The following is a 144,179-nucleotide window of genomic DNA, read 5'->3' as shown; positions in this document are numbered from 1 at the left end:
ACCCAGATAGGATGAAGAGCCTAAAACTCCCCCACACTACACCAACGAGCAGTGAGCAATCACACAGGCTGTACAGTTTGGGTCTGCTGGTATGTCTCTATCACGCAGTGACCTTAGGGGCAGGCACCCCTGGAGGTTTTTCAACAGCAGAGGCAGGCCCTGGCACAACAAATCAGTCACCAGCTCAGATTTGGCACTGTGGTGACACAGCAGCTGGGACACTCCTGCACAGATGTACAAATCTGAAGCAATGAACACAGGAAAGACACTCAGACCCCACCCTTCCTAAGACAGACTGTGCATTGCCTGGGTGTCTAAGGGCACTGATCCACCCAGACCAACACTACCTGCACTGCCATACCCACAAACGAGCTGGGAATATGTCCCTGCTTTGCTGGATGTAGGCTGGGTAAAGCTGCAGGGAGCGCCTGAAGGCAGCCAGGAGCCAGTGTACCCTCGAGCAGCTCAGCCAAACAGATCAATAGGCCCTAAATGGGAGGGCCCCATGGAGAGCCAGGATGCACAGAAAACTGCTGAAAGGAATGGAATGGGCGAGGGAGAGCAGCTTTGCCCAAGATCTGATGTGAATCAGCCCGAAGCAGCCCCAGCCAGATGCACCATCTGCTCAGAGCATTCCACAAGGACATCGCGGTCAATGGTGTCAGAACCAGCAGACAGATCAAGGGGTGTTAATGCAGAACATATCCCTGAGCCAGCTGGCAGGGAGAGATCATGGCAGACCTTCCAAAGGGCTGCCTGAGGACCGTGCCTCCTGTTTGAGCCACACTGGAATTTATCAGTGGCATCATATATGCAGAGGTGTGACTGCCAGGAGAATGCAATGGCTCTCCAGAGGGGAAGGAATGACAGGATGGACAGACAGCAGCTGACAAGTCACCCAACAAAAGAGATGGCTGCTGTGAGACTGGAGATGGGCCAGCCCATCTCACTGCTCTAACAAAGCCATCAAGCTGTACAGAAGCCCTGGCAGAGGATATGGTTTCACAAGGATCATGGGTACACTTGCAAGCAGAAGGCCACCGAGTCAAATTATAAGGGTAGCAATGAATTCACATCACATTTCTGAAAGTTCACCTCCTTGGAGTGATCTCCAGGGAGTTCCCACAAGATGCAGGACATGGCCAATACAAACACATGGCTCATGAGGAGTTCAGGATCCAGGGGTGCTGTCCTGTCTCTGGAAGGTGCAGGTTACCTCTGCTTTTCTTTTCCAGGGTTTTCTCTTTGCACCTCAGCTCCTCTGCATGCTCCACACACCAGGGTGGTTGTCTGAGGTAAAGGGGGAAACAGAGGAAGCTGTATTACAAAGTTCCTGAAGGATTTAGAAAGCAGACAGGCATTAATGGGGAAGGTGAGAATTATATCTCTTTTCTTTATGGGATGGTCATATCAGCAACAAGATGGGTAATGCCTGAAACAGGCAGCTCATGACATGTTTGCTGTATCTTAGGAGTAAGATGAGTCAGTGCAAGAAAAACAAACAAGCAAACAAACAAGCAAGGGCTGGAGGCCAACCAAGGGCTAATTAGCAGTGAACAGCATTTGCCAGAAGAGCCCCTGCTGAGCTACAGCTCCTGCTGGCAAAGGGAGCCGTCAGTGTGTCCAGACAGATCACATCCCACGGCAGCTCCCAGATCACATCCCACGGCAGCTCCCAGATCACATCCCACAGCAGGTCCCAGCAGCACAGCACCAAGAGGGCTCTCCTGGACACCCTGCAGGGCCAGGCGCCCTCTCCTCTCCACTCCCCTAAGACCAGGCTGTGTTGTGAAAACACTTCGGCTGGAGAAATGCAGTTCACTCGAGGACAAACTTCTTGTGGCAGCCTGGATTTTAAGGAAGAATTGTGGAAAGGTTACAGGTTCCCGGAAAAGTTGGAGTGTCATGAACTGTCTGCAGCACAGCCAGGGGACAGCCAGGGGGCTCAGTGCCACCGAGTGCAGCCCTGCAGAAGGGCTCAGCTGCACAACATCTTCATGCTTGGCTTGTTCAGCTGATCTCACTCGTGTACAGGAACAAGGCAGGCCCTGGGAACGCAGTGTATTTACTGTGTTTGAGCTGCGTTTTAAAAACCTGATTCCAACAGCATTAAAATTAAATAACTTGGCAGAGAGCCTGTAAAAGAGACTGCATTTCAAGACTTACCAAGATGGTTCATACAATTATGCTGACAGTAAAATGCTGAACTTAATTATGACTTCAGTAACAATGACATATTTGTGATGATTAAGTTCAAGATCTGCAGATAACAGGACATGGATAAACTGCTGGGTTCCCTGGGCTCCCTTTCTTACTCTTTTCCCCTCCTCTGCCATGAGGAAAAAATTCTGCCACAAGCCTCAGCCAATCCTCTCCCAGTAATGTTCAACTTCCCCAGATAAATTTAACAAAGGAACAAGGAAGAAAAAAACTATGAGGAAATGAAGTTCATGTAAATGCTGTCAACATGGGCATCTGGGCTGAAGTGAGAGGTCCTGCAAGGGGGGTTTTCTTTTTGCTGCAATGTCAAGGATGGGCACGTCCTTTTGGGATAAGAGAGGATCCAACCAGACAACACAAAGCCACAGGGAATCAAGCATCACCACTCCCACAGAAGCTCCCTCGAAGGCAACTGCAGGAGGAGACCTTCTCCTGGAGACTCACAGCACATCACAAAATATATTAAAGATAGTTTCATGTCATCCCTCCTCTCTTTCACTGGCCACTTGTGTCACACAAATGCTAAGGACAGTATTGCTACTGCCCCAGGGTCTTCTGCACTCACTGCACCAGGCCTGCTCCTACCCAGAAAACCTTCCCTTGCTTCTCTTCCAAATTCCTGGGTGGGTTCAAACAAAATTCCAGCCACCTTGGCCTGCTAGAGTAGCTCCCTCCCCTCACACCCACCTCCTAGTCAGGGGGCAAAAGTGACTCCTTTCCACATCTATTCTTCCTGGCCCAACAATCTTCATATTGAGATCATACTGCCCTGGGAAACTGGAGCAGACAGCCTCGTCTAGATCTGGGTTACTATGTCAAATGAAAATCACCAGGTACTTCGATCCAGAAATTCTTGAAAATTCTGACTGGCAGTCTCACCAGTGACAGAGTGACTGAAAAGCCTTTTGGAAGGGACCTGTGCAGTCTCTAGTCCAAAGCTCCTTGAAGCACAGCCAAGGTGTCTGTAGCTTTATCTGACTGAGCCTCAGGAGCCTCCCAGGAGGGAGATTCCCTGACCTCTCTGGGCAGCCTGTCCCAGTGCTGCACCAGCCCTGGGGCAGAGAGGGCCTCCCAATGCCTGATGTGAACCTTGCAGGCTGCACCGTGTGACCCCTTGGTTTGTGAGCTGATGGGAAGGAAGAGCCTGCCTCCACAGACCCTGTAACTGCTCCTCAGTAGCTGTGGGATGCTGCCAGGGCCCCCTCAGCCTCCTCCTGACCAGCTCCCTTGCCCCAGGTGCTGACCATGTTGGTAGTTCCCTGCTGGACCCCTTCCTCCTCCCCTCACCACCCTTCTCACTCTGGGGTCCCAGAACTGGATGTTCCTGCAGTTGTCACTGCACAGATCCAGAGTCCTGCCACAGTCCAGCACTCAGCATTTCTGGAGCTGTGGAGCAGCCTGATGCTGGGCAGTCTAACATGGATAAATCTATCCAGCAGGGCCATGGAAGAGGTGTTGCAGTGAACTGAGCAGTCCAGGGTGAAAACAGAGCTTTCAATAATTCCTAACAGAGAGCAGTAGTGAGCTGCTCAGTGTAAAACACGTGGGTCCAGGGTGCCAGCCCTGCTCAGGCTGCTGCACAGGGATGGCCATCTGCTAAAATATTGAATGAAGTTTGTCCTCACAGGGACTCACCATGGGGCTCATCTTGCCTTGGGGGCCTCAGGTAGTGTCTCTGTCTGGAGAAGGAGCAGGAAGCTCTGATTTGGAAGCTTTCAAGATCACTTCCTCCTCCAGATGAATTCTGTGCAAATAACATTATTGACACAACAAAGAGGCAGATCACACTCGAGTAAATCATTCAGTTGCCCTCCCCACACGGGCCTGAACTCAAACATTGTAAAGCCTTTTCCTGGGACCCAACACAAACAGAATAAAAGCAGCCTTGTAGCCAGGACATGAAACCAGAGTTCCCCTCTCTTAACCCCTAACCCAGAGTCCACACTCCCCTTCCCTCCTTGCTTTCACAATCCCAGGAAGTGGGTTTGTCTGGCCTAAAAGGAAAAATTGAAAGCAAGGCCCCTGCTTGAGGCCAGACAGGGCTTGCCAAGAAACCCCAACAGCAAGGGCAGCCCCTGTCCTGGAGGAAGCAGCGCTGCCCACAAGCCCTGTGCATGCCCACCCTCACAAGATGGGTCCAGATCCTGGATGGATGAGCCTTGAATCAGCCCCAGGGGTTAGGAGAGTTTCATACACACCCACACAAGGTCTCCTGACAATTTCCCGATGACTTCTTGCTAAGAATATGGATTTCCTAGATCTTCCTTTCAAGAGACTTAGCTCTCAGACACTATGTTTAGGTGGTTGGTGTTTAGGCTCCTTCTCAGAGCTCAAATCTTTCTCCTTTTAACTCTTTCATAAAAAGCAATAAGAAATAAATGAATACATAAAAATCAAAAGAGTCATCATAATATAGGGACTTTACCTAGAAGAGAAATTCCTAGAGAACAGGAAGGACTCTAGGAGAGATGACTGGGTCAGCACAGCTGTGGGGAGATGCTGAAGGAAACCACATGCTGCAGCACTTGCAGGACCTGCTAAACACAACTCACATGAGAGCCAAGAGAAAAAACTCATGGCAGCTTCTTCTGCCTGCACTTTGGACTACATTTATCACTAGAGAGTTTCCCCAAAAAGCTTTCCTCACATGCTTTTGGCAGTATAGAGAACACTAAGGAATACGTGAGTATCAGATGACTGAGGAAAAGCAGCAAAAGAGCAGAACTAGAACTTCTCTGCATCTGTCTGACCTGGCTCCAGAGGGTGCAGAGCTGTTTGGGAGAGATGGGAGGAAGAAAGGTGAGAACCCAAAGGCATTCAGGGCGCTGTAGGATGGTACCAGGTAGAAATGCCCTCAGAAGTCATCCAGCACTCCCACATGTCATCCCCTGCCCTCCTGGGCTGATTGCTCCTCACCACAGGAGGGCAGGCAGTGGGGCAGGCACACATCCCACTCCAACAGAAGGGCTCTCCTCTGGGGCAGTGCCACCCCGGGAACAAAGTGCTGTCTCCTTGCTCCATGAGGAGCAGCACCAGTGTCTGTGGGGACGCTCCCAGAGGATGCTGTGACCTGTTGATGTGTCCTGGCAGGAGCACACGGGGCCCTGCACTGGCCCAGACCAGCCCTGCTGTTCTGCTGCCCGAGGGGCTGGGCTGGACCTGTGCCACCCTGCAGCTCCCAGCTCCCTGCCATGCCCAGGGACAAGCCAGTCCCCCACTGTGGGCGAGGTGAGAGCTGCAGGAGGCAGCTCAGGCTCAGCCCTGCCTCCCCAGTCTGGGCTGGCTGAATTTCAAGCACTGGCAGGTAGGGGCTTGCAGTGCTGCCCTTGCTTTCCATAATTAGAGTGCCCCGAGGATCTGTTTACATTGACATCCAGGGTCAAGCCTGAGGGTTGACTCCACCCAGCTTAAGCCTGCCTCAGAGCTTGTGCTTGCAGCCATCTGCTCTGTCCTTCCTGATCCTCCAGGTGAGCTCTTCAAGGAATCAGTGCTGTTTCTGCTGGGCTTGTCTCTAATTACAGGTGTCAGGGACAGGAAGTGAGCTCTGTTCCAGACCAGGCAGCTGTGGCTTTGGTGTTTGTGGGTTTGGTGTTGGCCAACTGCTGGAGCTGACGTCTTGTAGGGGATGGTTTGATCCCAGACACTCAGCACAGAGGTGTGGGAATGACAAGTTGATTTCTTCCCTCATCATGAAGTCTGTCCAGAAAACCTCGAAGAGCAAAGCTCAGGTGCCAGAGTGGATGGCCAGCAGGACAGGATCTGGAGGTGTCAGAATGGATGGCCAGCAGGACAGGCTGGAGGAGTTGGAGTGGATGGCCAGCAAGACAGGAGATGGAGGAGCCAGGGGAGATGGCCAGCAGGGCAGGGGCTGGAGGAGCCAGGGGAGATGGCCAGCAGGGCAGGGGCTGGAGGTGTCTCCAAGGGCAATCCTCAGTGATTTCCCTTTATTCCCTTTACACCTGACACAACATTCCTAACAGAGTTTGTACTGCATACCCCTGTAGGCAGGGACATTTTACAGACCACCCGGGGCAAGGACCAGCTTCTGATCCTCCTCCAGTCTTGTGACCCTTGGGAAGCCGCTGGTCACAAGCCCAGAGCTCTTGCTCCCCAACACCCAGCTGAGGGCACAGCTGTCCAGTGAGCTTGCTGAGGGATCCAGGCAGCTCAGCTGCTCTGGGGACAAGTCCCCCCAGCTCTCACACAGCCCTGGCAGACCACACAGCACTCCTCTGAAAGGGCTGCAGGGAAGGAAGCAAAGAACAGCCCAGGCAGAGTTGCCCACATTTTCAGTTTGTTTGTTGTTTTTCAGACCTGCCCTCTAATTACAGTTTCAGGCCACGTATCATTGGGATTTGGATTTGCCCCAGCAATGTGCACCAGGCTCAAGTGGATCTAGTCCTACCACTCTGCTCAGAACCCCCTGTTTGTGCACATGGGCAAACTTGGTGTTTGCTTTTCTATTAATTGCAAGGACACAGAAGCTATGGTTGTGCTAAGAAAATTTTACTGGAGTTTACAGAACATCAAGTAATCCCCAGAAGGCAATAAAATGGCTTCACCCCCAAAACTAGCCATTTCAGAGTCCAGTTAAACTGGATCCTGAATTCATGGAGTAAATGAACCCCTTCCCAACATGCCTCATTAAACCAGGTGTGCTGCAGGGATAGTGCTGCCCTTTCTCCAGACTTTAAAAACAAACAAACCAAAATAAAGCACTTTTAATTCTCCATTAAAAATAACATGGTTTAACATGAACCAGCATTTTTTCTCTTTTAAGTCACCCTGCATAGCATAAATACAAGCCTACATGGTGTTCCTGGCTTTCCATGATTCCACTGTTCTTTCCTGAGCTTTTTTGCTTCTGTGATTTGTGATTAGCCAGGTGAGCTGGCTGCAATGCCCTGTGCCTGTTGACACAGGCAGACTCATAGGAGCAGCCCTCATTTCTTACAGATTTTAGAGGCACAGCACCTTCAGGCCAGCCCTCAGAAGGTCCCTTCCATCACCACCCCACAACAGCTGAGAGGTGAGTGGAAGTACTGAGCACCCCTGTCAAAAGCCAGCACATGGAGAGCAGCAGGAGGACATTTGGCATTTTTCTGCAAACACCTGAGTCCCACTAAAAAGAGACATGAAGAAAAATCATGATCCAGGCAGCGGAATTGTGTTCTCCTCTGCCAGCTGCAATCCTGCATCATGTTTGTGAGACCTTGTAGAGTTCATGATTTTCTGTGCTCAAGCTCCAGAGCAGTTTCTTAGTCCAAGTATTCAAAAAAGTTATGTTCCTCTTAGACTGTGCTAAGCTCTTCCAGAAGGGACAAATTCCTCTGGAGAGGAGGCAATGGCAGCACTCACCTGCTCGTTCAGAGCTGCCTGCTAAGTTTCTTTCACACAACCACCCATCAATGCCTTCCAGCACCACTTCACCCACGGCTCCTCACCAAAACAGATGCAAGGAGCTCTTGCAGACGCTAAGAGGACTCAACCATGACCATAAATTAAGTGTGCACTACATCAAACAGATGAGCTGTGCTGGGCAGCAAGGCTAAAATCCACTCTAAACTTAGAGTGGTTAAAAAGCACCCTCTTCCATAGTACACAGCAGACCAAGCTCTCAGGTTATTTTTTCCACACCCTTAAAAGGACTCTGGGTTACAGAGTGTCACCTCCTTGAAGAAATACCAGCTTAGAGCTGGAGTATGGCACAGTTAGGACAATATTCACAAATATCTGCTGCTGTGGCCATGCTCCAGGTTGTTCATGGATACCTCCAGAAAACACAGCTGTCCAATCTGAGCCATCCCCTGCAGCTGGATCAAACCCCATATTTGTGCAAAACACAAAATGGGGTGTCAAGACTCTCAGTTGGTCTCTGCTTCTAAAATATTTGGACTTAGAAAAGACCAGTTTTTCTCCAAATTGACTATAAAATATTTTCTGTCATTGCTAAAAAGGATCTCACAGATTTCCCCTAGGGAACAGGACTTTCCCCCACCTACAGATATGCAATTTGTAACGAGAATGCAAACCTCTGAGGAACAGTGAAAGGGGGCATTTTCCAGAGCATTTCACAAAACACACAGGAGCGAAGTTCAGAGCCTGATTATGTACATGTTCATCTGATAAAAATAAAACCTGTGTCCTGTCAACAAACGTGGAGTGGCACAGCCAGAGGTACAGGCTGGGAGTTACCCTGGGCACGCACTGCATGTCAGAAGCAATAGTCTCTGAAGGGAACATACTTTAAAAGCTTTCAGCCCTAGTCAGGATTGTGTTTAAGGGCTTCAGCGCCTTCTCTGAAGCAAATGTACTTTAATGAGGATGCCTGTAAGGCATTTAGGAACTAATATCTGGCAGAGGAGGACTAGTGATACATGCAACCCTGTTACAAACACAGTATAAAGTCTATGATGAAGACAGCCCCCTGATAAAGATAACTTTTAATTAGCAAAAATATTTGAGAAATCAAACACAAGAGGCTTCCCTGGAAACATGATGCTTCCTGAAGCATCACAGACAGACTCTGGGTTTTTTATCCAACTGGAAAAAAACTCTCTGTACTTGCTTCAGACAATTATTCTCACCTCTCTGAAATACCTTCCACAAACTTAATGTGCCCAAGTGATGCTTTCTATAATGTCAGAGGCACAGTGGGATCCTGCCACAGTCACCCGCAACAGACCACAGCTAAAAGGCAGGAGCTGAAGCAGTTTGCAAAGCTTTGTGAGTCTGGGTTCTCTTTGTAGGAGCCCAACAGGCTGACAAGGTAAGACGTGGCACAGAGGGTTTTGCTGGGGCAAAACAGAGCCTCCCCCAGTGCACAGCACCCATCCATCCCTCACCATGGGGGAGGCTCTGTTCTCCTCTCTGCTTACTCAGCACTGCCTCTCACTATTTTTTCCATTTGAAAATCATCACCTCTTGAAATGGCAGAAAGTCAAAGTACCTTTGACTGAAGGCTGGGCCCATCTTCTCAGGCAAAGGGGACCCCCAGCTTCCAGAGACAGCAAACCCAGTCTTGGGGCTCTTGTGTGAATGGACATAAGACCCTTTTGAATGCTACTCATTAGTGTTTTGGCTGGCATGAACTGTTCCTCTGTGTCCCAGCTGATGAACACTAGCACTGCTGCCAAGTCTGCTGATAAATAAATAAGGATAGGAAAAGCCTTATGGTTTTTGAAAAGGGCAGTAGGAACTCAGTGCTCAAGGCAGCAAACACAATTTGCAGTAACAAACAGACTGGAATCCAAGAGCAGCTCAGTGGTGATACTCAATCCTATTTTCCTCTTAAACATCAGCCATTAACAGCAGAGAAATCGATGGCACTGAAGGCAGCTAGGATCAGGCTGATGGGGAATGCTGCAGACTTCTCCCAACAGCCTTCCCTGTTCGCTTCATTTATCACCCACAGCCTCAGCTCTTCCAGCTCCAGCCTCACTCCTCTCCTCCTCGGCTCTGCTAGCAGGACTAATTTTCATCAGTGACAAGGCAAGAGACTAATTACAGTACACATTTCATTTGTGAAGGGACCCCAGGGAGAGGAGGAGGGGGAAGAAAGCTTTTTGCTTGCTCTGCCACCTAAACAGTTTGTATTTGTTAGTGCAGAAATAAGTCTGATGGCAGCGAACTGATGCCTAAGGAGCAGCTCACCCATTAACCTCACATCCACAGCTCACACCCACCACCATTTATATGCACCATTAATATTTATAAGGATGACGTGTCTTTTTGACAGGAACTTGTGCCTCCAGCGACAACAGATGTTACACTGTTTGTGAAAGAAACTACTCAAGCATTTCCAATGGACCTTGTGCATGCTCATCATGTCTTTATCCCGTGCCCTGATTGTATTATCCACACAGAGCCTGGGTCACCTCCTAACTCCAGTCCAAGAGCATGGATAGCAGCACATTTGCCTGTAGAGGACTCAAAAATGTTTTGAGTTTCATTATGTCTCTGTGAATGTTCTTCTGGGAGCCAGAGACCTTCCAAATGCACCTGCCAACTTCAAACAAAAGCGTGTCAGGCCATGACAGGTCAGAAATGAGGATTTGCCACTCACCTAGGCCTCCAAAACACAGGGCACAGGGCTGAGGCTGCAGGGTGGCCTCCCACAGTTGCCTTTGTCACTGTCACCACAGCTCCATCACTGCTCGTGCATGGTCTGGAAAAAATTTAAGCCTGTTTTATAGGCTGTGTTATACTGCTCTACACACAGGCTTGCAGGAGAACACATGCAGCAAGGCCCAGATGCCATTATGCCACTATGCTGTTCCTAAACTGCCATGTATAGTTGTGTAGGAGCCTGTCTCTGGCAGGACAGAGCTCTCTAGCAAAGGTTAATCTCCCACCCCTGATGCAGGAGGAAGCAATGCCTGTACACCTCCCCATCAGCAGGGAGCAGGACGGGCTTCACCTGGATAAAATACAGGTAAGTCGATGGGTTTAGTGAAAGCTTCAGGAACCACCACGCATGGACAAGCACCGAGGTATTGGACAAGGTATCTAAGGAATGTTTTCTTTTACTAGATTGCAGTTGACATTTCCATTAAAATGCATGAGGTTACCATGATTCGCTTCACCCGATGTGATGGAACTTGTTTAAAGTAGCACAAAAATGTCACATTGTCCCTGTGGGCTAGAGGAGATAGCCTGCAGTGCCTTCCTCCTCCAGAACAGCAGCTCTAGTGATGCCCTGATATTTATGGCACATACATTTTTAATGCCCAGCACAAACAGCTCCAGCGTTTGTCAACTCATTTGACCTGCAGCTTTTCAAAGAAAATACAAAAAACATGCTGCAGAACAAGAGGCAGCACTGTGTACAATGCCTTGTCATCAGCACCTGCCCAGTCAGAACAGAAACAGGATGTTATAGATATGGCCAACTCTCTCTGGGCCTTCTTAGCCAAAATTTGCTGCTCAAGTCTCCTCGTGCATCTGCAAGTGCTCACCTTGTGCCTCTAAATCCTCACTGCTCAAAAACTCAGATCAAGACTTGTGAGAGATCACTGCTGTTCAGCAGCCACCAGAGTTTCATCACCCGAGTCCTGACACATCTGAGCCTCGACTGGGGTGAATTCAGGAGATCCTTCACTCCTCATTTCCCCGCATTAGCAATGCAGCACCTCTAACCCAGGTTAGCTCTGAAACACAACTGGTACAAACACCTGCAGTAAAGAGGCCTGGCAGGTCTGGGGACTGCACACGACTTAGACCAGTGTTAACCCCACTGTTTGAGCAGTGAATACGTGAATATTTGTGTGGTTGGGTTTTACCCCCAGCCAGCAACCAGCTCACCCACCTCCCCCACCCCCATCCTAGGAAAAACTGAGCTTTCTCTTTTAGAGAAAACAAGCTCACAAATGCTTGAAGTTCATCTTTTACCAACGACTACACACACTGTGTGTTACTGCACATTTCTCAAATGTATGTGTGCATTTTGCGTTCTTATATACCTCTGACGACCTTAGTTGCCTAGTTCTGGTTCAGAACAAAGATGGTTCCTTCAAAGTTGTGACACCCATTGCTTTGCTGCAGTTTGGTTTTCATTCATGGTTTTTCAGTCATGGTTTTCCCCTGCACTAAGGTAGGCTAAGTATGCATGAATCAGGCACAGAATGGTCACTTGTTGTCTCTACGACTGTACCTGGCCTGGTCCACACAGCATTTCTGCTTAGCCAGCATTAATTATATCACTGAAAAGAATGAGCTGCTTTCCACATCATGTTACACAGAGAATTCGGTGCCTCAGAAGCAGAAGGACAGATTTAGACATCCAGCCCCCAGTACATCCCACTCTGCTCCTGCCAGGTGCAGGGAAACTTGCCACCACCTGAACAGACTCTGACAAAACCCAAGCACTGATGCTTTAACATAAGAGGAAAAAATACACCAGAAACATCTTTCTGCAAGTAACACCTCCTGTCCATTGTGATACAAAACCAAGAGTGGCCCGAGCTTAGGTGTCCAGCCAGGATATCCCAGGTTTTACCCTTATGCACTCTGTGATGGCCTGGGAAGGCAGTGCTGAACTTCTCCATCCCAGCTTGCTGTCCTGTCGCACATGGATTAGCACAGTGCCGCACGGAGGTTTGCACGGCACTTTGAAGATGAAAAGCAGTGTTAAGCAACAGTGGGAATGCCGAAGGAAGAGCCAGCCCGGCCTTTCCCGGAGCACGTGCCGGTGCCCGCTGGGCCACACGGGACTCGCCAGGCACCGATCCAGGCGCGGATCCATAAAAATTGATGGAACAGGGCATCCCGCGGCTCTGAACGGCTCCGGCTCGCACCAGAGCTCTCCGCAAGGAAATCCTCAGCGCCACCAACACCAAAGGGCTTTCCGTGGGGGGACAAATCGGGGGGAAGCTGGAGCAGGAGAGGAGCTATGCCGGACACGTACAGGGAGGGGAGCGTGCGGCTCCCAGCGCCGGTTCCAGCGGGGGACGCGTCTCCCGTTTCCTCGGGCGGTAAAAATATGACATGCATTAGCGAGGAGAATAAAAGCAGGGAAACAAAGGAGCGGGAGCGAACACCTGTCGCTCTCCTCGGGGACGAGCCCTAATGCTTTTATTTGCCTCAGTCTGCTGGGGGAACTGCAGCTGCCAACTGTCATCAGCATCAAGTTACCCGCACAAAGCTGCCCGGCTCTTGCAGCCAGGCGGGCGGACGGCACCGAGCGCTCCGGGCACAGCTGCCCGTGGCCACCGGGGCCGGGGATGCGCTGCAGCCGCGCACAGCCCCGCGACACGGGCACACCGAGCGCGTCCTGCCGGGCTGGCACCCGGGCTCGAGGGCAGGACAAGACCGCCTCCGTGGCGAGCTGTGCCTGCTTAGCCTCACGGCTTCCCGGTCACGGCTCACAGCGACTCTTTCACGCCCAGGTCGGTGCTGACGCCCGGCTTTCCCCGCCGGCAGCCGGCTGGCCCGCCGTTCCACGAACACCCCAGCCGCACACAGGGGTGTTGCGGAGCTCGCAGCCCGGCACGGGCGCTGGGTTTTGGGGTTAGCTGGGGGTCCGCGACGCCTCGGGGAGCCGCTCGGTGCCGGCGGGCCCGGGGCACGTCCCGCCCGGTGCCGGTGCCGGGCCGGGCCCGCCCCGCCGCAGACAAAGCGCGCGGCCGCCATTGGCCCGTTCGGCCCACGCTCGGCGCGGCCCGCGGCCCGGCCAATGCGCTCATTGACATGCAAATCGCGCCCTATAAAACGGGCGGCGCGGGGCGGCAGCGGCGCGGAGCGCGGCGAGCCGGGCAGCGGCGGGGCCGGGCCATGGCGCCGGGCACGGACCGCCCGCCGCGGGGCGAGGGCTGTGCGGAGCCCCGCAGCGACCGGAGGGTGAGCGGCGGGGGCCGCGGAGGGCGGGGCCGGGCCGGGGCGGGAGGGGCTGACGGCGCTGTTGTCCCCGCAGACGAGGAAGCCGCTGGTGGAGAAGAAGCGCCGGGCGCGCATAAACGAGAGCCTGCGGGAGCTGCGGCTGCTGCTGGCCGACAGCGAGGTGAGGCGGCGGCGCCGCGGGGCGGGGGCCGGCGGGGGCCGGGGCCGCGCTGACGGCCGCGGCGCCCCGGGTCAGTTTCAGGCGAAGCTGGAGAACGCGGAGGTGCTGGAGCGGACGGTGCGGCGGGTGCGGGCCGTGCTGGAGCGGCGCGCCCGCGGTGAGTGCCGGCCCGGGGGGCGGCGGGGGCGCTCGGCCCGGCCCGGCCCGCGCCTCACCCGCGCCCCTCTCTGTCCCCGCGGCGCAGGGGGCGGGCGGCGGCTCCTCGAGGCCAGCGAGCGCTTCGCCGCCGGGTACATCCAGTGTATGCACGAGGTGCACACCTTCGTCTCCAGCTGTCCCGGCATCGACGCCACCACGGCCGCCGAGCTGCTCAACCACCTGCTGGAGTCCATGCCCCTGAGCGAGGGCGGCTGCCCGGACTCGATCACGGACGTTTTGGGGGAGCCCGCCCTCGGCCCCTGGCCCGCGGGCGAGGCGCTGGCGCTGCCGGCCGGAGCCCGGCCGGGCCCGGCTCTGCCCTCCCCCGGTGAAGAGACCTGCTCCGACTCGGACGAGGCGGAGGCCGAGCCGGGCCGGACCGGCACGGACGGACTGGACGCGTCCCAGACGCAGGGCCTGGCCTCGCCCGGCTCGCCCAAATCCATGTGGAGACCCTGGTAACAGCGAAGAGCAGGCAGCGCAGAGCCAGCCGTGGGGAGGGCAGGGTGCCCCGCACACGCGTGTGCGAGCGTGTCTGTCTGTGCGAGTGTCTGTCTGTCCGTCTGTGTGTGTGTGCGGCTGGCAGCGCTCGGGCTCTCTGACGCTGTCACACCCTGACAGCCTAATAGCGAACGCGTTCACATTTCATCCCTGTGTGTGTGTGCGTGTGGGTGGCGTTTTGTAACTTTAGGGGTTGTTTTTACGTGAGTATGGGGGGGGAGGAGCGAAATGGTTTGTAGTAGCAAAGCTGTCTAGGGGAGACGCAGCAGTTATTTTATAACCCTGTCTCTTCTTGGCCCTTAGAAGCGGCCCAAACATCACTACCTTTTAAGAAAAAGCCCTTGTGCATTTTAAATCACGATAGTTAATTCCAGGAGAAGCTGGAGCTAAGTCTGCATGCACGGTTTTAAGTGTTCTAGTGATAGCACAGAGCCCTGAAAGATGTCAGTGGGGGTAGCATCTGTACCTGGTAGCAGCCTAAAGCCTCAGCTTTAGGGAAGGGAGAGAAAACTAGAAACGTGGTGGAATTAGACAAACATTTTAAAGGACGTTGGTGGCAGGGTGCCTTTACTAGAAATGAGTGTCTTTATGCACATTTTGCTTTTAGCACATTTGAGTTTGTGATTTTATGTATATTAGGGCGTCAAACGTTTTTTATTTTTAATCTTTAATAAAAAACACCGTGGCATATATTGTGTAATGTGATGCGCTTCTAACCCGTTTAAAAACATTTAAAATATAGCTCCCTCTTGTTGGCTCTTAACACCAGTATGCGTGTATTATGGAAACAATGCTGGTAATTAAGCACTTAATTCTTGTACTGAGCCTTGTTAACTATTGGAATTCAAATATTTCTTTTGTTTAATTCTAGTTGACACTTAAGTTTATTGCATGAGCCAGGTTATATTGGCTGAGGTTGGTCTTAGGCCACAGAGTTAAGGGCTGGTTGGTCTGGCTGCCAGTCCAAACCTACTCTACTCGATCTGCCATCTGAAGCGTTGCTCACACATGCACAGCCCTAACTTCAGAAGTGCTAGGCAAATCCTGTCCTGGGGCATAACTCACAGGGGGGTGGTTTGCTTTTTGGGCTTTTTTTTGTTGGTGGAGAGCAAAAACAGACTCCATTGAATAGAGTGTGCGGTAGATTTGGAAAGTTCTTTAATGTTTCTGGGGGCTTGGAGGGGGACCCTCAGCATTCTTACCCATGAGGTTTGAGCCCTCCTGGTTCCTGCTTTGGGGAGATGCCAGGTTATTTATGCTGTGGTACAATACCTTTCAGAGAGCTGTCATTGTAAAGAGGAAAAAAGGGATTGTAAAGTGTCTTAATTCATGGAAGTTCCCGAACACAGAACAAGCAAGAAAGGAAGTGACCCAACGGACCAAGGGACTAGACATGTAGCTTTGTTAATCCCATAGAATAATAAAAATAGAAACTGAAGCGCTGGCAAGGCCTTTCCTTTGTAATTTTCTTTACCTGAGATGGGTGTTCTTGTTCAAAGGTGTCTATCCCAATGTTTGGTCCTTCTCATTCCCTGTTGTGTTAGATTTCCTTTGAACTGGAGGAGAGGGCCAAAAACCAGCTGAGCAAGAGTAGCTGAGAGCCTGTGTAGTGACCTTTCTGCTTCAGGGACAGAGGTTAGGGGTTTGAAGTGTAAATGAAGCCTGGGACACTTGCACTAAAACTAACACCCCACACACCTGATGACCTCTCAGACAGAGGCTGCACCTCTCTAGCCCCAGCCCAAGTCCAGGTTTATTTATATCAATTTTCCTCAGGTCTCACATCTTGTTTGATACATTGCTCTCCCCTCTTAGCTCAGAGCTCCGTGTAACTCCAAGGGCAGTTCACACACAGCCTCTCAGCCTGTGTTGTGACCTTGCTCAGCCAGAACCCCTGGGAAAGGCCCTTGGGAGGGAGCTGAAGCCACAGCCCCGTTCCTTAACAGCCTGGGGCTAGCAGCATTCAGACCCTGCCTGAGCTCAGTGGCTTCAACAGTGGCATCCAGGACTGATCCTGGCCCCAGGCACCTTCTCCACTGCTGCAGGAACAGCAGAGGCAGCTTGGCTTGGCTTCTCCATGATGTGTTAGGGCTCTCTCTAATGCTCCTGTGAAAGTAAGTGCAAATCCTGACACTTTAGTGACAGAAACACAGCCCAGAGTCAACATAAACGTGCCAGCTTTGGGGCAGCTCAAAACAAAGTTATCTCTGCTCAGCAGTACTGCAGCTGTGGTGTTCAACTTTCCCTCTACTGGCCTTGGAGAATGGGAGCCAAAGCTGGTTTTCCCAGGTTCCTGCTGCTTTTCCCATTCCTGCTTGTGCTGCTGCCCTTCCCACAGCCAAGGGAACCTGCCTGGGCTGGGCACCTGGGCACAGTCTATTCCCTCTGCTGTAGGAAAACCAGGCACCTGGACAGCTGCTCTCCCAAAGCTGGAGTGTTTGGGAAGAGCAGAGGGATTACAGCCCTTTCCCCTGAGCACTTGTCAGTGCTGTACTGGCTAAAAAAAGCCAGGTCAGAGCAGTACTATGAGGAGTTTTTCAATAAAAAGCATTTTAGAAATGTGTTAGCAATATGGCCTTTTTATTTAAATCCACAAATTAGGTTCACAGCAAGTTTATATCCTCTGATTAGGTGTTGCTGGATTTGTCCATTTGCATTTCTGTATCTTACTGCAAAGGTGTCAAATCTGACACTTGCCTGACAAAGGCAGGAAGAGGTGAGCATTTTGGAGGTGGGACTGGGGAAGGGGCAGTGTGGGGAAGGAAGGTTTCCAACAGCTCTGATGAAAAACCAGGGAAGCCTTTTCAAGTCCTTCTTTGTAGAAATTGCCTTTCTTCTTTTCCATTCCGAAGTAATAGACTATCTGATCTGACAGTGCACTGCCTTGTATAAGGACAGAGAGGCAGCATACTAACAGGACTCCTCTCATTTGATATGCAGATGGAGAATAATAGAAAGAAGTGCTCGTTTTCCCCTCTCTTTGCATTTGAGTCACTCACACCTGTTACAGGGGAAAAGTGCTCCTTGTTAGACCAGGTCAGCTGGGAGGACTTGGAGTTCCAACCTCTTGGCAACATGTGCCAGGTCTTTTATCAGAGCCTCTGGCCAGGAGGCAAGATCAAGCTTTTGAAACACCCCAATCAACTTACATCTCCTTTTATCTTCCACTAGCAAGTATCCTGCAGCTCTCTGTAGAGTCTGCCTCTCCAAATAAGTGTTTCAGTCTCTATTCCAATTAATAGGATAGAAGAATAAAGCCAGCCCAGGCCTCAGCAGAAGGTCTAGGGGGTGCACAGGCATCATACAGGAAATCTCTGCTAAGCAGGCAGTTGGTTTCTGTCTGTAACACAGCTTAAATTTCTTACCATCTTACCAAGATGCTGCTGTTAGCAGAATGGTATTGAAATGTGACAAAAAAAGGAGGATTTATTCCTATGAGAAGTGCTGGAGTGAGTGTTGGTTAATCCTGGCACCCAGAGTCTTGCCACGTTATGGTAAACTCTCCACAGATAACAACCCCACATCCCCAAGGGACCATCCACTCTTGACAGCTCCAGCTGCTGGAGCCCAGTTTCAGGATTTTCCAATTTCTAGGCCCATGTTCTGCACACACTATCAGAGCAGCAGCTCTCCAGTCCTGACTGCTCATGAACCCTGCAGACATGTTTTACAGATCCTGTGTTGAGCTGCTGGAACACACCCAAACTTTTGTCCAAGCCCCTCTTTTCTCTGGAGATGGAAACAACTGGGCCAAGCAGCACATCTCCTGTCAGGTGTGCCCCAGGCCATGGTCTGGGCCATCCTTGTTTGAACCTGATACACAAAATCCAGACATGAGCACTGGAACCTCGCACACACACACACACACACACACACACACACACACACACACAATAGACACATGAGCACTGGAACCTGACACACACACACACACACACACACACACTAGACACATGAGCACTGGAACCTCACACACACAATCCATACAGGAGCACTGGACCCTCACAAACACACAGTACATACATCCTTATGGATGGGACATCATCTTGCTCCACAGAAGAGCACAATGGTTCCAAGGTCATGCAGGAAGCATACGGAAAAAGCAGGGATTGACACACTAATCCAGCTGTCTTAACCAGAAGCCTACCCTTCCTCTGCCTCCTAAGAGATGCACAGTTATTTAAATGGATAGTGTCACTAAATTGTCCACTTTAGACTTCTCAGTCTTCTCTATGAGCTAAGCTAAAGGAAAAGCAAAGGGGAAAACCAGCCTCTCTCCTTCCATGAGATTTTACACCCTACACAACATTATAATTTCATTATAGTTTTCAGCAAGTGAAATTCATTGCACTGCATTTTAAGGATATTAAAAAATATACAGTGTGGTTCAGAAAACATTCAAACATGAAAATACACTTCAGAGCATGAGGCCTTAAGTTAATTTAGTTAAACAAGATAATGACTGAGGATGATTTGATTAGTTATACTGCCTATGTTGCATTACACATATGTTCTATAGCTCACTTACCAGCTGAGGAAGTCATAGCTTCAAGAAGTCTTTTAATCCAATAAAGTAGAGCCTTAAGTGCCAAGAGCTAGATAATAGGTCCAGATTGTCTGAAATGAGAAGGAAAAAGATTGAAATTAGACACTGAAAGAAGTAATGAATTTCCTTTCTTTTAATGTCAAGTGAGACAATATATTTCCAGAAGCAAATGCAAGTTGCTTTGGTTACAAACAAAAACTATTTAGTAAAACAACAACATATAAGTAATTACATTAACTGATCCCTTCTGGCCTTGGATTTCTTAAGTGTAAAATTAACTCAATTTGTGGTTTCTTAGTTTTTGCATTGGTCTCTGGCTAAAATACTAGTAGAAAGCAAGGAGAGTAGTTTTCTTTGTATCTGAGAAAGCTCAGACCCAAGGCATCTTCAAACATGCATTCACAGGCCATTTCAGGAATTGCACAGATTCAGTCACCCTCAGCTGAACTCTGCAAAGCTCCTGCACCACTGAAGTACAAAGCAGAGCAGCCTAATTTAAAATCATCCCCAGAGAGGCAGAGCTTAAAGCATCCTTAGAACGATGTGTGCAGTGAGAGGGAAGGGACATTCCTGGGCGTCCCCCAGAGCCTGTGTGCCCTCCCGGGAGTTCCTGAGTGGGTTTCGGCTCCTCGTGGCCCCTGTGGAAGCCTGGCTGTGTTTTGGGCTTTGCACCATCCATGACTGACCCACACACAAATAAAACTTCAGACTTCCAGTCTTCCTATCCTAAAATAAGTTCATCAGAACCAGTCTGTGCTGAGCAGAGTCACTATGGAACCCTTTCCACTGTCACCATGCAGCAGGTTTTGTAATCAATGCTCCACATACGGAGAAAGGGGGGAAGCAGAAGAGACACATCAGCCCCATCAAACTCTTCCACCAGTGGGGAGAGGCTGCTCCCAGCAGCCACACATCTCACCAAGAACTGAATCACACAAGCTGAGCAAATTTGCCTCCTTTGGGCCTGCAAATGTCACTTGATGTTTACAACCAGCCTTGGAGGCCCCATTACTCATGGCTGACCCCAATGTTGATCATCTCTACCTACACATTTCCCCTTTCCAAAACAACATGCTCAGATTCCTTTCCTGCCCAACAGATCCTCAGCAGATGCCTGCACAGTACCAGGAGCCTGAGATTACTTTACACACATAATCCTGGTCCACATTCTATCATTAACAGGAGCAGATTAACTGGTCAGAAGATGAGTGTAATTTAATTCCCCCATCCAGGCAGAGGGAGCACACAGCTTCTTACCAAAATCTGGGGTTCTGGAGCAAATGTCCACTGAGGAGTTGCTATTCCTCAAGCAGCTGCAAGCCTCCCACTCAATCCCTCAACTGAACCAGCATTTCTTACTCAGCCAACACATGCACTCACAGAAGCCCAAGATTCCTCAGGTACCTTAGGGCACTCTACAGAGTGCTCAGGATATCCTTTAAGTAAAGTGACAGAATTCTGAAAGCTCCCAAATGTGCTTGGTCTCAAAGAGAAGGTTTTTAGACCCAAAGGGCACAAGCAGTCCCACATCACACCTGGTGGTGATGCTTAGAGTGGCTACCTAAAACAGAGGCTAGAAGGTATAGAATAAAAGCAGGTATTCATTAATGCCTTCAATAGATACACCTGGGGCAGTCAGAAACTTCAGAGGCTACACCCAAAATGGACAATGGGCTGAGTTTTTCAGACAGATATAAGTTTGGTCCATTTACATATCAGGGGTTAATCCTCCAGTTACAGCTCCAGGTAATGAAGTCATTTACCCCCAGTTTACTCCCCCCAATTCATTGTTGTTCACATCTCCTGGGGCCTGAGGCAGTGAGGTGTCCTTGAGCTTCAGGTTTAGAGGAATTGTTTTGTCTGAATAAAATGGGAGAACAGTAGCTGACAGGTTATGGAGTTTAGAGTTATACCCTAAAGCAGTACAGGACTTGGAAAATATGAGAGCTAAGCCCTAAGGCATCCGTGTGCCTGGCACCCCCAGCTGCTCTGGTAGCACACAGTGACCGTGGTGGCTCAGTGGGACACCCTGCACTTCCAGCTGCTGCAGGAAGCAGGAAAATGATTCACATCCTCAGCCAGCACCGAGCTACAAAACTGCAGTGGCAAAGCCAAACACAATGCAAACCCCCCAGTCCCCAATGCTGCTCTGTGCTTACTCTGGACTCAGCTCCCTGCTCCTTCCCAGAAGCTCCACTCCTCTATTGCTGAAATTACAATCTACTCCCCAAAAAAGAAAAGCAAACAAAACCCACCAAATTCTTACCTGTCAGCTTTTTGCTAGAAGAATTGGCTGCATTTCCAGGGAAGACACGTAGCAATGTGTACCTGCTTGCTTTAACACCTTGGGTTTATTTGTGTTTTTTAAAAGATGCAACAAAAAACATTATGCTGATGTGCAAGTTGTTTTAATGACAGCCAAGAACAGTTTGCTTTCGTTTACTTCTATCATGAGCTATACAAAGAAGGGAGAAGTATTATCTCAGGGTTTCTTGTCGGGAAATAATAATAAATAATAAAATAAACCCAGAATTTACCAACAACTTCCATGCGTCTTTTGTGGGTTTATACAGTCACACACCAATTTATAGTTGTTACAATCAATCATTTCATAGCACAGAGAGGCAAGGGACAAAGGAAGAAGGGAAGGGGCTGAAGAACTCTTATTTAGGCCACAAGGGAGAGCGAATCTGTCAGGCCAGAGCATCTGCTGACCTCTCAGAACTGTCAAATCTTCCCTAAAATCAAGGCTCTTGCTGCCAGCCATTGCTGTTGAATCAAGTCAATATTTTCTTGCACTTGAATTTGTATTTATAGATGAAATTCAAGTACATTCAAAACAAGCAAAATCTTCTCAGTTTCCCAGGATGGAGTCTGCTGCAGACACTTCTCCCTCCATTCTGTATTCAGGCAGTGTGAATTAAACTCCAGAGCTACATTAATGGACAGCTGGTCACATGCCTCTCAAGGTAGGAGTTTTACTGCCTAACTGGCCAATTCAGCTGGAAAAGCCTCCTCAAACTTTACACTCTCAAGTCTCCTATGACTAAAATATTATGAGACTCAAGTACTGGATGAACCACTAAGGTCTTACATGAAGAGCAAGTGTTGATGGGTGAATGACTGATGCATAAACTCCATCTGTTCCCTTTGGTCACCCATTTGATTTGTTAAGTCCCACCCAACACTGAACACTTCAGGGAAGGGTTCTCCTCAGTCAGCCTAACAATGACCACTCTGACTCAGCCAAATATATACATTTAAAATTAATAGATGCAAATGACACGGGACAGATGGAAAATGTAACATGTAAACAAACATGATCTGTGTCATGAAAAATAAGTTGATCAGAAAAGAAAAAAAGTTACATGCATTCAAGCATTCTTGGTTTGGTTGTGGGTTTTTTTGTTCTTCTCATTCCCCTCTCAAACAGAATGCTTGCATCCCTACTGCCTGCCCTGGGAAAAAGGATTCCTGCAGTGCTGGCAACACCACGGGAATTCTGAGTTCTTACCTCCCTCCTTGAAGACATTAGAGTCCATGCCAGGTATTTTTAGACCTGTGTGCACAAACAGGTGGATTCTTTGGTTCTGTCACTTTTCCAGTGCAGCATCTGCAGGGGCTGCCCAAGCACAAAGGGGTTTGTTTAGCTGTGGATCCCAGTTTGTCCCACCCCTTCTGGGAGCACCTATCAGTTTGTGAGAAAGTCCCCAATGAGCGAGTGCTGTCTTCACCTTTCCTTAATTTCTTGTTGGTGAGAAACCAAACCAAAACTGCTGCTCACACTGCATCCCCCCTAGAAGTGCATCAGAATCCTGCAGTGTAATGGGGGAGATTTGGCTTCCTGGCCCAAACTAAAAGATTTTGACCTCTGGTCCTTTTGGATACTGAAATACAGGAGCCTTCAACCTTTCTGCATCTCCTGGTAGAATCTCAGTAACGGGCAGGGCAATGGGGACTGGAGAAGAGGGAGAGCCCACCTGGTGCTCGGGGTTTGTTTTCTGCAGTGCTGTAATGCTGTAACCATGGCATCTGAGCAGCACCAAATCAAACACACACCTTCCAAAGAGGAAGGGCTCCACTTCCCCTGTCCTTCCCCTGGAACAAAAGAGTATCATTTTATACATGTTTTGTACTTACTGGTTTTGTTTTCAGAGAACATTTGATATGAAGGAACTGTTTGGACAATGATATTTTAGACATTTTTTTGAATAAAGCAGCCCAGTTACTTATCTGGGGTTTGGTTTTCAAAGAACCCAAAATCTCAAGTGCCTGGACACACAATTTTGATTCGACTCATGCTACCTGAGAAGTTCAGATCTGTATTGATCTGACAATGCAGCTTAGCACACAACCCAGGTGAACACAGCCCTTCCTGGGGTTGAGTTCTGCAGCTGTAGCTTCTTTTGCCAAAAGCTCTAAACATCATTTTTCTCTGTCCTACTCAAATTTTTTTTCTATTTTTTTTTTGTCTAGACACAGGGCAATTCCAGCCTTCCCTGTTCTGACAGCTTTCTTGTTTGTTATGGTCACAGATTACAGACACACACAGATTCAGCCCCGTGTCTTTCTTTTCTGCTTGTATTTTAACAACTCTTCACTTCCATTCAATTAAATTGTTCCTAAAGGTCCAAACATGCTCGAGCTTCAAGAGCGATTCATCTTTGTTCCTTTCTCAAATTCTCTCTGACAAGGAACCCTTATATCTCACCCAAAGGAAGAAAAATTGTGTTTTGCTGTTGATAAGACAATTTTTTAAAAGGCAGTGTTAAGCAGTTTCAAAGAGGCCTCTGGAGCTGTGCTATTATCCTCTTCCTCCAATTCTTTCACCAAAGTCACAAACCAGAGCACAACCACCCACCCAAATGTTTCCAAGAACAGCAAGCTGTCACCTTCTATATATAGCCCAGGTGTCACAGCCCAACCCCAGCCTTATCTGACAGCCTTAGCAGTGCAGAAACAATGCTTGCAAGGCTGGGGATACATTTCATTACAGCAATTTACTCACGGTAAGTTTTGGCAACCAGCTCCAAGTCACCACTGTGTGTGTCGATAAAATCTGCAGAATTTGGGGAGAACTCTTGCACCCACACTCCTGGGAGCTCCCCTGCAGAACAAATAATGCAGATCTCTCTCCTCTCAACCGAAAGACAAATTTTACATCTCAAAGTCTGACAAGTTTTCTTTGGAAATGCTCAAATAAGCGAATGGGAGTGTATGAATTATCGAGGTGACAAATGCCATCTCCATTTCTGGACCCTTCTCAAACCAGCTCAGGACTCAGTGCTGCTTCCCCCCGATTTACTGGCAGCTCATTCAGCCATGCAGGATTTATGTGCCCAGGATACCCCAGGCTCCCCTGCAAGGCTGCAGTTTGTCCCCTCAGAAGGCACCATGGGCACTGTTCCACAGCTCCCTGAGCCTTTGGGCCCTTTGATCCTGGCAAATCCTCCCAAAAAGACTCGACCTGCAAAGCCACCCTGTCAGTGTAATGAGTGAAAGGTACCACCATAAACTTCACAGGCCTGTGAACACTAAAGGAGGTGGTGAAGGCAGTCATAGATCACTTCATCAAACTAATTGTGTCAGTAGTGAAACCTGTAAAACCATTTACAGTGTGCAGTCTGCTTCAATTTATATCATTCTGCCATGAAATCGATGTGGGAATATAAATGGTTTTCTCAGATTGAGATAGACACCTTTATCCCACTTGTTAGCTGAGAGATTATCAGACAAAAAAAAAATTTTAAAAAAGCCAAACAAGCAAACAGATTTTCTGTAAAAATCCAAGCCAGAAATCTCTGAAAATTCTATTAAAGTTTAAGACTTAAGCATCACCTCATAATGATAAAGCACATACAGGGTAGGGATTTTAGGGGGACTGGCAGGACTAATAAAACAACATTGTTCATATGTGTGTTCCTAATCAGGAACTCCTATATATATATATAGCTGAATTCATTTAGATTCACTGCTCATGTAATGCAAAGTCATTATTACTAAAATAATACAAAATTCACTGTGTGACTACATCTAAAGCTTTAGAAGCTTTATTGAAAAGAGTTTAGTGAACATCTTTTTGTACACTAAAAGACAGTGGAAGCTAAAGACAATGGAAGAATTTCCTACTTCTTTACATGACGTGGGAATCCTTCAGTATTGCCACGAGGCTTTGGCAGTTAAAAAATTTCAGTGCAATTCTAAAATAAATATATTTATAGAAATATTTGTCTCTAAAAGGGAGGGTGGTGAAAGATCTTCAAGGCAAGCACGAGTGAGGAGAAGTTTTGCAGCCTCGGGGATGTGGTGTTTAGGAAGAGGCAGATCAGAAATGAGATCTGAACAGAAGGCTCTCCTGCCCACCTCCCCTCCCCTCCCAGCCCTGCTCTGAGCAGCTGGGACAAAGTCTTCCCTATTCACAGGCTCCAGCAGCTCTTCAGAACACAAAAAAGGAGGAGGCTTATAAAGACAACTGCATATAGACACTGGAAATAACTCCCGATGGCCACATTCCTGCCATTGTCCCTGCTGCCCGCATTGTGGCACACCATATGCTTTTTAAATGCACAAATTGCAGTACACGAGATGCTGAGTTTGGGTCTCTGCACGGGGCCCTGAGCTGGGTTTGTTACTGAGCCCTCCAAGCCACTATAAAGATCCTCCTGCAGCCACAGCCATTCCAGGTCATTCCTGGGTTTTCCATGCCCTGAGGCACACATGTATTTTTTTTCAACTCCATTATTTCCTGGAGATTTTTTTCTTTAAGTAAATTGAAACCTCGTTTAGCCTAAACAGGAAGAGAAACTACACTAGAAGATAGCTATTACATTGGACAATGAAAAATACAAAATGGTTCACTTACATACCATTTGATACTGAGATACACTGGTTGGTATAGTAAATTACATGTGTTCTCTCACTGCAAGAGAAAAATAACATGATTTTATGTCCTAGAATCCTAAACTACTTATTTTAGGACTCTAGAAGAAACATTACCTCTGCATTGCAGGTACTGCTCAGCAGAAAGTTGTTACTCTGCAATCGAATTCACCATTCTCAGTAAAAACCCCTAGTTTTTACCAAATTTAAAATCACAAGTGAATCGTGAAAGAATAGTTTTTCAAAATATGTGAAGACAGATCTGCCAGTATTCAAAACTGAGACTGAAGGTTAAAGGAGGTGAGAGAGGTTTATTAACACAAGGAAACAGGCTCAGGATTTTTTGTTATGTGTCAGCCTCAGACTTTACATGCTCCAAACAAAACTGCAAACACTTAAACGCTGGAGAGAGGCCATCAGGAGGAACAAGTGACAGCAAACAGAATGGACAGATGGCTCAGATTAAATTGTTGGTGTAAATCCTGTGTGCCACCCACACCACTCACCTGGGAGCTCATCCTGCCAGGCCCCTCAGAACTGAGCTGTTCCAGCCCCAGTGCTCCTCCAAACTAGAGCAGGCACAGGCCACCCACCCAACCTTCCTCCTGTCTCCTACAGCTGAGAAAATTAAAGATTACAGACAATTACAGAAGTACATTTGCTGAATTTATCCATCACCCTGTGCAAAAAGGTCACAGATTTCCAAGGGAATCAGCTGGTGACAAAAGAAGGGAAAGCAGTAGACCTGACCTTTGACAAGCAATAGTCAGGTTTTTTAAAAAAAGAAAAGCATAGCCAGTAAGTTCTTGAACAGAAGTAGAATTTTTGAAGCAGGCAGTGCAACAGCAACACAAGCAGTTTCCTTTTAGACCACTGTAACAATTTAAAGAGAGCAATAAATTCACTATATCCTGTTCTACTAGAGACTGAGAAGTGAGAAGTACACCTTGACAAATCCTGGAATACCAGGAAATTGGAATCCTCCCTTGTATTTGTCTCCAAAACAAATGAAAACAAATGAAGTGCAAAGCAGTGCATCCTTCTAGGGCTGAGGGTGTAGTGGCTGCCCCAGCAAACCTTTCACCCCAGCTGCAGCAGGTGCTCATTTCCCTTGCTGCACGACACAGCCAGCATTGTCCCCACCCCTGGACACCCCTCAGCGATGCCACAGCACCTGCCCCAGGACACGGGGCCTCTTTCACAACGTGTCCTTCAGCTCAAAAGCATTTTCTAAGTGAGTGAAGTGTTTTCACACTCTGTATTATCCACTGAGGTTAAACACTATTCACTGCTGCCACAGCAGCTTCTCTGTCTGCACCACAGAGCCAGAGATGCTGGGGAATGAAACCTCACCACACACACACACACACACACACACACACACACACTGCTACTGCACCCAGCAGCCTGCTGGGGCTCACGTTTTATCTGCAGATACCAACAGAAATACCCACGATTACGAGTGCAGTTGCCTCAGTTTCTACCCAGTTTCTTATGTTAGTTTTCCACTTGGAAAGCCTGGAGAAGTTTGGGTTTAGTTTTTTGTTTGGTTGGTATTTTAAGTTGTTTCAGTGAAGCAGAACACAGCTGTTACACACCTTGTGTACCACCCCTGAAAATAAGGTCCCCTTCCATAGCCCCTGAGAAAAAGGAGTTTCTGAACTGTTCCTTACCTTGTTCAATATACTGAATAAATTTCTTGAGCTCCTAAGCACTTGTGACCAACGAAACAGTAAAATTTCTGGAAGTTATACTTACAAAAGTTATCTTCCTTCGAGTCATCTGTCTGTTACTTTGTCACAAACATGCAACTCATTTCACCATGGGTTTTTTTTTTGAGTCAGAGGCTTATCAATGCCTTGGGTTCTTTCCACCCTTCTTAAGAGACAAAATAACCATCAAGGATCTTAATTCTCAGGAAGGACAGCATCTTTTTTTACCTCTAAATTCCTGAGAGCTGTTAAATGGACTAAAACCTGATGCTTTCAGAAGTCTGTTTCCCTTTTCCAAGCAGAGCTTATGTTTGCATTCACTGTCGTTGGGCCAACAACCCTTCAGTACAAATTTTCTCATCATCTTATTTGAAATTCAAGCCACAGAGCTTTCACTTCATATCGAATAATGTCATGGCAAACTCAACAGCCCCAACATGCAAGAAGCCGAATAAAGACAAACAGGGGTGGAAATGCTGCCAGAGATAATCCCAGGACACCAGTGACATCTAGGGGCTGCTGAGGTGGGAAAAACTGGGCCAAAGGCTCCTCCCAAGAGCTCTGCAGTGCAAGCCCTTGGCTCTGGGTGCTGACAGAGACACCTCACCGAGGAGGAGTACATCAATACCTGAAGCCACTTTTAACCAGTACTCTTATTACATTTACAACTGAAAAAAGAAATTAACAAAAGCAGAAATAAGTGTGAAACATTACCTGGTAGTTTCTTCCAGCAGCAGCAACTCAGTGCTCCCTAGTTCTTGTTACCAGTTATCAGGACTTGTATCCAAATGCCAGCACCTCCCCGTTCAGGTGGGTGACACTCAGGTTTGGAGTTGTGCCAAAGCACCATCACCACATCTCTCCTCTGCGTGCTCACCTGAGCAACGGACAGGGGGGCTGTTAGGACAGAAGTGTTTTCAGACACAGAACTGCCCTGAAATTTAGGGTTAATTCAGACAACTGCAAAGGCCCTTGGATGATGTGTTCAACAAGCATGTTTTAAAATGCAGGTCTTGGCAATTAAGTACCAACACCAGCATTCTGCCCTTGGTGTGAAGGCAATTCACCTGTGTGCTGAAGTGTTCTGTGGTACCCAAACACCTTGATTGTTCAGCTTACAGAAGTATCTGGGTCCTTTCTGACCAAATCAGGCCTTGTATTAGCTTACTCTATCAAAAAAAATTCCACAAACTTCTCAAAACAGCCATGGGAAAAAAGAGTTTATGGAGGTCTCATAACCTGAGTCCCTTCTGAACAGGAGGAGCCCAAGCCCTGAGCTCCAGCACTGCTCCACCCACCAGAGAATTGAACACCAGCAGGGAAGAACTCCAGCTCGTAAAGTTTCAGCAATCTTCAAAGACCTCACACCTCAACAGAAGACTGAAAATCACTGTACAGAGCAAATCCAAGGGGCATAACTGGAATTCCCTGTCCCCAAGCCACCTCAGGGGCTGCAGCTGACACTGAACAAAGCCAAAAGCACAACAAAGGTGTCTTCTGGCAGATCTGAACAACACAGAGCCCAGCTGCCCGTGCTCTTCCAGGAAAATTGCACATGATTTCAGAACAGCTCCTCAATATAAAGATTCAATCTTCCATGTGACTCAAAACTTAAAGGTCAGAAAAGCTGGCAGCAATTTCACTCTGGGACAGGAAGCCAGAGCTAACATCCCAGCAAGCTCTAGAGTCTGAAATACCAGTTCACATTCCATCAGTAAAGCACATACATGTTCTGACTTCTTACTTGGAGTAGAAGCCTCAAGAAACAAAAAGGCAATTAAAAATATATCTGTTTTATTTACCAGTTTTCTAAAAAGCAAAGTCATAAAAATTAGTCACAAGTGGCAAAACCAAAATATATTGCACAGTGTACAGAAAACATTGTTGACATGTTGACAAAGTGTCATCACAAATAAATCATCTTACAACAGTTTGGAAAAATTACAGCTTCAGAATCTTATCTATAAATGGAGGCATGTAGATTTAAAGTTACAGGAAAATATTTTAATACCACCCTGTAAATGCAAACACTTTAAGGATGCAAGATTAAGTCCATAATTAAGCACATCCACAAAATGCTCTAAATATACTTTTCTCTTCCTTTCACTAAGTTATGGTTACAAGATGGTCATTGAAAAAAATAATAAAAGAAATGAGGAAAAATAAAAAAAAGATATGAGGAAAAAAAGCATGCTAAAGCAAAGAAGTTCAAAGTGGTTGAGAAGTCTTTGAAAATTATTTGTATAATTATGATGCACTCCTTTTATATAAAGCTCTTATTTTTCCCAAACCCTGGTCCATGTTTGTGTTTCCATGTAAAAATGAAATATATTTCATATGTTGGTATAGCTGCACTGTTCCATTTATGACTAAAACATTTAATACATTGGACGTGAACACCAACACTGGAAAATTTCTCATTCACTTTGTATTTACAAATATTTATGTTTGACCTTGCTGAACTGTTCAAGACAGCCATCAGATCTTGCTGGCTAGTGCTTCACACTACATTTAAGATACTTATTTATTTTTGAAAATTGTGATTCTGCTTGTTTAGCAAGTTGACACACTTTGCTACCTGCAGAACCTGTCTCCAGTGCAAGTTTTCCAATTAACAGCTAATTACTTGAAACAAATGATTTCTTCCACGAAGCGAATACCAGTCACTTTTGTGTGTTTTTGGTGTCAGATCTAACTTCACATCCTCTCTGTATGCAAAGAGAAATATTTGTATAGAATGAAAATAACCTTAAATTTCAGTGAATAGAAATGTTATCCTAATAAAAAAAGAAAATGCTTCCCATGAAAAATATTTTAAGACAAACATATCGAAGTTAATTGAATTAACTTTCGTCATTTTCCACCCCAAGACTTACAGCTGACATCTAGCAATACAGCACCTAAATGTCCTTTAACTAACCAACATTTTAAAAGCTGTTCTCTCATGTTCTCTTCCCACATCCAACAGACATAAACAGCACAAGAACAGAAAGTACACATATTCAAGTCAATACAATCTCAGAGGCATTAAAATGAAATCTTCGACAGCAAAGGATTCCAGCCACACTAAATTTGAGATTATGTAAATCAAATATTATTCTCAAAATCACTCCTTTTTTGTAAGGACTATCTTCACATGACGAGACAATCCTCCCTTGCCACGTACAAATCTGATGTTTGTTTAGCCACACTGGAAAAACTGATGGCCAACCTCCTGACAGAACAGGGCAGAAATAAAGGTTAAAGTTACCCCAAGCTCTGTCTAAAGCCACTGGAGCAAGGCCAGTCATCCTCTGTGGTCTTAAGTTTTTAAAATCTTTAAGCATAAGGATTTCTTGAGTATAAATTCTCAGAAATTATGCTTCAAGGTAATAAACAGTTCATAGTTTTGCAGCGTCCATTTAAACAAAAGGCGACAAAGTTGTCAGCACTCCTCTATACTTAGACATCAACACGAACTTTAACCCCAGACCATCTTACAAAATTAGCTCAACATTCTCTTAGACAAAAAAGTTCCTACATTCAAAACTAGAGGAGACAAAGAGGATGAGATCAACTGGTAGGAGAAGGGCAAGTGTGAATTGATTTCCTTGAAGGTTTTTTTCTTCTACTATGCTGGACCACTTCAAATATTAAGAACAATGCTAAAGAGCCACTAAGCAAAATTGCTCAACAATTTATAATGCTGAATCATCACCAAAAGGAGATTTGAAGAACTGTATGTACGTGAGGAGATTTTCAGCACTTCTTAACCCACTCTACAAAAAACAGTAGGCATCAATGAAAGTTTCTGTAGTTTATAAAGAAATATTTGAGGCATATAAGTGCAAAATGAGTCTTTTAAAGAAAAGCTATACCATCTTCAACAATGTCCTTACTGGGAAGAGATTGCCACCATTTAAAAAGAGATTCATTCACAAATTACTCTTCTAGAGCAAGAAAAAACACATTTGCTTTTATGAGCTGGATTCATCCTGCTGGATAAAAGATTAAAACCTCTATGGATCCTTCACTGTTGTTTTGAAGCAATTTTCAAAACAACAGGCTCAAAGGCTATGTTTGTTCTTCACTGACTTGATTCAGGGAAACCAAGTTATTTTCTCCACTATCTTCAATCATCTCATTAAGGTCCATTTCATGGATTTCTTCTTCATATGATGTATAAAAATTGCTCTGTATATTGTCCTCACAAAAAATACATTCCTAAAAAGAAAAAAAGAATAGAAGCACACATAAGTAAAGCTAGAAAAAAGCTTTTCCAAGCAAGAGAACCTTTCCACCTGTGCTGTAGCTACCAGATATAGTTTACTCCACAACTTTTCCACACAGCATGATTTTATAAAGTGCAGTAAATCAATGAAAGTACTTGAGAACTCTACTGGAAGCAGTTGTGCCACAGATCACAAGGTGGGTGCTGCAGTAACATTAACACCATGATTAGAATTCCACTGCAATCCCTTCACACTGACTTTTGAACACTCATGTGCAAACAGAGCCCCTGAGTTTGGCAGCTTTTGTGCAAAAAAGTCACAAATGATTGAAAGATAAGGGAAAAGAAAATGCAATCAGGTATTTCTGTGAATGAGTAAAATACATAGACAACAAATAAAATTGCATGGATCCTTTGTTTTGTTGGGTTTTTAATTTTTTTTCCTTTCAAGCCATTAAACTACTTAGAGGAATAATAATCCTAAGTGAGAGGTCTGATAGAAAAAAGGATCAGTATACTGCCATTCATTTTGTACTCTGAAAACAATGGGCATCCATTTCTGCACAAGAAGTAGACATTTTTATGTAGTGAAGTTTCTGCTGTGTCACTAAAGCATTTCAAACAGACACAGAAATTCAGAAAGAGAAAGGAAATTTCTTATACTGTATTCACCAGCACTTTAAATTTCCTCCATTGGAAAGAAGATTTATGCTAAATTGAATCAAGCTGGAAACCACTGCATGGAAGTTTGAATTTCTTTTTCTTTCCTATGCATAATTGACCAAGCTTTCATAGGAACAGGAAAGGAAGAGTCTAACATAGGCAGCTAATAATTTAAACTCTATTATACATGCAAAAGTAATTAACCCATTAAACTTACAGAATTAGCAACAGTTTTTGGCAGTCCACCTTGCTGGATCCATGGATGAACTTCAATAAGTTCTCTTTTTTGTTCTTCTGTAAATTTTGGCTGTAGTTTCTGCATTTGCTTTAATTTCTGCTTATCTTCTTTTAAAACTGTTTCCAAATCCCTAAAATAAAATGTGTTTAGAAATTGAGCTTCAGCAGTTTCTGGGCCTTATGCCTATGTGAGGTTACACAGTCAAATACTAACATTTTTAAAGACTATTTTTGTTCTAGAACATTAAGCTTAGGAATCTTATATTGGAAGAAAATGAAATGTGATTACTCCAGCTGCTCTCTGCATTTGCAGACATCTCTGCTGGCTCACTGTCTTCTCAAATCCCAACAGTTTTCTTAAGAGCCACTCAGACAGCAGCAGCAGTGAAAGCAGCAGAGCTCCAGTTTCCCTCTGCTCCCCTTTGGTGGGGGGACAACCCAGAGCAGCCTCGATGCACAGGAGATAGAGCAGGAGTAATAAGATGTGTTTAAGAAGGTCACCAAGAATGAACTAAACTTTAGAACACAGTTCTATTTCAGCAGCCAAAATTCTCTATCTCTCCAAATGCCCTACATCTCCATTCAGGAATTTACAAAATCCCATCCCACAGCAAGATTTACAAGCTGTATCCCTCTATAAAAGACAACAATAGAAAGCAAGTTCTGAGAAACACAAAATAATTTCTATTCCTTACAGGGTACCTAAGAACAGGTTGGATTTACACTTCACTTCTTGGGCATCACACTCTGACAATGAGCTTCACTCTTCTTACCAAAATATCCTGTTCTTTGGCAGGCTTTGCTGCTTCTATGGGCTGCTGGAATTCCCACCTATGGCTGTCAACACTTCAGACTACAAAAACTGAGAAGTGTCAAAGTATTTTTAAATCTAGGAAAAGAAAAAATCCCCTAAAGTTCTTAAAATTTATTCTTTTCTTTCCCCATCATGCCTGTGCTTCTGTATTTTGAAAGCTTGTTTACCTTCCTTTTCAAAGGCTTGTCTTTACTGAAACCTCCTATTCTTCTCAAACACCATTCACTGCTCCCAAGAAATATAAACATGTAGGTTGAAAAAAATAATCCACAGACTTGTCACCCTTTCTTCCCCTATACCTGCTCTTTGCTACTGAGATAGTAAGTTTTTAATTTTTAAAAAAAGTTATGATTTTTATCTTCTACTTCCCTGTCCTAACTTGCGAAGAAGAATGGACATACAGAAGTTAACAACTCAGAAAATAAATCCACAAGTCCAAGAGCAGCATTCCACTGGATGTGGCATCTCAAGGACAACAGCCAAGGACTGGAGATCTTCCAGGCCACACCATGCCCAGATCTAAGCACATTCACCAGGGATTTCTGGGCAAGTAGTTACAAATCACTAACTATGGAACAGCTTCCAAAAAATACACAAAGTTCATTTCAACTCAGGAAAATGACCTAAAAATAGAGCTAAGCCTAATTAAACTATTTTTCCTTCTTGAGAAGCCCTTGTGTAGTACACAAAACATATAAAGGAAGCAAGAATTTTTCTTGACACTGAGCTAAACATTAAAACCAGTTAATTTCTGCTGAGATTGAGACTCCAACACATCTTTCCTCCTGTACATTCTGCTTGCCCTAAAAAGAGAATGTGTGAAGGGCTGTGCCACTGGAATTACCGTGAGGGGATCTGGTAAGTCATCATCACTGTGTCATCTGTGTTAGCCATCAGCAGCCAGATGGGATCCTGAAGCACATATTTGATGAAGTGCTCACTTTCTTCCATTTCTGTCTTCATTTTGGTTTTATGGTGATTCTCTGAGGAATCAATGCTCCCAAAGTATTTGCTGGTGTGACTAGTTTCACTGCTACCTGCAAACAGAGATTTAACACTTCATTATGAATGGTTCAAAACATGGATTATCTGAAAGTTTTTGAGTGTGGAGAAGATTAAAGAGAACTGAATGTATAAATACAACCACTATTCTACTTCTTTCTTTTAAACAGAGGGAACTTTCACCCTTCCACACATTCATCTTTTAAAAACTCAAATTCCATTAAATTTCAACAGAATAATTAGTTCACTTTAATTTAAAAGTTTTAAATGAACATGAAGGAGTATGGTCTTTTTCTTATTCCTTTATGCCTGCACAGTATCTTAATGCCTGTTTTACATACACTTAGAAAAGCTTCTATTCTGTAAATCAAGCCCAACAGAAAAACGTTTGTGTAATGCAGTAAGAAAGAAATCAAGAATAAACTATGCAATGAGGAGTAAAGACCAAGCCTTTCACTTGCTGTTCATGGTGTCTGCAATGCCAGGAGGCTTCTGGCTGCCTGAGTTACCTGTTCTGCTCCCTGACATGCCACAGCCATTGGACCCAGAGCCCAGGGACTCAGCAGCTGCAGACACACCACTCCCTGAAGAGGCTGAGCCAGTGCCTGAACATGCATCCTCTTGCAGCAAAATGTCAAGCAGGACACTGGACATGGAGAGTTCATCACTGTTTTGAGCATCCATTGGAGATTCAGCCTAGTGATAAGGAGAAAAAATAAAATTAAAAACCAAAAACCAAAAATCAAAGCTCTTTACTACTAAATGTAATAGCTTTGTTACTTTAAATAAATAAATCCTCATAAATTATGCTTCCAGGTAATAAATAGTTCATAGTTTTGCAGTGTCCATTTAAATAAAAGGCTACAAAGTTGTCAGCACTCCTCTATACTTACACATCAACATGATCTTTAACCCCAGACCATCTTACAAAATTAGCTCAACATTCCTCTTGGACAAAAAAAGTTCCTACTTCAAAACTAGAGGAGTCAGAGGATGGGATCAACCAGTATGAGAAGGGCATATGAGATGGGCTTTATTTATTAATACATTTATTACTAAATGTAATAGCTGTATTACTAATCATATAAATCATTAGTAATAAACCCATTTCACTTCATATTCGAATGTTTATAATTATTCAAAAACCAATAACACATGCCAAGGAATAATGAAGTGGACTGACAGGCACACAGGAGGCCTTTCAGTAAGACCAACTGAATTTCTCTTCAAACAATTAACAATATAGTTTCATGAGAAAGTAAGAAGTGTATTTCCTGTTTGACAGCACCTACTGTCCTGGACAACTCAGATTTTACCCAAGCCACTCACAACATAGTAGCAATTGCTCCACTATAATCTACCTCAAAGGATTTACATCAACATCCCTCCCTGTTCCACCTCCTCGAGAGGAGAAGGAAGAGGAGCACTGAGAGTAGGAAGAAAATGTTCCCAGGGGCTTCCCAGCAACATCACTTATTTGTATATTTTTAAGGGAAGGAGCATTACCTACACTAATTTTTAACCTAATCAAAACTTGACTGCAAATCAGTCTGAGGATAAAATATTAGAAATTAAGGCTGACAGAACGTAGCAAAACGTGTAATAATGGAAGGAACTGACTTTACTCTGAACACATTATTCCTGAATAACGGAAAGAGGCAGTCAAAAAAGATACAGGATACAGCTCCATCCCATCAGCTTTTATGATACTCTATGGTGCCTTTAGAAAGCACAAACAATACCTCACATATTTCTACCATGGAAACCTTTACACACATATTACTCCATCTCAAGTTATTTGTTAGACTTATTTATCAAATTGAAATGAGCTAGGAAATAAAAAAAACCCTGAAGTTACCAATTAGTTCAGCATAGTTTTAGTGCAACAAACAAAACAAAAATAAAGTTATGTCTGCAAGAAATGATGAATTCTTCATTTACTTTGGTCGTTTGTTTATAAACACAGATGTGCTTTTAATTTATATCAGCTTCTTTCAGACCACTTACAGATTGTTTTTCCCATGCACACAAACTCACTAGCTCAAAAGTTCTTGCTAAAAATAAAGTGCCCACATTATTTTACAGTTTATTTCAGTGGTTTTCAATGGGCTTATCCAAATTCTTATTTTCTTCAATGAAATGGAAGAAAACTCTTTCAGGATATATTTCCAAGCTTCCTAGTATAACTTTATGAGAGGAATGTCGAATTTGTCTTTACAAACAATCTGTGGATTTGCTGGTAGGTAAGACTGGCACTGAGAGATGAAAGAAACAATGGGAAGGATTCCACTGATGAGTGAATGTAAAAAGTTATTAGCTTTTACAAACAAACTGTAGGGCTGCTGATAAATGAAATTGGATATTGAAAGATGAAAGAAGCAACGGAGAAAAAACTATGAATTCTATAAAAATTAAAAATTAAAAGGGAAGGTTATACATTAGAGGGGAATCTCAGCTATCAGGAGTTCCTGGAAGTCTGTGCCTCTCAAGTACCTCAGCCAATGGGGAAAGAGAGAGGGAAATGTGGCAGGGAAATTGGGATAAAAAGGAGGCTGTGTCCTCCAGAAATTTGAGAGATCCCAGGGCAATGTCCCATGGCCTCTCCCTTTATTCGAATAAAGCAAAAAGGACTCCTCTGTCTCCTTTCTGGACATAAACCTCTTGAGTTTGTGGATTAATTTTCCTGATATTTAGAAGAATGATGAAGTAGATTTAATTTTTAAAAGTTGAGACTATTCTGTTTGGACTTCACGTTTTATTCAGTTTGCTAAAGTTTGAATTTACCAACTACAATTGTGAGTCCAGCTCCTGGTACGGTATCACTTCTGTCTATCACTAACAAAGAGGTCCTGGAAAGAAAAGGAGTGAAGATGATGCAGCAGAGGCAGGAGAAGGAGGGTGTGACCCAGACTTACAGGTAAGGATTCCTTCCCACTGCCGTTATCTGCTGTCCTCATCTGGCCCATGGCTCCTTCCTCACCCAGGGCTCCGTGTAAACCCGCAGGAGCTCCACTCTCTGCAGTTTTTGTGGTTTCTTCCAGCTGTAGCAGATTCAGAGGAGAGCTGCACCTGGACTGGAACAGAGGAGGTGAAGCCTGGTCCTGTGGCCCTGGTGACTGTGGAGTGCAGGAACGGGAGGGGTCGTTGCGTGGCTCTGCCACAGGAGCCTTCTCAGTCTCTGCTGGAGGGTTGTACTGGAATGGCTGTGCTGGGAAAAACGGCTGCTGTGGGAAGGGGCTGCCTGTGCCAAAGGGGGGCTGTGCTGGGAACACTGTCTGTGACGAGAAGGCAGCATGGGCAGGGAAGTTGGGCTGGCTGGGGTAAAGCGTTGGAGGTAAGTTATTGTTCATCTCTGGGTACATGTAGTTGGGGAGCACAAGAGCCACCATGGGCGTCATGAAGGGTGCAGAGAACTGGGATGGCTGCATAGGGCAAGCGTTTCCAGAGTCTGGCAAGTGATTGAAACCAGAGAGTGAAGTTTCAGGAGCCGGTGGCACCGTCCCTGCTGCTGGAAAAACAGGAAGGGAATATGCAGGCATGACAGTGGGGAAGGACACTGCTGAGTAGCTAGCTTGGGAAGTCTCTGACGGTGACCAAGCTGTGGCATTTAAACCTTGGAGGGGGAACCGATGGGGGAATTTAGCTCCAGAAGTTGTGCTGTCTGAAGATTCCTGTGGTTTAATGCGCTTCGATTTCCTGTTCTTCCCGCTTTTCTTCCAAGGCTGATCCACTCCAGAAGTGGCGTTTCTCTGTCCACGGCCACCTGCAAAAGGAGAAGTTGTAAGAAAGGTTATAAAAATACAGCTATACAGGACATGTATAACCATTTAAATTAAAAATAGAAAGATAAAAATCTGGGAAAAAATGCTTAGCAGTGTCTGACTTCTGTTCCAAGTCAAGTCAAATGCCACCCAGAGCTCCGAGGCCTAATACACAAGACAATGTCACTATTACTGCTAGCCTCTGCCATTTCCATCCTGCTGATCACATTATTACCTTAAAGGCAACCAGACAATTATCAGATTGTCTCACCAATTACACAACAGTGGAATGGGGAAAACTGGAAAACAAAGGAGCTGAAAACAAAACAAAACCACAAATCTGAACAAAAGACAGATGGTAAGACAGAAGGAAAAGAAAAGCAAAGGAATACAAGCACAAATAGAGTAAAGCAAACATCCTAAAGCAGGTTTTTTTGCCCTTTTAAAGTAGATGCATGACAGTAAAAGTATAGAGAACAGAACAAGCAAAATATTAGTTCCTAAAACATCCATTATGACACTAAAAGCAATATTTCACTTTAAATCTTCCAGCAAGATTTGTCAGAATTTTTTTATGTGGGTTTTGAAAATAGCATGCAACTGTCACTGTCCACACTGGTCCCACAAAACAATTAAAAATGGAAATTTTTAATCCCTCCCAACAGGATGTACTTTCTATATAAATACAAGTTTTACTGTGAAAACTATTGCCATACCACGTTCAGCAGGCCGTCCTTTTGGTTTATCTTGTAAGTAGTAATTGCAGTGTGATTGGAAAATATTAAATCTCTTGATTTCTTTGAATTTATTCAAGAAGCTCTGCTCCTCTTTTTGTGTATGCACTGCAAGGACCTCCTTTGTAAGTCCCAGTTTTTTAAATGGCTCCTTTTCTTGATTTATGTGTGCAGAGCTGGATGGAGGGGCAACAAGTTGGCCATCTATGATTTCTGCTCCACTTGGACCATCTTCTATCATTTCTACAGGAACAGAAGGCAAAATACTCAAGATGAAGCAAAGAAAGCTATGTACATGCATTTTTAAGGTATTACAATTCTGTAATGATTTAGCTGCAAGTTTAAGACTGCACATTCCATCCTTTTCATCCCATTTCCTAAGACCATCTTGGCTGTAAGAAAATTTAAGTAACAAGCAGACATCAGCCCTTCACATGTCTGAAATTTGAACTTGCTAGCAGTTGCCATCTTGAAATAAAAATATTGGCAAAAGTCCTACCTAATTCAGGTTGTGTTTTTTTGTCTCCAACGTGAACAATGGTGCTACTGTAGCTGCACTGACTGGTGAGAGACACAACACTTTCAGGCTTGCCAGGTAAAGCCAAAGATGTTAAATGAGCACCAACCACTGGGGGACCACTTGATTTACCAGATGCCTTCAACACAGCAGGATCTGTGAAAAGAAATAAAGTTGCAGCTTACTGAACATAATCAAGAGCAAATTCAAGTTACATGCTGCTAGAGCTACAAAACAGTAAAGGCCAAACTGCACTTGACAAGACAAAAAAGTGAACTTTTTACTTTATACATTCCAGGAATGGAATGACTGTGGAGCAACAGATGTAATCCTCTAAGCCCATATACAGCCAAACCAAACCTTGTCAGTGAAGGACATTTTCTCTTTCTGGTCTTCACTCTTCTTTTATGGCACAATTTGGGTGGTCATTTTCTAGCCTCTTCCAGCCCAAGAATAAGTTGCCCCCAGCTCACAAAGTGTTGTACACTGATTTATTTCATTAGCTGGTTACTGTAAGAGCTTTGTTTTGAACATTCAGCTATTTAAAATTCTCTCCCCTGAAAGCCACACAGTAATCCAGCAGAGGTCAGAGCAGTACCTCACCAAACAGCATTAAGACATTCCTCCTCTCACAGGAATACTTCCATAGTGCATATTTAAGACCTAAAGTTTGCCTTTTTCCTGACTGGTGACTTCATCTCAGACATCTGTGCAACAAAGAGCTGGTGACCCACATCATCTCCTGCCAACCAGAACCACAGAGACTCCAAATTACAGCATTTCAATCCCTTCTGGAGGACTCTCTGTTCCTGGTCTACTGATACCTTCTAATTTGATTCTAAAGGCTCTGCTGGAGCTTTTTTTTGAAGCTCATCAAATAGCCAAGATCATTCCCACAACCAATTTTTGAGAAACTCCACTGGACACTCTCCCTTCAGCCTCATATAATGACAAGGTAGAATGAGCAAATCTCTCATTTGCATGCAGTTCTTTACCAGTCTCACAATCCTTGGACTAACCAGTCACATTCTTCACTTAGCTCCCCATCCAGACAAGGGACTATGTCAAATGCTACATCTATCTAAGGCCTAAAAAATTAACTCAATGTTTCTGTCTGCAGCAGACTTTTTAGACAGCTTGCTTCAGGAATCCCCATCTTTTTGTTTTCATGGATGAACATTGGGTTCTAACATCTCACAAAACACAGAACAGTCCTGTGCTGCATTTTACCTTTTCTTGCTCCTTTTTTTTAAAGTAGAAATGTAATATGCATATTTTTTGTTGCAATTAATTAGCTGCTAGGTTCTTCAGCTGATTGTTCTTTCAAGTCCTAACTGTGTAATAAACTTCCTACATCTGATTATGATTCAAGTCCTGAACCTCAAAATCCTACTGTATTTTGTACAGTACAAATTAGCTTATTGCATCTACAATTCAGATATGCAATCAACTACTCAATATTTTAATTGTAAGGAAAATATTAATGATAGAAGTTAAATCAACATCAAACACTGAGAAAGGGGCTATGAGATCATGCCTAAGATACACTTGTCATTATTCTGCAAAGAAGTAGCATCCAACTGCCTGCCAGCAAAACTCAGTCACGAAAAAGCTGTGATGTAGAGTTACCTCCCAATGGCTGGATAGAATTATCAGCTGCTTTTTGCTCATGAACTCCAGAGCTCAGTGATGCAACACTTGTTGAAGGTTCACATTTTCTTTTTGCTGTACCAGGCACATTACAACTCTCCAAGTACCTAAAATACAATGATTTAGCAATATTAGACATACTAGTCCTGTGTCCAGAGGTCAAGACTAATTTACTCACTGCTTGCTCACCTGATAACACTGTCCAAACAGCTGATCTGCTGATAGGAATACACAGGTTGTTCTTTCCAAGCCAGCTCCTCAGTAGTCACATTTTTGGGAGCAGCTGTTCCTGCAGTATCTTTTCCCCCTACACCTTTCACCTGACCACCAGCAGTATTCTGTTTTTCTGTGGAAAGACATACTGCTATTAAGCAATTAAGACATTAAATCCTTACAAACTCCCCTAAAAGCAACAGTAGTAAAGGCTTTTCGTTTCTACATATTTAGCAGGTCACAAATTAACCACTGCAATGCACTAATAAATGAATATTGTGTAAAAATTTTCCTGTCCTTATGGGTTCTTGGAGTTACAAAGTTTAATTAGATTGCATATGGATCCAAAGGGAATAAAAACTGTGGCTGTAAGGGAATATATATCATTAGGGTTGGAACACACTCAGGATGAGGTCAACTCTAGTGCCCACTTAAATTATTTCAAGACAACAGCTTTAGGCCATGCCTTAACTCTGTTACACCACTATTGATTCAATACAGCCAAACACAATATTGTCCTGAGCACACTAGAGAGCCACAGGACAATATAATTGCAATTGATAAAATCCTGTCTTCATGCATTGATTAAAATTCAACTATTAAAAAGTCCTGCTGCCATATTATCCAAGGCACCAGCACAGGAGACTGGGTACTGCTAATGTCTTACCTGCAAAAGACTCTTTCTTAGAGTCCAGTTTGGCTTTACTGTCAGTGAAAATATGCTGTCCTTTATTCTTGACCTTACGGGCATATTGACAAACCTCCTGAAAGCAGTTTGGGAAGAACAGTTATTTCAAAATTTTGACACAAAAGGTGTAGTACAAAATTTTGACATAAAACATTATTCACAGTGATTCCTCAGTAGACTAAATCTAACCTCAGTTAATCTCTTGCAATTATTTTGATCACAAGAAATATGTATATATACAATGTTATTGTGCCACTGCGAAAATTTGCAATTGGAAAGAGAACTTTAAAGTATGCTCTTGTACACAATTACTTTGTATTTTGTTTAATCTGTTTGAATAACTTGGATAGGAAAACATAAAATATCCATTACAAAGATGACTTCAGAAAAAAAACAAACCTATCACTTGGTTAAAAAAACTAGAAGTCTAACCAAGCACTGACAGGATATTATAGAGCTGGACTGTAACAGCCTTCACTGTTTGTGGAAATAGTGAAGGAATGCCAGGCATCTATTTCCCTGTTAAATAAGAGATCCTGAGACTTCATCTGCTTATTCCAGCAATGTTTAAGGACTGAGAGCCAGCAAAGTGACCACCTTGGCAAGAGCAGGAGTCTGCAAAGTCTGATCACAGAAGCACAAATCAGATTAGCCTACAAGCAGTAGAATTTACCAAGGAAAATTTTTGGCTTCCAGAATTAAATACAAAGAAAAAGTTTGAAGCACAAACTAGAAGATTGTTTTAGTCCATTCAATGTATTTCATTCTGTATAAATGCTGTATTTTTGCAACATTGAAAGTGATCAGGGTCAGTATCCCTTGGTTATGCAGGTATTACTGTATTTAATCTTCTTACTTTCATTTGGGAAATCAGTAATTACAGACTTTCCCCTCCCAAAAGAAACTGTTTTCACATATCTAGCTGGTTTCCCAAGAAACACAGCATATAACACTTAACAGACATTAGATTAAGTAAACACACAGAGCAGGTTTAAATTCTTTATAACACTTTCATGTCTATCACTGTGCTTCAGTACCCTGAGGCTTCATCTACACCAGAAATGTTTATTTCCTCAGACAAAAAAAGGTGGCGTTTTCTTTATACTTTCTCCTATTTCTAATTCGAAAACATTATTTTAAAAGTTAAAAAATGTTAAAAATCCCCACTTTTACTGGTTTGCTTTGTGCCATATACTTGAATGAGAAAAATTCAAAACCTACTGGTTTATCCTTATGAGTGTCTTCATTATTATTTCCTGTGCTGTCACTGGAGGATGCCACACTCATCAAGTGCTCATGTGAACCATTGCTACCCAGACTTCCATAGCCACTGGATCCACTGTTGTGTACAGGCTGTGAAAACAACATTTAAAAAAAATAAGTGTATATACACACACACACCCAGGACACCAGTAATTCCATGTCAGGAAAAGATATTTTATTTTATGCTGGCTTTTTTGTTGCTCGGTTTTGGGAGGATTTTGTTTGGTTTTGTTAGTTTGTTTATCTGGAGAACTCCATAACTACATGAAATTCTTAAGATATCAACTGGAGCATTAACACAGTTCAGTAAGTCTTGTCATGAGTGCAAGGAATTCCCAGGATTGCAGCCAGAAATTGCAGTACAGTAGAAGGAGCTGAAGACAATGTCACACCAAGATAAAGAGCCTTTCGTCAGCAAGAATGAGCAGGGTCAGAGCAGAGCACTGGCTGTACCTGCAGCAGCAGCCGATAGATCTGCTCAGTGATCTCCTGAACACTGGGGTGAAGGATTCTGTCCTCTGTGTAGTTGGGAGCAGCAAACACATCTTCATTTAAGGGACCCCTGCACAAACCAAACATACACCAGCTCACTGCAAAGGCAAGTGTTTCAACCACAGAGACCACAGTTTCAATTTACCACCTCTATATCCCCCACAGAATCTAATGCTTGTTCTGTTCCCTCATCTTCAGGATCTCTATGTAAACCTGAGGGAAGGGAAAACAAAAATATATTGACTTACGTCCTAACTTTGTGTCTTCCAATAATAAATGAAACTTTTCGACTCCAAGGGTTGATGAAACTGGACCAGCTGGTGTCCATGGTGATATAATCTCCATTTCTAGTGCAAAACCTGATTGGTGAATAGTCAAAAGGCTGCCCTCCATACTGAAGAACTGCAATGAAGGATTCAAACAGAAATTTCAGATTCATGTTTGCACAATTCTACATAATGATTCAGGATTTTACAATGAACTGTACATTCATGGAGGGAATGGACATCCAATGTACTTCCTCTTCATGGAGGAAGATGCCACTTGAGAGAACAAATACTGGGTACATTGATACATTCAGAAATATAGAGCTACCAGAATAAGCAGATCTTCATAATTTACTGGACTATGATCAAGAAAACCACCCTTAGAATAAAACAAACTAAAGAAGGCTGAAGAAGCAGCTTTACAAACTTTGGCGGAATGGCTCTTATTTTCTTCTCTATGAAATAAGAAAGACTATCATGTAAGACATGACAACTTCTGTCACACCATTCTCAGGAAAATTTTCTTTGTGTATGAAATATTTATTTACAGTCAATTTGTTTACAAGAGATATGTATGCTTCATAGAAAGTACAAAATTGATTTCTCATTTTCATGGATTTGCATTAAGAATCAGGTTGTGCAGTAAAAGATTCAGATTTACTTGTGGAAAAAAATCAGGCACAATTAATTTTCTCCTACTACTTGTTGAGGTCATTGTAGTCATTATTAAGTTCTAGAAAGAAATTTATATTTCTGCCACAGTAAGAGGTTACATACTTTTTTTGTGAATTGCTAGCATTAAGGGTCTGTCATTTGGGTGAAGATGCACCAAGACTGGTGTTCCTATTAAATCCTGAGGTAGGTATCCCAACAGAGGTACTGCTCTGGAGAAAGAAAGACAAAGAAAACATAATAAAAATCTGGCAGAATAAATGCATACTTCATATTTAAAATGTTTTCATTTTAAGCTTTCTTTGCTGTTTTTCCTGTGAAGACAGTGAATAATTTTAAGTTTACATTTGGTGAAAAAGCAGTGCCAAATTAACAACAGTCATACACTTAGGGCAAGGGGGGCTTGCTGTGTTTGTGGGGTGGTGGTTAGACCAAATTAAAGAGACTGCCACAGCAATTCTGTCTTCTTTGCTGCCTAACTTTAGAGGATAAATACTTACCCTAATTTTAAAAGAGCATTAATAAAGTTTAATCGGGTAAGACTCTCATGAAGGTAAATAGTACCCCAATCCCTTGGCAGGGAGCCATGGCTAAGGATCACAGGATTACCAGAGCTGAACTAGCACCAGGGGAGCTGACCAGCACTCAACACAACTTTCACACAGGCAGGTGAAGAGTTCAACTCAGAGAAGCTGCAGAGGAGCAAGCTGATTAACTAGAGAATTAAAAGCAGTGGTACTGAATTCCTGCACATTATCCATGACCACATCTAGTGACGTGAAAAACTAATTTATGTGACAAAATTTTTACTGATCTCTTCAAGGATTTGCATTAAGGATAAAGGAGTAAAAGTTCACAAATATCACTTTGCAACTTACCCTGAAGGTTAACTACTGAAAATGTGCTTTGGAAAAAAAATGTACTAAGGCAACACTACTCAGTGATGTCTAAGTTGCTAGATGCCAACAAGTCATCTGGTAAGCTCAAAATGCTGTAAATCTTCCTCCCAGCCCCCCTCACTGCCAAAGGCCCAGGGAAATACCTGAGTATCTTTAATGAAGAACTCAGCCCAGTGCACCAGATGGGGGATCTGTGTCATGCAGGAACTCAAAAGCATCATGCAGCAAATGCCTTCAACACTGCACTTCCAACAACCCACTGGAATTACATCAGTTCCCCAAAACATCAAACATACCCTTCCAGCAAAGAGGCTGAGAGGGGAAAGAGGATAGCAACTAATGCCTTATTACCAAAGCAATTAGTTTAATAATGGGTCTTAAAAGCTTGTAGATGAACTAAAGCAACAGAGCAGAAACTGGCATAGATCTCACACTAAATCAGATCACTTTGACACACTGACATTTAGAAGTGCTGCCAAGTTCAAAGGACATGAGAAAAGCTGTGCTGCTAGAGGACTTTAAAATCTCAGTCAACTCCAAACAACTTCAGCCAGGGCTTCATCAAATAACACCACAAGAAGGTTTTGTTCAGCACTGTTGCTGTTCTTTGCCACCTGCTTTATGAAAGTTGGGGATCTAGAATGTGAGACTGAGCTGGCCTTGCCTGCTCTGATGAAAAGGAAACTAAAAGATGATCCAGGAGCTTTCCATACTGCTGGAAAGAGGAGTTACAAAAATGGAGTTAAATTTTCCTGATTGTGCCAGACAATAAAACCATGGGCAATGGTCCCAGACTGGAGTCTGGAAAGCTGATGCTGAATGTTAGGAAAAGGTTTTTAACAGAGCAGTGCACCACAGGAGGGATCCCATACAGACTGTGCAATCTGTGTGTCTGAAGGTTTCCAGGCATTATTGAGACAAGGCCACAGCTGACCTTAGCCAGGACTGGGCAAGGTTTCATTTCAAGCAAAAGGATGGAACCAAGACCTCCAGCAGTCCCTTCCAACCAGCCCTTCTGTGCTCATATAATGCTGTATTTGAGAATGATGTTTTGGCACCATTATGCTTCCTCATAATGAGTAACTCATAAAAATTTAGAGGTTAATAAATTAATTTTATGAATGCAAATACACGTGTGGCATAAGAATGCCTGATGAGGTGATGCTGCCAAGTTTAGTTTGTGTTGTACAGTGACATTTAAAGTGTCCAAAAAACATGAATAAGTCTCTTTATATTATTATTGTAAGTTACATACAAAACTGCTTTAAATTAATTTACAGCATCAATCCACTTTGCGAATAACTTATACCCATATGCATGAAGTATCAAATATATTAAGACAAATACATATAGGTATGATCATCTAATTTCAAGAAAATATTTATTTTTACTTAATATACTCTGTACAGAGATCCACCTGCAGAGTTCAGACAAATATGCATTTTTCCAACCCATGAACACGTACTGATTACAGAAATTAACTTTATTTTATGCAAGTCAAGCAACAGTTTCAGGCTTATGTTATGAACAACACTCAGCGAACAGCAGGTGCTCAGTTGCACATTTTTAAATATTGAGTCTGCTTTCTTTAAGAATCTCTTGCTTTGTGTATTCCAGCAAACCCTGGAGGGCTTAAGAGTAATAAACTGCATATGCATGTCTTGGTAAACATTTATCAGGCTGCCAATGCTCTCAGGAGTTAAATAATTAAAAGCAAAATCAACTACGCAATCACAAGAACAGAAATAAATGACACAAAGTGCTAATTTCAGACCAAGATGCAATCAGCTTTCACTGGAAGTGTTAGAAAGTGGGATTTGAGAACAAGTGGCAACATCAGACTAACAGGAAAGAAGCTTCCATAGGATCCACAGGGAAGGATTTACTGGACTTGCTCCACTCAAGCCCCAGAATAAGAGCAAGGCTCTCCAGTCAGTAATTTTGCCATTTCTGTTAAATGACTACTGGAGACCACCGAGCTGTGGATGCACAGAGGAACAGAAGCTTTGCACTGTGCCCTCAGCCTCTTTGTAAAGATAAACCCACTCTGCAGCTGGCTTGAAGCATGTGTGGAAATGAAGGAGAGAGAAAAATCCAGGAAGAAGACATAACTACAGTGGATTAAGTAGTTCTTTTATCAACTTGAGCTGTTTAGGGGGCTGTATAAATCACAGCATGGAAAACCAGTTTGTCAGCATTACAGTGTCCATCCTACAGGAACTCACTTAGCCACAACATCTGCCTCTCTAGAGATAAAACTGACTCAAGAAGTCAAACAGTGCTCTTTTTACCTTGACTCCATCTTAGTCAAACATCTCAATAACCTCCTTTCCCCAACCCCTCTCTCTTCTGCTGCATTTAAGGATTTTGCCAAGATTGAAATATGTTTTCAGAAACAAGATTTCCATCCAACAAATACCACAGAATCTTAAAATTGTCCATTATACTCCTAATCTGTCAGAAGACATCTCCCATCTCAACCTACTAAGAAAAGTTTAGCATTCTTAGAATGCTTAAAAACAAATGGGAGAATCTCAGCAGTCAGATGTTACCATTACAGCTAATGTAGTTTTTGCTAAGGAGAAAAAAAAAAAAATCAAAATGAAGTGCCATATACAGCCCAAATATCAGAAACCATCACAAAGAAAATATCAAGGAAAGTGAAAAGGAAGGGGAATGGCAGTGCTTTCAACTCAGTAGTGAGTTCTCTTATCAAGTCCCCAGGGCTCAGGATTGGGTCCAGCTGTGTTTAATATCTTTATCCCTGATCTGGCCAAGAGGATGGAGAGCACCTTCCATCAGTTTGCAGACAATAGCAAATTGGGTGACAGAGTTGATTCTCCCAGGGAATAAGCAACAGAACAAGAGGAAATGGCCTCAAGTTACCTCAGGGCTGGTTTAGACAGGCTATTAGGAAACATTTCTTCATGGAAAAGGATGTCAAGGAACAGGCTGCCCACAGAAGGGCTGCAGTCACCATTCTCAGAGGTATTTAAAAATGTGCAGATGAGGCATTTAGGGACAGATTTAGTGGTGGATTTGATGATGTTAGAGGTCTTTTGCAACCTAAATGATTCCATGAAAGCCTGGTTTAGACCTCAGTTCTTAAGTCTTTGTATATACATAAAGATCACAGGTGGCATTTTTTATTTCTAATTTAGAATGCAAATACTTAGTCTAACCAGCTTTCATGAACTGTCAAAGGAATGAGAAGTCTTCAGCCAGTGTAATTTGAATCATTTTTCTATACCTTTTTTTTTAAAGAGTTAATGTTGTACTGAAAAGCTGTGCCTCTAGTTGTACCTGGGCCAGCAGAGAGTGACAGCAGCATATTTGCTGAATCAAACTTCAAAATCCTAAAAAATTCACACTAAATGTCTCATAGAGGTAATAATTGGCAGCACAGGAATTCTTCTGAACATGGGTTCATTGGCTGAATTTATGTCCAGAATTTCCCAAGAGGGAAGGGAAGTGGAAGAACAAGTTGTTTGTAGGCACTTAAATATTAGTGTAATGTGCTCTCATGGTTAGTGAAAATTGGGGAATGTACCTTTCTTAGGTTAAACACTCTCCAGTAGTTGCATAATTTTTTAACCCCATATAGACACCTTAAATCCTGCAAAGATACTGGATAGCTTGCTTGTCAGTAAATTGAAAAATAATTTTAAGTTACCTTTCATCTACATCCTGGAACAAACAGGTCGGTGTGTGTGTAGTTGTAAAAATCCTTTTGTCAGGAGGAATTCTGGGTGCTGAGAGAGAAATAAAAGCATATTAGCAACTGGGGGTTTTGCAGATGTAACACTTCAAGCTGCCAGTCCAAAATTCTGGCCCAGCATATAAGAAAGCAGCAAGAACAGAGAACAGAAACAATTCTCTTTCAGTTTACTAAAGCTTGAACAGTTCTTCCTTTTAGGAAAGCAAACTAGTCTTTCTGCACTCAAGGATTACCTTCATAACCAGAATGGACTTTTTCTGCAAGCAACACACAGCAAAGCTGGTCTTCTGCTATTTCTGGATCTTGCACTTTGATAAGGTAAGGAGTCATCCGGAATGGGTGATAGCAAATCTCATTTTCACGCTCCTTTCCCGCACTAATAATTAAAAGAGAGTTAATTATTTCAACAGATTCATCTTATACTAAATAAAATTTTAATTTGTCCACTGTATTTCCCTCATGACACAAGAACTTCATGTTAGCTGCTATAATAGCACTCAAGATCTTAGCTTGATGTCTTTTTTGGTGGAAGAGAATCTAATTCTGATGGTATCCTTTGCATACCAGCTTCCATAAGGATTGTGCTGTTCTCTCTACTGCCTGAACAAATACCCACAACAGCATTACATGGAAGTCTGACAGAAAAACCCTGCTCACACAACAGACAAAGTTACTTTGTTGTCTTTCAGAGGGATTAACACAAAGATCATCTTTTAATCAATATTTACTCCAGTTTAGAAGGAGTGAAGACTCAATATTTAATAACAGGTGTTTGCTTAACCAGAATGCAAACATAGTAATGAAAATAACCATTTACACAGTGACCAAAAAAGAATCAGTTGTAATAAGTTTGTAACTGCAGAGCTTAATAACAGTAAAGCTAGAGCTTAATAAAAATAAAGCTTTTGAAATCAGTGTTAGCTGGACAAAAAAATCTCCAGTAACACTAGCAGTACTTTTACAGTACATCCAATGCAACAATCTGGGGCACTGCATTACCTCCAATCATTTCATGTTTATTCATACCTCAATAATAAGTATTTACTTCAGAAGTAATCAAATAATTGGATCCACTATTTTTGTTTCAGGAGTGCTGCCAGAGAGGCAGTAAGCACCAAGAAACCAAATTGCACAAGAACGAACATGAACTAAGTTGCCAGCTTTTCCCAAATTAAAAAAAAACAAACTAAAGAGGAGTGATTTGGGGCAGGAAAAGAAGGAAGAAAAGAAACCAAAGAATTGTGTCCTCTATTAACTTCCAAAGAGACAAGTCACCCTCCAGTATCTTCCTGGGGGATACCTGAGACAAATTTGAGACACTGGTTTTCTAGAATGAAGGAGACTCAGAAGCAGGTGCTGAACCCTCCTATTTACATGAACCAAAGGCTTTCCAGAGCAAGAGGAGATGCTGTACCACCTTCCTTTATGGCACAAAGGTCAGTATTCACAGGATTAACTTCCAAGATGGAGCTTCCTGAAATCAGTTCAGTTTTCTCTGTTGCTGCTACAGTTAATCAGCTCAAGGATGTGCATATGTTTTGCTTCACAATCACATTCTGAAGAAGCATGAAATGCACATACCATATGGTTCTTATAAAAGTCAAATACTTATGTAAGGCTTGGTTTCATAACACAACACTAAGCTTTACAATATTGTCTTACCTGATGCGACAGAAAAAAGATTTCTCTTCCATGCAATCCTGGGTGGAAGACTCTAGAAATATTAAGCATATTTCATAACAAATTACAAATTACCAGAAGATGATGATATTCAGTACAAGAATTTTTCCTTAGATAATAAATGTTGATTTTTTTCTCAGTTTATGTTCCCTGAAGTCTCCATATGTATTGGTTAAACAATGTACATCATAAGCAAATAAATCTGAACATCACTCGGATTCTGAGGCTGGCGTGTGAATCACAGCTCCTTGTTTATCAAGTCTTTTTCCTAAACATATCTAACCAGCTCTCCAGTTGGAGCTGCTTACTCTTATCAACTCTTTCACAGTACTTTATACCAATGACCAAAAATGTTTAATTACCTAGGAGCCCAAAACGTGACCCTTATCCTATAAAGACACCAGGACAGCTCAAACACCAAATACACTTCCTAGCACCTCTCTTGTCTCTTTTTCCTGAAGACTTCTTCTCATGTTATAATCTTATTTCCCTCCTTTTCCAGAGAAGCCACACACTGATTTCCAAGGGAATCTCAGGCATTTCAAAGGCCTCCAGTGCACAATTTTGGATATTATATCATTTGGCAGCTGATACATGAGAGAGTGTGCACACTTCTACTTACTGCATTTTTTAAATTTGAAGTTATACACAAACATAATAAAGCTACAGAAATTGTTTCAAGAAAGCAATGCCAAAACCCTCCTGCATAACTGAGTAATCAGGATTATATATAATTTACCACTGACCCTGTTTTGAGCCAGAGGTTGCACTGAAGGTCTCATAAGGTCCCTTCTGATCTGCTTTATGTAGGCATTGCTTTGCATACATGCATATGGGTGTATGCATGTTTATTGCTAATTGTTTTTTCAGATTAAATATGGTTCACACCCTGGCTTTACTTCACAGATTTAGTATGCAATGGATTGGGATTTCAAACATTTAGAGCAGACCTTGAATTTCAAGTGTTCAGTTGAAATAGCTGGCAGGTATTTCTCAATTACTAACAGCTGTAGGTACATGAGTAAAACAATTCTACCACAAACACATATCGAGTGTCCTGAGACATCTGATCCTTCACTGATTATGCCTAATATAATCTAAGGCTAGAAGAGGAGAGCTGTGATTACACTTGGTGAATGCAGTGATGACTGCTGAAATACCTTTTTCTACACCATCATCAAAGTGTCCAGTATTCAAATCATAGCCATTTCAAAAGGAAGGAGACAGAGTATTGTCCCCTTTATACTTGAAGTAGAGAAAATGTGAAGAAAAATTGTTTTCATTTGATTGCTAGTACAAGTGGAAAGTAAATTCACCATTCAGCATGAATTCCTACTTTGTTTTTATTCATCATCTGGCTGAAAGGGGAATGAGAACTGATAAATAATGACATTGAGAAAACTTAACCAACAGACAAGACTTGTTGGTTTATAGAATAGATTTGTACACCTCGTGTTGTTCAGAGAAGTTCTAACAATGTCCCTGTGCTGCACCCTCAGGAAGTGATGGGGAATGATGGAAGAACATTCAAAGTCAGTGCAAATATTTGCATTTGCATGGCTGAAAGAAGGACAGAGAAATACCTGCTGTTGAGACTCACCAGCTCTATTGCAAATGTTCCACGATGGTAATCTGTATGGGGTGGTGGAAGTATAGAACACACTGACATCCTGAGGTGCCAAAAACTCCACAAATTTGGCATTTTTAAAATAACCCCTCTTGCAGCGGAGAATAGAAGCAGCTTGATCAGAGATGTACAAAATTTTCCCAGTTATCAAAGAAACAGCTACAGCAAACATATCCTAAAAACAAAAATCTCAAATTATTTAGACAGTTGGAAACATTCCTCAGTGCAGCATATATTTCTGAGAAAAACATTTATGATATAAAAACGTATTTAAGTTCAAAATGAGAATGAAGGAAATTTAATTGTATTACAGATGTTGTTCAACACAATGAATCTGCTCATCAAGTAGACAGAGATAGAATATTTTTCACTTATGTAGTAAGAATAATACACTACTATTTACAGGGTTACAAACCCTAAATATCATTGTCTACAGTTCTATGATGCAGAATGAATTTATGAATTTAGAATTAATGACCTTCCAGCTATACAACTTTACATTTTCCCTGTGCTTGTTACAGACATGATTTACATTTATGAAATACAGGTGTTTTTGAAAGGCTGTTTGTGTTAGTTGGTCCATCCACAAAAGGTGAAAAAAGGGCTCTAAACCACTTGGTAAAAAATAATGAGTACACAGGTGGGAAGAAGTCCCACACACTTGGATGGTTTCTCTTCCTGCCAGAGAGGAGCTCGCTGCATCAAAACCTTTAGTGTTCCATTCACAAACACTGTGCAAGAACTGGAGAGCTGCCAGCAGAACACTGCTGTCACAAATGGATATTCACATTAATTGAAAAATGTTTATGATATTTGGCTCAATTTCTCAGTTTGTGCACTCACTTCGCCACTACAGCCCCGTGCCCAGAGGGGGTCACAGTCTGGAACAGGAGCCCTTAGATGTGATTTGAGCTGTGGCTCCAGGGCCTTTTGGCTGTCAGACTGTGTTTGAAGGAGGCAAGGAGGAGGGACAGGTCTTTTCCATAGGATAAAAAGGATTTATTACTCTGGGGAATTCACAGAGCAAAAGACAAAAATGGCGAAGGTGCAACAGTGGAGGTTCAAGGGGAAGGTACAAATTCTTAGCAAATTGGAGGAATTCTTGGGAGGGGCAAAGGGTAGGGTTTACAAAGGCATTGTCCAATGAGGCAGGTAGGGGAGAAAACTCGGTCACATGGACTAATGAGACATACAGTTTTAGGGGATTTCCAAAGAGGAATTCCAAGCAGGGGGTTGGCACAAAGCAGGATTGGCAGGTAGTTTAGGATAGACTGACAGGGTGGGTGGGAGGGTATAATTTTGGACTAAACCATTAGCTTGGCCAGTAACAGAACATACCATTAACAAGAAACACACTGCAACATCACTCTACACTTCCTATTTATTTCACCTTGTGGGCAGCCTTTACTATTCACTAATTCAACAAAACCCTCCTATTTCAAGCTATGGAACATCCCCCACCCTGCTCTTGTTTTAGAGAATTCAAACTTCATATATTCAAACAGAGGCTGCAGTTCAAAAAAATAATAGGAGGCAGTCTAATACATTTAGATGCCATTATTTTTTCAAGACTCCATAACTTGTTCCTAAAATACTAGTAATAGGGAAATAAACTTAATTTTTAAAATCATTCAGGTTATCATTTAACTGCTAGAACTACAGTGATGGTCCTAGCTGTTCTTATCTCTATGAGAACACAGCATCACTGGACCCCACAGAAAGCCAGTTGCCAAAAACCAGACAAATCCCATAGAAAAAGTCACAGTGATTCCAACACTTTTGTCACTCCTCAGTCACACTAACACAAAGAACTGGTGAAACAGCAAATAACCCCTAGTTATAAGAATAAACTGAAGTGATTCAAACCATGTGCCTCGACTAGAATTTGGGAAAAGTTAACTCTCCAACTTTTGCAAGTGCACTGAAATGAAAACTAATGATGTCTCTCAGTGTTTTGTATCACATGGACATAGAGGGATGTGTCACACCAGCATCTCCAGGCACAAGGTACAATTCAGAGGATCAGGGAGCTCAACACTAGTTATTTCCCACCTAACCAGAAACAAGTTTGCAAAGTCTGACAAGGCTCAGAGTTTCTTAACATTTCCTGGAAGGCAAAAGGCAGTTTCTTCATCTTTGTGGCCTAGCTACCAACCCTTCCCTTCTAAGAAGAAGGCATGCCTGAGAATCTCAGTTGCAGGAAACATTTTCAATGCACACTGAGACTCATGGCACCGTACTCACCGCATTTTTCATGATATATTCTGAGGTTATAGTCTCCACTTCTTCCACTGTGTAAGATGATACATTGAGACCAGCAGGTTGGGATTCATTAATCATCAACAACTGGTAATATTCCTCATTGGCTACATGAGAACAACAAACAATTTATAATCAGGATTATCAATAAACACCCAGCTCAGAAGCAGTAAATGGCAAAAATATTTTTTTTGGCATAAATGCAAAAGTTGGGAAGTTGGCAGTTAGGAAATCTAGGCACTATTCCAAATGCATCATTTTCCCTGGTAGAGCTTCCTCATCAGTAACTCAAACAAATGTACACATCTTAATCTACCATATATGAGTGATCACGTATTTTAGTCTGACAGTTCAAACAGAACAAAACTGTAAACTGTTTTCAAATCAATTTTCTAACTCAACCAAACAGCAAGCCTACAGAGAGCTGCTTCAGCTCCCAAAGGAACAAAAGTTAACAAAGCCAACAAAAAGCTACAATGTGAAAATACCTGGTTAGAAAGGTTTTCAGCCATAACACAGTTCCTGTGTAGAGCTATGTTTATTCAAATTCCTATTTTGGAAGTTTTGCTTTAGCCAGGTTGGCATTATGTAGGCAGTATCACACTTTATTACCTTTAACTTGTTTAATGCTTTTAAGGGCATATTTCAACGTTGTTAGGACACTGGATTTGCCTTTGACTCTCTTCTCAGAAGGAAGGTGAGCTTTCAGCTCCTGCAGTGTTTTCAGCAATTCCTTTTGTGTTTTGGCTTTAGTGGACTGCTCACTACTGTAAGATAAAAAGCAAAGAAATACATCACTCGAATGCTTGAAGTGACACATCATCCTCAGAGAAGCCCAAATGTACTCTGGCACTTATCCACATCAATTTGTACCACTAGCTTCATTCACTTTACAAGTACTCAGTATCAGCTTTCAGAACTTAGGGAAATTCTTACATGACCATTGAAAATGAAAGATTTACCACCAGCTGGAATGCGATTATAAAATGTTCTCTGTATGTGTGACAGTACATATGCCCAAGCACCACAGAACTTCTTTTTCTTTCTTTGCCACAGTGCCCCCCTCCCTTTTTAGTGGTATTTTCCTTAGTTCCTTTCAAAATCAAACTCAGAAATGTTCATGGACTTCAAAGGAGAAAAGCAGGAGGTCCATCCAAATCTTCACCTCCTGCCTCAAGCAGGCTCTCTTAGGAAAGGTCCCTGAAAAGGGAATGGCAGTGGGAGAGCATCAAGTCAACAAAACAAATGCAGAAATCCTTTGAATCTCAGCTAGAAATGGCAATACATTAAGATATGAAATTTTTTACTAAATCTGTAAGGAAAAGAATCAGAGGAGGCTGGAGACAGAATCTGCACTCACAAGTCTCAGGTGAATGTTCAGAAGAGCTGTCTCAATGGAGAACAAACTACAGAGATTATCAGCACCAATATCAGAAAGTTATCATCTTCCTTTCCAGTTCCTGATCTCTCTCGCCATTATTGAGAGGTGCTGACACAATCACAAAGGAAAAGGAGGCAAGGGAAGTGAAGGAGAGGGTAGCAAAGATGGATGGCAGATGGGTAGGAAGGAGTTCAAATGATAAATCACCTTGTCTTTCACATTGGAGATTTTAAAAGTTGATCATTCACAGCGACCAAGAGGATTACAGAGCTGTTCTTAAACCTTTCTGAAAATTTCTCCCCTTCCAAAGGAAGGTCTTCTCTTACCATCTGATTATCTTGGCTGATAATCTGTAAGAAATTACCCTGGGCACTGCTGTAGAAACAATAGTCCTGGCAACTGCACTGCATGACTGAAGAAAAGGCCAGAAAAGCAGTTTCAGCTACCAAGTAATTTTCAAGAGGATTTGTGAACATTTTTCTGAGAATTTTTAAGAGCTTGAAAAGGTAGTTAAATCATCTGACAGGTGTTGGGTGTATTTTACCAAAAATGCTTGCAAAGTGACAAAGCTATATTAGAGAATACACATTGTTCTTGCTTCCATCACAATGCACTGTGAGAAATGCAGCGTTCATTTACTCACTGGTCATTCTGTACCAAGAAATAATGGCAAGGGATCAAACAAAAGGCTATAGTACTCCCTTGGGAAACATTATGTTCATGCTGTGTGTTAAAATCACGTGTACAACGTGGCTTGACAGTTTGGACTGCTGCAATCCAACAGGGCTTTGTTACCGAGGTTCACAGAAGAGCCCTCCATGCTGGCAGTAGGGAAAAAGAGAGAGAGGAAAGATTCTGAAATAACTGAGCATACTGCTGGTTTGTACTCTCAGAGTACAGACTGCTTCATGAGCATGCTCAGACTCTTCTGCAAGGAAAAAAAACCTTTCCAAATTAGCCTATGGCAGCAGCAAATACAGAAGACAGACATTACTGGAAAATAAGTTACACAATTCCAAAATGTTTTTCTAGAGAGCAGTAGCATCAGGCAAAGCAGCAGCCACAGGGAAGGTGTGACTTGCAGAGAACAGAATAAGCAAGTTCTATAAAGATATGAGCTTTTCATTTTGCTTTTTGTGGACAGCAAACTGGAAAGGTACCTACAGATATTAACCTAGAGCTGTTGGTTGGCACTGATACTGAATGCCAACTCCAGTAGTCTGAATCAAAGATTAAGCCTACAAAGATAAGTAGTTTATCAGACTGCTTTAGTCCTCTCTTTCAAGAGCATTCTCTAGATACCTTCAGTCTCCCACTGCCAAATGATGATCAGATTGTGCTCAGTAACCCTCTAGCACCGTGCCTGATGGCTGGGGAGAACACTCTACCATCTGGATTCCTAATTATTTCTGAGTAGAGAGCTATTAATAGAATTTAAAATTGAAACACCAAAGAAACTATAGTAAGTAACCCTCTCCAGAATCTCACAGTAAGAAAATGGAATCAATGGTTTTCAATCAATGAATCAATGGGAAACAAAGATTAAGGAAATGCCTTTGGTTCACTTTTTCACACTAAGCAACAAAAACTCTCCATCACAATTGCCAGTTGAAAGCACAGCATGAAACAAAATCTCCAGGTGCCTGCAAAGCAGACACAGAAGATCTGCTGAGCAAGCACCAAATGGTGCATGGGAGTAATTTGAATTTGCCACTTTTCTAGGAACTGCATCAGGTAGAAACACACTCAGGTAGGCAGATCTCAGATATGGGTCTTAACATCAGCATGTTCTAGCTAGATAGCCTTGACCTGCTCAGGACCAGGCTTTGATCTCCTGATCTGAATTTAAAATTGACTTTTAAAAAAGCTGACTTAAAAAAAGGCAGGGCACTCCTGAGTGTGTAAATATGAGCCTCCAAGCTACCAGGCTACCAGGGACAGAAGCAGAGTTCATACAGAGGGATTCATTCCTGCAGCTGGTGTTTGTGTATCCTTTATCATTACACCCTGGGGACTTGAATCCCAGCAAATGGAACACAGAGAGCTGCTGGACACCAGGAATAACCCAGCTCACTGGTGAATTCTGATGTCAACACACCACCAGGTTCAGTGCAAAAAAATATTAAAAGCTACAAAACCCCACTGTAACTAAAGCAATATTCAAAGGCATACACAAAGAAAAATAAAAATTACAGAGTTAAGCTACCAAATCAAAACAAAGTAACCTGAATTTAAAGGCTACCACATAACTTGCACGGAACAGCAACAAAAAGCTCTAATTTAATCAAGTGGTTAATATGACATGCTACTGATTATGGACAGGAAGAAATCAAAGACAGGATTTCTTGTGTAGTCATCCAGGTTGAGGCAAAACAAAACAAAAAAACCAAAATACAGTATTATTTCGTTTCCAGCATTTAGAATATGTGCAAATTCCTGAAAAATATATGCCCATTAATTTACCTGCATCCACTGCTGGACTGATTGTGTTCAGAGTTTGCAATCATCAGACTAAATGCATTTGAGCTTGAACTAGAATAAGGAAAAGATAAAAAGATTAATATTTGAAAACCTAACAAACAACTTCTAGTTTATTGTAGCTTTTTATTTTTCTATTAATGACTTGAAAACCAAAACAAACGAACAAAAACCCAAAGGAAAACAAACAAAAAAAGACCCCAAACTCAAATTTTTAAAGCTTCTGCATGTACAACAAATGAACACTAAAGCTGTACACATTTATGTTAGCAGCATAGAATAGCTTGAGTTGGAAAGGGCCCATAAGGATCACTGAGTGCCAACACTCTGAGACTCACAACACTGCTGGGGAGGTGCTTCTTAACATAGCTCTGCTCTGTCCAGTAAACCATTATTGAAAGGATTTAAACAGCATGGCTGCACCCTCACACATAAGAATCAACTGACAAGTTTTGATTTACAATTACAGAAGTTGGTTTATAAGAAAATTAATAAATAAGGCAAGTTAAACACACAATGATAAGAAGAAAGATGTAAATGATGCTGGCCATGCAAACACCAGAGGCCTCTTCTTTATGAATTATATTACATAATTTACATCACATGAGAATACAACTTAAGTAGCACACAGCCTCCCTATGCTGAAGAGGTTTTATACCTCAGTTATCATTCAGAAATATTGATTCAAATTTTAAAAGTCTTCAAGGGCAAAAATAGAAGTGCAATGTATTTCATAACAGCTACTACCTTTTATGACAATCTGAAGATTCCATGAGCATTGCTGAATCCTTCCCATTTTCATCAGATTCATGGCCATGAGAATCATGCCCACTTGAATAGTTTTCATTTGTGTCATTCCCACTGGAGTCATTCCCACTGGAGTCATTTCCACTGGAGCCACTGCTCATTTCAATATCTTCCTGAAGAACTTCATGAGAGTGTTCAGGCTTTGCTTGAATTTCTGAATCTTCAGCAATCATCTGGCTATGGCCACTTGGAAGTCCAGAATAATCACTCATCTTGAGCTGCTCTTTTAAGGAGAATGATGGAGAAATGTTTCCACTGATCCCAGGCTGCTGCTCAGGGCTCTGCTCCTCAGTGCTAGAGGGGAACCCCCAGAACGTGACAGAGTCCGTGGGACACTCATCAGAAACACTGCCAAGACCAAGAGCAAATCAAGCCATAATTCAGAATTTTCCCTCTGTACAAATTCTGTTTGGAAGTACAGATGCACAAATCTGAGGAGGAAGGGAAGGAAGAAAAAAAAAATTATTTTCTTGTTCACCTTGCTGACAAACTGGAATTTGCACTGACTGAAGAAAGAAAAAATGACATGCATGGTTAATATATTCAGCATTTGAACAGTGAAATGTTTCAGTTAAATTGAAAATCTCAATGTTTTATCATGGAAAAGGTATTTATTTTTTAGTAAAAACTCACACGTAAGGAAGAAAATTGAATAAAAATGGAAAAACTGCTGAAAAGTTCACATATTCCCTTATTTTCGATTTTCCTACTTAGGACTTGTCAGTATTGCTACCTAGATTTGGATATTAGATACTATGGTTTTGAGTGAAAACATTCCACTGCCTTTCAGTTTACCTTGATGAAGGAAAAAAATCTGTATTCAGACATCAGAGCACTGCTTATTTGGTTTGAGGTAATTTGGGTTGGTCCTCAGTTTTATATTTTGGGGTTTTGTTTCTTTAAAGATCAGTTGGGAAGGAACACTCCTGTACTCTTCAATTCTTTCTTTAGACAAAAGCCATGTAGGTAGGCAGACAGCACATAGAGCAGGAACAGGGAAACACCCCTTATCCCCACCAGCAAAAATTCTAAGGCGTAAATAACCCTGAGAATCATTTTACCTACTGATTACCACTAATTTGGGGGGGGGGGGGGGCAGCATGATAAAAAATGCTTGGAAAAGTAAGATTAAAACTTTTAAACCAAATTCTAATGCATCAGGCTCAAAAGTCAGAGTGTATACAGAGGTGAATCAAGGAGAGACCAATACTGAAGTACCATCAAAAGAGAAGTGCTGAAGAGCAGTTCAACTTTATTGATAAAAAAATAATATTTAATCTGACTCATATCCTCATCCACTTCAGTAACTCAGAGACAACAATAGTGTAAAATTATGAACTAAAATTCTCTGTTGAGAATCTGTTGTTTTCAAGACAACACATAACAATGTGTGTTCTTGCCTCTTTGTTCCTTTAAAATATTCAAGATTACAATTATTAACTAATAAATCTCTGACTGGAATAACAGTCAATAAAAAATTCACAACCCAGTTTTGTTAATATTAACTACAGCAGTTTTGTCTTTAACACAAACAAATAAATAAATATTTATGTTTTTAAGAAAGACTGTAATGGAAAACATTCACAATAGTAATTTAAAACACACCATGATTCAACTCCCCCCAAAGCAACACCACATGGAAGTTATTTTCTTACCCTCCTAACTGATGTTTTTCCAGACATTTTGTCTTTATTTGGCATTTTCCAGGAAACACTATTTGTCTCCTCATTTGATCAAAATAGTATGTAAGATATCTGCTTTCATTTAAAAGTGTAGTTTAAGGACATTCACTTCAGCTATCAGTAATGGTATAAAAATAGAATTTTTTTTCCTTACAAGTTTATTCACAAGTACTTTGTTATAGTTGATAATAGAAATATGCCTTTCAATAGAGCAAAATACACTTTTTCCTTCTGCAGGTATTCACTTCAGGTACTTCAGTGCAGATAAAAGAGAGCTCCTGTGATGCTGCTGCATTGAACACTATATCCAGGCACTGAATTACCCCCCAGGAGCTCCAGCAGTTATTTTCTGGACTAAGGTTAACCACTTCTGTCTTGAAAATTACATAACCAAGCATGCAATAAAAGAGTATTTACTCGGAGATGAAACTGTAGGATTACATCACAATGCACATTCTCTGGTGGCCAATGATTAACTAGGTCAGATAGTTCATCTCTGATTTCATCTCGGGGACACAAGCAGCTCCCACTTGCCCTGCCTTCCTCAGGACACCAGGGCTCAGCCTGGGGGTGACAGGGACTAAAGCCACCAGGAGAGGCAGGATGGACTGTGGCACAGGGACAAACCTCCTGGGACTGCACAGGTGAGGAATGCTCTAGAAATGCTGATCCATTTGCACCCAGGGGATGCTCTTCCCACTGCAGTGTAAATCACTGCAGCCACCCTCAAAAGCCATCTCCCATGTGTCATTTATTCTGTTATTTCTCAGAGGACACCGAGGTTGTAAAGTTCTATGGAGAGTTCTGTGAGTAAAGGTAATAAACCCTACCACAATTCAAATGAAGCTTTAAGGAAAAAAGGCACTCACAGCATCACCTTAAAGCAGGTCTGAGGTGTGCAAATGTAAGGTAAGCTCTAAAATTTCTCATCCTATATTCTGTACCCAAGGTTGGAGTTTGTTTCTGTTTCCTGGCAAAATGCTACTTAGAAAGAGCTTTAGATACATGAGAAAAAATACTGCCATGATCAAAACACTACTGTGTGTTAGGAAATTGTATGTTTTATTTAGAGATAGGGGAAGGGAGCTCTTACAAAATAAAAAACTAAAAAAAATAACTTTGGGCTGCTGTATTTACTCCTATGAAGAAAACTGTAAATCACTACTGATAGGTTTATAAGCATGAAGTACCAAAGACACTCTCAGCACAGTCCTAAGCTCTCTGAAGGTAATTAGCCCAATATCACAGTAATGCAGTATTAGTAAAACTGTGCTATTTATAGGAAAAGCAATGACTGTACCACAGCTTTCCTCCTCTGATGTAAATTTTCTGTGTTTTAGTCTTTCAGCACAAGAAGCCTCTTCTGATGCCAAAAAGGATTACATGTGCTGTAGTATTTCCAGCCATGAGAATTGCTCACAAATATTTTTTTAACACAACCTTTCGTTGGAAAATTATTTCCCCGAAGTCTTTTCTGTAATCTTTGGAAGTTTAAGAGGCAATGAAAATGTGCCATAGCTAGCATATAGTCTTACAGTTTGAAATTCTGAGTTGTTAAACAACTGGTGAGTAATTTTTTCCACCTCCAAATATCATCTATTGTCTCATCTCCTCCCTTCTTTCCCTGACACCCAGGCTAGCTTCTGCCAGCTATTTGTAGGAAACTTCATCAGTGTTTCCTTAGGTGGGAGATGATTGTTCCCCAAATAAATAAATAAATAAATAAACACATCTGTATGCTATCCAATAACTTTTGAGGAATTTCCCATAACTCCTGGAACAAGGTTTGATTGATTCAATGGCAGTCAAGCTTTCAGGGTTTTAAAAAACATTTTTATTTTAACCAATGGGCAAAATTAAAGAGAGTCACCAACAGAAAAGAAACAGATACTGACCCTTAGGAGATACTATGTGAATTATTTTCCTCTTGATACCTGGCAGAAATTTGTGCCAATGATCAATTCAGTCCTGCTATTTCTGGTTCTAACTAACAGCATTCCAGAACTTCTGCAGCTTTGTCCACACCTAGCAACTACATTATAGTGACTACAATTTGGATCCCAAGGACAATCATACCAGAAAAAAAAAAAGAAGAGTATTTGAGTAATGGAGAAAACACAAGTTTGTCATCTTTAAAGGTATGTTTCAAAAAGAACTGGCTCAGCTTGAGCTGGAATGGTTTCCTTAGGCAAGACTGGAAGATTAACGTCACTGAAAGTCAGTCTTGCACAAAATTTCTTCTGTTTCAAAATCTTAAAAGCCTCAGTGCCAGAGGCACATACCAGAGTAAGGAATACAGGAAGAGTAAAGAGGAAGGAACAAGAAAAATACTATAATAAACTCACAAGAGCTTCTGAAAAAAAAAAGAAAGATACATTTCTAAACCAAGACTTTACTACTTCAGGGGAATTTTGGTTCTGTTTTCATTTATAATGTGATGTTAATACATGCCCTAACTGTGGAGACATTTTCTTAGATGAGATTGGAGTAACTGAAAAAAGCTCAGGCTGGCAATAACCCTTCACCATGCTCTGCAATTTAGATAAGAAGTGATGCAGCTGGCTAGACTTCACTCTGAGCAGAGCAAAACCTTTAAGTGGAACATCTGCATGCAGACACCAGCACTGTGCAAACACTTCAGGAGCACAGACGGTCAGACAGCACAAAGAGATTAATTTATCTTTGAAACTAATCTCAGAGAAAATGACATAATAAATTGCACATATTCATCCCACTCATATGCTTGAATAAATTCCCAATCACTAACCAAACAACACTGGAAGGCAAAGGCTTGCATGTTTTCCCAGTCTGAGGTTCTCTCCTGTTGCCAGTGTGAAGAAGGTAATTACATCCTAGACCAAGTTCAGTAAGCCTCTGAACATGGAAACACAAAGAGCTCTTTTAGGTCTGATCTCGAAAGAAGACAGGTTTTTCTTTATTTTCTGCTCCATCTTCTAAACTTTTAAGGGATGTTGTCTATTTTGACTCTACAAATAAAAACTCGTAATATTAAACTGGCACCAGTTAAGCTTGATTTTAAGGCAACTGGCTCACAAAAAACTATTCTATTCCCTCCAGCAAACACTAGAGCTCTCTAAGATCCTGATGCAGTGTGTGCAACACACCATAATTCCACTGAGCACTAAGGACAAATGTAGGCATTGATTTTCCAGGTTAGATATGCAGCAAATGTCTTCTGGTTATTCATTACCTACAGTTGCTCCTTTATCCTGCAGTAAGACAAAGGAAACAGCCTGAACTTTAACATCACCAAAAAACCCACACCAAAATATGTATGGAACAAATGCTGAAAGGAGTAATTGAGCTTGTTTTTGAAAAACACCCTTAAGAAGGGGTGTAGAACACCAAGGAGGCAGACCTCTTCTGAAACCATAACTTTAAACCCAAAAATTGTGTTTAAGCAGAGATCTGGTTATATTCAGAGAAGAGGTTTTTTCCAGATTTCTTTTCATACAAAAACTATCATGTTTAGTACTGGCATATAAAGGAGGAGAAATTAACAATCCAGAGTCAAAATTATCCAATTCAAGAACTGAGTAAGAGGCAAACCTCTCATGATTTGAGTCTAAATTTGCAACTACTATAGATTTACCAATATTCCCAACAAAGCAAGAGCCATACTACATTTTATGCCTATAGACATGTGAATATTCAGGTACTCTTAACTGTACTAGAGCCAATGTCAGGATTAAATTTGACTGAAGATCTTGTCAACAAGAAGGACTTCCAAACATCTTCTGGATTTTTGCTTTGCAAAACTATAAAAGTTTTCTTATTTAGATAACAAATAACTAGCAAGGGTTTAGTCATATCACAGAATTCTAGATATGATTGAAAATTAACATCTACAATGAATGCATTCTCTCTCTGCAATTAGACACTAATTAAATACTTGGGAGTTGAAAAACGTTACGAGAAAATGTTGGAAAACAAACAATAATCCAAGAAGTGACTTGCTCAACTTCACCAACATTGAGAGCTTTGTGTTTTCCTGGCAAGAACAATTAATAGAATACCTTCACTAGGACTTTTCTAGGACAGGGAGAAAGAAGAAGATGGCCATATTCTCAGATTATAGGAAACAACAACAAAGATGTTCAATAATTTCTTGGAACATTTTTTACTTAAAAAAAGAAAGGGAACTTTTTTTACTAGATTACTTAACTCACTCCAGGTAGTCATGAACCAGTTTTGCTCTTTTTCCAAACAAGCAATGAGATGCCAATAAAATTATCAACATCTAGTATACCACAAGTGCACCCATGAAATCTGAATTTCACAACTATTTGAAAAGGATTCAGCTTTCAGCTCAAAAAACTCCTGAGCACAAGACTCTTATTTAAGTAAGAGTTACTAATAGCCTTACAAGGGTCATCTTCATTAACCACTGCTTTCAGCTGCCACTTTACAAAGGGAACTGATCAAGTCACAGCCTTGTTCCAGAACCATCCGAGTGCCACCCTGAATTTATAGCAGCACCTATACAGGAAGAGCTCAGCATCAGATCAGGGCCCTGGCATCCACAGTGAGGATGCTTCCAACCAGATTGTTTCCTTGCTGAAGAAACTCAAACCTGAATTTAAGAATAAGTATGGTTTGGGGCTAAAAAAGGTTTTAGCTTCAAGTAAGGTAACTCCCAGTTTATACCCAAAATATTGTTCAGAATGAGTATGTATATATTTAAACTGAAACCCCAGTTTAAAGATAACACAAACACAGAACAATGTATTTTCTGCAAAAGCTCTAAAGGAGCAGGAGGGGAAGCATTTTTCTACTAGCATGAATTAAAATAATTATGTGTGTTTCTTACCTGTTTTTTCTACGAAAAGGTGGCAAAAGTGTTTATCAAGCTCCCTCCCAGCTAGCATCAAAAGCATGAGGTGCCTAGGTCCAGAGTCTCCCACATGCATTTAATTCTTGTCTCATCCTCTTCTACTGGAAATCTTTGACCATTACAGAGTCCGGACACCTCTATAACTATAAAATATAAAAGAAATACCTGGGCCCCCCAACAGTGTCCTCTTCAAACAGATACCAGAGAGATGCTCACAGCTATGTCACTCCTATACAGATAAATGTTGGTTAAACATGAAACTGTCATACAGCACAGGAAGAAGACAAAAATTTGCATTTTAAACACTTTTGCTCTAAAGTAAGATCTTTTTAGGAGTTTTAAAGTAAGATCAAATAACCCTTAGGATTCACAATCAGAGTGGTATCACACTATGAACAATCTGACACAGCTACTGGGAACACAGGGCTGGCCTCCCCAGCAGGGCACAGAGCCAAACCCCTGGTGTGCTCAGCAGGAGCTCCAAGTGTCCATCAGGTTTGGTTCCAATATCATTTTATGGCTCTCTATCACAGTAGGATTGGTAAGAGCATTGCAGATTTTACCAGGCAGTTTTAAAATTTCAATTCACATAATCATTGAGATCAAAAGAGACTTCTGAAAGTACCTCTTCCAACTCCCTGTTCAGGCAGAGTCACCTAAGAGTAGGCTGCTCAGGACCACCAACAGATGACTTTTGGGGATCTCCAAAAATAGATATTCCATAGTCTCTCTGGGCAATCTGTTTCAGTGCTCACTCACTCTCACAGTAAAAAAGTGCTTCTTTATGGTCAGAAGTCTATACTAACAAAGTCTATTAACATTATTATTTTTCCTAATAAAAACATTTTCTCAAGAGAGACACTGGGGATTTTGATAAAAAACAATTGAAAGTTTTCTAGCAAATCTAAGAAACTAAGTCTGCTGGTGCATGCCACTGCCATGTGGCACAAAGAAAAGGCAGAATAAAAATCAGAAGTTCAGAAGACCAACATTTGTGTGGCAGACAATTACATCATTCTAAGTGCTTCATCTGAATATGCAGAAGAAAAGTTTGGAACAGTGTTCAAATCCCAAGCTAACCACTCTGGAAGACAGCCCATGCTAACATGTCTTAATTTAACATGCTGCATGTCTACCAACTGTTAAAAGTACATTTGTGTTGGCCAGACTAAAGGAAGAATTTATTCACAACATTCCATCCTGCATAACATCGTGAAGCCAATACAAGTTTTAACATACTCATATTATGATAGAAATCTGCATGCACTGGTTCTTAAATATTTTGCTTCTGTTTTTATCATAAACTGATAATACAGGATTTTAATTATAGGTTTTATCTCTGACCACAAGAAACATTAGAAATTGCTGTAGCCAGAACTACTTGCAGATTTCACAGTCTTTAGCCTGAACGTTGAAAATGTGGAATGTCTTTTAGCACCAGTTAAATCCTTGTTTAAATACAGCTCTTGCAATTCCTTTACACTTACTTAACTCCCTGTAAAATTTCCAATTAAAAAAAGTAAAAAAGGCTTTCAAACGTCTAAGTTTGAAGATATATTCACAGTAGCATGTACCATTTTAATTGTGTGGCATATTGATTTCATGTATTTAACACATTTAAAAAGACATTACAACATTAAGAAAGAACAGTCCTTGTAAACTACTTAAAATTCTCATGATAAGCCTTTGTACAATTTAACGGAAAGTAAGACAAACCTACACCAAAAGAATTTTTATCTGAAACAAAATGTCTGGTTTGAATAACTTGTATTTAAACAGTCTGAACAGAATTAGAGGTAGCCAATTCTACTTGTTTTCTACTATTTTTCAGAGGAAATGTACAGGTGACTGAGTATGCCCAAGTACCAAAACACTAAAAGAGTTCATCTACAGATGGCATCTCCAATAAGGTGTTTTGCACAGAAGGAAGTCTAATTTGTTCAGTTTACAGAGAAGGGAGAACTTGTGACATTTCCTCATTTCCTTCCATATTGATATATGTCTATTCTAAGCACAGACTTCAAACATTATAAAGGAGTTTTTGAAAACCCTGCTGTAGGAACACACCTGTGATACAGGAGGGAAACCAAGCTGAACCAGGTTCACTTTCTGCAGAGAACTGAAGTCACACCTGCAGCATAGAAAAGAGTCAGCTTTTAAAACCTATTCAGATCACATTTTCCAGCCATAGAAAAACAGGTTTGTTTGGGTTTTTTTCTCAGTCATTTAGACTAAGCAGCCATTGCAGTGTTGATCCTCAAAAAGTCCCTAACAATTCCATCTGTATTGCAATATTACAGTACTATCCAGATCAGCTGTCTTTCCAGTCTGGGGCCAATGCTGTGGCATCATCACATCACATTTAATGAAAGCACATTATAAATTTTCTTTGCATCATGATTACATTCCTCCACTATTCTCCTTTAATTATGTTTCCTTTTTTGCTCCAGTAACAATCAATTTTTCTTCATTTTCAAAGCAGAGCACAACTGACCAAAAAATACTGTTGGAAGCTATGATGAGCTTTTTTTAAGTTTAGGAGCATTATATTTTCCCTTTTCTTCCTGAGCTATCATCCTGATTATCTAAGTAACAGTAGGTACTTGGTTTTCTGGACCCCTAAATTTTCCTCATAATTGAAAGTTCCTTAACACCTGCAAGAGCAATCAAAAAAATGGAAGCTATGAATAAACATCTGCATAGCAAACAATGCAGATGCAGCACTTGATAGTGACACTACATTAAATTCCAGTTTCATAAAGATTTAGAGAAGCCACAGCATCTCCACGTACTTCATGATTTGTGTAACAAGTCTTTAGAAATGTAAAGCCCTGAAGATCTCTCTTTTTGGGCATTCTGACACTACATTTCAAAGGAAGCACACAAAAGAGCAATAACAAAATCACAGAGACACCTCCCGTGCCCTCCCAAGTTCAGAGGCATTAAGAAACAACTGATATCATAAATCACTTTCTTGGGTACAGCATAAAAAACTCACCTCAATGAATGTAGTAGTCACGATCTTTCCAAATCTCAAAGTGTCATCAATATATTCCTATTAAAAAAGAATAAAGAATATCAAGCTTTATAAGATAAACATTTATTATAAAAGATAAATCAAGTCAATTTCACAATGCAATACAAGTCCAACCATGCAAAATACGTCTTCCACAGGTGAAGAACAATTATAAAGACTACAAATACATAATGAGAGGAAATGCAAGAAATGTTACTGATCAAAGTATTTATTACCATAACCTAACTTCTAAATGTGTCTCTTTAGCAGTGCACAGAGTAACTACCCACTGAATCCTGTTCCCTTTATCAACATAAGAAAACCCTCCAAATTTTAATTTCTGCCAGACCAGAAATAAAGCTTATTTTCCCCTTTCAGGTCAGTATTCCTTCTGCTGTTAAACCCACCACTACCTATGCTCAAGACTCCATAGTGGATCTGAAGTGATCACCCCCAAGAGCAAATAGAAACTGTCCCTCAAATTTATTCTTTCACCTTGAATAAGAGACTTGGCCCAGAGCCAATTTTAATTGCCAACAGGTTGCGTACTTCCCATTAAAAAAAAAAAAAAAGCAGCCCGAGTGCTGAGACATCTTGTAAAGACACTAAATACCATCCCCTTCACATGCCCCAAGCTTATTTCTAGACCTCGTTCTTTCCAGCTTCCAGTCTTCAAAAAGGTGCCTTCTTAAAGGTACAGAAAATAACTTGTATGCAGTGTGGATTTTAAAAAACACTTTATTTTCTTTGTAACCAGAAAATGCTATTGCCTTCCCAAGTGGAACTGGAGAGACAACATTTAAGCACAGAGACAATTAAGCACAACATCAACAGTGAGAACTCAAATATTTGCATGTCAATTTTTGCCCCTTCTGAAAAAAATGACAAAAATTATGCATTTGAGGTTGCCAAGTGGTGTCACAGAAAGGAGGGGAAAAATTATCATGTCCCATCATGGTGTCACATATTTCCCCTTTATTACAGGTGAAACCAGATTTAAAAGTATGTCAATACCATGCATCAGTTTTAGTATTTGCTGGCATTAAGCAGTGTATTTGTGTATCTATTAGTCCTTTCCTTTAAGAAAAAGGACATACTTTCACCACATTTACTGCAGTTCCAGGCTAATGCTCTTCAGACATTGCTGTGGTTCACACCCTGTTCAAATTTCAGTCAGAATCAAAGTCCCCTTCTGGAAGATGCTGTGCCAATTAAATTCTTGTCCCCATCGCATCAGTAATCCACTGCAAAAAGAGCAGCAACCTAACAAACACCATGTACTTGTCCTAGGAGTTGGATGTATTAGTAGTGAAATAAGAGCTCGAGTCACAGGAGAACCATGGCAGAGATGTAATTGAAATCAGCTAAGTGCTTTATACACTGAAGATCTTTGTACAATTAAAGAAACTAAGCAGAAACATAAAAGTACATGTAATAAGGTCAAGCACAAAAACTGCACTAAGATACAAAAGCCGCAAAGAATAAGGAGGATAGGAAGTGAAACCAAGAAAAATGACAAGAACTAGACATCCTCACCACTTCATCTTGTCTCCCTAAGCTTCAGTTACAATAAATTGCAGATGTTATTTAACAGTGAATTGCCTCTGTTTCAGGACAGGATGCTAGAAAGGCAATGTAGCTTTGGTTCTACTTTTTAAAAGTCAGTTCTACTTTTAAAAGGCCATCGATACAAGGAAATCTCTGCCCATCTCCAACTATTCTACCTGTAAGAAAAATCAAGTGTTAAGAATTACCATGGTATATTCAAAAACAGGTGGAAGCAAAACTAAAGTCTTTCCCAGATATTTTGGCATACAGATGAGGTTTCTTTCCCAGCATCAAATCCTGTCAGGATCAACACTGGTACTGCTTGTACTGAACTTCTGAAGCCTGCTCACACCATCTGCAGAATCTCCTCGTTCTCTTGCCCCAAGAAATGCTTTCTGTGTATTTCAGTCCACTGATATAAACAGCATATTGAGTCACTACCCCTTCAGCATCCTCAATAAAGTTTTCCTTTCTATTGGGAGAAAAATCAAGCAAAAATGAAAACTATATTCTACGGTTATGTATGTTGAGGAGGGTAAATTTAGCCTCACTTCTGATTATGCTCTACTAGGAAAGTTGTCTAAATCAACTACCAAAAAACACCAGAGAACTCATAAGGCTCCTCTATGACTATCACACACTACTTCAGCAGCAGATCACCAGTAGCTGAGAACACCTGTACAAAAACTTCAGCTTTAAAAAGCTTTCACGCACAAAAATTCTCATAACCTCCCTTTCATATAATAAGCAGGAAAAAGACACACTTTAGAAGCACTGCCTGGGCAACTCACATGAAATTCAGTATATTGCTGCCATCCCTTGGTAACTCCTCAAGAGGGAGAGAGGACCAAGTAAGTGGTGCAAGCCCAGCACAGGCACTCAGACAACACCCATCTCCACTTGAAGGCAACCCTAGAAATACAAACCAGAGGCACAGAAGGCTGCCCACAGCCCGGCACTGCTGGCAGGCAGTGTACGAGCAGGCTGCACAAGCGTGCCTGGTGATGTGCTAAGCCACTTAGCAGAGCGTCACATCTCGGCATGGACACCCAGGCATGTGGAGCCCCATGTGTTCGGTGCCTGCCTACTACACATGGCTGCTGGCTCCCGGCAGCACGACACGACTGCTCAGAGCCACTGCAAACATCTCCCCTGCCTCTGCAGACACATCACCCGACCCTCCTGCATGCTGGTCTTCTCTGCCATGCTGTTTCACAAAAGCAGCCTGTGGCCACAAGAAATGCCAGCAACAGATAGCAAAACTATCACCCTCCGAAGTGTGGCTTTGACTGCTACCTTCTCTTTTCCCCATGTCCTTTAAACATACTTCACAGAAACAAGCCTAAAAAGAAACATCCTCATCCCCTCACAAAGCTCTAAGTGTCAGAAGGCAGAGCTCCACTAGCAAAGGCAACATAGCTTTGGTTCTACTTTTAAAAAGTCAGTTCTACTTAAAAAGAGTCTATGCGAACCAGCACCAACCAACAATGTTCCAGTCTGACCCCACAGCAGGGGTTAAGTTTAAGGCAGCAGTTAAAGCAGGAAACTGCACAGACACTTTTTACACGGGACACAATACAGCAGCAGCAGCATTACTTTCAAGACCAACACTTTCTGCATCCAACTTCATCCATAACCAAAAGAACAAGTAAAAGCTCCTTTTACTAATACAACAATATCACAGAGAATAACACAGGTATAAACTGACTCCTTTGCTGTTCAGTGCCTGACAAGCTAAGTTAACATAACGAATATTTAAGCAGTTTAAAACTTGCACTACAGGGATATAACTGAATGTGGAAAGTATGAATGCAGTAAGACAATCCAGTTGAAAATCTCAATAATTCACTGCCCTTATAGAGGAATTCTAGGCCATGCGATCAAAACTGAAGACAAAAATTCCTTTTCAGAAACACCTGATTACCTAGTAATTACGATGTGGTAATGTTATAATATAGTGTCTACGGGACACTCATGCCAGCTATTGCACAAGGCCTGGCTAAGAACATGACGTTCCTGTTAACATAGGCCAACCATAGCAACCCTATGGAAAACACTACAGCTGATCTAGACCAGTGATAATTTACTTGTTCTACTGGCTACTGGTAATCTTGCTTTTAAACCACAATGAATATACCTCATCCCATGGTAACTAGCTCATTTCCTTATTCTTTGAGAGCTGAAAAAACGATTTTCTGCAGTAAAGCACATCCTAATACTGTAAAGATGTTAGAGAAAAAAGGGTGTGGCAAGAACCCAGGAAAAAGAAAACTGTTTAACAGTCTGTATCTAAGCCAAACACTTCCTGGTCATAATAAACGTCTGAAGTAGAAGAAACATCCAGAATTCTACTGCCAATCACTTTCCCCACTTCACTCTATTCTCATACTTTGAGACTGAACTCCATCAACATCTCAGTTTACTAAAAAAGCTCATTAGTGTTACAATGCATTGTTCAGGGAGAGGCTAAAGTAAGTTTATCAAGTAACTGTGTTGTTACATACTTTAATCTTATGACTGGAGGAAGAAAAAGCAGAGAAGGTGTTATGCCAAGAATATGCTGCTTCTTTAATGCCTCTCTGTGGAAATCCAAAATGAGTAACAGCGAATTATAAAAACCAAGATGACTTAGATTTTCACCGACAGAATTCATTTGCTAAAACAAATATAGGAAGTCTATAACACGTCCCACCAATGGAAAAATGAACAAAAATTCCAGCAAAACCATGCAGTCTTTGAATAAATGAAACCAACAAACTTGCCAAATCTGAAGACATGCCTTTGCCTTCTAAACTACATCAAGCCAAGCCACTTCTTTACAGGACAGACCATGTTCTTTCATTGCAGTGTTTGATATTTATGACACCCAACTAAAGTATATTCCTTCTACCTTGAAATACACACTTGAAATGGCCAAAACCTCACCAAAACATGAAGGGTATTATTTTTTTTCTCCTACTCCAGGCCAAAGGCTATCTCTCTTCCTCTATGTGCTACTAGTGAGGCAAGCAACCTCGACAGTCCAGAATCAGGACTCCACACCTCAGGACAATGGTGTCACCACAAGACTAACATCTAGCTTTGCATGGAGCTAGGACACAGTCCAACCCTCCAGTGAAACTTCCTCACCCTACAGAAACAATGCAAGTCTCAGACACAAAGGCAAAACAGAAACATCACAAAAGCACTCAAACACGTACAAGCATAAGCTAGAAGGAACTTGATGTGACAGTGCAACAATGTGGGCACTCTCCCTAACACCAATCAATTATGGCTGAAACAATACCGGCAACTTGGAAGGGTTTCTCACCATTCTAATCGAGTTTTTACTCTACTTTTAACTTGAGAGATACTCTTACTGCTGGAGTCATTAGAGAATTTCCACTTCTTTCCCTTCACTCGTGATAGCTATTCAATCTTGAGCATCCAAGACAACACATCTCAGAGTCTTGCATTTGGAAAAGAAAGATGTGAGCTTTAGAGAAAGCTCTTATCAGAGCATGCAGTGACAGGATGAGAGGCAATGGTTTGAAACTGCAAGAGGGTAGATTTAGATTGGACATACGGATAAAACAGTTTTACTTAAGGATCTCAGAGGTCTTTTCTATGCTTAATGATTCTGTTTCTCTGATCAGAATCAATACACTGTCTCAGCCAAGTCACTTTTTCACGGAATCCACTTGTGAAGCACTGTAGTTTCCCAAGTACCTGAGACCTCATACCGACCTCCTGGGAGATCTTTTTAGGCTCCTACGGTGCACAGACAAATGCTGTCCCTTATCCTCCCCTATTACGAAAAGTCAAATGTAAAGCATCAGCTTGACTGTTACCATGCTGCTCATCTATTTGCATAAAACCACTTACATAAAGCGTTTTGTAATCATGCATGTAATTGTATGCACCTATTGTGAACAGCAGCACAACCACACCGTCTCAAGGAACAGAGTGTCCTTACAACTACAGGCAACGCAAAAAACAAGCGGACCGCACCTGTTGCCCATTCTACCTGTAGCTCACGCATCTCGGCGGCGCTGAGACTCTGTTAACACTACTCACACCACACGGTTCCTTCCGCGGAGCATCCCGCCCGTCCAGTGGGACCCCGCTCAGCACGCCGGGACACGCGTGCTCAGCGCCGGCTTTCCCCGCTCCGCACCCCGGCGCTGCCGCGGGCGCACAGACGTGGCCGCAGCCCACGGCCAGCCGGGGAACCGAGTCCGGCCCCGTCGCCACCGGTGCCCACCGCCCGCCGCCTCCGCTCCGGGCCGGGGCCAGCGCCGCCCCCTCTGCGTCCCAGCCCGGCCCCCCGGAGAGCCCAGCTCCCATCCCAGCCCCGCTGGCGGTGGGTGAGCCCGTACCCCCAGTGCCGGACGCTCTCCCAGTGCAAGGCGGGCGGGGGCCGTGCCGCACTCAGCCCCGCACCCCGCCCCGGGCAGCGACTCACAGCCGGCCGCCGCTTCCCTGGTTGCGGTTTCACGGGCAGCGGGAGGGGTGTGTCACCGCCGCCCTTCAGAGAGAGCCCCACGCGCCCCCTCCCCAGCGGGCCGGGGCCGGCAGCGGGACAGACCCCGCGGCACAGCAGCGACCCGCGCGCCCATCGTCCCGGCAACGGGAGAGCCCCGGCGCGAGGGTTACGTAACCTCGGCCCGGCGGGCGGGGGAGGAGAGAGAGCCCCCGTGCCCCCCGCGGCCGCCGCCGGCCGCCCCCTCCCGCCGCTCCCCACGGGCCCCCCGGCCCCTTCTGGCCACGGGGAGCGCGCCCTGCGGGCCCCCACTCACCGCGCACGGCGCGTCCCGCCGGCCCGGCGCGTCCGGGCTCGGGCTTCATACGGGCAGAAACGTGACCGGCCGCCGCGCGCCCGCCCCGCCCGCGCTCCCATTGGCCGCGGCCGCGTGACGCCAGCGGGACGCGCGGGCGGGGGCGGGGCGCGCGCCGCTCCCATTGGCCGCGCGGGCCGCCGCTCACTTTACATAAGCCTCACGTGTGGCACCATGTTTCCACCGACCGCCGCGGCCGCCTCCCGAGCCTGCCCCGCCGCCGGCCCGCCCCTCCCCTCCCCCGCGCCGCCGCCAGCGCGGCGCACTCACCGCCGGCCTCCGAGCCGCCTCCCGCCGAAACCGCGGCGGCTCCGTTCGCCGCCGTCCGCGCCCCCCGCCCGCCGCCACCACCGCTACGGGACGGCAGGGCCGGCCAGGATGGATTGGTGTGGGGGGGCAGCGGTCACGTGATGCCCCCAGGGAGAGCGGCTCCGCCCCCGCCCGCTCGGAGCCGCGCGTGACGTGTCGCGCGCGCGCGCGCGCGGGCAGAGAGCGCCGGTGCCGGGGGCGCGCGCCGGGCCTGTCCGGGCCCCTGAGCGCGGCGCGGCCCCGGGGCCGTGAGGGCGGCGGCGCGGCCCCGCTCCCGGACAGCGCCCGCGCAGCCGGCACCGCAGCCCGCCGCGATCACCCTGCCGCCGCTCGCATCGCTTACATAAGGCACCAGCGCCCCTATCCCGTTTCCTGCTGCTACCGCCCGCGCTGGGTGCACGCCCTGAAGTTTCGAAACTGCCCCAGCGTATTGTTCAGGAGGCGCCGGGTCACAAAGCAAAGGGCAGCACAAGAGAGCGCAGGGCTTCAGTTTTCTCCCGCACCGGCCGGCAGCATCAGTCTGAATTACTATGACAATGATTAAACTAAGGATTTCCGAATTTTTAAACGTATGTACTGTTCTAGGGAACAATAGTTCCCCATACGGTAACACGTTATTATACGGTTGTTTTCCATTCCAACTGTTTAAAGAAGTTTTTCATATTTATTAAAATAATATTTCCCCCTTTTGTTCAAGCACAATATTCAGAGACCACTGACGTTTCCCATCTTACAGTAACAAAGAATTTAATAAACTCTTGTACATCGGTCACACAGGTTTTGGCTCGGCCCCCTGCACCATCCATCCTGCACTGCTGAGAGAACCCGAGCTCTGAGTTGCTGCAGTTCAGTGAGATAACCCAATAACCCAATGCTAAGCACTTCAGCTCTGGTCCAGTCTCCACACCTTCCAAGGATAAGCAGAGCAAGCAGTAGCTGAGAAATTAATGTTACTTTATCCATATTCAGAGCTTCCTCTGTCTCTACCATGGCTTTGCAAAGAGGGAGCAGAGAATGTGCCAATGCCACAGCATTTTACAATGCTGACAGCATTTTACACTCACTGCATACAGGCAGTTGCTCCATAGGATGAAGCACAGGACAGAGCCACCAGGGCTTCCACTGTTTATCTGCAAAATGAGGTTAATGCCACTTCCCTCCCTCACTGTGGTGTTAAGGATAAGTCCATTAGGTACACAGATATTTATGCTCTGACTGTTACAGAAACAGCCTCTGAGTAAAGGACTGTGGAGTATTTAACTGCTGGAGAGGAGAGGGGGTGGGTGGCGGAAGCATTAGGACCAGATTCTGCTACTGGATTTGTTGCAATGCACAAGTCAGCTTACCAGGATACCATTCTTAGTTTGCACTCGTCTGAGGAGTCTAATTTTAACAGTAATCCTAATTAGTCTTTGTGTAGTTTGGTCAACTCTTCACTGGTAGGCCTTCACATCCAGAATTTAATCGTCTTTTTGTAAGTTCTCTGCTTTAGGCTTAAAGGGATATAGAATAATATTCTTGGTTTCCATGGGAAGTTGTTTTTTGTGTTACATGCCAAAATTATCCATCTCTGCCTGCGTGCTAAGGGCTGTGGTCTCTTACCACAGACTTAAACCAAGGCTCTTCAACCAAAGCAAAACCTTGAGATCCACACTGTCCCCCACCCCATCAGATTACTAACATGAGAAGGATGGCAAACCATGGCACTGTGTTAGAGCTAAATGAGTTTCCAGGACACACGTTCCCCACTGCAGCAGGGCACGCCAGTCCTGGCAGAAGAGCCACCACCACCACAAATAGCAAATGCCTTTCCCACCCTGACAACCAGAGGCATTGCTTGAGTTCTGCTTATTTAACCAGTTGTTTCAGTCAAGCTTATGGGAATAATTTTTAAGTTCTATTCATACCACCTTTTAGTAGTTACAGCTTTATATTTAATGTACCAAAAACCAGGGTAAGCTATGTTACTCAAAATGTGATTATGCACCTTGAACAATTTCAGTCCAAATTCTGCAGCTTCTAGGAAATTGGCACACGACAAAGCATGTGTGTAGATACAAATTATCCCAGACACCTCCAATTGAAATAACAAGAGTGCAGGCATGGGGCTTCTAAAGGAGTAAATATTGCTATTGATTCAATGGCTCATCTACTAAGGAACTAGGCAGAATAAAGTTGTTGCAAAATTTTACGGGTTCTACATGTTTGTTTTTAAGGTCACATTGTCTGGTAAGCAGCTATAACAAGAGTTTTTATAGTAGCAGAAGTAAAGTGTATATGCACACACAAATGGTTCTAAAGAACATAGACTGTAAGAAAAGGATTTAAATGGTTGTGGTTTGTTTCCCAGCTTTGTTTATTTTGTGTGAGTGTGTGTTCAGTTGTAACTCTTGGAGCATGGCAAGAACAAATTATTCCTATAATTTACCCTTTCTGTGTGTGTGCCTCACACACCAGTCCCACACTGGTGATGCCTAAAGAGACTAGATAGTGTTAAAGGAATAAAGTGGGGATTTATTAAAAGGCTTTCAAAGGATACACCTTGGGCAGTACAAGAGCCTGGCTGTGGCTCCACCCGAGATGGACCCTGGGTCAGGAATTTTCACACTTTTATAAGTTTTGGTCCAATTCCAGCTCCAGGTTCTGCAGCCCCATCCTCCCAGATTCTCTCCTCACTTCTCTGCTGTTTGCACTTTTTGGGGCTGAAGCTGCAGTGGTGTCCTTGGTTCTGGGGCTGGAAAAGGATTGTTTTGTGTGCCTGAGCTGTGAGGAGAACTTGCTAAGACTTTCTATGAAGTTCAGAGTCACACACTAACGCATGACAGAATGTGGAGAATATGAAAGCTAAGCCTTAAGGCATCACTGGCGGTGCCCACGGCTGCCCTGCCCTGCTGAGCTGGGGCACAGCTTCGAACGCTGCCCGGCTCCCTCGTGCGGCCTCGCCAGGAAAATGCTGCTCTGCGTGGGCCTTTTTAATGGAATCCTGCTGCTTCCCACACTTCGATCAGTAGATTTTTAGCCACACACGCAAATGCCAAACCTTTTCCCAGAATGAATAAAAAGTAGAGTTTTTGCTTAACTGAAGCAATTCAGTCAGTTCTGATAAGCAGCAATGTATTGACAGCATCTACATTTTTAAAGGGGAAAAAAAAAAAATCAAGGCTTTCAAAAAGGAAAAATCATAATTTGAGACCACCTGAAAAACTACCTGAGAACTGCTTACTTAGATTTGCTAAGGAAATAAGGCTCCTCTCTTTGAATAACTGTGCTTCCCTATCCACTTGTAGAAGTCGCCTGTTCCAAGATACTCCACAGCATTGATGGAACTGTATTTTATTACAAAAAAAAAAAAAAAAAAAAAATCAATACTTTACAGCTGGAGCCCACGTCTAATTCTTCATTTCCTAGATCTAATTACTCACCGTTTACAGTGACGCTGACAGTCATTGATTCTTGCAAAGATCCGGAAAGGCTTTTTTTGCTAATGAGCAAAAGTCGTCACTCTTACTCTCTGTACAGACAAAGGAGGAGGAAAGGAAAAAACCCACTTTCCTCATTACCAGTAAATATATGGACAGGCTTTTCTAAAAGCATTGGAGAGTGCAGGAACAAACTGTAACAAATAGTCAGCAATATCATATAGTTTTGAAAATGCTTTGATTAAAGTGTAAAGGAATGTAAAAAACACGATAAAGAACTTCAACTCAAGCAGCAATTTCCTGAAATGTGCTGCAGTTCAAAAGTCCTTTGCACAAGTCTGCCAGAGAGAAGACCTTCGCTAACTTCTGGGAAATTTAGTTTTTCAGTCTGTCCCTATTCTTACTGTTTTCTAACCATTCCTATTAAACTTAGTTTCTGTTAGCAATTGCAGTGTAATTTTATGTTCCAAATATCTTAAAAAGTGACATGTGAAGGAGCCCTGAATTGTTATTTTAGAAGAATACAAATGGAAGGAGTGTATCTCCCTACTGTACCTCCATGTGCTTATTCCCAAGCCCACGAGCATGATTTTAGAAGCAAATAAGACAGAGCACTCCAGGTCTGAGATCCTGCTGTTTAGTGTGTATTAGCAACTCATTTTCTGCAGTCAGCCTCACAGAAGACTGAATGAAGAGAGCTTGAAATTGAATTCACAATGCTGAAAAGGGGTTTAAAGCTTCCTGCACAACTCATAGAGTGATAGTTTGTGATTTCACAGTCTACCTAAGGTGATCAAAGACCTTACACATCCACCAAAAGGAACAGTCCTACCACCTCCTCTGAGTTAAAAATCAGTGGTTATGCAACTGTACTGTTAGTCAGGTTAAGAAACCAATTTGACTGAAAATATCCCGTGAAAGAAGTTTTTGGTTGGATTACATCACAGCTGTGGGAGCACAAAAGCCAAACCAAAACAGGATCAAAGAACATATTTTGAGCTGGAGAGAGGATCCAAGACCAAAAGGAACACCAAATTACAGAGTTAGGCACTTAAAATGAAATTTGCATGTCATTAGATTAGCATAAGAGAGGTAATAAGAGATGCCAAGCAGGAAAGTGCATCCTCATTCCTGCCTACTGTGTTGGACTTATACATCCTCCTCTGCCCCGAAAGAAAGTGATTGCGTCAGGATGGGCTTTACCATTCAAAACCATCCAGACATTTATGCCAAAGACAGCTTCCACAGCATTTCTGAGCTGATCTAACATTTCACTTTCATCAAGGAGTGGCACCACTGCCACCAAGTACTCATGGCTATGTGGTGTTGAGTGTTCCTTTTACCATTCTGCTACTTTCTTGCCCCCTCAGTGAGACAGTTCAGTTTGTTCCCTGCCTGTAGGCTGCTGAATCTGATTCCTTGGTGAGAAAGTACATTCCCACATCCAGGTATGGCATGGACAGGGCATTAGAAAGCTCTTTTAAAGGCAATGAGACAGCAGAAAGTATTTCTATAGCTTTTGATACCTGAGGCACGCTCCTTTCTGGATGAAATGTGCCCATATTAATCAGGTGCTCTTGAGACACACAAATTCCTCAACAGACACCTGAGCATCCAGGCCTATGAATGACATGGTGCTGGTCCTGTCCACAGTGTATTCCAACCCTTGCATCCCAGCTGGTTCCCAATGCACACTCTTTAGAGTGATTTAAACTGCACTTGCTGACCAGTTCACTGCCCTCCATCACATTTATGATCTGCTTCTGGGCTCACTGCTGCAGAGTGGATGTTACCAATCTCTTACAGTAACAGTGAAAGACATACCTTCTTTTAAAGACAGAGCAAGGGTAGGGAGACAACACCTGGCTACTGACTTCCCCACCAGTGGGCATTTATGCAATTTTCATTAAATAATCATTACATAAAATGTTGGATTAGGTCTTGGCATGGGATTGGAGCTGGACTCATTCACAGGTAAACTGACAATCACTGTGCAAGGGAGTCATGCTGCTGCTCTCTGCTACTGGGAATCGAGGCACTCTTCTTCCTGACTGTTTTCTTCATTTTTAACAAATATGATAACATTTACAGATTGTAACAGAAACATTTGTAAGAAACTGGATGCTAAGTGGCAAACTAGCTAGAATCTGTTCCATGACACCGACTGCCCTCCCTGTCACAGTCACAGGTCCAACTCCAGCCAGACACTCAGCCATTGCTTCCACTAGCAGTACTAATTATAGACCGGTGATTTGTACTTGTTGAGGAAGGAAGAGCCCGGTTTTAAATGGGAAAGAGTGTCTTTCTGTATAATTCTGGAGAGTGTCTCTTAATTAAAACCACTTCATTTTCAGATTGAGTTTCCCATTACTCCTCTGTGTCAATTAATTTTCCGGCTTCAGTTCACACTTGAGCTGTTTTGAACTGTTCCTTGCTGCTGCTAAAGCCAGCGGAAGCTTGGGTTAGTTTTCAGGAGAGAGTGTTTAGTAACTGGCTGAGTTTGCTTCAGGAAGAAAACCTGATGTACCTGGCCACACTACTGAAAACAAAGCAGGGATTTTAACAATCAGGCATTGCAGAAGTCCCTTGTACTAAGTCAATTCGAGAGACTTCAGTAAACAAAGTTTTACAGATGGTGGCAATAAATAGAAGCTTCTGATAAGCAATCAGAAATTCTTTTGGTTCAATTCTAATCAATTACAAGGAAAAGTGAAAGGGCAGCTCACTTTGCACACTGTCATTGAAACATAGAATCTGAAGGATGGATAAAAAGTATGTTTGGAAAAATCCCTTTGATATAAACAGTTTTGGCAATTTTCTCGAGAGAGTAACTAAACCAAAGAGGGCAGAAATCTTTCCCATCTTTGTGGATTATCTGGTATTTAATTGGTATGAGCTTAACTACAGTCCTTTACTAAATGCAGCTCTAGGGAGAAAATCCTTAACTACCTTATTTCCTAAGTGCAAAATTTCTTGAAAATTATGTGGCTGGAATATTCTTGGGATTTCTTCCTATCTATCAAGAGCCAATAAATTTAAACTTACCATGTGAATAGGGAGAGGTAAACAAGCAGACAAAATGAAAACAATCACATGAGGTTTTTTTACACAGAAACCCACTATTTTAGTACTCATTACAATAATGAGACATATTCTATGCACTTGTAACATGTCGTACTTCATTAGCAGTAGAAGAACTCTGGAATTCAATGCTTCTGTTGTATAACTTCATAATAAAAAAGAATTAAACTAGTAGTTTGAGCCAGTGAATAGAAGAAAACCCAAAACACAAAACAAAGCAAACCCTTACATTTCTTAAATGAGAATGGTTAAAGGACATAAAAAGAAAGCAGGAATTAGTAATCCTAATATTAGCTAACTGTTGTTCCTTAGAGGAAAGGCTGTGCTACAGGAAAGCAAAGGAACTATATTTGAGAAAAATTGAGTAGCTAGAACAAAACAAAAAGATGAAAGAAATCTTACCTTGTCAAAGAAGCTGAGCTGTGAGATATAAAAATGCTGTAGGGCTCATGGTTTCTTTGGGTCTGGATAGAGAACTCAATGAGTCTTTCTTTCTAGTGGGTCTAAAAAACATCCAGCCACCTTTCCTACCTTTTATCAATATGGCTAATTTACAGTTATCATTTTGTTCCCCCAGCTCTGCTCTCCTGCTGTGCATTACCAACCAGCTGCTGTTGGTAACAGTGCCGGTAGCTTTTGCTGCCTTCATTTAATGCTGAAGAAAGCGGTGTTCAGTTAGGAGACTGATTCCTCTCATGCACTGATAGAATTCTTGGTCTTTTTGAAGTGAACAGAGCAAGGAAGACTTGGGGCAGCCTTAGACTACACCTGCATTGTAGTGGCAAGCATGTGAAGGCATATTCAAGCCAGCTTTAAGTGGTGGCACTCCATGGACAGGCACAGAGCTCAGTGGGTGGAAAGCCCACCCAGGAACCCTGAATCACTGAGCCTAGCTCCAGCTGGGAGCACACAGCAGTGTGGGCAGACTGGGCTCCACTTGCAGTCCTTGCTGCCCCCCAAGCTCCTTCCTGGTGCCCTAAAGTTTGCTGAAGTGTTTCCCTATGTGTTCCCCCACTCCTGGGGCTGCTAGAAAAGGGAGAAGTTTCCTCTGCAGAACGACTCTACACCTTCACTGTGCTGGTTTCCCTGTAGTCCTACCTGAAATTCCCTATCAAGGGTTATCTAACTCACTTTAAGAGGAGGGTTAAAAGCAACAGGTGTTTTGACTAAACTTTACAGCTTGTATTTGAAGATTGGGTTAATCAACTTCAGCCTTTGGCCTAGTCAGAGAGGGTGCTGTCCTACTCTTCAAGGCACTTCAGAAAGCAAACAAAAAAGGGGGTGTTTTTAAAATGACAGATTTTAGATTTCACTGTAACCTAATAAACAATGAATCAACTTTTCTTGTCATATACTGACTACTGAGAAAAGATTTCCTCAAGTTCTAAAATGCAATTAAAGCACATTATGCCCCTATCTATAAGCTATAACCTCACTAAAAACTTGATCGTTAGAACTTGGATGCAGGTCCCTCAGAAATACAAATCAGTGCCCTAGACCAGAGATGTGGCACTTCCCACATCATGAGGCCCTTACACCACACCTCAAATAGTGAGATGGAGAATCTTGCAATTCACACTGAGTTAATGTCAAATGTCAGTTATAGAAGCCAAATCTATTTGGATGAAGTTTTTCCCAGCCACATGTTGAATTACAGTACAATGAATTAGTACAATGAATTGCATAGGGTGCCTATTAACAAAATATGCTTCAAAATTGCACTGAGCCCATCCAAGCACAGCCACTGCCACTGAAGTGAATGTATTCCATTGTTTCCAGTTTGGGATGCCATGGAAATCCTGTAGTATCAGTCCACTACAATCAAACTGAAACAATAGGAGAACACCTAGTATGGTAATTGTAATTAATTAATAACTATTAGTAATGGCGTTGCTATTGTTAATATTGGCATGCCCGTATCTGCTGCTGGAAGACATTACAGTGTGAGAGCTGGGACACCTCTAGAGAAGATGGAATTGTTGTGGAGCTCTGTTTTCGAACGTGCTCCTGCAGTGCAGCAAGGGGTGTGTGAGAACACTGTGCAGAGCTCACTGGAGAACTCTTTGTTCTCCCTTCAGTTCTACTTCTCTGACTTTGGAGAAACCAGTTATTAAAAAGGAAGGTAGGGAATGTTCTTAAGTGAGTCATGTTTGTTCTGTGACTGTCAGATTGCATCCATAACTGGTTCAGTAGCTCCATTCAGCTGGTGAGGTCATTCCCATGCAGCACATGACACAGAGAGCCTTTGTACAGCTGCAGGCAACATGCTTCACGTTGGATCGTGACTTTGGAGATCAACAGGTATTTCTCCTGTTGATGCAGAGTTTTCTGATGCCTGCAAGAGCACAGGACAGGCCTAAAACACACAAGAAACTCACAGCCTTTCATTTGAAGACCAAGGTGCATTTATATTTTATACTTGTTTTTAAACAAGACTTGAACGATTCCATTAATGACAAACAAGGCAATGTGATCAGTCAGCCTCAGCAATGCCAAAACAGAGAATGTCAATGTGTAGGAAGCAGCCCTGGAAGCATCAGGATAATGCAAAGCTGGCTTAGGCAAAGTGTGCAACTTTTGTAGCTAAACACAAATAATCTGATTACTTTTTTTCCATAGAGAAAGGTTGGAATTTAAGAGTTAATGAACGTACTTGAGAAGTAATAGCTATTGTAGACAAGAGGGAGAACAATATTTCGTTCAGGACCATGAAACAGAGAACAGGTGGGATGAAACAGAGAGGAAGAATGAGACAATGACAAACCCAGAAAGAAAAATGCAGTTAAGTTTGAAAACACTTGAGAAGTTCAAAGCCTCGGCAAAAAAACTGATATACAAGAGATGAAAAAGAGTTCTGAAAAACTATTAAAAGGAATGCCAGTTACAGCAGAATGGCTAACCCAAGGGGTGGACAGTGCAGTCTAATCCCATACAGACAAATTGTGACCAAATTTATTTGGCTCTCAAGATTGAGTCTGACCCTCTCAGCCTATGTTGGCATCATTTGTGAAATAAATTCACTAGAGCAGTGAGCAGTGACTGACAGTGCCCCTGCTGTCACAGTGCAGTGCTGCCTGCACCGACTGCCCCTGTTTGACATTGCCAGGCTGGGCACCATGGGGTGGTCGTGGCTCTGCTCTCTGGATGCCTCCTGGCACCAGCAGAGTCACTTCAGGGAGCTGCAGCAGGCAGGTGGCTGCACTGCTGGACAGCTGAAACCGAAAAACATAGGGCTTTTTGTTCTCTGGGAATTTTCCAAAAGAAAAAACTTTCCATTTTATTTTAAAATCCACATTTTAAAAGAAACATTTCTTTTTAAATATGTACTTATTTATCTGTGAGAAAAGAAAGTTTAAAAGACAATCTGCTTTCTGGCATTGCAGATACATAGTGATGTGCCCAACCTTGTCAGTGTATTTTGAGGGGTTGAGGTGGTTCTGCAAATCTCTAAAGAAAGCTCCCAGAGGTTGTGCTGAGGACTGCAAAGAGAAAACAATCAGGAGTAGAAATTGCTAGTTTGAGTGGATTGAATTTTGACTCCTCACTTATGTCTGGGCCAAGAGGTCCTTTCTAATGATTATGTGCCTTTTGCTTCCTCTCTTTTCCAGGCTCACACCATGATGTGTTGTACAAGGCTGAAGAATAGTTCAGACTGCACTTAAATGTGTATTAATGATCTGCCCAAAGGCCATTTTTAATCAAGTCCGGACACAGGAATACCATGTGTTAATGGCATCAGAAGACACTTCAATATCCTAGATGAGAGCTGATAAATCTACATATAGGCAAGGGAAGCCCACAATGGGCACAGCACCAGTGCTTATAGAGCCAAGCTCTCCATCCAGTTTCAAATTCTAGGCTCAGCTGAAGAAGATGTGGGCTGGCTCTTTGTCTGTGGTAAAGACAGACCTTGAGGATACTTGTGCCTACAGCTGTCCAAAGATGCCTTTCCTCCTTAACAAAGCCTTTTTTTTCCATCTAGCTGCCAGCCCTAGGCATCCCAAAATAATAGTATTTTCAACAGGCATTCAAAGAGAACAGAGATGCCTGAGTAGTCAAGAAATGCCTCAGCTGGTGAGTGCAGTATGGAAATTTTACTTTTGGTATATAAAACCTCTGGGGGGAGAAAAAGTCACACAAACTGTGAGACTTTGGAGTAAAACTAAAGACTGAAGTGAAACTGTTAGGTCATTGATAGGCAATGCCTCAGGTCACCTGGCTGCCATCTGGCTGGGCACTGGATGTATCAATAGGATTTGTTTTGATGATAGAGGCAGGAGAATTTGGATCAAATTCGTTGCTGAGGATATTGCTTGCTATTGATTCTACAATGATAATTTTGTTGGTCCTAAACTGTAGAGGTAAGAAAATAGATTTAAAAACCCAGCAGGTGTAACAGGATGATTAGGATGACTGCCATGGGCATTGGAGGGTAAAAGGCAGTTGTGAGAAATTCTAGCTTGGTAGTAAGATATTTCAGGTTTCTTCAACACAGACACCAAAATATTTGTGCCACCATGTACAGCATTTGGCAAACCTTTACTTGGAGCAGAGAACTGAGAACTGCAATGGTCAGAAGAGATGGAACTGGCAAATGTGCATGGATGGACTGTCAGGATGCCTAAGGAGGACATGGGCAGTCAAACTGAAGAAAAACAGCCAACAGAAGAGTAACAACTATACATAGTGTCCAGATTGTAAGCAGAGCAATAAAAAGAGGTTTTGAGCCAGCTCAGAAATGAAGCTCAGATCGAGCTTTCTAGAGGACTGAAGCACGCCAAAAGTGTGTGGTTATGAAATGATGCCTGATAAGCAAGTAAAAGGATGGCAAAACTAATCCAGACAGTTCCTGGTGATAAAACAATTGAACTTTGTCACTGGGACTTGTAGGTATCTTCAGAGTGAGACATTAAAAGGAAATTAAAGTATTCTTTGCCAAGGCAATGTGTGCCTTGTAATTACTGGTTTACATTCCCAGATCCTCAATCACTATTAACCCCAGTGTTCCTTGGGCATGATCGTCTCAGATGCTTCATTTCTGCATCCTATTCAAAACTGACCTGACTCACTGGACAGTCTGATCTGAGAAAAGGAATTCCTCCTTGTCTCCCTGATTGTTTGACTCAGACTAGTGAGAAGTTTTGGTTTTCTCTTTTCTGTACCTTTGTTGGATCATTAGAAAGGAAGTTTAACAAAACCTGGATTGGTGCAGGGCTGTATAGTGCTGGCAACACCTCTGATCTAGGCAGCTTTTTCAGTGCACTCTCTATACGGATTACTACAGATTATATCACAGGAGCATGCCCTGGATGGTGTTTGGGGAGCCTTTCCTGCTCCTGCTGTAACTGGACTGTGGAGCAGGTGTTTTCTAGGCTGAGTAAGGGAAAGTGTAAATAACTTGATGTTGTATTGTACATTTTCTAGCAAAAAGAACAACCTGCTAGCCATTAGATAAGTACTAGAAGTCAAATTATCAAACCCACTGACTACATTCTACAGAGTAAATCTGCGTTCTGGCCAACAGGATGTAGAAATACCAGGCTTGACTTGCCTTTATAAAGCAGTCAGCCAACAGCTGTTAAATTCTAATTACACTGTTTAGATCATAAGGGAGGAGACAAGGATATCATTTCTGCAGAATCGTTCTAAATATTGCCTTAAAAGCGCAATAACTCAGTGCCAGGAATTTCCCCCAGTAAAATGTACTGTTTATGGTTACCATGGCGTGGCAAGAGCTCTTGATGATAGCTGCCCAACCACAGGCAGTGCTACAAGGTTATGTTCCCTTAGATTAGAAACTCCTGGGAAAGCAAAAAATAGCTGCCTTGGCTCTGCAGTAGTGACCACTGCCTTGCTCTCTTTCATATGGAACTCGAGCAGTTTACCAGCTTTTCTTCTCAGACTGCAGTTTTGACGTCTTTAGTCATGTGAGACATTTTTTTTAAAGTTTTAAAACTGTCAGGAACACTTACAAGCACTCATTCATTCACTTACCTTACAAAGCAAGGAGTACAGGCGGTCACTTCAAGGATTGTTTTGTCTTTGAACTGTCTTGTATTGACTTTCCAAAGCATCTGCATGTCCCAAGAACTCCTCACCCCACATAATAATCATCATCATCATCCTTATCCTCCTTAGGAAGCAGTTCTGTCTGTTTCCTGAACTGCCATGAATTATGCAAATCTATCTGACCAGAATGAAAGATTTTTCATATAATCCTCCTGATTCTTCCATATCCATCTAAATATTTCCAAAATTTTAGACATAACTTCATTTTCACTTGGTTTTATCATTTGCTAGAAAATTCTGTGTAAGATCAAAAGTCAGAAATTGGGATTTTTTTCCAATAAAACTGAGTTAATTACACAACCTTGCTTTAAGAGTGTAGTGGAGCATCAGCCCATTGTGCTCTCTTAATAAGCCTCACCTCGGCTTTGATCAGTTCCTGTGTTCTTTAATATCATGTTCACATGCAGCAGTCAACATAATTCACTCTCTCACTTCATCCTTATTTGCTATTTCACATAGACCAGAATGTGCAATGTATGAAATCAGTGATTGCTTTGTCTCCTTTTAGACTCAAAAGTGTCCCCAGTTGGTTGCCAGGTACACTGGGTTACCAAGGACAAATCTATAGTTTTGCTAATAAAGAACCTTCATTTAAAAAGGCATCTTGACATTACCTGGATTTGGGGTGGGGAGAGACAATAATGTGCCTTTTATGTGTTCTGAGATAGTTTGCAACAAAATTAGAGAAGTTGTTGAATAATACCCCAATGCATTGAAGGTGTGGAGCTACCTGGGAGTTACTGTGATGCTTATGCAATTTAAAATTCAGCTGTAGGCACTAGGAAGGGGAGAAAAGCGGCTTCCAACCCTTGTCCCTTCAAAGGGCTTAATTGCTCATTAGGAATAACCATGGCAACAGTTGCCCCTTTAATCCATCACACAAGTGGCAGCACCAGCTGCTTCAAGTTAAGGCAGGAGAGGCCCCTGCAATAGAGCCTGTATTCCCCTCGCTGAAAATCCTTCTTTCTTCTTCTAAAATCTGCCCAATGTACACCAAATTGGTGAACTATCAGTGTTTCATAGCATTGAGTTCCCCAAGTTCACCATGCCCCATTAACAGGAAAACACATGTTAACCATTAAGAGAATTGAGGATCTGGTCAAATGCACTAAATACATTTTCTCATCTGCTCCTATTCACCATTTGTTAATTTTTGTATATTTTTGTACAGGGTTCATTACTGTTTATACAACAGAAGTGCTTTTTTTTCCTTTTCTATTACACTGAACATGTAAAAACTCAGTGTGAATTAGAAAATCTTCATTTCTAGAAGTCTCTAGTACCTAACACAGAGAGAGAATGAACGCTGAAGCTGTTTAACTGTCCTTAAACTGTGTGTATTTGGAACAGAATGATACAAACTCGGACTTCTTAAAACAAGATTTATTGGCACAAACATACATGTTACAAATGTCTACGATATTCTTGGAAAATATGTTCACCACTTCAAAAAAATCACTGTTCACAGAAAAGTACAGTAATATCAAACTTTGTAAGTCATCACAATTTCAGCTTCAAAATACATGCATTTTATCATTTATAAATGAAATTCCACTGACCTCCAGGTAAAGCACTTTAAGAAATGTCCTGGTCTCCACATTATTTTTTCCTCTCCAGATAGTTCCAATAAGGTGCAAATGGATTGTTTTCTGTAGAGGCACAAATCACAGCTCCTCGCTCAGTACAGCTGAGTCTATGAGGTGAGAGATGCTGTTTCCAGCACAGACTTTCAGGTCCTTTCTGAGTGTGTTACTACGGAGCTTAACACCACTGTGTGGCCTTTCAAAGAATGCAATTAGAGATTTGGTCTGGAGTTTGGGCTTTTAAAAGGGCAACTGAAAACTTATTTCTGATTATTCCCATTACAGGAAGTAAAGCTTGAAGAATTACAAGGAAAGAGGTAGAAGAAAGGTTTTTATTTTGCACTGCCATTCCATCAGGATACTTGTGAGGAGAAGGAGTAATCTCAGTAAATCCTCTTCTTTCTTTGGTGCCTGTTTAGTAACTTAGTAGCCAGTCAAGATTTTGTCACTGACCTCAGACAATATAGAACAAGACTTCAGCAGATGTCCTGAATCTGATTCTATGCCTATTCCAGTTTCAGTGTCAGAGAATCAGGCTTCACACACACACACACAGGGGAGAGAATGCACTGATGTCTTCAGACATGATCACATCTGCCTTAGTCCAATGGCAACAAGAAAAAGAAGATTTCTTGATGTCAGTGGAAGTTCTCTGAAAAAATGGGGGGTTGCACTTAGTTCCACTAGGTCTGAATTTGATTCAAATCAGATCAGTGCACAACAGAACAAAAAGGCAACACCATAAACCACATGCACTTAGAAAGGTGTTTCCTGCACTTTTATCAGCCTTGGTAGGGCATTGAACATACCCAATGACAGAATTTGTTGTAGAGCCATGGGCCTTGGAGATTTTTAAGCCTCATCAAGACAAAACCCATGCAACCTGCTCCAACCTCAAAGGCAGCCCTGCTTCAAGCAGGACATCAGACCAGGCAGCCCCAGCCGTCCTTTTCTCCCTAATTCTTTTATCATTCAAAGGAAAGGATTTTCCTCTTCTGAATTAAAACATGGCACAGATCCCGTGCCAGGCCTGGATCTAGCAAGGAACAAATGAGGGAGTTTTTGTTCTGTTAAACAGAAAATAGAAATTCCCTGTATGTTTAGGCATACGTTGAAGTCACTTCCAGAGCAGGGCGTGCCTTGCTCCTCACTGCAGGCTGAGTGAGAGATATTACAGAGCTGAATTGATCACACAAACACCTCCAGAGGCTGCTCTTCTGTGTGAAGACTCAAGCACAAGTCATTAAGGAAAATACTAATTAGCTGGCTGTGAACTCATTTCCTGCAATGAGCATAACAAGTTTGTAATGAGAGTTCATATATTGCCACTTAGAGGACTTTTTATGCTGCAAAACAAACTAAAGGTTGCTCACAGTAGATAGTGGCTGTTTCATCCCTTTCACACTTGGAAGGAGAGCATCTCACCCAAATGGCAAATGCCTGTCTACATATATAAGCACTTCCCTTGGAAAGGGGAAGGGAAAAAGAATAGGAGTTGTCAAATAAAACTTTAACCTCTAGACAGTTGGTGCTTCCCCCTCAGAATGTATTTTTGCAACAGACAAAGCATGTTTTTAAGTCCCGCTCTTGAGTAGGAGGTGCTAATTTCTAATCTCTCAGTGATGCTGATAAACCTAATGTGAGCAATATTTTACCACGTTTGTCGTTGGGGGAGGGAGGATGTTTCATTTACAAAAATAATGATGTTTTTCATGACAAGTAGTGGGCTATCTAACATTTTATTGTGCAGACCTGTGAATGTGTCATAACAATATTGGCATTTTATTGTCTGGGGAAAAAAGTAGATGGAACATAGATTGAAGTTAGCTTTTCTAATGAGAAAAAATATTCTTTCGTCTATTAAGCTTTGGGAACTAATTATTTGACTATTTTTATAGCTGCTAATTGCTTAAATAAACATAAATATGTAACAGTTAAACTTTATACCCATGGTCTTTATCATAACATTTCTACTTTTAATCAGAATATTTCTTCCCTTTGGGTTTCATGAAAGGCTGAACTTGCATTATTTAGTAGCTTGCTAGTGGCATGGTGGTCACACTGATCACTGAATTTTCGGTTCCAGCCAAGATTACTTTCATTAAAAAAGAAATTTTAGCAAACTTTCAGATCAATACTATAAATATTAATAGCTAAACTTCTGGAAAAAAATGCATTGTGCATCTATGAATTTGTAGGTCCATTATATGCATTATCTCAATCCTTCATCTTACAAGGAAAATAATTGCAGCTCCCATTATTTAGTTTTACTTTAAACAAACCTGAAATGTATCAGGGGGAGAAACTGATATAATTCTTTTAAACTTCTCCTCACAAAAAGCTCAGACCACCACCATATGTTCACATATATATGACAGGAATGTAATGGATGCAACAAAGGGGTTTTTTATCCTCACCTTAGACCATTTACAGGTGGACAAGCACAGGTACTGGAGTGGATCAAGAGTAACCAAAACAACCATGCTGTGCCAAAAAGATTCCATTACCAAACCCAAACTGCTCTAGGACAAAGTGGGCATTCAGGCTGGATCTTTACTGCCCCAGGTGCTCTGAAATTCTGATCAGACTGAAGGTCTTGCCCACTGCTGCAGCTGCCAGCAGCCCCAGGTCTTGGGCTACAATACCCCAAATGGTGCTGTCTGCACCACCCTGCCTGCATAGATCTCCTGCATTGTCCAGGAAAAAACCCTGCCATCTGTCATAGGTCATCCTAAGTATTTGAATTCAATAGACAAGCACTGCTTAATTTTAACATAAAAGGGGGGCTCTTAGGTAGAGCCACTTATTAAAAGGAGTTTACTGAATGTGAGCAGTATTTCTCTTGGACCACTTCCCAGTTTAAGACATTGAGATTGCTACAACGTCCTTATTTGCAGTTTCCTCTATTTCCAACAAAATTAATGAAATTACTGCTACAAGAATTGTTAAATAAATTTAATTAAACTTCCAATGTTACAATTTAAGGTAGCATAGCAAAAATGGTGTTGTTTGGCCTTCTTTTGTATCAAATAATTTTGAACCAAATGAAGAGGCAGGAGCCACGTTGTGCCTCAGGTGGTGTTGACCAGAGAGTGGAGGTTTGAGGAGAGCTGGGCACAGTGAGGAGGAGGTTCTGCTTCAGCCAAGGCCCACCTGAGCTCTGGCTGAGGGCAGCACTGGCTGTGGCAGAAGGCAGGGAGTCAACCCAGAGGGCAGAACAGCCCCAATATTCTGTATTCCAAATACTCTACACTCCAAAACCACAGCAGCTTTCTAAGAGAACAGAAAGAGGCTTGAAGAACAATGGATAAGCCAGACACTGTGAGAAGAGCTAAAGAATGGAGGTTTTCTTCATAATTGTCTTTGTTGTTCTCTATGATATTTTCTCTTTGAGAATGAGTACTTTGCCCTTTCAAACTTCTAGTAGATGGCTCCTTTGGTTGAATAGAGTGTTACGTGCAAACCACGAGGCTGCATTCATGTTTGAAAGCGGTGCAGGTGCTGGTTTTTGCTTTAGCAGATGTGATACACTCATGACAGAATGAGGTTACTGCAGGAGTGACTCATTGTTGAATAATCAAGTGTTTACTCCACCAAAACTGCATGTAACCAGACTGCCACAGTTTTCCTGCTTTATTCTAAGATGTAGCTTTTAAATGTCAGTGCACCAGGAAGAAAGGTAAACTCCTTGGGTGGCTCAGATCTCTTTTTATGCATGGGTTTAAAGGCAGAGAGTCTTACAGTTCTCAATGGAGAAGAAAAACTACTGAGCACATCAATTGAGACATTAATCAGCTGAGGAGGGGAAATTACCTGAAGAGGAAAACAAAATCCTTTCCTGAAGGATTTCTGAAGTAGACCAGATGGAGAAAGAACAACTGGTGTGAGGTTCTGGTTTGGTTTTTCCATACATCCCAATCTAGTATCCCTCCTGACAATAATGTTACCGTTTGAGTAACCTTCAGCCAATAATTTCTCTACAATTCACTTTCTTCAAACTACTTTCTTCAGTCTTTTAATTTTGCTTTTAAAAAATTAATTTGAGGGTGCTTGTGCTTTCTCTGGCTCAAATGTATCTTGTCTAGCAACAGGGACCTAAATCAGGTGAGGAAGAACTGGCTGGAAGAACATCTCAGTCTTCTGACGAGATCGAGGGCCCAAAGGTTATGATCTGTTACAGGTTTAAAGTTCAGGTCAGGATCCAAATCCAGATCAAAGAGACTTTGAGGCCTTTCTCTAATAGTCCCTGTGTACATTGGGAGGGAGCCCAGTGCCTTATATGGCTGCTGGTTCAGCTCTCTTCCCTGTTTAAAGGGCAGGAGAAGCAGGGCTGAGATGTAAATCCTGGATCATACCCAAGTGCTCTCTCAGGTTATTTGTGAAGGTCTCCCACTAACATGCAATTAAGGTGCTCTCTTAAAAAAAAAAATGCATCATGCATATTCCCTCTGTGTGGATAATCTCCCACAGAATAGAGAAAATTCACTCTGAAAAAGCATGGCAGAGTTGAGTTCGAGCTTCTAAAAGTTCCTGAAGTTTGAGTCTCCCATGGTCGATGTCCTTCTGAGAAGCAGACATCTCCATTTTGCAGGTATGCTCTAATATCCATGTCAAGAACTTCCTCTTAAGAGCTAAATCCATTGTATTCAAACAAGAAGTAGTCCAGCTGCTCATAAAATTTAAGTTAGGTGAAGCCCTGTCAGAGGTGTAGTGACAGAAACCAGTAGAATTCTAAAAGGCCTTGCTACTCAGACAAAAGCACAGCAGCTTGAGGTTGTTCTAATTCACTCCTTGCACAGTCAATAATGTCCTGCTCTTCCATTACTGAGTGTTTAATCACTTCTTGCAGATCACTATATAAAAAGAAAAAAGCCAAATATTTTACTTGCCTAAACTGTTCTCAGGGTGAACATCGTGCAGGTTCCAACTCAATGAAGGTTCCAGCTTTAGAAATCCAACTGACTACATTTCTAAATCACCCCTTGTCTTACAGACCCTAGGTTACATTGAGCATCTTTATCAGATTCTCCCTCCTCCTAAAAGTATTGGATTAGGTTTGACTCTGCTGGATTGACTGTGCTGTTATGTAATGCTGTCGAGTGAAAATCAGGTCAAGTACCTTGTTAGGGCTTCCACTCTAAGTTTTCCTGCCAAGTTCTGTGCAACACAGTTTTTGGGTTTAAAGCCACATCTGTGTTACTACAACATGAGCTAAATTTGAGAGAAAATGTAACACCCAAGCAGGACCTCAGTAGCCTGATGGTAGTGGGTGCAAGCAACACTTGTTCAAGCTCAGAAGCTGATGTGGGATCATTGATAAGATCATTGAGAAGCCAAGCAGGGCTCTGACCAGCTGTTAACCCCTTCCTTTCAGCTATGCTGTGTGTGAAGGGCATCTCCTGCTGCACAGCCTCTGGGATGTACAGCTGTGCTCCAGAAAGCAGAGGGGGAGCTTCTTATAAGGATGGAATATGCAGATCTCAGACAAAGTCTGATTCTGGATAAAGCCATCCAAAGCACTGCTTCCAGCCAGAAGAGGCTGCAGTTTGGGCCCCAAGGTGGCAGTCAGAAAGCAATGGCCTTGGAGTCCTCTGAGGGTTTGCCAGGGGGTCACTAAAAGGAAGCCCTTGTGTGATGTTACACCTGCCCAAGGGAAGAGCCAAGGCAGTATTACACGTGGGGCAGAGCAGGAGCTGAAATGCTCATCCGTGGGGACCCAACAAGAATGACTTCACCTTTCCATGGAAAATTTACAGGCAGGCAGTTGGAACTGCATGGACATTTCAAATGTAGAAGCAGCAAGTGGAAAGCAATCAATCCTGGTCCCAAGACAAGTAAGATCCCCAGCTGTGAGTATACAGACTGTGCTCTGCAGCAGCCTGCACGTATGTGATGCTGTTGTGCAATCTGGAACCCTGAACAGTCCTGTGGTACCATATTCTCCTTGCTGAAGGTTTAACCCTCTGCAAGAGCAGCTGAGCTCCAGGTCTGTGCCCCAGGGAAAGACACACTCGTTCCTGCTTCCTGGGCTGAATTAGAAAAGTTACATGGTTTATCTCACCAATTACAACCAACCACCACAGCACAAGTAAAAGCAAACATTGAACGTTCACGAGCACACTGTGGGCAAACAACTTTGAAAAGTTAAACACATGAATTTGCCATATTTCATTACCACACAGAAGGAAATAATCTCTTCACAAACATTCTACAACCCACTAGAAGGCAGGTTTCTTTACTCCTCCTTGCAAATTCTCACTTCTATTTAGCAGTCATCCCCATTAGTTACAGTTTTGAGAGAGAAGGGGTCCACATTCCACAAAGTGCAGTTTCTATTCTCCACTCTCACCTAAAGGTATTATTTGATTATTAACTTGTTGAACTACATTAGCTGGGAGGATGTGAGCTTTGCATCCTCGTAGCACTTCCACTGCAGTTTCACTTGGGAGCTTTGTGTGTTTGTAGCTAGAGGATTCAAACTCTTTAATGTGTATTTGCAGTCCTATCAGCTGAGTATCAGTTCAGCCTCCCAGAGGAGAAGGAACATCTGCATTAAGGCTCAGTATCAGCATTTCACCTTCCTGATTGCACCAGCTCCAGCAAAAGCTATCTTCATCTCATGAGTGCTCAGTAGAGAAGCCCTGTGAGAACACCACGCTCCACAGGGTGTGGGTGGCAAGGTCTCACTCTTAGCAGATAATTCCTTCATATCAGCTGTCCAGTTATCTTAGCAGTTTAAAAAGGCTCCTGAAGTTGGATGGCTCATTCCTGTACCAGTGCAAGCTCATTTACACACAGCCCTCGTCTGTGTCACCTCATGGAGTCAGCCTTGCATCACTGCTGGGATTTTTGTCCAGCCCATGAGGATTTCAGAATTATTTGTGTTCTCACCCAGCTGAAGGACTGAAGTGATCAGGGCAAACCAGGGAGTATCACATCAGTAACTTTGAATATTCTGCTTCATTAAGACTGGGGCCACTTCTGACTTAATGATATGAAATAGTACACGTGACTGTGAAGTGATGAATCTTTAGGGAAAAATGCAACTGGAACCTTTCAATTGATCATCACTTATTCTCTCTACAAAATTCTACTTCAGCACAATTTATATATAGATTCACAGCAACAAACTGGACAGGCTCTCCATTTTTTTAATCTAAAACCCTGTCAAGAGAGATATGCCACAGTGGGAATATTTACACTACTATTATCACTGTTTCTATTCCCTAATTAAATTGCAGACAAAAAACCCCAACCCATCAAATTAATATTTTTGTTTAATTCTATGAATTCTTTTTAGAAATTCTGAAGGAGTTATCCTAAGAAGAGCCTTTTCTGAATTTCCTGGCTCAAAATTTGATTAATTCATTTTTAGTTTGGTTAAGGATGATTAAACTATTCACTGCTTTAAAAAGAAAGAAACAAATTCACAAGAGCATACAAGAACTTTCTCTCAAGCTATAACATATAATTTCTTTTAATTACATCAAATGCTAGTTTAAATTAATTAAGTGTAATTGGTATCTCAGCTGAGCACTTTACAAAGATGACACTATAGTTTATGAACTATCCACATGCACAAATTAAAATATATATTTTTAAATCCTATTAACACCACTACTTTGAACAGTGTTTCTGTTCCTTCCTCTTCTCCAGGAAAGCTTTGCTGGGCACCCTTCCCTTTCTCAGCCTCTCCTCACTGTTCCCCCCTCCCTTCTTCCTGATTTTTGAACGATCCTGGCAGTGGGGACCATTTCTGCAAACTGCTGCAGAGGCAGCTTCCTCCAGCAGAGCTGGGCAGCCACAGACATCACCAACGCTGCTCATGGGCTTTAAGTCAGGGCCTAATTTTTGGGGATTGGCGTTCAAGAGATGTCCCATGAAACCTGACAAACCTTGATTTTTCAGACACTGTACCTGAGTCATTTGTGATGCTTGCATTACCACTTCTGCATTTCCCTTGGCTTTTTCAGGACTGTGCTAGCTAATGCTTTTTGGCTGACATACCATTTTTTTTCTTTCTGGCTTTCATATTGAGGCCATCTTGGTTATTCAGAACACCATGAGTGTTTTCTTATAAGGAAAAAAATTAAATTCATAAAACATGGCAAACCAGTCTTAATTTATTTTTCTGTGGACAATGTTTTTAGACTTGGATTCTACATCTAATCTCAAAAAAGTCTGTGTTTGTTGGCTAAATTAAAATATTATATCTTACAGGAGTACTTATAGGTATCACTGTCTTCAATGGGAGTAACAGATACATCTGGCAATGGATTTTGCCATCCAACTTTAGGAGCTCAGGTTGAGAATTTTGGTCCTAATGTTTGCTGCAACCTTAGATTTAGGTCCAATCCACCTGACAGTGTCCCTTTAAACAGGAGCTTCCCCACAGCTGCATTCTCTGATTCTGAGATGTTTTAGGATGCTTTTCATATACTACAGTTTCTGAAGGTCAGTGCGTACACATTTTAAGACACAGTGATTAGACAGTGTATGGAACTACTTGGCAGTATTTAGCTGGTACAGTTTCTTGTGGAAACAACAGAATTCCAAAATACACCACACTGAATGCTTATGGGTTATTACAAGCAAAAATCCCAAGACACCGGGAATTAAAAAGCGGAGTTCAACAAAGGAACACTGATATCGTCGGTTGATATGAACAAAGTTGTGCCAAGTCTTCCTTCTTTGCTTTTTCAAGTGGAGAAATAAACTGGGAAATGAAGCAGAAGGAAAGGAAAAAATATTAAAAAAAGACAAAACCCAGGAGTTATTACAGAGTAATGTTGTGCTTTATCTTAGAGAAGTGTGTGATGCCAGAGGACTGCAGACACCTTTAGCACACCTTAGCTGAAGGAGCCTGACATGTGTGGCACACAGTGCTCCTTTCTAGCAGACATGGGGATGCTCCTCCTGTGTCCAAAGGAATTTGGAGGGGAAACTGGAATAGAGAGCAGGGGAGACTGTGGCTCAAGAGGTAGAAAGGGCAAGGACTGGCAGTGATGTCTGTCCCCAGCCCCAGCAGCACCTGCAAAGCTGTGTGCTGTATTGCTCCCTCCAGCAGCTTGTGAGGAATGGCTCAGTTTGTCTGCATCCACAGCCACCCCTCGTGGAGGGGATGATCTTGTGGATCACACTCCAATCACAGACTGGAAAAGTCATGCAGGCCTTGTCTAACAGCACTTGGATGCTTAATGTCTATAGGATGTAAACATACACTTGAGAGCTACTGTAAATAAATGCAGCATTGATTGAAATACACAAGGTCCTTCCTGAAGCTGCAACCTTTAGGCACTTATCATACAAGAATCAAATAGACTGGAAAAATAATTTGAACAACAGGTACACTCCAATCTTACTGACCTGGTACTAGATTTCAATATGGTGAGCCATGGCCAGGGTCAAACAATGTGACACTCAAGTTTGTGATTAAATACCCTAAACTCAACCTAACCCCTGTCAAACCTGCACTGTCTTTTTCTTTTTTTAAACTTACGAGGACAGGCATTCAACATTTTAAACCAGGAGTGAAACAATGTTCTTACTTACATATGTTTCAGCCCAAACTTCAAGGGATGAGTTAGGAGCTATCTTGACCACTTTCTACTTTCTTGTTAAGACTCACATAATTCTCACTGAGGAATGTATACCCAGCAATCAGTTCAGTGGCTGCACATCTTCTTTTGCCTGGTTGCTGCACTAGACTGCAGAGCAAGGGCTGGTCTTCCTCCAGTCAATACAGTTAAATATCTAACCATTTCCCATTCTTGCTGTATCAGTGTTACGAAACCCTGGAATTATTCTGGGTCACTCTGGTGCCAGCATTCATAAGGCTAATAAACTGTCACATGTATCTCATTCCATTTAGTCATGTTTACAGGTGATCCTGTAAGGAGCAAGGGAGGAAAATGGAAACATGCTGGATATCAAGCATGTAACTTGAGAGCTGGGAATTAACTCACATCCACAACCTGGCCTTCTGGTGAATCTCTTCTGGGTTACTACCTGCATTGTGTATCTGAAGAAATCTCCCTTTTAGGAGTTAATGCCTTATTACAGTTATGTCACCTAACAGCTGTTGCTATCACAGGGTTACATAAATGAAATGTTCAGTTCCTGTCATTACAAGGTCCCTGAGCCCCAACCAGCACGACTGCTATTATTCATTCATAGCTAACTTCCCTGCAACAACTGCGTGGAATGAGATGATCTTTTGAGAAAATCAATCAGTGAGACTTCGGGACACCTTTTAACAACATTTGGGCATTCGAGGTGCAAAAGGATCTTCAGAAACACTGACATCTCAGATTCTAGCTGATATGGCAGAAACCAGGCACCTACACACTTTTAAAAAATTCATCAGATGCCTGTTTGCCTGTGTGCCTTCATCCTCTTTTTATAGGCATGAGGTATTTCAAGAATTTCTTAGTAGAAAACACCAGGACTGTGTCACTCATCATCATGAAAGGAAGATCTCTGAGACTGCATAAAATTTATTTAAAACATAAAAAGGGAGAGCGTTTAATCCTAGGGAAAGTTATGTAACATGCTAATGTAAAAAACATTAAATGTCAACAATTTCTGTCAATATGTGTCCAGGGAGTTTGCAGTAATTCTCACTATAAAAGCATAACACTAGAAGGGGAATTTCACTAATTAATCAGTTTAAATATTTTATATCCATTTTTATTGCTTTGGTTTTTAATGTATCAACCATTCTTAAGTCACAAGCTACTGAGATCATAAACAAAAGAGAAAATGAATTACTCACTTATAATTATAATGAGAATGACTGCGCATACTACACCAAGGATGATCATCATCTATAAAAAGAAAGTTATAAGAAAGAAAAAGAGAAAGTCAGGCTTTCACATGAAAGGCATTAACCCATCAATTTTTTTACTTTTACTTAGTGACTCATTCCTCATACTTTGAACTCTTGTAAAGACCCACAACAGACTTGTTAAGGCCCCAAATTCAGTGTTGGTTTCAAAATCAACAATGGGCATAGCCTCTTGTCAAAGCTGGCCACTCCTTACCTGTCAGCTAAAGATGCAGTGACCAACCTCAACCATTCCAGCAGTAAAGAAAATCTCGATTTCCAAAGTAAAACAGCTCCAGGGGCTGGGATCACAGTGGCCATGCACCCCTTTATAGCAGAGTCACCTCATCCCTTTTCCCCGTGTTCCTGAGGCCAGTGAAGAGGCAGCTGGAGATGTCTAAAGGCCAGCAACAGTTTGTGCTGCTGCTGCTGAGACGGGAAGCCCATGGTGGCCACAGCAGTGGCCACAGCAGTGGAGACAGCTCAGGGCAAAGCAGGAGCTGCTCCCCCAGAGCAGAGGCTGCCATGCACAGCCCTCACCTGCACAGAGCTGCCCCAGGGGCCACATCTGGGCTCTGAAAAGCTGAAAATCAACGAGCCCTGCAGGGATGCTGCAGGCCAGTGGCCATTATTACCCCAGTGGGTATGAAGACTGAAAAACAACACATATGGGCATGTCAAATCAAGGCCTTCATTCCTCCAAACATGAGGACAGACCAAGCCATTGGCTTGCAGGAGATTTTTTAAAATTTCTTCCCTCTATTTGGGAGTTTGGGAGTTTGGGAGAGGAAGGACAGGGAGATTGTCAGGACAAAGCAGGAAGGGACAATGAGGAAAGGAGAATGAGGGTAGGTTTGGAGCTCAAGTGTAGTGCAGGTCACTGTGGTGACTGCAGTCACATGGGGGAACCTAACTCAAAATCTGTGCTTGTAGCTCCCAAAAGCCCTGCTTCCTGCACTGCTGGGCATATCAGTTGGGCAACAGCTAAAAGAGGCCCAGAGGACCTGACCTGATGAATTTCTAACCTAGAGCCTCTTATTTCTGGAGTGTTTGTACATGTAGTTTACTCAGAATGTTTTGTCTTGCTTTACATTTCCTAGCGCTGTGGATTGAAGACAGCAGGCTAGCAAGGGATACCTGTGGGATTCCCCTTGGGAACAGCTGGTTTTATTTGGGTAGTAGTCAGCAGGAAAGTTGGTATTGGGAAAGGAAAATGAAGCTGAACTTTTGGCACAGTGTTCATGGTGATGGTGCACGAGTAGGAAGAAGAAAAGACATGAGTCTTAGAAGAGTAAGAGGAGATGAAGTTTCTGGGTCCAAATTCCACAAATACTGGAGGAGGTCTGAAAAAGGAGAGTGAAGTTCCCTCTGCTCTTGGGAAAGGATTAGACTTTGAAGACAGCAGAAAAGGCAGCTGATTGATGAAAATCCTGCTTTATCCAAACCAGCCCCACTTTATAAGAGACTGTAATTCCCTCCCTTCTCACAGCAATTTGTAGAATCCAGTTTTGGGTATTTTTTTATGGTTTACCATCCTGAAGAAAAATCAAATCAATAATGATCCCCCACAAGGAAAAACTTCTTTTCTCCCACTGCTAGACTTCACTGCACCTGATGAGGTTTTGTGGCTCCCACAGAGAACTGACACGAATTGGGAGGAAATGCTTTCCCATTCCTATCTGAAGGCACTAGGGAAGTATCAAGGATTGTATCTACGTTTTATATACTGCAGAATATATGGGTTCTGGGAAAGATCAAAGTTGCTTGAGTTCTGGAGCCTCAAGGTCAAGGCCTCTCTTTCTCACCTTGAGAAGAGATGACTCAGAGGTGCCATCCTGCAGGCAAAGTCCCACTAAATGCAAGTGAAAGCAATTCCTGCCACGAAGCCATTCCCAACAAGGATTTATAATCCTTACCTTGCAATTTTTCCACCAGTATTTCCTCTTCAGTTTGGCTGCACTGGTCTCAAACTGTGAGGCACCTGCTTGCAATGCATCTGCCCGGTTGTCGAGCTCTGACAGCTTCTGGTCCCTCTCCAGCACCTTGTCCACGTTCATCCTCATGATGTCCACCACCTGTGAAGGCACAGACACGCCTGGCACTCCTCCCACAGGCAAGCTGAGGGACACCCAGCTGGCCACAGCCTGCAATGTCACACCTCGTCCTAAAGGCAGCCTTTGGTGTGTGATGGGATTCCCCGGGCAGTGCCCCAAAATGCCAGCCTGTGGGAGCACACACTGTGCTGGGTGCCCTTTAAGGTAGAAAATAAAGAGACAGCATGAAATAGCACAGATGGTTTCATTAAATTTTTTTACTTATTTTGTACTGATACAAGACCCTGATGAAGATCTCTATCCCACACTCTGACTGACATCACTAAGAACAAGCCATTGTTTTCCTTGTACATTTAACACCTTCCCTACCTGCAGCAGGGAAATCAGCTAGCAAAGGCCACCCTAAAGGGAACTGCATGCATTTCCTTACCAAAGAATTCTCTCATTGTGCAGATCTTTTGGGTAAGATGACTCCTCAGCCATGATTTGATGTCCTGCTTGAAACTGGAGGAGGAGAACATTTTTACCTGAGCAAATTCAGCCTGAAGAGAGGCAGAGAGCTCATGGCACAGCCAGCACACAGCAGGCAAGGGCTGCTCGTGTGTGTGTTTTATACCTTGGGTAAAGTGAAAATCCTCTTCTAGAAGCCAATAACTAAATGGAAATCCTGTAGAAATTCACCACTAAAGCAAATGTCAGGCAGTGTCACAATCTCAGTAGTGCCCAATTTTTCTAGCAGTGGGAGAGGCTGATGGCCTGTTAATTCTCACACTCCATAGTAAGAAATTCGTATTATACATATTTAATAAAACTTAACAATTACCTGTATAAATCCAGAATTATTTAAAGGATACATTATTCAAACACAGTGAGAGGAAATTGGTAGTGAAAGAATCTTTAATAGGACTGGCAGAAGGTCTCAAAAGATTTGTTTCACTTGTCTACCAAACTTAAACCAAAATGAAATATTTTGGTCAATATAATTTTTCTTACTTGCTTTTCCAAACCAAAACCTTCCAAGCACTTAACCTCATACAGAACTATAATAACAGTTTAAAGTATTGATTTCTCAGCTAGCATTTAGTTCCATTGTATCTACAATGATTTGTAGTAAAAATGTTAAACTATTTGAAAACGCTGAAACAAAATACTCCACTATTTCCTACTCATTCTCTCAGCTTTTTGGAATTTTGGGTTTTTTTGTTGTTTGTTTGTGGGGAGGGTTGTTTGGTTTTTTTGTTTGTTTGTAGCGGGTTTTTTGAGGGGTTTGTTTGATTTTGTTTGGGTTTGTTTGATTTTGTTTTGGTTTGTTTGTTTTTGATTTTGCTCGTTTGTTTTCCCAGAACTACTTATTGAATCTAGCCTGGCTGCAGTGAACACTTGCCCAGGTGAGACTGCATTTTTGTCAAATAAATAAATGCTTACCTGGGCCTTAGAAAATAAGCTCTACGACATCTAGAGGAATCAGGTGGGAAAACCCAAGAGAGGAATAGCAGAAGTACTCTATGGCCATTGGTGTAGCATTAAAAACATCGGTGATTTCGTGCCCATCCAAAGTTTCCTGCGCTGCCCAGGGCTCTGCTGCCACCTGCGGGTGACATCCCCACCCGGCAGGGACAGAAAAGAGCAGGGGAAGATCGGGGAGAAACGGCAAAGCAATTTGTTTATTTTATATTTTATTTTATTTTATTTTATTTTATTTTATTTTATTTTATTTTATTTTATTTTATTTTATTTTATTTTTTAAATTTTATTTTATTTTTATTTTATTTATATATTTACGGTTTATCATTTATATTTATTTATATTTCATACGTATCTTTATGGTACTGACGCTTTAGGATTTTAGCTTTTCTATTTTTCAGATCCTGTAGTGTTTCAGTGTTTAACTCTGAAACTCCATAACCTGTCAGCTGCTGTTATCCTGTTTTATTCAGACAATTCCTCTCTGGGCCTGGAACCCAAGGACACCCTACAGCCTCAGGCCCCAAAAGTGCAAACTAAAGTGAATTGGGAGGAGCAAACTGGGGGTAAATGACTTCATTACCTGGAGCTGTAATTGGAGAATTAACCCCTGATATGTAAATGGACCAAACTTATATCTGTCTGAAAAACTCAGCCCATTGTCCATTTTGGGTGTAGCCTCTGAGGCTTCTGACTGCCCCAGGTGTATCTATTGAAGGCTTTTAATAAATACCCACTTTATTCTCTTAACCTTGTCCAGCCTCTGTTCTAGGGAGCCACTCCAAGGCATCAGTACAACAATTCATCAAGCTGGAATGTGCAAAAATGCACATGAATGGTAGATCACATACATAAATTTGTAACCCTTGCAAATGATCATATCTAACAAAGATGCTTCAATGAAAGGCTTCAATGAATGGTGTGACATCTCCCCATTCTAAAGTACTCCCCCCAGATGGGTGTGATTTTAGTTTGCAGATGTTGTAGATGGGGTAGCTCAAGACAGCACAAGGATTTCTGGTCCCAGCTGTAAGGCTTTTAAGGTGTCTGGTCTTCTGGCCTAGAAAATATCTGGACCATGTTAAGACATTAAGTTTAAAAAATTGCAAATATGCATGTTAAGAGTATTAAGTATTAAGAATGTTAAGAATACATAAAAGGTATATAAAAAGAAAAAGTAAAAAAAATCCTCATGGCATCACCACACTGGACCCCTGGGTGTAACAAACCAGCATCACCCCAGCGACCTCACAGTGCTGCAGGTGCAAGTTTGCCTCCCCTGGCTGTTCTTATATCGTGATTTCCCTGTAAAAAGGACCTGCTGACCACGTGCTATCAACTCCAGACCCGTGAAAAATTCTTCCCTGAAAGAGTGACTGTGCACTGGAATCATCTGCCCAGGGAGGGGAAGGAGTCACCATCCCTGGAGGTGTTTAGGGACAGCCTGGAGGTGACACTCAGTGCCATGGTTTGGTTGATGAGGAGGTGTTAGGTTATAGGTTGGACTAGATGATCTGAAAGGTCTTTTCCAACCTAGTTCATTCTGTGATTCTGTGATTCTGTATCAGCTGCAGCCTCTCTCTCAAATGGAAGGCAAAACCTTCACAAATCCTGAACTTCACCCACATAATTCTCAAATCCAAGAACTACTCATTGTCTCCTCATACTGAGCAAGAGTAACTGCCAAAATTATGTCATCACCTCCACAAAAAGACAGATTTTCATGGGTCTGAGTGAAAAGAGTCAGAATGCAGAGTATCTTAAGCACAAAGCAGGGGTTCACTATCCTCACTGATGCAATCTCTATTGAACTATTTGAAGAGCCCCGTGTTTCTGACAGATATCACTCATTTTAAGATAATAAAAGGCAATTTTTATCATCTTTTTGGGACAGTTACTTTTGCTGTCATTCACACAAACAATTACAGGACCACTGTGATGTAACATCTTCAGGACAAGAAGTTATTACTGGTTATTATTCTAACCAAAGACAAAAGCTAAAATGTAACATTCCTTTCCCCACTGGAAGAGGAAATAAAGAGATAGAGAGAACCTAGTCTAGACATTTCTGCAGGCGTTTCTGCAACCAGAAGGATGTGAACACGTCTGAGCACCAACAATGGGTATGGCATTATAGCCAAGACAAGAATTTAAGGATCCAAGCTGGAACAGGCACATGGTCCTACAAAATCAAGAAAAGGAGTGGGGATTTTTTTAAGGATGCTGTTATGACGTCATGTGTGGGTGCCTTTCTTTGGGAATAAATTCTGATGATCAATGGAGCTCTTGCTAATGAACACCGCTCTCAGCAGCTCAATTCTGATGGTTTTAATCTATCCATGATGGCCTGTCTCTGTGAAACAGTCTGCGAAATTAGCATCTAACCTTTAGGAGTGCAGGAACACACTACAAGAGCTGCTTCCACTATGACATTTCCTCCTAACCAGACTGGGAGGAATTCCTGAATTGGCACCAATGCCCACACTTTATCTGCAGAACTGTTGCTGGTACAGGGATGTTTATACTCAGGATCTCTCTTGTGCTGTCTGCCTCCTTTGATAAATCTCATTTCCTAGACCCACTGCCTTCAGACGAGTGGGAGTTGCACAGGGGAGGAAACTGCCCGTGGCAGCAGCCTTGGCTGGAGCCGCTTACCTCGTCCACCTGGGCTTGTGTCTGCTGCAGCCTCTTGTTGCTGGACACGTTGGTGGCAGGAGGGGGCCCTGCAGCCCCTGCAGCACCGCTGGGACCCTGGGCAGAAGCTGGAACAGACCTAGAGCAAAACCAGAGAACCTTTGTGACCAAAACCGTCTTTACTTGTTCACTACCCTTTTTCTGGAGCTCGTAAAAATTACCTATCTCTTCAAAGAACTTCTAAAGTTTCAAAGCACCTCCTTCTTCTTCAGAGAACTTTTCCATCTTTTCAATCCATGTTTTCCATTCCTGGATCACAACCCTACCACCCTGCCATTCTATCTCATACCACAATCAGTTTTTACACTATTTCTTGATGGCACTTTATCAAAGCCTTCCACCTCCCTTGCTACTTTTTCAAACAACAAACAATTCAGATTATCTACCCTAAACTGATCACAGGCCTGACTAGCAGGGCAGAGCTTATGTCCCATCAGGAAATACACACTGCTCTGGGGATTTTGTGTTAATGCAGCAGGAGATGGGCTGTGACCTTGTCTTCCCTCTCAGTGTGCTGAGTAAAGCACTGCCCTGCTCCTCTCTTTGGACTTCACCAAGCAAAGATGAACAGAAGGAAACAAACAGAAACAGGAGGAGATCACATCCCTCACAAAAAGGAGAGGAGAAAGAAACAGAGGAGGAAGTGGGGGTGAGAATTGCACACGGTTTGGGGTCAGTCATCTCTGGCATCCAGCAATGCTGACCCTCCCCAGCCACCAGAGCAGCTTCTGTGTACCCACAGCCCCTGGAGGAGTATCTGCAGCACTGCTGTGAACAGAGCCCTGACCAGTTTGCTCTATAACAAAGGACAAAACAAAGCATCCTGAAAATCCAACAACAGATCTGGTCTGTCTCAGAGTATGAGTTTGTGCAGATAAATCAGCCCCCCAGCCTGAGCAGGGTCCCTGAACCTCAGCCAGCCATCCTTCACACCCATGCTCTAACCTGGGAAACCTCACCTCCTCTGTCAAGGGACCCCTCTCACTCCTTCCTGCAGGCAAATAAAACCCTGAGGCTGCAGAGGAAATCCCTGAGCATGTGAACTGAAAAATATCACAAATCCCACTCATGCATTACCAATGCCTTCCCACAGTGACAGACTGAGAGAACACAGTGTTTCTCTGTGAATCATTCCCTTCTACATCCTGGGGTCTGATTAATGCTGCTGGAATTATGGCCTCATTAATACACTGTCAAAACAGTGCCTGGGGACAATAAAGTTAGCTCCCCAAAGGTACCTTAAGCTGCAAAATTCAGTTTGATGGTATTGCCTGAGGGCTGAGATCTCTGTGGATAGCACTGACCCTCAGAAGCTCCCAGAGATGGAGCAGCTGTTTGCAGACCTGCAGCACTGCTGTAGCTCACACTTCACTTTTTAACTGGGGCTGAGAATGTCATTAGCAAGCTCGAGCTGACAGAGAAGGAATTGAGCAGTGCACTACTTGCTCATCCTTTGGGGACCTCATGGCCACTACTAAAAACATAAAAACCAGATGCTGCTGCCACCTGCAAGGGAATCTCTCCACCCATTGCCGTGGGCCAGCATCCCAACAGGATTTATTCTGAGTTGTCACAAAGGATCAAAGTCTGCCTATAATGTACATCACACATAACACAAAACAAGATCTCCCTGGAGCATCAACAGCCTCAAAGGGTGATCCTGGTACAACAACAACAAAGCTAAAATTGAAATAGTAAAACTTCTGTGCAGTTAAGGAGGTAAATAGGCATTTTCCCAATCGACACAGGCAAGATTTTTTTCCCGTGGAAACACTGTGCCACTACTACAAACATCAAGGGAGCTCCTCTCCTGAGTTATGCACTGTTGGAACCTCAGAGACTACAGAAGAGGAGAATGTGAGAAGAGTTTTTCCCTGCCACATGTTTTGCTGTAAGCAGAGCTTATAAATTCAGTGATGTTCTTGGTCAGAGCTATAACTCCAAAGCTTGGAGCTCTGCCATGTACCTTTTCTGCCTAGTAATTCTCATCTTTTTTTGCACCTCCCAAGCGGTCTTTAAAATGACTTGACATATAGTAGATACTCTCAAGGTTGTTCTCTTCCAGCTTTCTTGCTGCCATCTAATTTGGTTTCAGCTGCATTTTCTGGGGCTTTTCTGCTCCCACCCACAGGGGAGGAAAGGATGGGAAGAACGGGTGTTTTTACAGTTGCCCTGGCCATCCATCAGGAGTTACTGTAACCATCAAAGAGAGATGACAATCTTTATGCTAAGGCACAGCAACCTCATAACATACTCATCTTAATTAATTACCTAAAATCTAATCCAAGTTTTCTGGTAAAGAAGGCAACTGAAGGCCTGCATCACTTGAAAGCATAGACATTCCCTGCAATACCATAGAGCAAAGGCTCTAGAATTAAAGTCCAGCCTACATTTACATAATTCTTCCTGCATTTACATAATTCTTCTATTATTGCCTCTGTACCATGTCGTATCAGCTTATAATTTCTCAGAAGCATTATTCAAAGAAATTTATGCAAAAATATTAGCACTATGTTGTAGAAGCTTCCCTTTGAAATACATGAAGCATCACAACTTTAAAGTATAATTTCTCATGGTCTGGCATGATTTTGGGGACCTACAAAAGAATGCAAAATCCATATAAAAGCCCCACCAGTAAGCCCCTAGCCATCAGACTTGTGTACTTTTTTAAGGAAAGGGAACTTACCATTGGTGCTGAGACCTGCCATTCCCAAGAAGTCAAACTAATTTTGAAAGAGGAACAAAATTCTGTTATTGTTGGTGAAAAAGGGCATGAATCCCCAGCAAATACTCTTAAATGGCAACCAGTGTGTGACAGCAGAGCAGAGGCAGGTTTGGCAGTCAGCACACGAGCAGCCCTACAGGCTGGAAGCAGTGCAGGCTCTGTGCCTGCAGCCACCTTGGAAGAAACGCTCAGGGACTTTCTGAGTGACTCAGCACAACAGTCTCAGACATCCTCAGCTCTTCCACTTGGGCCTGAAACTGGTAGGTCAGATTCATGACTAAGAGATTTGTCATCTCGCTGAGATGGTCGGGAAGCAGCTTGCTATTTAGATCTGACAGTTAAAGGCAGCTGCAACTCTTAATTAAAAGAGAACTGGAGCTAGCCAGCGTTACTGTTTTGCATTTCAGCACTGGCTGAAAAACACATTAAGGATGATTGTGTATCTAATATTTTGGGAAACCATCTGACGCACACTTTCATTTTTGCTCACATGTGTGAGCTACACAGCAGAATTTTTTCACTTAGTCAGGCTAGGGAAGGGAGCTGCACGATGCAAACACCAGGAGGATGCCAGGCCACCGCTGTGCCTCGGTACAGTTTACATGAGGACCTCCAAGGCTGCTTTCAGCATCTTCTTTTATCCATCCAAAGTGCTTTTTAAAGCCTCCAACTACAGGACATAATCCCTGCAAAGCCTTTATCCTAACAACACCTTATTAAGCTAAGGAGAAGCTGTTGTCCCTACACATGGCTGGAAACAGGTGCAGGGGGATGGAGGGACTTCTCCATGGCACAGAAATCTGTGGCAGGGCAGCCCAGCCCTCTTCATTGTCCTCCTTCTGTTCCTCTCCAGCTCTGGCTCGAGGCAAAGCTCACAGCCTATCTCTAACAGCAGGAGTTATTTTCTACCCCTCAAACAGTGAGAAGCACAGCTAAAGCTGATAGGCAAAGTGAGAATCACATCACACGGCTTTAGGGAGTGTCAGCTCAGGGGAGGGCAGTGAATGTGCATCAATTAATGATCCCTTCCAAAAATGAAACGAAGCAGGCAATTTTTGAAGAACCCCAGTCTGAGTCCTCTTTCCTCAAACCCTTCCCCTTGTTCAAATAAAACAAAATTGCACTGCCTCTCTTCCCTTTCATTCGTTTTTGGTTTTTTTTCCTGTTCAGGTATTGTATTTGCCTAGTACATATTTACTGCTGTAAATGACGTATATTTAAGACACTTTTTCCATGTGGACCCTTTCAAAAGGCACCCACCCATTTGGGCTTCACTGTGGAATTAGAGTCTGACAGTCCATGGTTTCAAAGGCATTTGAAAAATACACCACAAACACCCCTTTGTTTAACTGCAAAATAAATCAGAACACTTCCATAGCTTTGTACTCTTGAGATTTTACTCTAAAACAATTATTAGAATTAGCTACAAATGCAAATTTATAGATTACTTTAGTGTCTATGCATGTCAGTGAAGATTTTGGCCCAAGGAATAGCTGCAGGAACAAACCCATCTCACAATCCCTAGAGCAGAGAAAATTCATCTGTGAATTGAGATGCACTGGAAAGCTTTGAGGCACCAGGATCTCTAAGGAAATAAAGGAGCTCTGTAGCCCTGGGGGTTTGCTGTTAGTTTTGGACTTGCTTTGTTTATTCCTATGCAGTAACAGCTAAACCAATTTTTCCACTGATAGTTTACTGACAATATTTGCAGTCTTCTGCATTCTGCAGGAATCTGCAGGTTTCCAGCTCTGTGTTAATCAGATGCTGCCACATGGGATTTTAATTTTGCACGAGGTCAGTTTAGCCAAGATTAGCTCAAAAAACTTTCTTACCAATCAGCGTGGCTGTGTGAGGTTGGACAGAACCCTAATGAAATCCAGCCTGATAAACAGAGCAGACTAAAATTCTGTGCTTGTCTATTCATGTGTCACCTCTCAAAGAAATTGATGTTTAAACTCCCTAAGATTCTGAGCTTTCCAGAGCCCAGCCCTTAACTGTACAAACTAAACAAGAGCAAGGTCCTACCACCCTTGTGGGTGGACAATCATGTTTCTCTTTGTGTCCAGGAAAGCGACATCCATCCCAGCATCTCCTACCTAATTTTCTGGTTTTCCCAAAAAATGAAATGGGATAATGTCAAATGGCAGATGCTGTTACTCTTTGAAAACAACACACTAATTCTGTCAGGAGAGGTGCAGGGAAACTTCTGGCACCCCCATAAAATAAAGTGTTCCTCAGGTTCTCATTCTTCTTCCAAGTAGGTAATGATGTTCTGTGCCTGCAGGGTGACAGGACTCTCCAAATGACAGCCCTGGCTAGAGACCATGACCTCCCACTTCTGAGATGCTCTCAGTAGGGTTATTTGCTTTTCAGTTCAGCTGCCCACTAACTGTATGTATTTCAGATTCCTAGCTCATCTTTCCCCCTCCAGTTATTAACCAGTTTATTTTAGTAGGCTAGGCTTATCCTTGTTTTCATTCCACTAATCTCACTTCTGCAGGGGAACAAAACAAAGCTGCTCAATGGAGTAAAGAAAGCCATGATATCATAAAACTGGTTAGGCTGAGGAGATGATTACTGACTGACAGAGGAGTACCACTGCTGGGCTAGTGGACATTTGCATACTGGTGCTGGAGGGATTGTCAGAATACAGAAAGATGTTTTCAGCCCTCTGAGACCTCACAGAGGGAGAATTAGCTCCCAACAAGAGCAAACAGGCTTCTTTCACTAACAAGGGAAGCAGCACTGCTTAAACAGAGATGTTGCCCTTCATTGTGCTTTTTTTCTATCTGAGCCCTTCAGCATTCAGTAAAAATGTGACTATTGACAAGTAAATGGCTACAGACTTAGATACTTCCATTCCAGGACTATCAAATTTCAAATTATTGCTCGTGCTATTTGTAATAACTGTGCAATGAGTAATAATGAATCGGTGGTAGAACAAAACTCCACATATTAAAGGAATTAGCATTTGAGATGTCTTCATTTTGTGAAGAAAGTTCTGCTTTCAAAACAGCTCTGTTCTCAAATGTGCTTTTCATGTATTACCAACAATATTCTACAAGGACTCTCCCTTATTACCAAATATTTACTCTGATCACCAGCCAAAGGATAATACTCTGCATTTAACATCCTGGGAACACATTTAATTAAATATTCCCACTAGTTTATTATGACTGCATTAACCATCTGGTGTGCTAAATATGCACACAGAGGAAAAGGAGAGAAACCCTAAGACATCAACTTTAATTTGATCAACATTTGTTAAATTAGTAATGACCACCTGATTTACCTTCACCAGTATCTTCTACTCAAGCTAAATGAATGTTGCTTACTAACTTGAAGAATTAGAAGTAAATTTGATCTACAGCGACATTTTTAAGAACATTCTTTCATCATTTTAAACCCTTGGATTTACATACCCGCATCTTGAAAAATTTTTAATAAACACTATTTACTATCTATGTTATGACTGTGAGGTTCTTGCATTTCCTTTCCTGCCAGGAACAGAGAAATAGTTTTATTTGTCATATCTTCATTTTAAAAAATTATTATCTCATATTAATTTAGAAACATTTCAATTTCTGGACACTTTACTGCTGGGTACAATAACAAGGTAGATCTCAGTCTCTGTCCACATTGCTCAGCAGTGCAGATTAATGCAGGTTACTGATGGGGAACTTTAAGCCATGCCTTTAGATCCCACTCAACCAGTCTCATCTTCACATCTGCAGAGAACTGAAAAAACCCAAACCAGCTCTAAAGTAAATCTCCTTTTGAGGTAATTTCCACAGACAGACTTCAGACAATTTTAGTCCCATACTCTGTGGTTTTTTCTTAGAAGAGAGTTAATTCTCATTTGCTGATACAAAACGAACTGTAATCTTTATACTGAATGAGGTGTATTCTCATTAGAGAATGAAAGCAAATACAGGTGTAAGCAATAATAAAAAAAGCCTTTTTCTTAATATTTATACAGATATTAACTTTATATTGCAAAAAAAAAAAGACAAATGTAATTTATTGTTTTCTACATTTTGCTGTTTAAATCCATAATTCGCTTAATTTGCATCAGGCTGCTTTCAGATAGAAATTAGTTTAGTAAAAGATATGGAAAATAATTTATGTGATATCTTCATAATAGTTAATAACCCAAATCTATCGTCAGTGCAATGTCTACACAGAAAAATACCAAAACACTGTATTGCACTAAAGTCAGTTTTCAGAAGGAAGTGTTATCTCTAGTTCCTAGGTAGGACTGATTGCACTGCTATTAATTCTTATGAGATTTCAGAACTGGAAGGTTTCAGGCTCCTATAATAATTTCTCTTCACCAGATGAAAGAACACAAACTTCTTTTTTTCCCCCTTTTTAATTTTTTTGATGCTTTTCATTTGGTTAACCTTGAGTTATCTGGGTTATGATGTGGGCTAAAGGCAATAAAACTGAACAAAGATCAGGTCTGTGATCTGATTTTCTCTCAGAATGGTTACTATTTCAAGCCAGTTCAATGCAGATGAAATCCAGTGTATGTAAATGAACACACTGTTACCAAAAACCCCCGGAATTTTCATTTACAAAGTTCCTTATGCTCCATTAGCCCCATCAGTCCTCGTGTTGATGTGGATCATTTGAGCTGGAGTGGTCCTGAAATCCCTTAAATGGTTTTGCAAGGTGCATTGTATCAACCTTTGGTACTTCAGTACCTTCAGTTATCTCAGCTCTGTCCTGCACATTGAGGTTACACACCTGGAAAAGTAACACAAAGACTGACCATCGCAGGAAGAGGTGCACTTGTCTCCCCAGAGAACTTTAGTAAAGGAATTTCAGCTTATTAAATAGGAAAGTGCTTCTACTGGGCATAAGAAGACACAGTGACAAAACCCCAACGAACCAAAACAAAGAAGAGATTCAGCAGAGAAGTCAGAGCCTGGATAACCCAAACCCTTTATTTTTCTTGCCCTAAGTTACTGATCTGAAATTAGGGAAAGAAAAAGCTGACTGCAAACCAAGGCTGGATTAAAGCACAAATCACCAGAGTACAGCAGGCTGGGAGAGGGAGCCTAACAGAACACAGCTTTACTCAGAGCCTTGCTGAGATACATGTGAAACAAAGCAAGAATAAAACAATCAATGAGTCACTGTCATTGCTGCCATTTCTTATTGGAACCTAAGAAATGCAATCTGCCTGGATAACAAACTGTAAGGCAAAGACATAAATAGCAAACATGTTGCTAGAGAAACGCTTCAAAAACCCAGGACTCTGAAGCTGGAGCAGATTTGAGGAAGCCCCAAAGGTTAAAGGTGTGCCAGACATGCCCACCTGCCGAAGGCGGGAGGAGCAGCTCCAGAGCCGTCCCTAAGGACACAGCTCCGAGCCATTCCCTGCTCCTGCTGGGCTGGACGTGCCCTGTGCTGCTGTGCAGAGGAGCCGGAGCAGCCCTGGCTGGCACCGAGCCCGAGGAGCCGCTGGAGCAGCTGGGCTGGGCTGGGCTGGGCTGGGCTGGGCTGGGCTGGGCTGGGCTGGGCTGGGCTCAGCCATCCCTGCCCCTGAGCCGTGTGCTGCTGTAGCCAGTGCGCTGGCTTTGCTTTACTCATTTGAAAGTTTCTTGTTGTGAGTTGCGATTAGGAGGAAGGTAAAACAGGTTCAGCTGTAAATAGGGAAACTTTATTACTAGAAACTCTAGGGAAAATAACCTCAGAATAAAACTTTAGACCACTTTTTTTCCCACACACACTTCTTTCACACTGAAAACGTACAGAAAACAACTCAGTCCGTTTACTACCTCTAAAATAGTTTTTCATTAATTTACTTGGGAGAGGAGACTTCCCTCTTTCATCTGTGAAGACTTCATCTTTGAAAAGTCCTTGTCAAGTACAAAGGAGACTGCCCAGGTGTTGGCAAGTAAAAATTTTAGGAAACCTTTACAAGCCACCACATTCAGTTAAAAGTTCACTCTGACACAGAGAAGCAAGGAAGGCTCTCAAAGGAGTGGGAAGATTGATAAGCTTTCCTTGCTTTTAAGTAGTATTTTCTTAAGGTTTTTCTGCCTGTCTTTTAAGGGACTCAAATCCTAAGAGGCTTTGGGGTTTCCCATTCTCCTGTACATCACTTCCCAGCATTGCTGATGCATTTCAGAAGTAAATCAACTCTTAACGTGTTTTTATTGTTTGTTGGTTTGTTTTTAAAGTCCCAGAAACAACAAAACAGCTGAAAAAAGTCGCATTTCCATCAGCAGTGAAGAGTTTTTCTAGCCTGTCTATGTATTTGCCACTGCTATTCAGTGGCAGTTTCCTCACAGCTAAACTTCATGGGGTAATTACCACCTCTACTTATATTAAAGCTTAATTATCAGGAGGCTTGTTAAGTTTAAATCTTGTCTAACTACTTGGCCCAGAAAACTGCAGTGAATATTTTATCCCACCTGTTCATTATTTAAATAGCAGTCTGTGCAAGTGTCAGAGAACAGCAAAGGGATCTGTACAGAGAGCCAAGCTTTCACCCTTATTTCTCCCAAAATGTCATGTTCAGTTCCTGAAGAGCTTCCATGAAGCACAGCTATCATTTACAAGTCTCCTATCACAGGGTTCCTCCTTCCCACAATGTTATGATTCACACACAGCGTTCCTTCTTCCCAGTTTCAACATCCATCAATTCCTAGAACTGGATTCCATTTAACCAATAAAATACATTAAAGCAATAAAGGGAAACTTCTCATTTCAAGTTCACCTTGAATTTAAAAAAAAACCTCCAAAAACTCAGAATATTTTGTATAAAACAAAACCAGAGCTTTAAAGACTTCTTAAAAAAGATTTTTGAGATTATTTGGCCAAATAAATAGCTTGGTAAACTAATGTAAATTCATTAAATATCTCCTAACAGAAAATTATGGACTATATTGAAACTCAAAATGTCTAAAGTAAGATTGATCTATAATATTACAGCCACCTCTCCTGAATCTCCCCATCCTCATGGGGTCCACGAGAGCCTTGTGCTTCCTCCTTAGGCTAAGCTCCCACCTTTATTTTCCCATCTGTCTTTCCCTCAAACTCTGATTTTTTAATGATCCCCTTTGCTTTACACAGAGACCTATGTTTAAATCACATTTCCAGACCCGTGCTGTGATTTCTGAAGCTCACAGCCATACTCTGTGGCTCAGAACTGTGAGCACCTCTACATTTGCAAAATGCTGCAGTCCAGAAATGAAACATCAATTTTGCTTTTCTTCCCCCAATAAATCTACAAACATCATCTCATTCAGTAAAGACCAGTTCACTCTGCTTGTATCCTTCGGTTTTGTTACATTCAAGGCACTGCCTTTTGCTTTTTTGTGAAAATGCCTAAACATTTTCATGCCTGAAAATCTCCTGTGAGTTGCATCATTATTGGCAGCCCTTTAAGGTTCTCTGGGTAAAGGGAAAGTGTCTCCTCCCTGTCTGCTCAAGGAGTATTTCTGCTTTGCTTTCCAGTCATTGTAAAGTTAACTTTACAATACTTCAAAAGTAACCACTTGTTTCTCATGTCCTTCTTTGGAAATAAAAAGTCCTTGTGATTGAGAAGGAACATTTGAGTTTAAATTTACGCTTTAAAAGACAAAAACTTAATAAAAATTTGAATTGTCCATATATTATTCAAGTGACAAGAAGAACTGGTGACAATCACACTTGAGACAAAACAGCACATCAACCATAAATTCCAGTTTATATTAACAAAGGAGAAGCCAGATGACTGAAGCATTCCCATAGTTTGCATTCCCTGCCCTCAAAGCTACTCCTCAAGCTCTCTGTTTTTCCACCTGTTACATCCCTTGAAGGGCAAAGTATTCCCTCCTGCTACTACAATTCTGATACAGATACACACTTCAAAAGTAAGTGTTATTCAGACACTTTATTTCCATAATAAAAATAATTTTTTTTCTACTGCTATCCCAGCGAAAAATTGGGAATCACCTCCACCTGTCCACAACAAATTCAGCCTATCTACAGCAAGATTCAATGCACTGATAGAGTTATTACTTGGTTATTACAATTGCTTTTTGGCCTCTGTGTCTTTGTGCAGTGGAGTCATCACTCTGGGGCTGTGCTGTGCTGCTGCTGGGAGCCCTGTGGATGTGATGCCTTAAGATTTTAGCCTTAAAATGTTTCAAATCCTGTACTGCATCAGTGCATAACTCTAAACTTCATATACAGTGTAAGTTAACTGTCTTCACACTCTGGTCAGACAAAACAACCCCTCTGGGACTGAGAGCCAAGGACACCCTACAGCCTCAGCACCAAAAGTATAAACAAAAGTGAATTGGGGGGAGCAAACTGGGGGTAAATGACTTCATTTCCTGGAGCTGTAATTGGAGAATTAACCCCTGATATGTAAATGGACCAAACTTATATCTGTCTGAAAAACTCAGCCCATTGTCCATTTTGGGTGTAGCCTCTGAGGCTTCTGACTGCCCCAGGTGTATCTATTGCAGGCTTTTAATAAATACCCACTTTATTCTCTTAACCTTGTCCAGCCTCTGTTTTAGGGAGCCAGCCCAAGGTATGACAAGGAACTTGTGAATGAGGGTATTATTTAACCATCTCACTGGGAGAAATTTATGTTTCCTCACAGATACAAGATCCATGAATTTCCATGTTCTGCTGCTCTCTATTGTCTGTGGTATCTAGGAAAGTTAGTCATGTGTGTGGGCCTTTATTGTGTGCACTTATTTACTTATCACCACTTTCCCTTTTAACACATCTCTTGGTTACCTAGGGAACTGGCTCCAGCCCTGCACATTCCTTCCTCTGTTTGCCTCTCATCAGGTGTGCAACTGATGCCTTGGGGTGGCTCCCTAGAACAGAGGCTGGACAAGGTTAAGAGAATAAAGTGGGTATTTATGAAAGCCTTCAATAGATACACCTGGGGCAGTCAGAAGCCTCAGAGGCTACACCCAAAATGGACAATGGGCTGAGTTTTTCAGACAGATATAAGTTTGGTCCATTTACATATCAGGGGTCAATCCTCCAATTACAGCTCCAGGTAATGAAGTCATTTACCCCCAGTCTGCTCCCCCCAATTCACTTTTGTTTATACTTTTGGTGCTGAGGCTGTAGGGTGTCCTTGGCCCTCTGTCCCAGAGGGGTTGTTTTGTCTGACCAGAGTGTGAAGACAGTAACTAACACAAGTTTAGAGCTATGCCCTAATGCAGTACAGGATTTTAAAAATATAAAAGCTAAAGTCCTAAGGCATCACTTGCAGATGGCCAGGAGCACTCAGCCCCTTCCCTTTTCCCTCACCGTGACTTTCCCAACTCTCTCAAATCACAAGCAGCTCCTAAGCAACAGGAGGCTTGCAGAGCATGAGTCACTGCTGTGGCTGATGTTCTGATGCAGGATGGAGATCAGAGCCCAGCCCAGTGCTTCCAGCGAGCCAACACGGGCACGGAATGCTGCAAAGCTCCACAACTGAGACGTGCTTTAAGAGGTTACAGCTGTAAGGCACACCTTAAACTCTCACAGACAGGTGGTGCTGGCCTAGGAAGGAGACTGCTCCATGCTAGAGACACAGCTGACACATGGCAGGAAGCATTTCACACCAATGAGGCACCTTCCAGTCAATTAGATTTTATTTAGGTGGCAATAGGAAATCCTTAGGCTTTGGACCGATAGCAAAAATTTTGGGAACTAACTGTGCCAGGTCAGTCAGTTCCCAATGTTAGCAACTGATTTTTGACATAACTGGGAGTGTTTCTGCCTGAACATTTCCTTCTGAATGAGGTTGTAATTCCTTTTTTAAAAATTTTCTTCTCCCCCCCTCGCCAAAACAACAATGGAAAAGAGAACATTTATATGAAAAAGGACTGGAGAGGTTGTCTGGAGCACTCCCTTATCTCCAGGGCTGGCTGAGTGGTTCTTCAGACCTGACCCAGCCTTGTCTGTCCAGCAGGATTTTTGCTGGACCTTTTGGGGCTCATTTTAACTCCCCCAAGCTCTTGAGGCTCCAAAGACTTTAATCCCTGCAAGGATGCTTTGCAGTGCTTAGGGCTGGAGTCCCCACTGGGGGTGCCCAAAATGCACCTGCAATCATTAACCAGACACCACAGCGTCCAGAAAAGAAGGAATTGTGCCTTGTGAATGCAAGGAAATCTTGGTGCCTGCATGAAAACCTGAAATCAAGGTCTTTATTTTATCCATGGAGCCCTAGAGTAGCTGAATATCCAGAGAGGAATTCAGTACAGAAATGAATAGAAGTAATTTTCCTTGCTAGAATTTCTTTTCTGTAATCTTCTCTGGATAAAGTTGTACCTTGGTAGAAACCACACCTATTCTTTAGAAGTGTCTATGATTTAATTGGCAAAGTACATTTTAACCTGTTCTGTGCCTCCCCTCTTTATAACTAGGTTGATTTAATTCCCTAGTCTTAATTAGAAATAACTTGTTAAAAGCAATTTAATAATACACTCATAAAAATCTTGAAATCTGCCGTCTGTGACCTGCTGCCTGTGAATATTTAAATTATTTAACTAAGGCAAGTATTATCAGAAAGACAAACAACAGTATTATTGGGAAAACAGATTTTGAAGTCAGATTCCAGCATTCAAATAGAAGAGAAAATAACAGAACTAGTCCAGCCTAAATGAACAGACCACATTTCCATTTTTACAATGAGATTTTAAATAAAAACGACCAAGAGCTTGTGAGTAATCCACTGAGTAGAAGTTTTCAGAGATTACTTACAAATTTTTTTTTTTTAAAATTAGATTATCAGACTTCTCATAGGCAATTCTGAATTGAAAAGATAAATAATAAACAGTGAAGCGTTGATTCACTTCGGAGTCATAGAAATTACTAGCAAGAACAAGAGTTTGTTATTTTATTTAAGAACCGGAAGTAATTCCATAAATATGTAAGCATGAATATATGTGCATGTGTATCTCAAAACCAGGAGCCATCAGAGCTCAGAGAGATGTCAGAGATTAGATTATTCTCCAATCCAGCAAACAAAACCATAATGACTCAGGATTAGTGGCTTATCAATTTAAATGGTTAAATGAAGGCTAAATTTCAATTTTAAAAACTTGAATATCAACAGACTCATCCCGCCTGTAATTCAAAAAACTTGTAGTGGCTTAAAAAAAAACGAAACTGTGAAATCATCTACCTACATAACACAATAAATTAGGATTTGATGGCATTTTGGCTTTAGTCTGTGTTCCAAACTGCAGTTCATTTGGAAAAAAAAAATCAATTTCTAGCTGAATTAATTTGATTTTTATCAATAGCTGGTAAATTAAATTCAGATGAAGTGTGTGTTTGGTGATTATGCCAATCTCTCCACACTGCTACATCCAGGTTATTCAAGTAAATGTAATGTAATCTCTAACTTGTAGGGAAAAAAAATTGTTAACAATCTCACCCTCTTGGATTTTTCTGATTTTAAAGATTTTATTTTGCTCATATACTGTTTATTTAGTCACTAAACGCTAACAGATTCTCAAATCCTTTAGGAGTGAAAAGAACAGCATTCAGCTTCCAGTAATGAGCCAACAATTCCCCCAGTCTCAGCAACCTCATCCAAGCAAGCAGGGTTAAAGCAGGTTGTGTTTTACTCTGTGCTCACACATGATGGAAAATTGGATCCAACTTTTTTTATCAATGGTGCAGCTCTGCAGTTTCTTCCTCCTCTCTTGCATTCTGCTATAACCTTCCCTGGATAAAGCTGAACCAAATTCCCAGTTTCCCTCCAGTCAGTTTCCTGAGGAATCAGGACCTTACAAATATTAGAACATCTAAGTGATTGTATGGCATCACAGCTTTTTTACAATAAATGCAATTTCTCACTAGTGGCACCAATTTTGTTGCAGGAGCTCCAAACCAGCACAGATGAACAGTTTGGAAGTGGTTATTGATATTTTGACACCCCATAACCACCTTTTATTGCAACTTTCCAGAGAACCTGCAGCTTAGTTCCACATGCAGCCTTCCTGAACAGCACCAGAGTGATAAAAAACCTTCCAACACCTTTAGCTAAACATTGTTTTATTAAGATTTCGATTAACATTTCATAAGATTCAATAGATTTGAAGGGTCAGGTTTTCTGATAAAGACTCTTTTTCAGAAGTTTGTAATACCACTTGGTACTGGGGTTTTTTGTTGCTGTTTTGGGGTTTGGGTTTGGGTTTGGGGTTTTTTTTATTTTTTCTGGATTTTTTTTTTAAAGAACTTCAACTCAGCCTTTAATCTTGAACCTGCAGAGTTTTACATCTGGGATTAATGACAGACATTATGTAAATCCCCTCCTGATGGTTTGTGCAGGTAGTTCAGAGATTTTGCTTGAATTCAGTAAAATTACTGTCCTACCATCGTGGAGGAAAAGGGGCTAATCTGACACAGATATTTTCCTGGTGAGAAATGCCTTGATGAATTGCTTTTAATCTGAAGAACTTTCTAATCATGTAAATTCAGAGCATTCTGTCAGTGAGTAGGTCTGAATCACACATCTTTGGTTTAACTCATACAGAAAAAGTGACAGCAACTTCAGCACCCTGTCATCTCCTTGAGAAAGCAATAAATAAAATATTACTGCCACAACTCCCCAGTGCATCAGGCAAGGGGCTTTGAAGAGTGGGGTTCAGCTCCACCTTACCACTTCAGCTGTCCTCTGCTGCAACTGGAGACAACAGTCAATGTCCAAAAGGAAAGAATATTTTCATTTGATTATCATTTGTATGTTAGTTTGCTTGGAAATGAAATGGATCAAAGCAGGACAAACACTCAATCCACTGGCTTATTTATTTCTAGAACAAACTCTGGTGGTACATTATCATACTTCTTCACTTTGTATCAATTTCTGCCTTTTTTTTTGTGCTTAGGGTCCCCTAGGAGTTGTTCCTGACACTGAGCCTTATCCCTTGGAACATCAGCACTGTTCAGAATTACTCCATTTACTCCCTGCTTTATGATGTTAGAATTGTCAGCAAAAAGCAACCTTTGCAGGCTATATTATGAACTGTTTCACGAGGAACTAAGCCAGCAAAGCCTGGCTTCATATCCCAAATTGCTCCATCCCTCCCCAGTCACCCAAACACCATCTTGCAATTGCTAACCTGCAATTATGCCAGGTCCATCAGCCCTGCTCCAGGCTCTGCTCTCCAGGAAGCAGCAGCACTGCTGGAAAGGCTCCTGAGCTGCTCCTGCTGAGCTGCTGCAGCACCTGGGGCTGCTGATCTTCCACAGCCTTTAGCAATTTTCATCTGCGAGGTGTTTACCACTCCATCGAGTTCAGCGGGATGCTAACAGGGCACTCACACAAACTGCATTTCCCTGGAAAATCTGGCCAAAGCCAGCACCCTTTAAAAGCCTTGCATGCCTCTCTTTTTATTGCTGCTGCTTTTGTTTCTCAGTTTTACACCTCAGTCATGGCAGTGGCTCTCCAGGGGAGGACACTGCTCATTTTATGTCGAACTGGTATAAGACATGAGCAGGCAATCATTCAGCTTCCAAAGAATGGAGTTTTGCTTTTCTTTGGCATTCAGTCACTCAGCTGCCCTGAATGAAAAAACAGCATGAAAAACGCGGGGTGTTTTGAAAGTATAAAGAAAAGAATCCACCACAAGTGTTCATATTGATTTCGGTTCAGAAGAAAATTAAAAATGCTTGCCTGAAAATGCAGATGTATGGCCACTGAATATGTAGTCCAAACACATTTCCATTAAGAAAAATCCTACTGGAAAATCCTACGATGGAACAATTCAATTCTAAATACTGCAAGTACTTTGAATCTTTTGGTAGAAGTCAATGCCAATGGATTTCCATTTCCACCACAGACTCACACAGTAAAACTGTAGCCAAAGAATGTCTACTGGTTAATATGTAGGCAAGTAATGCTCTTGTTATCAGGTTGATGATAGGTTTTAAGGGTTTAATTTTGAATTAACTTCCTGACTCTTTCAAAATCCTACGTTTGGGGGTACACATGAAAATATGTACAGACACCAATTGATTAACATGATTGATGTTTAGTTTCTGTAATTTAGCATTAATGAGCCACTGACCACTTATTGTCTCCCAACCTTATGCACATCAGTCACTGCTGGACTTATTTCCTTTGGTTTTTAAAATCTTTTAAGCGTTTTAAAAACCCTAGGGAAAAAAGAAGTGGGTAGCTCATACACAAGAGATATTTAATTAGATAAAAAGAAAAGTTGGGGCTTCAGTCACTTCTCTTTGTAGCATTTGAAGTTCTGCCTCAGAATTTATCCAGGAAAAATACCAACCTTCAAGCACCATTATGAAGAGCTTTGTAATTCCTTTAAGAGCTTGTAATTGGGTGGAAGATAAGTTACACATGCCTTTTGCAACAAGTTTAGAGCTTTACAGACGAGTAAATTAGCTTTAAAAAATCAATTCGGGATTGCCTTTAAATTTTATCTATTACTGCCTGCTTGAGTTTGTTGTCTGAACGGAACAAATATTTTTGAATTATTTATTACAAAGAGTTTTGGCTATGAAATCTGCCTCTTATTCAATGCTTGAGGATTTCACACACTGCAATTTTTCCTGCTACATTCATGATACAGACATCCCAAATGTATTTCAATCCTCAGTTCATTTATTATGAGGGGAAAACCCTCACCCTCAGGCTTGTACCTTACACTTTTTAACTTGTGAATGTCTCCTTCTCAACGAGATCAACCAGAGAGGAAATGTGTTTCTGCAATTAGTTCTTTACAGTGAGATTTCCAGTATTGCTTCATTGTAATCTTTGGAATGACTTAATTGCCATCCACTTATGCACAAGCCCTGAACAATGAGCCACCCCGACTCCGAGTATCTAGCCTGCAGGTATCTCCTGTTTGTTTAGCTCCTTAGCTTGCAGGGACAGGGAGCATCTCCTCAGTATTTGTACATGATCAAGGAGAGCAGAGACTCTGAACTCTCCCGTTATACCAAACAATAACAGTTTTAACTTCCAAGCAAATATGGAAATTAAAGGAGCACCCAAAGCTCTATCTCAGCCACACTAATCTTGTGAAAGCAGTGACTCACCTAGTAATGGCTTTCCATAAATTAGGCAGCTAAAAATGGGTAGGAAGCGTGAAACCATTAACAGTTCCTGTGGTGTAAATTCTCTCACTGCATGTGAAGAAAATCCATGGCAGTAAAAATAAGAGATGAAGGTGTCAGCACCCGTCATGTTTAGATATGCTCTTAATAATTCAAACCTTCCTCCCTTGGAGAGGATGGCTTCAGCATGAATCATTCCATTTCCTTTCTCAAATGAAAACTGAGGTTCTGCTGCTTACTAATCCCAGATGTTTTCTTCCCAACTGTGGAAAGAGAAGGAGTTCCACAGTGGAACTCTCCTGCAGCAGCTCTGTGTGTGCTGCCACCTTCCACCCCTCCACACTCCAGGGAAAGGAGTAAGGATGGTAAAAGTGACAATACCCAAAAGAAAAGCCACTCAGAGGTGTGTGGAACAGGAGGAGATGGAGGAGGAGGAGTCACTGCATCACCGGGAGCAGCACTCCCTTTTCCCAGCTGCTCTGGGCCTGCAGGAGCAGCCAAAGGGTGCCACTGATTGCTGCTTTGTGCATGTGCACCGTGCTAAAACAAGGGCTGAAAACTGACATTTTGGGACTGGTATCCAAACTTAGCTGCTGACCTAAGATAGCATGGCTATGCAAAAAGCAAAAAAAACCCAAAAGCACAACCAAAAAAACCCAAAGTGGTGCCAGACGTAACAAGGTGCACCATTCTCTCATGACACAGAAAGGACCAGAACAGAACCTCCCAGAAAAGGTGGGAACAGCACGGCCTCAAACTGAGAGCTGGCAGAGGCCTCAGTCCTGTACCATTCCTGACAGACTGCCCCAGTCACTCCTTTGAAATTCTCTTGGCATCCTACTATCAAGAATTCTGAATATCAAATATTCAGCTCGAGGTCTCTTATCTTCTCGTTTCCAGAGTAATAACATTTCTCATCAAAACTATTTGTTCTACCCAGGCTTGTTGCATCTACTTCCCACAACTTCTTGGGCTTTGTTTATACTTCACCAAACTAAACAAGATCTGAAGACAATAGAAGATAGCAGTGCTTTGCTATTAATAGCTGAATCTTGCCCTCATGTTGCTCCATTCCTTCTGGACCATGCACCTACTGAGATCTATTCCTTTATGTAATTCCTTCTCATCATAGGATAGACAAGAGATTGCTCTTGCAGTTGCTCTTGCTTTAAAACAAGGGAAAATTGCTAGTTTAAAGTAAAACTGTCTAACCAAAAGAAAAGCTTAAAATTTTATTTTTAATTTAGTTAATTTTTTTTATTTTCATTCAAAGTTGCCTGTGAGCTGGAAGCAACAAATCCTAGTCAGTTTAGCCACTTCTTAGAAGAGCAGAGGAGCACCCACAAAGCACAGGCAGTACCAAGGAGGAGTGAGGGCTGGGGGACCAGGATTTTCCAGAGCCTTAATCTCCCTCTCTCCCCATCTGGTAACAACACTCCTCCCACAGCATATGGCCACAGGCAAAGCACTGAATGGGATGTGCTGATGAAGGGCACCCAGTATTGCTATAAATATAATGTTATTGTCATTTATATAAATAAACTTTCCTTCCTTAGGGTCAATATGCAAATCTGCTGCCTTTATCAAAATAAACTCCTGGACACAGAAAGGCAAGAGGGGCAGGTTGTTTCCTGAAAATTAAAAAGGCAAATGAGAAGCTGACCCAAGGCAGGGGGCAAGCAGGTGCTGCTGAGAAGCAGTGAGTGCTGTTTGGGCAGGACTGTCCAGCAGCTTTGTGGAGATGCAAGTGCCCAAACATTTGGAGCAATAAACCAGAGGGATGAACAGCAGCACCTCCAGCTGGCTCCGTGTGCCTCAGGGTCTCTCAGCACATCCAGCACTCTGAGTTTAGGGCAGGAGAAGCTCCTGGCTCAGGTAAGGCACTGGCACAAACCTGGGAATTGTGCCTTGTGATGAGCTCAGGGAAGGATGGGATGGAAACAGGAGGAGTGGGGCCACAGAAGCCCACCCCAGCCTTGGACAAAGTCACTTGGCCCCAGCCTCTGGAGGCATTTCAAAGGCCTGATTCCACTGATGTGCACTGGGAGGGAGATCCTGGAGGATCTGTCTTTGCTGCCCAGCTTTAGCTCCTGTTTCTGTGACCCAACAACGCTGCAGGAGTGACCAGGGCCCAAGGACACCTCCAGCACTGCAGATGATCTTTGCTAACAATATCCTGAACAAAAGGTTTTTTCCAGAGCTCTTCACCCATGAACATTTCCTTAGCTCACCAGATGGGTTCCTGCCCTTTTTTTCTGTGATAAGCTCCGTGTATTTTTGACCCTAGCAGGACCTGCTCAGACTATTAAAGTGACTTTAGGGTTATTACAATTATGTCAGTGTCTGGTCAGTCTGACAGGACCTGTTTGCAGTGCAGGGTGCATCAGGCTGCAGTCACAGAGCACTGCAATAGAGCAGGAATTCAGGACTGCAGCTCCAGGGATACCTTGACACCACAGAAGTGGAGGCTGCACCAGACAGGAAAAAAGTGCCTATTCCCACTAATAACCCTTTAGCTACAGCATATAATCTCAAGTACTTAGCCAGCCATCTATCTACCCTTTATCTCCAACAAAAAACCCTACCCCCTCCTATTCCTTTCTTTTATGTTTGAACTAACTATTTTCTCCAGGTGTTTTTTTACCTTGTCATAATCCATTACCTTCATATGCTTTGATCCTTCCATAGGGAATTTATTTTCTCTCTTCAAAGATCTTTTCTGGTCAGAAGATATTTTCCCCAGTCCACAGGCTGTGTTCCATTCAGATGTTACAGAGTGATGCTTTTTTCCCCCTGCCTTTTATATATATATATATATATGTGTACACACTTTTTTTTTTTTTTTTAATCTGTGAACATTTAAGAAATCAAATTTCAAATTAGAACCAAGCCAGGCAAGTCTATTCCTGATGACACAAGATGTGGCCTCTGACAAAATATCTAAGACACACATTGTGTACAGACTGCTGGAGAAAATTCACTCCACAGAAGGTTTTGTGAGGCAAAATAGTTACAGGGGAGCAAAGATATTCAAAGGTCAGTCTTAGATCAACTGTTGTTACTCTGAAGGAAAATAAGCCATAAAATATATTGTATATGGCTACATTTGCCTTAGTTTTCCAAGGAGATTTTAATTCTTCTTTGGTTCATTTGTCAATGTTTGTATTGTGTAAATCTGTGCAGTGCTGAGGACGCCAGTGTTGCAAGAACCAATTTGCTTTACTCACATGTATATTACAGACTGGGGACGAGAAGGAAGGAGAGAGATGCTGGATGCATCCTCGTCCACCTGGCATGGCATCACCCAGCCCATGGTTTTCTCCTTTTACCAGCAGGGCCATTCCTCTGCAGTCACTGTCCTGCTGTGAAATAAACTCTGTTTCTCTGATGCTGTGGACACAAACTTGAAACAATCGTTCCTGCTTTGTTCCCATTAAACTTGCTACAAATAGTCCCTCCCCGTGGAGAGGGTGAGCACCAGCAGCACATCCTGGGAAAAGCAAGAAACAAGGATTCTTCAAAGCCACATCCCCAGACTGGGACAGGAGCCACCCCAGAGGACTGGAGATGAGGGCCCCAAAAACAAGAGGTTGAATTCCAGCACTTGAATTTGTCAAGCAACTTCTCCATTTTAGATATTCTGAACAACAAACAAAGCAAATTTCCCATCCCAAAACAAGCCATCCAATGCACACACATAGAAAAGGGTATCAGCCTCTCAGGGCTTAATTTCTAAACACAGAACAAAGCTCTGAATTGTCAAACACAACATGCTTGAAATCATAATGCTCACATGTAAAATAGCTCTGGCACAGCATCATGGAAACTTCTGAATTGAGCTTTCTTTATACACATTTTCACAAAGCAACTGTCTTCATAAACAGCAGTAATTTGAAAAAAAACATCTGCATGCTCCTGGGCAGAGGTGTTTGCTGCTGTGTTGAATACCTTCTCACCTAAAATCTCACACTTCTTGTGGAGCATTAAGATCTTCTCTCCTAATCCTTGTAAAGTCAGCTTGTCTTTTCGATCTCTGAGCCACACACCCTGAGCATTTATCTGGACACACCCAAGAGCAAGTTCTATGTAAAATCTATATTAAAAAAATTACATGGATATTTAGAAATATGAAATACAACACAAGTAAAGGCTTTAAGGAAAAGTAAAGGCTTCTCAAGAAGAGCCCTGCTTTGGTTATGGCAGTACCTCTAAGGAGTCCCCAGTTCCAAACAAGCCCCCACTACTTGGGCAATGGTTTAGTAATTGAAGATAAACAAATTAAGTCCTTGAGTCTTTTTCTTTTTTTGTTCCTTCTTGCCTTTGTTGTGCCTTGCAGACAGAAGGCCAGAGACAGCAGTAATTTCAGGGGCAGAGTGATGTCTAATGGCACGGTGGGTTGGGCAGTCAGCCTCTGCTCTATCCCAAAAGCCCCTGGCTCAGCCCTGCTGCAGGGACACTGCTCATTGCATGTGGACATAAAGGGCTGATGCACAGACATGGGGCAGCAGCAGAGGCAAAGGGATTGCCCAGGTGAAATTCCTGCATGCAGAGATTTATCTTGTGCTGCATCTTCAGAATTCCTGTTCTCCTCAGTGCTTCAGTGCAGACACAGCCTTTGTTTCCTGACTGGAAAGGATGGCTCCACACCAGCCCTCTGCCTCTGCATGTACACAGCAAGAATATCTAGAGTCCTAGATGCTCATTAAAGAAGTTTGGAGAGAGATTAGACTTTGCTTAGGATGTCAGGTCTCCATTCTGAGAGAACTGTGCTGCTGAGAGGCCACAGCACCTCTCATGTGCCTCATACAAACACAGAGCCCCTTATGGTGCTCTCCTTGGAGAAGTAAGGTTAAAGAAAAAGAAGCCTTGTCCATCATGGCAAATCTCAGTTTTCTCTGCTGCTCCCAAAAAAGGGATTTACCGGGTTGGAGCTTGGCAGCACAGAAAATGCAAAGGCTTTTCAGAAATTCAAAAGTTCCATAAGAAAGAGTCAAGGCCCTCACCTCAATTCCTCACATATTCTAAATTAATTTTCTTGTGACCCCAGCCCACATCCAGTCTGTTCTGTTATGAAAGAATGAGCAGAGTTTGCCTAGTTTATTCTCTCAAAGAAACAGCCAAGAAGAATAAATGCAGATTATTCTACTTTCACCAAATTAAAGGAAATTGTAGCTCAGAGCAGAGGGATTCCCTTTGTTTATCTGACAACACAAAGGAATTTCTGCAATCCTGTCACTGCTGACAGGCTGCTGGATGTGTTTCTGTTGCTACTCCTTCGTCATTTACGTGCAAAATCCCATCAGCAACCTGCACAATCAGTCTCAAAGCAACACAAAGACAACAGGAATAAACATAAGCCATTGAGAAAAAAAATCCTTTCCACTAGAGGAGTTCTTCAAATGGTTACATGTACTCAAACAGTGAAGCACAAATATTCTGCTCCACTTTGAGGAAGCAGCTGCCTTTGTTGTAAATAGACAAGAAGTACTAGAACAGACCCAGAGATAAGCACCAGAACCAAAGCACAAAAAGAAAAAAAAATTAAAAAGAGTGAAGTTTTAATTTAAATTAACATTTGTCTAGTCACTGTTTAGGATTTGTTAAACGTTTACTATTTTGTAATATTTGAGGATTTTTCACGTTCCCTCAGCAAAGTAAGTAATGCTTAATTTGTTGGGAGTTACCTTCTGAACTACTCTTTGCTACTTTTTTCAATGTTTGCCTTCACTTTATGCAATGCTTCTGCAGCATCTCGGAGTGAAAGCACCTTGTACAGAATGATTTAGCTGTGAGCTGAGCCTGATCAGTCAGTAGCCATGCTGCTTCTGAGGATTTTGGATTTAACTTGCTACACAGACACGACCTTCTGGACCCCTTTTCCCTTTGTGCAATAGCACTTCATCTCCCAAGGGACTTCAGTACTTGCAACCACTCAGTGCTACCAAATGTTGGATTTCTGGAGTTCTTTCACTTGATACAAGACCTGCAGATTCCCCCAAGGCTACAGAGAGTAACTGAGAAATCCTGGTGGCCCTTGGTCAGTGCCAGCCCACAAGAACGAGGCTGTTCCAGAGAGGAACTCTGCTCTGTGCCTTCCTTGTTTCCTTCTCCAAGGGACAGGCCCCCTCTTGATTCCTGTGCACAAACACTCAGAGTCGTTCTTCCTTCTGCCCAAACATTCAGTGTTTGACTCTGATTGTTACATTTTACCCCAAGTGCCTTCTTTCTGCATGACAAGGTTCACCATGCAGGGCTGGCAGAGGCAGATGGGCACTGAGCAGGCTTTGTTCCCAAAGCCGTGCTGGTGAAGGAGCCCTTGAGCAAACAGCTCTCTGGGAGTCAGCAGCAAGAAAAATACCCACTTGCATAGTGAATAACTGGCTTTGCCAGGTGGGGGTTAGACAAGAAAAGCACCTGTCAGCTGTGATTTCTGTTAGCAGATCGTTCTGCTTTACTGCTAAGACATCTCAGTCTGCACAGAACTTAATCAAATCTGCTCGTTCTCCCCTAGAGTCAAGTGCATGGAACTGATTGTCACTGCAAGGGCAGTGCACATGCTGATGGAAAGGTCTTTGCTTTAACTTTGCTGCTGCTGCTGCAGCCACGTACGAGTCACAAAGGTGAAATACAAGAGAACACATCGCTTCATGTACGAGAAGCAATGGAGACTGACGTGAAAAATGTGATTCCTGTCAGCATGCCAAGACGTGTGGGGCATATTCTGACTTTCCATTCCCTCCCCCCTGTCTCCCTAAAATGTTCAAAGTAAAGAAAAAAGCATCAAGGTGTTAAGTGACTTGAAATATTTTTGTACTTGTATCATCTAGTAAATAAAGTTAACTGAAAAATGTCATTGTGTGATCTTCACATGTGTGTGGGAGACAGTATCTCAGCTGTCAGGGAATGACTGTACAGCTCCCTGCTGGAAAGAAGAAGTCAAACATTTCACAAGCAGATTTTATAGCCTGGTGGGATCTCTGCTGAGCACTCGGGATATCCAGGCTGTCAGCTGCTCCCAGGAAGATACCTGCTGATTCATGCTGGCAGTACCCACCCCAAGTGAGCTGTCCCCAGATGCCAATCAGCAGAAAGGCTCCCAGCCACAGCTCTGACACCAGCTCAGCAAATTCTGCCTTCAAACCCTTGGGTGAGCCAGTGGGATAGAAGTCATCCTCAAATCCCAGCCACTTTTTGACGTGCAGGGAACAACACAATACCCAAAGCCTTCTGGAAGGGCTGTTCTGCCACTCTGCACTCAGGATGTTTTTGCTGCTGTTGATTAAAGCTCTTTGTTCCTTTGCTCCCTTCCCCTTTCCCCAGCTGAATTGTCAGCACGGGTGGCAGGTGCTGGGTGCAGGTGCTGTCTCTGGGCACACACTGGACGTGGATACTGCTGGAGATATGTGAAGGAAAGAGAAGGGGGAGCCGTTCTCTGTCAGAGCTATCAGCAAACCCAGCTCAGTTCAGAAAGCTTTCCCACAAGTCAGCCTAAAAGAGTGAGGGGGAGAGAGGGCATGAGAGAGTTTTGTCTCTTCTTTTAGTGTTGTTCAGGATCACTGACAACAATAAGGAATGCACAGGCTTAGAATCCCCCTCTAAACTCCAAAATAATGTACTAAACACTTACCCATGCCTTGGTCTGTGCTGCCAGCAGCCCAGGTTTATGCTTTTCAGCAGCAGTGCCCTTTGCCTTGCTGCAGCACACTGTAATTAAGGCCCTGCACAGGGCCAGTCACTAGCATGATAAAGAGGAGCTATTTTTGTATGTGAATTCAAATGAACAAATGCCATTTGTAACCACTAACCTCCTGAAGTAAGCTTTATCAGCATCCTGAGATTTCTAAAATGCTGACACACCGCATGATCCAGGACCTCAGTGTCTAAAAAAGCAACGAGTACATCACACCACTCCCAGCTGCCAGAGCCAGCACCCCTGACTGTGTGTGTGCAGGGGAGATGCTGAGAAGCCAGGGCAGCCAATTCCCAAGCCCTTTCCTTCATGGATGCACACTTGCTCTTACACGGGCTCCATGATTCGGCAGAGCTGAGTACTTTGGGTGGATCACTCACTGTGAAGGTTCAGAGACTGATTCCAGCAAGAAATGCAGTTTGCATGGGAAACTCACTGCTCACCTCTCCTGCAGGGGTACACAAAGTCTGCTATGAGGAAGGAGGTCTGGAGAGGCAGGGAAGATGCTGGGCTAGGGATCCATCCAGCTTCTGATGATGCCTTAAGTTTTTAGCTTTCATACTTTTCAGATCCTGTACTGCATTAGTGAATAACTGAACTCCTCACATAGTGTTAGTGAGCTCTCTTCACACTTTGGTCAGAAAAAAAAATCCCTCCAGGGAACACCCTACTGCCTCAGACCCCAAAATGTGCAAACTAAAGTGAATTGGGGGGGAACAAACTGGGGGTAAATGACTTCATTACCTGGAGCTGTAATTGGAGGATTAACCCCTGATATGTAAATGGACCAAACTTATATCTGTCTGAAAAACTCAGCCCATTGTCCATTTTGGGTGTAGCCTCTGAGGCTTCTGACTGCCCCAGGTGTATCTATTGAAGGCTTTTAATAAATACCCACTTTATTCTTTTAACCTTGTCCAGCCTCTGTTCTAGGGAGCCACCCCAAGGCATCACCTGCTGCCTTGGCCAGCACCACTCCTCACTGCTGTGAGCAGCTCCTCTCACGTGCTGCTCATGGGAGGGAGATTCCTCCTCTGCTGTGGATCTGATCACTCTCACTTGGTATAAGCATATATGGTTTTATTAAATTGATCACTCTGCTCTGCTGAGGCAGCATTTACAGGGGAACAGCACAATGGCTTTTCCCAGGTTCTCAGGGTCTGGTGAGACACCGTGTAGAGAGCTGGGAGCTGACACCAAGCTGGAGAAGGCTGCATTGAAGATGAAAGGTGAGAAAGCTCACTTGCAGAGAGTCTGGGTTTTGTTCTCTGTGGAAAGAACATGAACTTTTGCATTCAAGCCAAATTTAATCATGCATTCCAGTGATCTGCATTTTTCTAAGCTCCTACATTCCCTCCCTTCCTGAATACCATAGGTTTTCCCTTTCTGTCAGAGCTGGCATCACTGCCAATGGGTTGAAAATCAAAGTTATCATGGATGAAACATTAAGATTGTGAATGTTTGGGAAACAGCCAAATGTTAGTTTAATTAACTCAAACATATTCAATTTTGATTGACCTTTTCAAACAGAATCAGAGAAGCACCGAGGCTGGAAGCAACCTCTGGAGATCCTCTAGTGCAACCATCTGTTCCAAGCAGAGCCCATTAGATGGACTTGCTCAGGACACCATCCAGTCAGATCTTTCATTATCTCCCAAAACAATTTTCAAAACATCTCTCCTCAACACAGGCACTCTGCAGTCCTTCAAGAAATTATTTCAAACCAAACTTTGCAACTTCCATTCCTAGAATGCAAAGAAGTCTTTTCACAATTTTATAACAACACATTTTCCAGAATAGGAAATTAAAAAACCCTTTTGCTACAGTAACTGCATTTTTAATACCGTTTGCTTTTCAAATTTCAATTACCAATTAAAAATTTAAAATTCCAATATATAAATTCCCATCTGGATCTTGTGCAAGCGTCTTAAAAAAAAGCCAGCACCTATCCAGTATCAAGCACTAAGAAGAGTTCAATCCAATACTTATCATGGCGTGTTTCTTCTCCTCAAGTCTTCTCTAGACCATGTAAGGAGTTTGGGAAACTCTTTTTTGCCTACTCAGCACATGGAGACCATTGGATGGGACAGGACCCATGAGAGCCTCTGGGCTGTTCCCATCCCCCAGTTCTGGTTCTGTCTCTGGGTGTTCCCATCCCCCAGTTCTGGTTCTGTCTCTGGGCTGTTCCCATCCCCCAGTTCTGGTTCTGTCTCTGGGTGTTCCCATCCCCCAGTTCTGGTTCTGTCTCTGGGTGTTCCCATCCCCCAGTTCTGGTTCTGTCTCTGGCTGTTCCCATCCCCCAGTTCTGGTTCTGTTTCTGGGCTGTTCCCATCCCTCAGTTCTGGTTCTGTCTCTGGGTGTTCCCATCCCCCAGTTCTGGTTCTGTTTCTGGGCTGTTCCCATCCCTCAGTTCTGGTTCTGTCTCTGGGTGTTCCCATCCCTCAGTTCTGGTTCTGTCTCTGGGTGTTCCCATCCCCCAGTTCTGGTTCTGTTTCTGGGCTGTTTGCAAAGGCTGCTGTGGTTTCAACAGGTTTCAAAACAATGAAGCCTCCAGTGAAGGTCACAGCACAGACTCCTCACAAACACAAACATTCTGGTCTCTGGTGCTTCCAGATATGCTGTGACCTCATATTGGAAACCATTGCAATAATCTACTGGTTTACACTGAACGTGCACTGCAATAGATGAGAATGCACTTAAACAAACAAACAAAAACAAACCAAACTAAACAAAACACAACTCCTGAAACATTGTGGGGTTTATCTTCTGAAAGGTGATCATAGGAGAATCTCAACCTTCCAGAAGAGTTCTCTTTCGATGCTGTGGTACTGAGTCCAGGTGTAAGATAAAACACATGATAAATTAATTTTTTCTCTCATTTATTCTGAAATAATACTATTAATAATACTTTTATTTTTCTTATTAAATTTTTCATCTGAAAAGATCAAGGAACTGGACCATGTAATTCAGATCATTTGGTCAGAAACTTCCATTCTAATTGTATCACCTGGTACAGAAGCAGCAATAAAACTGCAACCAACAAAACACTTGCAAAGGTACAGACAGCTCTATTTCAACTAGTTACTTACTAATTTACACTGAAAAAACACAAGGTTGTCATAGCTGAGCAGTTAAATCCCACTTTGCAATCATTTGATGGAGAAAATGGAAAAGAGTTTAGAGTGTTCAACCGAAAAAAAAGGAATTACATCATTAAAGAAACCCAGGCCGGTTAATTGCAGGTAATGGCTATGAATAATGACAGCAGAGAGTGCTGAGTGACGTAGGAGGGAGAATATTCTGTCTTTGAGTTGTAATTGCTTAACACAAACAGTTTGGTCAATCTGAGCTTATTTGTGACTGTCTGTGCTGGAACTGTAAACATTTGGCTAAAGCTGTCAGGGAACAGCTTCCACGGGTTCTGCATCCCACAAATGGTGACAGAGGAGCATGCTGGTTTTCAGTATTTCTGATTTCTTTGTCTGGTGATTAATGACTCGAATGCACAGAACTGAGAGTTTGTTGGACTGGTCGCTCTCTCCTTTCTCCTCCTTCCACCCTTTTTCCCTGGTCGTGGCTACTTGGTAGAAAGCCCAGTAGCAGCCAAGGAGAGGGAGAACACTGAACCCCTTCCTCTCTTCCCCTCAGCCCTGCCTGTTCATCCCCCAGCCAGGAATGTCCTGTACACACGTGCACACAAACACGGCTCTGCCTGGTGCTCTACAGCCTGATCACTGATTCTTCAGGAAGACATTAATTATGGAAATAGCTCCTGAAAAAGAGAAGTGTTCCTTTGCCAGACCAATTCATCTTCTGCTGCACCAACTCTCGGTGTCCTGTGAGTCACTGCACAGCTGGAACTCTCTGTGAAAAACGCCTGGGAGTCAAGGGGAGCAAGCTGTGGCTGATGCACGGCAGAACGAGGGAGAGCTAAGTCACAGGGTAAGGGACCACCAAACTGTATCTATTTGGGTTTCAACTACTTTATATTAGCCTGTTTGGAAGAATGTTTATTAGGACAAAATCTTTGCCTGTACTTGTCACATATCATTCCCAGTTGCTCCCTTTCTGAGATTACCTTCTTGGCTGAGGCCCTCAAGACACCACACAGTTTGAACTCCACACTTTCAAACACTCATCATCCAAATATCCAAAAGATTTATGACCTGCTTGAGCCACCCTTACCTCAAATGGCAAGTTGAGTGTCTCAGGAATGACATTTCATGTGAGCTGGAAGCATTTATTTCTATTGCAATACATGAAGTTGATCTGTGTCTACATGGTGCCACAAGAGAGCAAGTGGAGGGAAGCAAACAATGAATAAAACACACGAATCCCTCTGGTGATGTCTCCAGGCAGCAGATTAAACAGCAGCTCCTATTCTTACACCCTTACTTCAACCTCTTACTCAGAGCTGGGAACCAGCACACAAGTCAGAAGAGAGCTGTGCTAAAATGGGGTGTTCTCCACTTCTCAACATCCTCTTCTCATGCACACAGCCCTGCTGCTCTAAGAACAGCCTGGTTACTTTCACTGCAAGCTCCATTTCACCCATTAGATGAGAAGAGCAGCCCAGCCCTCCACAGCCATGGCTGGATGAACAGAGCCTCCAACCATCACACCCTCAGGCTTGGCTGCAGGGAGGAGGGAGAATGCCAGAAAATGTCACTCCTGACCTTGGCCTGGATAGATCTGAGGAAGCTGGCCACCAGGTATAAAACTCTGGGAGCTGCAGGGGACTCACATCTTCCTACACAAAGGACTTATGGAGCTCTTGTGGAACATCTCTAAGGGAACACGGGCACAGCAGGGAACACTGCACCACTTAGAATGTGTATCCCTCCATTTCATGCCTGGACTTTCCTAGGACATGCACTGGCTGTATGCATTTTTGTAAGGCACTGGACTCCCTGAAAGCAGTGGATCAGGACTGTGAAGAGGATTATTCTGAAATGTTTGTCTCTGCTGATCAGTACAAGAGAAGGGCAGGGAGATTTTCGCAAGCCCTATAAAATTATGCCCACAAAAGCAGGGCTAAGTACTGCTCTACAAACAACAGGAGACAATGGTCACAACATTCTTCTCAGAGAAACTGAATAGACATTCAGCCAGAACAGACTCATTGCTACTGCTGCAACCATTTTAATCCCACCCTTCCCCTCCTTGCTGCTCTAAAACAGGCAGAAGGATTTTTTTTAGGAAACTCTAACTGCTACCCTAGGAGTGAGATGCAATTTTGCCCCAGGGAGAGCCAGGTGATTTGCTTTGCTGCTCCTGTCACAAAGGTTGTCCCCTGCAATGGAGCCCATTTGTGCTGGATTAATGCAATCAGAGGCACCCTGCTGTCTGGTCACTGACCTGGCTGTAAACAGCAGATGACATGATGCCTTGAGCTGCTATTGTACAGTTACCCATTGAGTTGTGACCATTATAAATGAAACAAAACCCTAACTTCACCTGCTGCTGTTGGCCTGTTTTCCAGCAAGGAAAAAAGCTCAGAAGCTCCTCAACTTTGGGCACCATTTTGTCCTTTGCTGCTTCTCACATCTCCTCCAAATGAGTTGGTGTGCTCTTCCTCACACCTGGAACAATTTTCCCAGCTGTACTGGCAGGTCTCACCTTTCTCTGTTCTTGCTTTAAAGCCCTTTTATGTCCTTCTCCTTTCATTCAACCTTTTGATGTTACAGCTTCCTCTCCTTTGCCTGTGTAAATGTGAAAGTTACCTGAATGGATCTCACCTGCCCTGGGCTGTGCTCACTGTGAGAGGCCACGGGGACAGATTCCCACCTGATGGGAACCCTGCAGGTCTGCTGGGGTGATACACAATCATGGATCACAGAAAACATGGTGAATAAGGAACACTGTTCTCAGGTTTCCAATACAAGAGTGAGATCAAGCAGAGTCTGCTCCCTGTCAGCTCCAAACCAACAGGAAGCTGCTTCCACACACTGCGTGCTCCAACTGCAGAACTCCTCACCCAGGACACCTTAGTGAGAGAACAAAACCCACTGGGAGTCACCAAACACAAAGAACTCTCTCCAGGTTCAGCCACTCCCAAGCTGGAAGCTGGGAAAGCGTTCTGGGAATAGCAGAGCCACTGCACCCTTCCCTGAGCAACCCCTGCAGCTGCTGCAGGGGACAGCACACCTGGGGCTGGCACCTGGCCCAGGCCAGGAGCTCTTTACCCCAGCAGTGAAGTCACAGCACCGTGAGTGTCAGTCTGGACAGGCACAGGAGGAGCCCACGGCTCCCACGGGTGGAACAGCAGGAGAAGAGACCTCCAGAGTTTGGTGCTCACCAGAAACTGGCTCTGACAGCCAGTCAGCTACAGCTGCAAGTCACTACCCCACACTCACCTGTGCTGTTGAACAGAAACTCAGCAGTCATGGGACACGTTCAAAGGAAAGGTTTCCTTTTCAATAGATGGCAGTGAAACAGAAGCCAACTGACACTGCCAATGGCAAGCTGCTTGTTTGTCTTGGTTTTCTTTTGATTATCAAACTGAAAATCCATTTGGCCAAATCAGACAAAAAACTGCTGCCATGTTTTCCTCTAATTTTTCTCAGAAGTCTGATGTAAAGCCCCTACAGAAGTATGACCAAGTTATATCAGTATCACCCTTTTTTTCATTTACAAACGCTCCCATAAAAACCTATTTGCACCAAGACTGAAGCACACGTAGGTTATGTTAAACACTGTCTGATTATTGCTTAGTGTCAGAACAGCTCAGATTGTATAAAACTGCAGCAGCAAACTCATATATTAATCATTGAAGAACAGCTCACACACAAATAGAAGTGTTTGATGTCATAATCTGGCTCAATAGAAACACAGCTAGGCAACAGGAGCCTACAATGAACTGGCTTTTACTGACAGACTTGGGTGCTTCCATAAGGAATCTTCTATTTGAAAGTTATTTTTTTTACTTCCAAGGAGTTCCTTGCTTTGGAAATATTTTGGACAACACCAACAAAAGCTTATTATCTGAGATATTATATCGGAAACAACATTAAAGACAAAAGCTAACATTTCAGAATACGCCTGTAGACTCTATTTTGAAAATGCCTCCTAAGAACAGTTGGTTATTGGAAATATTTTAGAAGTAATTTAATCACAGACTTCCTAGACAGTCTGGACTCCTCATGTTCTCTGAATCAACCAAGCTCCAGTTCTCACAAGATCACCCAGTACTAGCACAAATGACTGTTTGTTTGAGACATCTTTTTGGGTTCTCCCTTAAGGGTCACTGGCAATGAGCAATGAATTGAGGAAATAGTACAATGATGCATTCAGCTGCCTGAATCCCTGTGTGAATGAAGAGGGGTCTGATCAATTCCTATTTACCTCAGCACATTCTGGTTTCAGAATGGACTTTGGGGGTTTCATCACTGCCTAGCAGAGAACGTTAATGCTTCCCTTAATGCTCCATGTAAAAACTTGGGATAGGTATTTGGAGAGATGGGAACAAGAAGGAACAGATTACTATCAAGCAGGGCTGACAGGAAGCCATTGGCACTGGAGAAGGTGAGGCTGGACGGATCAGACGGTCTGAGAGCGAGCATTTCATGGAGCACTGAAAACCAACAGGACCCGCTGGCTGTGGAGCAGCAGCGCTCAGTGACTCATGCTATTGAACAACCCTGACTCGAACCTGTTGAGGATCTTGGCCCACCCTTCCCTTTTCAGCATGAATCCGACTAGAAACGTGTCAGTAACGCCCCGGGCTGCTGGATAAGCACAGACAGAGCCCATCCGTGCGCTCAGGTGCCCGGCAGCAGCAGCCGCAGCCGGTCAGACGGGCGGTGCTGCCGCAGCTCCGAGCGCGGCACCTGCCGAGCTCCCCGCCCTGGGAGCCGTGTCCATCCCTGGGAGCCGTGTCCATCCCCGGGAGCCGTGTCCATCCCCGGGAGCCGTGTCCATCCCCTGCCAGTGTCCATCCCCCGCCCGTGTCCATCCCTGGGAGCCGTGTCCATCTCCCCCCAGCCCGTGTCCATCCCCTGCCAGTGTCCATCGCCCTCCCATATCCATCCCTGGGAGCCGTGTCCATCCCCGGCCCGTGTCCATCCCCCCCAGCCCGTATCCATCCCCCGGCCCGTGTCCATCCCTGGGAGCCGTGTCCATCCCCGGCCCGTGTCCATCCCTGGGAGCCGTGTCCATCCCCCCGGCCCGTGTCCATCCCGGCCCCACCATCCCCACCCGTGCGCTGCGGAGGGAGCAGCAGGTGCCGGCTCCGTGCCCGCTGCGGGCCGGTACTCACATGGCGAGGGGCGAGCGGGCTGCGCTGCCTCCCTCTCCAGCAAAGATGGCTTTCGGCTCCGCGCCTGCTGCCAGCCGGCTCCTACTGTTGTAGGCACTGTTGTTGGGAGAGGAGGGGTAGGCACCGGCTACTGAGCATGCCTGCGCCTCGCATCACAGGGTGGGGAGCAGAGGCGAGGCTCGGGGTGCCCCCTCCACACCCTCCTGCCGGCGGGAGCAGCCCCGGGGCGAGGGCGAGCGGCGAGGGCAGCCCCGAGCCCTGCCCGCCCCTCCCGCACCGAGCGCGGACAGCGCGGACAGAGCGCTGGGTGTGGCCCGGAGCGGGCTCATTGCGGCCGGCGCTGGGTGAAAACCTGCGTGTGTTTCTCTAACCACCTTCCTTCTGCCTCTCCTCGCTAGACAGGAACATTTCTCGAAAGGAAGACAGTGACGGAAGGTGCTGCCGTTCAATCCCTGCTGTCGTGGGTGAGGGCTTGTGAATGAAAACCCGCAGAGCAAATCCAGAGACAGATAAGCTACCAGATCAAGCACTGATTCTGGAAAGGTTGTGTCTCAGATGAAGTACAGCCCTTGCTTGTGGCTTAGACATCACCTCACACTCAACCTCAATCCGGGCATCCAACCTCACTCTCCGTGAACATCAGCGGTTTCCTCGCATGCCCATCCCCCTGTGCAGAACAAAACTTACTCAGGAACAGCACATGTTCCTCTGCATTCACACCAAGGCCTTGACACGCTCTAAAGAAAGGTGAAGGAATAAGAAAGTCTGCATGGGTTTTCCAGAAGTGGTATTTAACACTGCTGTCCCAATGATACCTTGTTCACTTGTAAAAAGATGCTTCACCTGTCGCTGCCTTCACTAATTTTCCGTGGGCAGCCAGCTCCGGCCATTCAAACCAGCGTTCATTTTGGGTAAGACAAGTAGCTTTTCTAAGTATCTAGACCTCAAATCTTGGGGTGCTTGTCGGGAATAAAGTGCAACAGAATCCTCAGATCAAATCTGTGTTTTCTGATGTGGAAATCTAAGAAAAGGTGAATTGTTCCTCAAAGCAACAGGCAAAGACGCCACAGTTACCGGGGTGAGCAAGGCATCAATCCCAATTTCTCAGCTTGTTATCAACCAGCTGAGTATTTTCATGCAGAACGCAGCCAGGGAATGTGACAGCACCCACAGCCCAGACATCAGGACACTCAGCTATTGCCCAAATCCCGGCTCAGACGTGATCACAGCCCATTCAGACACAGCTGACATGGGCTGTCAGCTCTGAAGGGATCCAGCTCCTTGGGGAACTATGGAAATCCTCGGAGTGACAGCCACAGGAACCCCTCTCCATTCTCCTCTGCTGCCTGAGAGCTGCTCACTGCATTGAAGTGGTGCCTCCTGCCACTGGAGGGGGACTCAGTCTCTTGTGCTGAATGAAAAAATAAATGTCCCTTCGGGCAGCACTTGGAGCCTTCATTTTTTTGCTCACATATCACACTCATAAGAGCCTGGTCCTGAGAAACTTTTCCTGATGGAAGTAGCAAACACTTCAGGCTGTATTTTCTCTATGTAAAGATGGAGTTTCAACCAATTGATATGCCCTGATAGCAATCAGGAGATTCCCAGCTACCTTCAAGCTTTATCCACCCACAGATTACTGAGCTCAGCACTTCTCATCTGGAATTCCCCTGTAACTCTTCCCTCCCGAGGAGAGTTTACTTTTCCGGGATCCTAGACAAAGATACATTTATATCATATATTATATATATGTGATTATTTGTAGGATATATTTATATGATTATTTATGTGATGCCAGAGCATCACCCACACTTAGGCTTGCACCAAACACAGGAACCACCTGCTACCAGGGACATTCTCACCTTCAAACCCAAGCCACATCTGAAGACTGAGAAAGTGGCAAGTCATGCCTGGCTTGTGAGGCCAGGAGCTTCTGGGACAGAGAGACCTTGCACCAGACCTTCCTGTGGTCTCACTTGCACTCATTACTACAATTATATGCAGGGTGGAACAAGTACTGATGCTAGACCAAAGCTCAAAGACTCAAAACACCCAAACAAACAAAAAAACGGCCAAACAACAACAACAAAAACAAACAAACAAACAAAACCCCTGGAAGACTCCAAACTCAACAAACTGAAATGTTTTATTATACAAACTATGCAGAGTAAATGATACAGTGTTTGGGCTGACCCCATGCCAGCTTTATCCTGGTTCAAGGGGAACAGAAAATACCCACACAAATGGGTAGGCAGGAAATGGCAGGCAGGAAAATTAGAAATTAGCAGAAGCATTACAGTACAGGGAAAATACCTCAGACCCTGTGAGCCCAGTGCAGAATGAGCTGAAGCTGCACCAGTGCCCCACATCACATGGCCATGGCTCCTTCCAGAGTGGTGCCAGAGAGTTCTCAAAAACGAATTAAACAACATCATGGCACTGTAGCTGCTAAAAAAAAGAATTTCCTACCAGCTAATGAAGGCATCACCATTCCAATCCAAGAAGGCTTGTGATCCTGAGGAAAATCCACAGCTAATCTGGGGACATGTTCTTTAGCCCAGCATTCCCTGCAGACTGCCATTAAAGGCCACCAAAGCCCTTGGTGTTAGAAGAGATGCAGAGACACCCTGTGGTGGCAAAAATAATAGGACCAGAATTAGTTCAAACAGCTTAAAATTCATTTAAGTCACAGAACTGAATCAGGAAATCTGCATCCTGGAGACACAGAGAAATTGTCCCCCAGTTGCTATTCAGGTACTTTCCTCTCTCCAGACCTCCTTTCCTGTCTGGCATCTTTTGCTCTGTTTGCACTGCCACAAAGCTTTTCCCTCTTATTCTGATTGGTATAATACTAACAGCAGGATCAGGGCTGGTGCAGTTGGAGGGGTGGCTATGGAAATGCTCCACTTAGAGAAAATAACTTCCTGCATCTTCAGCCTGCCCCTCTTGGGCAGGAAAACAATCAGTCTGCTTTGTAAACTGTTGGGTTTTTACCTCATCCACAGTTTGTATTTTGTCCTGGAGCAAAATTTTGTCTATGAAGGCAGTTCCAGAGCCACCAAAGGACTGTTGAGGATGTTCAAGAATGAAAGCCACCAACAACCATCATCAGTGGAAATCAATTCTGGCATCTGGAGTCTTGCAGATGCTAGAGCTTGCTTATAATTATCTAGGGACCACCTGGAGACAGAGCACTGAAATTCAAAGGCTCCTGAAAATGTTCTGTACTGCTGTAACATTATCTTCACCTGACAGAAAGGTATTTTTCTCACAGATCTGCAAGTAGGATCCCCATTCAGAAGAGTCATCATGCCCTTATAATAGAGTAAATCCCAGGGCCAGCCACAGTAACACTGGTATTGGTTACTTTGGCTCACAAAACAAAACACCATTAGTGCTAAATAAGAAAGCTGAGACCAGTTAATTGGTTTATAGAAAACAATGGTAATTAAGTTTCACAAG

At 42.9% G+C, this 144,179-nt stretch overlaps 3 protein-coding genes across 8 annotated transcripts; 1 reads left to right on the top strand and 2 right to left on the bottom strand.

The window, feature by feature from the left end:
- Window positions 1-13,407: 13,407 nt before the first annotated feature.
- Window positions 13,408-15,106, top strand: LOC106849607 (transcription cofactor HES-6-like). 2 transcript variants are annotated; one of them, XM_088170510.1, is made up of 4 exons: window positions 13,460-13,557; window positions 13,631-13,717; window positions 13,793-13,874; window positions 13,962-15,106. In XM_088170510.1, exons 1-4 carry the CDS (start codon window positions 13,492-13,494, stop codon window positions 14,375-14,377), a joined length of 651 nt encoding a protein of 216 aa, XP_088026636.1. In that variant the 5' UTR covers window positions 13,460-13,491; the 3' UTR covers window positions 14,378-15,106. The 2 variants fall into 2 exon arrangements, with proteins under 2 accessions (XP_088026635.1, XP_088026636.1); XM_088170509.1 differs by having other exon boundaries at window positions 13,408-13,557; window positions 13,793-14,510.
- A 14,224-nt stretch (window positions 15,107-29,330) lies between these two features.
- Window positions 29,331-75,524, bottom strand: PER2 (period circadian regulator 2). Of its 5 annotated transcripts, none has more exons than XM_088170508.1 (26): window positions 75,464-75,524; window positions 69,120-69,176; window positions 68,189-68,252; window positions 66,098-66,350; window positions 59,525-60,015; window positions 58,763-58,831; window positions 55,531-55,685; window positions 54,904-55,025; window positions 52,633-52,834; window positions 51,015-51,066; window positions 49,586-49,728; window positions 49,308-49,386; window positions 44,841-44,947; window positions 44,046-44,199; window positions 43,759-43,867; window positions 43,264-43,395; window positions 42,022-42,118; window positions 41,331-41,487; window positions 41,121-41,248; window positions 39,474-39,647; window positions 38,957-39,217; window positions 37,395-38,242; window positions 34,989-35,175; window positions 34,322-34,514; window positions 32,644-32,794; window positions 29,331-31,756 (listed from the first exon to the last, which is right to left on the bottom strand). In XM_088170508.1, exons 5-26 carry the CDS (start codon window positions 59,794-59,796, stop codon window positions 31,607-31,609), a joined length of 3,942 nt encoding a protein of 1,313 aa, XP_088026634.1. In that variant the 5' UTR covers window positions 59,797-60,015; window positions 66,098-66,350; window positions 68,189-68,252; window positions 69,120-69,176; window positions 75,464-75,524; the 3' UTR covers window positions 29,331-31,606. The 5 variants fall into 5 exon arrangements, with proteins under 5 accessions (XP_088026634.1, XP_014725757.1, XP_014725755.1 ...); XM_014870271.2 differs by having other exon boundaries at window positions 66,287-66,350; XM_014870269.2 differs by having other exon boundaries at window positions 66,098-66,264.
- A 21,886-nt stretch (window positions 75,525-97,410) lies between these two features.
- LOC106849606 (vesicle-associated membrane protein 2-like) lies at window positions 97,411-140,844 on the bottom strand. Its single transcript, XM_088170507.1, has 5 exons — window positions 140,718-140,844; window positions 106,962-107,079; window positions 102,705-102,863; window positions 100,738-100,789; window positions 97,411-98,679 (listed from the first exon to the last, which is right to left on the bottom strand). Coding segments are annotated over exons 1-5 (348 nt in total). The 5' UTR covers window positions 140,720-140,844; the 3' UTR covers window positions 97,411-98,662.
- Between the last annotated feature and the right edge of the window lie 3,335 nt (window positions 140,845-144,179).

This window comes from Sturnus vulgaris, chromosome 10 (assembly GCF_052056855.1).
Source record: "Sturnus vulgaris isolate bStuVul1 chromosome 10, bStuVul1.hap1, whole genome shotgun sequence".
Classification (NCBI taxonomy): Eukaryota; Metazoa; Chordata; class Aves; order Passeriformes; family Sturnidae; genus Sturnus; species Sturnus vulgaris.
The sequence above is the reverse complement of the archived record's forward strand: the minus strand, read 5'-3'. Positions and strand labels throughout refer to the sequence as shown.

Coding starts and splice junctions, on each gene's coding strand:
- LOC106849606 (XM_088170507.1), bottom strand. Junction 102,864..106,961: donor CACAAGCCCAGGTGGACGAG/GTAAGCGGCTCC, acceptor GTGCCTTCACAG/GTGGTGGACATCATGAGGAT. Junction 100,790..102,704: donor ACTGGTGGAAAAATTGCAAG/GTAAGGATTATA, acceptor TTCTTTTTATAG/ATGATGATCATCCTTGGTGT.
- PER2 (XM_088170508.1), bottom strand. CDS start 59,796: ATGAGTGATTATTCTGGACTTCCAAGTGGCCATAGCCAGATGATTGCT. Junction 58,832..59,524: donor TCTTCAGATTGTCATAAAAG/GTAGTAGCTGTT, acceptor TCCTTATTCTAG/TTCAAGCTCAAATGCATTTA. Junction 49,387..49,585: donor AGTCCATTCTGGTTATGAAG/GTAATCCTTGAG, acceptor TTTCTCTCTCAG/CACCCAGAATTCCTCCTGAC.
- LOC106849607 (XM_088170509.1), top strand. CDS start 13,408: ATGCAAATCGCGCCCTATAAAACGGGCGGCGCGGGGCGGCAGCGGCGC. Junction 13,558..13,630: donor AGCCCCGCAGCGACCGGAGG/GTGAGCGGCGGG, acceptor TTGTCCCCGCAG/ACGAGGAAGCCGCTGGTGGA. Junction 13,718..13,792: donor TGCTGCTGGCCGACAGCGAG/GTGAGGCGGCGG, acceptor GCCCCGGGTCAG/TTTCAGGCGAAGCTGGAGAA.